This window comes from Cibotium barometz, chromosome 45 (assembly GCF_041138505.1).
Source record: "Cibotium barometz isolate CiBa-2024 chromosome 45, ASM4113850v1, whole genome shotgun sequence".
NCBI classification, from domain to species: domain Eukaryota; kingdom Viridiplantae; phylum Streptophyta; class Polypodiopsida; order Cyatheales; family Cibotiaceae; genus Cibotium; species Cibotium barometz.
In genome coordinates this window covers 37,281,587-37,404,773 of record NC_141090.1, presented here as the reverse complement: position 1 = coordinate 37,404,773, position 123,187 = coordinate 37,281,587, and the positions used below count along the sequence as shown (strand labels likewise).

The window sequence follows — 123,187 nt, the reverse complement described above, 5'->3', positions numbered from 1 at the left end:
ACTTAATCAATAAGTTAACAAAGATGACAAAAATAAACATTGGTGGTGCTTTATAATAATTACTTGTCAAATGATGCAAAAGGTTGGTTCTACTACAAGCCTTTGTATGTTTTCCTCCTCTTCCACATCTTCTAGATAAAAGGCAATTATTTAAAGTTCGAGCTTGCATCTACATATGTAAGTTGTCAAGGTTGTTATAAAAATTAAAAGTCATAGAGCCTCTCCCCATTTAGAGAAGGGCATAAAATCCTTACATGTTTTTTGGAAGCACTCGTAGTGTTTTATAAATTAAATGAGGCCAAATGGCTTTGAAAAGCAAGGACCTTTATTGTTATTAGCTACTTTTTAATTATGAAATCTAAATGTGAGATTAGTTCCCTCGAATAAGGGATCTATGACTAGGATGCTCCAAATTTGAGAAAGAGGGCTTCTAAAATTAATGATTGTAATATATCCATACAAAAGATAAAAATTGATGATTTTAGAAAGAGGGCTTCTAAAATTTGAGAAAGAGAGCTTCTAAAATTGATGATTGTAATATATCCATACAAAAGATAAAAATTTATACTCTACGGAACTACATAAACTTATTGCTCTAGTAGTTACATTTAAAGTTTGTTGAGTTTGCTCAAGAGTGCGAGGAAAGATGTATGTATTTTAAGAAGAGTAAATGCATTGATATTGTATATGTTTAGTTGTTATTGAAACAAATGTGCTTGGTATATACTAATATTGAGAAATAATATAATTTTGCTAGATATAAGCATTTTTATTTACTTTTATCTTTAGATCAATGTATATTATTTACTTTTTAAAATTTGCCTTATCATGATTATGACTAGAATTTCACTCACAATATGAGTGGTCATACCCCTTAACTAGTCATATACCATGATTGATGGAATAGCTCGTGAGTCAACATACTCATGGTTGCGAGTGAAGGCCTTTTATTTACGATTATGAGTGAGTTGTATAGACTTTATGAGTGTGATTAGGGATTTGGTTCACACACATGCAGGCACGCATGCACAAACCTTGGATAAGTGACAAGCCAGTATGGAAGATGGGCATTTTTAATCTAGAACACCAAGAAGGCAAGCTTCCCCCATAACTTTGAATCTTGATATATCAATAGACTTAAGGAGAAGCTCATCCATTTGGGAGCCTCTTGGCATGCTAATATCCATAGTGCATGGATGAAACTAGGATATGGGATCACCATCAAGGGATTACCATCAAGGAGGGATCACCATCAAGGGAGGGATTACCATCAAGGAGGGCATGGATGAAGCTAGGAAAGAGAATTATGATCAAGAAGATGATGATCTAGCAACCAAAAGTGATGCATGAGTAAAGGATTTGAGTCCATTAGAAATTAGTGTGAACTCTTGTCTCATGAGTTTGGAAACTCATAATCATTAGTGAAGAAAGTTAAAAATGACTGTAACTATAGCATTATACAAGTGTGAATGTACACTCACACTCATAAGTGTAAGAATAATCATGTCATGAGTGAAATCTTGATCATGCAAATAAAAATTCACATTGAGGGTGAATGTGGGAATACTTGTGTTGGGAGTCAAGTTTTGTGCTTTTATAATAAAAAAACTTCTTGGTTTATTTTCTTCTCATGATATAGTTAATTCATAATGACTAGAATACTCAAATTCATGAGTGAGGATTCACTCCATTTATGAGTAATGATTTTATTCATGTGGTCAAATGTTAACTGATTGAGATTTTGAATGATCCACATTGTGTTTTCTTCACTCATGTTTGTGAGTCTTTTGGCTAATCGTGACTTATTGCTTAGATGAGAGCAAGGAATTTTCATCTAACCTAGTCCTTTTCCAAAGTTATCTCATTGTGACACCAAGAATCCTTTACCATTTTAAACTTATCAATGAGGCACAAGAGAAACTTCCATTTTAATGGTGATCTAGTCCTCTTGCAAGGTTGTCCCCTTGTTGTGACACCAATAATCTCTTTGCCATTGGGATAGCTAGAGAGAGCTCTTCTTGCTTAGATGGGAGTAAGTAGTTTTCATCTAACCTTATGCTAATCTTGCTACTTAATATGAAAAGAGGGTCCTAAGCACAAATCTAACCACTCTCCTAATACACACTAGCTTCCATCTAAACAAAGGATTCATAGACACCACACGATAAGCACGAGAAAAGAGTAAAGAGCTCGCAAGATAGTGCCAAAAGGAAGTTATATCATGCGTAGTCCATAAATTGTGTCAAAAAACTTTATAAAGTGACTGATATGAGGAATTTCTATTACATAGTCCATAAATTGTTTATAAACTAACTCATATACAAGGAGCTATTGTCATATTTTACCTAGCCAAGATGTGAAAATAGTCATTGAATTCTAGTCTAGCTCTATCTATCATTTGTAAAATGAAGTCCTTTACTTTCTCGTTTGCCATTAAGTACATTGTTTATATAGCACAAAGCCTTCTTACAAAACGTATGCATGAAATTGTAAAAAGATGGTGCATGCACCTTACAAAATGAAGATCTTTAACCAAATGGGTTAATGGTCATAATAGTGATGAAGTGACTAGTACAGAAGTAGAAGGAAAAGGTGGTGTAGAAGAAGGAGATTGCATGAGGAGAATGTGGTGGAAATTTTGTGGGTGGTGGTGGATGTGTGGTGTGTCATGTGACCACATAAATGTGAGGGGATTATTTTTCATGCCAAGCTTTTTGTCTTCTCTATTCTACCTTGATTTCTTGAGCTACTAGTCTTTCAGTCTCATCAAACCTATCCAAATCCTCTAATCTTGTGTCAAGCGGAAGTCCAAGATTTTGGGTTTCAACTAACTTGAAACTTTGTTTTAAGTGGCAATCCGACTTAACACTTTGTACATGATGCTCAAATGGATACTCAAACGGTATTACCACTTCCAATTCAAAGGCTAGCTAAAAGGGGGTTTCTATAGTAGCTTTGTATGCAGTTCTACATGCTCACAATTCAATATGCTAAACGGGATGCATTTAGTAGCTTTGTATGCAGCTCTATATGCTCATAATTCATATTCTAGCTAAAAGAGTGTGTTGTGTAGTGGCTTTATATATGGTTTTATAAGCTCACAATTCAAAGGCTAGCTAAAAGGGTGTGTTGTGTAGTGGCTTTATATGTGGTTTTATATGCTCAAAATGTTCCCAATAGTTCTTTTAATCCATTTATTATGCATTATACACCTTGAGTAAAGTCTTAGCCCCAACACCTTATTACTACTTTCCATTTATCAATTAGCTCTTAGGTACTATGTCATATTTCTAGTGAAAATTGTGATATTTAACTTATGATAGCCTCATTCACAAAGTGCCTTGTTGCTTATTATCAGCTCCATCAGGCAACCAAACCTTGTGATGTTAACCACATTGGTTAACATCTCTTTTAAGCACGGTTATGCTTCTTGTAACTCATTATTATGTAACCACACTAAGCGCTTCATGTAAAAGATTCGAGAATACGAGCGCTTCATGTAAAAGATATATGGGATGACCGAGAATACAGCTCGTGTAATGCCAGTCACACGAATAAGCCTAGGTGTACATAGCATTAGGAACTCAATTTTGGGCCCCCAATTGTTAAATGGGCAGCTGACCATTGTAAAAAGTGAGCTCATGTATATAAGTGACTTATGAAATATGAAAAGGGACAATCCCATTATCACAATTGACTTTTGCCTTCTCTCTCACACACACACGATCTTTTGTGGCTTTGGTGGTAAGCTTGTGTTTGTTGAGGCTTGCTTGCTTGATTGTGGTGGTGTGCATGTAGGTGATGGTTCTTGTCTTACTTCCTCTTCTCCCTCCCTTTGTCTTATTCTTGAGATTACTCTTGCACACACAAAGGCATGGAGTAAAGGTTGAGCTCTCCATAGCTCCCTTCCTCTTTGCTGGATTTTGGAAGCTCTATTTGAGTGACACAAGTGGAGGTGGAGTGAGCCCCTAGTGGCCTCACATAGGGGAACTAACCCTCAATAGGGTTGGCTATTTTCTAGTTCCTAAACCAACCCTTGCATGGTCTTCCTTCTCTTCTTCTCTCCCTCTCTTGTGCAAGGTAGCATGTTGATTTCATTAACATCTTTGGTGCCATTGCTGAGGATAGGCATTTAGTTTAGGGTCCTCCACACTATATCACTTGCTAGAGTCATTCTTAGCCCGATTAGAATGCAAATCCGTCGGTAGTTGTATGTTTTGGTATGTTTGTTTGTTTGTTTGATCTTGTTTTCCTCAACAATGGAGTTCAATGGAGCATGAGAAGCTTGGGAGTCTTCATCGAAAGTGGGAAACACAAGTAAGTGCCTAATTTTGCTCTTGAAGTTCATCAATTTGGTTTCCTTCAACATTTTTTAAAACTTGCACAAGTAGATTTATCCCTTAATTAGTCTTAGGTAAATAGTTTTTGTTAAGCATTTTAGGTACCGTTGGGTAGCTGGAGGTTAACTTAAGCCACTCACAAGAAGAAAACACAAAACAAATCATCAAGAAAAAACCCAAAATCTCAAAAATCTCAAGAGGAGGTTTGGCGCATTTTTTAGCTCTACCTATCTTCTGAGAAGCGTACCTTTGTTCCCTTCTCAGAGACATGCCCATTCCTTCCTTCTGGGCAGATCTTTTCAAATCTACTTCATAAATATAAACAGTGTTATATATAACGGCATAAAGAGCATTGAAGAGGTGTAAGATTCCTCCTGAGCCCCTGAATAATGAATAAGCCTTTACTTCAATCCCCTGTAATCATTCCCTATTTTTGAATACAAGAAAATATTATTTTTCCTTGTTTTTGTCTAGAGAGTGATTTTAGAGAGTGGTAATTCAATATTGAGATATTTTTAGATATATAAATTCTACAAATATCAAAAATATATTTCCTTGAAATATAAAATCAAAATAAATTTTCCAAGGTGCATTAGGAATCAATTAAAAATGATTTAAAAGACCTTAGCCTAAGGGTCAAGATTATCTGAATTTTTTGGATTATGGTCCAATTAAGGTTCCTATGGAACAATAAGATTAATCCAAGTGTTGGGATGAGATAAATCCAATGAATAAAAGAAAATACCCAAAAATGAGTAAATGCCCACATAAGATGAGTTGTTGATTGAGTACAAGGTTTATTAGTTAAAAACTATGAGATATTACTAAAAAAATAAAATATTTTGGAGTAATCATACAATTTTGACACCTTGGTAAGGAAAGGGGGAGACTTCAAGGAGGCACCTATTTCACACATGTGAATGAGTTTTAAATTCAAAAATATTAAGATATTTTTATCTCTCCTCTCTCCTGGATCAAACTGGGATCAAAAAGAGAGCTAAACTAGTCCAAATCTTGTCCAAATTCAACCAAACTGAAGCTGGAAAATTCTAGAACTTAGTTGGACTCAGTTAGTGGCCTCCCTCACCTATAAATAGACCCTCATTCTTTTGTATTCTCATCTGTGAACTAGACCATGCCAATATTACCTTAAAATAAGTATATTTTCTATTATCTCCTAAAAATCCTCTACATTTTTGGAGAGATTGGAGCTTCTCTCTCTTCAACCTTCCTTGGAGATTTCCTCTCAACATACTAACCAATTGATTGGTTGGGGACCTCTTCTGAGAGAATAGAGAAACAAGCAAAACAAGAGGTAAGATGTGACTTTACGGTTTTTTCTTTAATATTCTAAATGTTTTTCACTTCTCAACCCCTCTCAAGCTTGAGAAGTATTCAAAGGAATGGTTTTTGAATGCAAATGAAGCTCTCTAATGAATTCTAATGATTAATCATAAAAGGTTTACATTTATGCTTAATTTAGGATGTTTTTTAAGTATATCTCTCTCTCCCCCAACAATTTAAGTATATCTCTCTCTCTCCCCCAGCAAGAATCGTCATTCCTATGACCAATTCTCTATTCAGATGATGCTTCTCATGGAGCAATTCTTAATTCTAAAATCAAACTCTATGCTAGTCAAGCTAGAGGCTAAAGAAATGGCTTTTTAATGCTTTTATGTTACATAAATTATGATAAAATTATGATTTAGATCCATAAATTGTATTTAGATCTATTGATAGTTAATCTATCATAAGTGTATTACTAGTCTTATGCTTTTCAAAATTATTAAAAATTATCAGTAATAGCAACGAAGCTATGGCAAAATTTTTAGAAATTAACACATAAATAATTTTTATGCATAATGTGAAAAGAGGACTTCCTACCATATTCTAGGATTAGTCATCCTATGTTAAAAGAACAATTCTCATCATATCCATGGAAAATTAATTTTTAATGTTTATGCATAAATAGTTAATTAGAGAAAAAGAAGAACTTTTAGTAATTTCATTTTTATGATAAAAGAGGAATTCCCATGATAATGGAGATCCATGTATTCCAATGGAGAAAGAGAAAATTTGGAATATAAAAATAATAGATATTTTATTTAAATTTAAAGAAGAATTTTAGATAAGTTATTTTATGCATGAATAAATTTAAATGATAAAAGAGGAATTTCCATCATGTTTGGAAATCAATCATTTAAATGAAAAAAGTGGAATTCTTATCATATTTGGATTAATGGACATTTTTATTCAATTTTAAGAGAAATGTTAGTTAAATTTATTTTTATACATAAGAAAAATTTAAATGATAAAAGAGGAATTCCCATCATATTTAGAATTCAATCATTTAAATGGAAAAAGTGAAATTCTTGTTATATTTAAATTAATGGATATTTTTATTTAATTTTTAAGAGAAATTTTAGTTAAAATTATTTTATGCATGAATAAATTTAAATGATGAAAGAGGAATTCCCATCATATTCGGAATTCAATCATTTAAATGGAAAAAGATGAATTCTTGGTATATTTGGAATATTGAATATTTATTTAATTTAAAGAGAAATTTTAGATAGATTTGTTTTATGATGAAAGAGGAATTCCCATGACATTTGGATTGCACTCACTAAATGAGAAAAAGAGGATTTTTAAGCTTATTTAAAAAATAGATAATTGTATTTAATTAAAAGAAGAGTTTTTATGATATTTAAGTAGAGAAAGATTTGAATTAATTTTTAATGACAAAAGAGGAATTTTCACCATAATTCCACCTAGGGAATTAAGGTTGAGAAATTAAATGGTAGAAAGAATATCTCTAGATATTTTATTTGGTTAAATCACTAAATTGGTATTTATCGAAAAATAGATGTTTATCTGAGAAAAATCCTTGTTAGAACTAAACCGAATGATTTTGGTTAGACTACGAGAGGGACGGACAGTAAACCTACTTTTCCATCTCTCGATCTAAATCGCAAAAACTTCGTGTGACCAATTCCAATTCCTAAATACAAAGAATAGACTACCGTGAACTAAACTAGTTTTTCTTTGACCAAAATCACCAAGAATCTAGTTGGACAATCAGTTAAATGATGGGTAGATTACCCTGATGAGAGATCAAGGATTCTCAATATGAAATTGGGAATTAAGGAAAAAGTGGTTTTGTGGAACCAATCTCAAACTAGGAATTTTACTTGCATAGAGCCTCTGTTTTTCATTTAAAGAACTATTTTATGCCAGAATGTTGGAGGAAGCATTTAGCATGTGTTTTACTAAGAGGAGGTTCGTTGCAACAACTGGCGCGGGGAGTCGTCGAGGGACATCGCTCGTGGCAAAGCCTGCCGAGGTCTTGCCTCGGTACGATTAAAATGGTGCGCTTCCGATACGATGGGCAAGGACCGACGAAGGCATTTCTGAGTGAAGTGCTAGGACACCTAAGGAGGATCCTCGAGGGTTCTGACCAGGTGATGCACGGGCTCGCGGTTGCCCTAGGACACCCATTTGTGTGTTGAGGAAGATTCAGATGGACTAAAAAGAAAGATTTTTATGAATCAAATTTTGATATTGGATCTCATTGGTTGGCCAGCTGGTCTTCAATGGAGAGTCCAGATGATCTATTTTGTAACACAATGGACTCAAAATTTTGGAGAATGAAATATTATGATTTTCATTGAAGGATTATTTTAAAGATTAGTAATATTATGATTTTCATTGCCTACTTTAAATTTTGCTTGAAAGCTGACTAGGGGGTCTGGGAACTCTTTTCCTCGGTACCCGGGCGGCAAAACATGACCAAAATCCTTATAAAAGGAATCCCACCAATACAGTGGTCGGCTAACCCATGGCTGGATCGGGGGATTCCTGCGAAACAATTAAGATACGATTAGTTATGTTAGTTAGATTAAGTCTTGAGAAGACCCTTGTTCTGTGGGAGGGAATCAGCCGGCTGTGCCTCATTAAAGGAGGAAAAAAGCCGTGATTCTATGGACCAAGTGCAAGTCTCTTCCTTGATCTGACCATGTGACTTCAGGTTCGGTCGGATATCAGTTAAACTAGTTAAGACTTTGACTCATTAGATTAATTCCCCCCTTTGAAGATTTTCCCATGGCGGAATCACCCGTGCCTTCCAGGCGAGGGAAGTTTTTCAGGGCTCGATTTTGGAGGAACCGCTAGGCTAGTCTCTTGTTTGGACATCCCGCGGGCGAGGCCCCGAGTGTGGATCCCCGCCCTGCGTGAGAGGCTGACGCTGTTTCCATCGTCAATGCCCTCGGAGGGGGCAGGGGTCTCACAAGAGGGGTACAAAAAGGGTACATCTGCACAATTAAGAGAATACTGGGGGTGGTTGTCAGAAGGCACGTCGTCCCTACACACTTCGAAGATCTACCTAACCAAGCATGCATACACCTGTTGCTTCACAAGCGTACACTCATTCCTTCACAAGTGAATGCCCGTACCATTTTCCCAACCACATATGTGCCTCCTCTAAAAGAATGCATCCATGACTTCCATAAGCGTACGTCCGTTCCTTGCTCAACCACATCCATGCCTTTTAGAAAATAATGCTTGTACCTTTTAGAAGAGAACGCCCATTCTTTAACCAGCATACGGCCTTACCTTTACCTTTTTTTTAAGAAAAAGAGAAGAAAATAAAAAAAGCTATTCAGAGGGGGGTTTAACACTTTCACTTCCCACATTCATGCACTTACGCTTGAGGAAATCGGTGTGAAACAACCCTTTGTTCGATGATGTAGACCCTTTTGAAATTCCCTCGCCTTGTAAGATCAAACCCTTTGTCAACACAGTGCGGAGCCAAATGGTGTTAGCCCTTGATAGCACACCAATGAGAGCGAGGAGCATCCTAGCACAGGATGCACTACCCATGACCTAGGGACAGGTGGATTGGTGGCCCAATGCATGGACAGACCACGTACCTTAGAGCAAAACCCACATTCCCCCTTGCATTCACAAAGAAGTCTTGCTTCAAGACTCAAAAACTTTATCCTAGGAAACACAAAATCCGACAATCTATAACCCAAACTAATCCACTAGTCTGGGGGGCCATGCCAGCCACTAGAATGGCCAACTCATACCAAAACTATAGGCCTATGCCAAACCTTAGTCAAGAGCCCTCTAGCCTACCCTGTACAATCCTATCAACCCTCCACACCAATGTACCAATAGTACCCGCCTCACAGGATATACCTCGGATAGAATGGTTGGCAATAGCCTTGATATGCAGCAAATGACCCAACATTGGAGAACAAGCAAAGGACGGGGATCAAGTCAACCAACCCCATCCTTACCCAAAGAGGGAGTTAGTGTGGTGCCTGATATGTCGAGCTAACCATACTAGCATGGAGTGTCCACATTTGAGACCCCGTCCCACTCTCTATTGCACGCTTATTACCAAAGATGGGGAAATCATGAAACTACAAATTATTATACCACCATTAAAGAGCTGCTCAAGTCCGAGCCTTACCCCAAGCCTTGCCAGCAAACCCTAGACAACCACTGGCCTTGCCAGCACCAGAATTGCATAATGCACCTCAACCAAGCCATGAAATGGCTCAAAGAGGAAGAATTCTTAGGGTACCTAAAGTGTTCTTACCACCCCCCCTATACTACCACCATAGGCCCCATTACCTTGAATCACCCCCGTTCATCAATTAGCCTTGATTGAATTTTCAAAGAGGGTGATGAGGGGGAAGCTGCAGAAGGGACCACCTTCGAGCCCTTCGAATCAAAGAATCCACCCTCCCAGATCTTAAGTCACTATGTCATGGGGAGGGAGACTAGATGTACCCCATATACCTAGCAACCCAACTCCCAGGGATGAGACTTGAATAACATGGCCAAACGACCACCCATGCAATGTTATAACTGCACATGACCTCACCGAGTAGCTGAATGTCTGGTCAAAAAAGGGATGGCTAGTACACATGTGAGTACCTCCACCTTAACTCCCTTATGCACGGGGTGCGGAATAGACCATATTTACAAGGCCTATCCACCAAGAACTAGCACAATGGGGAAAACATATGAAGCTAACCCTAGTACAAGCATTAATTTGCTAAAGTGTATGAGATGGCTTCATCCATAAGGTCCCTCTCCTAATGTAGTTACCAAAATGCTAAAGTGTATGAGATGGCTTCATCCATAAGGTCCCTCTCTTAATGTAGTTACCAAAATCCAAAGTAAAAGAAGGGCCATACCTCACATTTTGCTAGCTGATGCATCAACCTCAAAAAATCAGGGACACCCTAGACACGCAAAGGTTCTATCCCAAAAGGTATTCTTGGATTAAGCACGCATGACAAGACACTCGTGAAAGAAGAAGGCCACAAAGATAGGCAAGGGGGATAGTCGTGTGGTCATAATGAGTCAACCTCCTCGTCTGAGGGGGGAAGGTACTACCTTCAGCCCCTCTCGTTAGAGCATAGATAGACCCCAAATAGCTACCTTGAAAGTTAGCTGAATATCCTAACCCCATTGAAGAGAACGAAAGTCTAAAGGTAGCTCAAGAGTTGGTCAAAGATAGTCAAGCTCAATTGGAGGATGAGCCTCAAATAGCATACCTTGAAGCCTGTCCCTCGATCTCCAACATAAGACTAAGGAAGCTCAAGAACATAACAGGGGTTTCCATGACTAAGTACCCTCTGAGAGACCTCCTCAAGTGGTAGCACCAATAGCTTGTTGCGGAATATCTAGTGGAATATCTAAAAAACCTAGGAGATGGCCACCCAAAAAGTACTGACACGGAAGTCCAGGTTCCGATACCCTACACCCACAAGATCCTAACACGGACAAGGGTGATCTAGGTCAAGAAACTACATCTATTCCTAGAGACATTGCAAGTCTCTCCTCCTTCCTATCTTTTTAAATCCAAATCCCCATTGGCACCTTACTCCAAGGTAGCCCGAGCTTATGGAAAGATTTGAAGGATTGGATGGAAGGACACCTAGGAGCAGGAATGCAAGATCCCGTAGAGCTAGAAAGCTCCAATAACAAGATAGATGAGGATGAATTCATAGAGCCCCATGGAATCACTTGCACTGCCACTGTTTGAGTCAACAAAATAGGGCAATACTTTGAAGGAGATGAACTCAACATAGCACTACCCCCATAACCTTTGATGGCCTTCAAGTCACCACCGTCTTAGATGGAGGAGTGGGAGTGAGCATTGTTACTAAACAGTGCTGGGGAGAAATGGGGAGCACTTGCCATGGATGATATAGCAAAACCTGTAAAACTTGCTAATGGTGCAACCACAAGGTCCATAGGCCTCCTGAGGGATTTAAAGATCAAGATCCTTGGGACCAACTTCCAATACACCTTTGTGGTGATGATGAACTTCAGCCAACAACCTATTTCATATGATTGCATCCTAGGATGTCCCTTCATGATGATGAGAGAGGCCAAAATGATCCATGACTAGGACACTAATCATATCTATATCTGGAAGAAAGACCAAATGATTAAAGGTCAGCCTGCGCACTTGCAAAGTCCATCCCATGAGTGGTCAACCCTTCACAGAGGATTCAGTATAGTATAACAACCCAATACACTTATGGTCGAACATGCCATAAGATGACCAATGAAGAGGAGGATAGCATGGATTTTTCACCTCTCCTAGAGATGGAAGACTATGAGAATTGTAGGCATATCCTTAATACCTTGGACATACTTCCAAGACGCACAGGAACCTGGTTCACTACAACTAACAGTTAAGAAATCACATCCCTCTACATGCTAAGCGCCGCATGTATGCGTGAAATAGCAAGTCATGAGCCTGGGAATGACAATAGGGAGGAACAATTACGTGGGAACCATCCACACAGAACTCTTAAACCCAATGGTTATGTGGAAAAGAGACATATGTCTTCCCTACTGACTCAAAAACACATTGGCTAAAATATGTAGATGCGCACGCATACTTCATGGTGGCAAAGGGAGCTCGCTAATTTCTCCATTCTAGTCAATACAGTCATCTCTAAACTAAAGGAGCCCATTGATTCCCAACCTAAACCCCAAAATCTCTACTGCTCCGTGCACAAAGCACGTAAAAAAAAGTTAGTGCTTATAGAAAAAGAAGCCAAAAAACTAATAGAAGAAGAAAGCACTAAAGCTGAGGAGAAGTCCCCAAGCACTTCAGGACTTTCACAAATGGTCGATCATTTTGTGCAATATGACTCGGCCCAAAGAACCCATGATGGAGAGCCAAGGACCTCTTATGATGGTCCAGCCAAGGACCTCTTATGATGGTCCAGCCAAAGTTAAAGAAGTTAACTAAGTAGGCCTAGGGGAGGATCCAAGACCCATCTACTTAGGGGAAGACCTCTTAGAGCTAAAGAAAAAAAAGACCTAGTCACTCCTCTCATACAATTTCAGGAATTCTTCGCATAGAAGTACACAGACATTGCAGTGGTCAAACATACCATTCCCATGGTAGAAGGAGTGAGACTAGTAAAGCAAAGGGCATATCCTATGAATCCCAAATACTCCAAGATGGTCCGAGAGGAGATAGAAAGACTTATAGACGCTGGATTCATCTACAAGATAGAGCACATAAAATGGGTTTCACCCATAGTGATAGTACCCATAGGAGATAGAAAGACTTATAGACGCTGGATTCATCTACAAGATAGAGCACATAGAATGGGTTTCACCCATAGTGATAGTACCCAAAAAGAACGAAAAAGTGCAAGTGTGTAGACCTCAAAAATGTCAATGTCGCTATAGTACATTACCCTTCATGGAGCATGTGCTCGAGAAAGTTGTAGGAAAGGAAGCCTACAGCTTCCTTGATGGATTCTCTGGATACAATCCAGTGTTGACCGACCCAAAGGATTAATAGAAAATAGCCTTTGCAGGCTAACCAACCCCCCATGCACCTTCCAACATCTAATGTGCACGGCCTATAAGGAATATCTTCGAAAATTCCTTCGAGTCTTCATGGATGACCTCTGTGCCAACTCTACTTGGAAAGCACACTTAGAGTGTTTATACGGAAAGTGCTAGACGACTCTACAGCATCTCTCTCAATCCTCTTAAATGCCAATTTTGGGCTTGGCACGGAGTAATCTTGGGACACATTGTCTCAAAACAAGGAATCTCCACGGACGATAGTAAGGTGCTGAAAGATCTTTGCCCCCTCCGCGCAACGAATTCGGGGGTACTAGCAGTGGAAGTAGCACTTCTTGTGCAGGGCAGGGTCCCTCGCTCGAGGCCTCGCCCACAGATATCCGGAAAAGAGACTAATCCCTCGGTTCTTCCAAAATCGACGAGCCTGGAAAAACTTCCCTCGCTCGGAAAGCACGGGCTATTCCTCCAGGATATTTTTACTCTAACGTAGTCAAGGTCATTCACTGACCAAACTGATCCGACCGAACCTGTAAGTCACTTGGTCAAATCAAGGAAGAAACTTGCACTTGGATCATAGAGACCAATTCTTTTTTCCTCATCGAGAGGCACAGCCATTGATTCTTTTCCATAGAACAAGGACTGTCCAGGATTTACTTCATCTATCGTACTATAACAAAAATGAGTCTCATTTTAGGGATCCATCAGTCCAGCCTAACCCCATCTAGTCCCATGGGTTAGCCAACCGCCCAACCACTGTAGTGATGGGATCCAATTAGGAATTCGGTTAGGTTTTGTCCCGGGTACCAGGGAAAAGAGTTCCCAGGTCCCCTAGCTAGATATTCATGCAAACTTAACGCTAGTCACACAACTTACACACCCAATATGAAATTACCTTTTTCACAGATTTAGCTGACTTTAAAACAATCTTTTAATGAAACCATAGTATCACTGATCATAATCCTCCAAAATATCCGGTTGAATTCTCATTTCTAATCATTCATCGGTGAACCTATGGCATTATTGGTAACTAGAACGCTCACCACCTATCCACTCAAGGGCCTTTTCGATAGTTCCTAGCTCATAGTACCCAACAATATATTCACTTTATAAAATTAAAATGGAATCTCCGTCGAAGATCATCAAGATCAACCACCCGACCAACAGATCCATATAAAAGAGCCATGGACTTATCCGTTGAGGACCAGCAAGGTCAATCAACCAGATCCATGCCCGATTTCAGAAAACAACTCTTACTCCTTGTTCCAATATCTTCCTCGATGCACGTGTGGGTATCTTTGGTGACCCAGAGCCCAAGCACTGTATGGTCAGCACCCTCTAGGATCCTTCGTAGGTCACCTAGCGTTTCACTCATAGGCCGCTTCCTTAGTCCCTCCTCCACCGTAACGGGAGCTCACCATTTAAATCGACCTTGCTACGCGAGATGTCCTCCGTTGACTCTTCGTGAGCTATTTAAACTTTATCACTTAGGTCTCCACCGAGGCTGGGCAAGACCTCAGTCTCACGACCTTGCTACGTGAGATGTCCTCCGTTGACTCTCCGTCAACTATTGCAACTTTATCAGTTAGGTCTCCACACGACCTCATTCAAAAGACAATCAAAATGCTTCCCCACCATTCTTGACATAAAACAGTCATTTAAAAATAGGTCATAAATACAGTTTCTATAACGAACTCTCGTCTTTCCACATTGTTCCACAACATCAATCCATATTACTTAATCCACATTCATTTCATATGTATTCCCATTCTCATCACATCATTTTCCATCTCATCACATCTTTCTTCATTTATCCTCACATCAGATCTCATCCACTCACATCTACCCATATCCACATCTCATCACATCATATTCATTCACATCACATATCATCCACTCACATCTAACCCAATTTACATCACATCACATCTCATTCATTCACATCCCGATTCACATCTCATCCACTCACATCCCATATTACTCATTCACATCGCGATTCACATGTCATCACATCTCATTCATTCACATCCTGATTCACATGACATCACATCTCATTCATTCACATCCCGATTCACATCACATTCATTCACATCCCGATTCACATCACATCACATCTATTCACGTCCATCACATTCATTTACATCACATCCATCACATCACATTCATTCATATCCATCACATTCATTCTCATCACCATCCCATCCCATACATTCTATCCACATTACATCACATCACATCTATCCACATCATGTCTCATTCATACACATCTCATCTCATTCATCCACATACATCCAATCGTTCACATGTACGACTACCCACATCTATCCATACACATCCACATCCACATCCATTCTTTCACATACACATCCACATCCCTTTATATCACATCACATCCTTTCACATACACATCCACATCCATTCTTTCACATACACATCCACATCCATTCTTTCACATACATATCCACATCCCTTCTTTTGCATACACATCCACATCCATTCTTTCACATTCACATCCACATCCATTCTTTCACATACACATCCACATCCATTATTTCACATACACATGCACATCCATTCTTTCACATACACATCCACATCCACATCTCACCCTTTCACATATCCTCTCATCTCATTCTCATCTCATCTTTCTCATCCACATCCATTTTCATCTCATTCTCATCTCATCATTCTCATCCACATCCATTTTCTTCACATCTCATCCCCATTCATTTTCATCACACCACATCCCATTCACATCTTATCGCATCTTATTTTCATCTTATCACATCCTATCGCATCCCATTTACATCTTATCACATCCATTCACATCCTATCGCATCCCATTTACATCTTATCACATCCATTCACATCTTATCGCATCCCATTCACATCTTATCGCATCCCATTTACATCCATTCACATCCTATCACATCCCATTTACATCTTATCACATCCCATTTATATCTTATCACATCCGTTCCACATCCTATTTCCCTTTGGTAGTTTTTTCTACTTTGATACCGATAATGGGACTTTTCCTAAATTTCTGCCAATTACTTGGCCTAGATAAAGGTTCTTTTTCTCGACGACTAATTTTCCCTCTCAATTTCTCATTTGAATTATATTCAATATTCCTCTTTTGAATAAAAGAATTCATGGGGTTTATAAAAATCAATTCTACCCATATTTCCACTTTTGATAAATATTCATAAATTGAATTATACTAAAAATTTCTCTTCTTCCCATTTAATTTCTTGGATCTCAAATACCATGGGAATTCCTCTTTTTGCATTGCATTCCAATGTCATGGGAATTCCTCTTTTATCAATCAAATATTTCTCATAAAATAAATTCATAAAATATCAATTAATTCAATATGCTAGGAATTTTCCTTTTCCCATCTAAATGATTAAATTCCAAATGTCATAGGAATTCCTCTTTTATCATTTAAATATTTCTCATAGATAAAATAAATTTATCTTAAATTCATCTTTGAATTTAGATAAAATATCCATTAATTACAATATGCTAGGAATTTCACTTTTCTCATTCAATTGATTGAATTCCAAATATGGAACTATATTACAAAACCGTTATCTTGATACAACTATTATCTTAATTATAAAACCCTATTTTGGCTCTTGATGAGAGTAGTATAAAAATCTATTTTGAAGAAACTGAGTATCACAATTTCTTAATTGATAATATATACTTTTTTAAGAGTTTGTTACGTCGTATAGATGAATTTTAAAATATCATGAATAAGCTATTTAAAAGTTGTCTAATTTTGAAAAATAATTACACACCCATTTTTTAAGAAGATATGTCCTTGATGTGATAAAAAGGAGTTAAAATGGTAATTTTAGTTATTAAATGAGTTTAGAAAGCATGAAAAAGCTCGCTTTAAGAAACAAAAGTTTATACTTTTCAAAATACGTTTTTGTAAAATATCAGGTAGAGACTTGGGTTTGAATCCAATTGGTTACTACACATGGTAAGGATCTTTTAGCTATAACATTTGCAACCATCTTAATGCAGAGTAAGAACTTCTAAGCTAAGAATTGATGTTTTCCATCAACTTGATACAAAACATTAACTTTTATGAAAATTTGATATTTTGCATTAAGTTGATGCAAACATCAACTGTATATGCAAAACATCAACTTTCTATGCAGAAGATCAACTTTTTTACACAACTTGATGTTTTGCATCAACGTTATGCAAAACATCAACTTTTCCACAAAAGATGATGTCATCAACTTTCCCACAAAACTTGATGTTTTGCATCAACTTTGATGCAAAACATCAAGTATTGTGAAAAAGTTGGTGTTTTGCATCATGTAAAACATCAACTTTTTCATAAAACTTGATATTTTGCATCAACTTTCATTTCCAAGCATATGAGACTTCCCACATACATATCTTGCTCTATCTTATCAAGACCCAGCACCTCATGAGCATCATCAAGATCATCTTTATGGCATACAAAAGAAGCATAGACCTGCTTGGAATACATATTAATACATACAAAATTCATCAGAGAATCATCCAAGATTGCATCAAGCTCATCATCATTCACATCCGAAAACATCAAGTTTTGTGGAAAAGTTGATGTTTTGAATCAACTCGATGCAAAACATCAACTGTTATACTAAAAGTTGATGTTTTACATCGAGTTGATGCCAAAATATCAACATTTCCACACAACTTGACGTTCTGTATCAAAGTTGATGCAAAACATCAACTCTACCACAAAACTTGATGTTTTCAAATGCTTTGGAGATGAAAGTTAAAGGATCCGAGGTTCATTTTCACAAACAGTCTGTTTTAGTGAATCCATTCATGCAACATGCTCAGACAACCTATTCCACAAATTTTGAGTAACAACATGACTATGTTTCAATGTAATACGCATACGTCATAGAGCAATGTGACGGCTACATATGGCATGCTCAGATGACCTATTCCATAAATTTTGAGTACTAACATGACTATGTTTCGATGCGATATACAAACACGACTAGTCTTCATATCGCATCGAAGCATAGTCGTTGTTGGTACTCAAAATTTATGGAATAAGTTGTTTGAGCTTGCTTACGCGAATGAAAGCGCTAAGCTATGTATTCATGTAACCTTTGTATCATAAATAATATCGCTACATAGTAGATGCCAAAAATTCATGATAGAAAAAGAGCTAGATGAGATAATCCATGATAACCTGTAATCCATTAGTCATAAATAATATCGCTACATAGTAGATGCCAAAAATTCATGATAGCAAAAGAGCTAGATGAGATAATCCATGATGACCTGTAATCCATTAGTTTTGATCCAAATGTGAAAGGCTCCATTGATTTGGAAAACCATGAGTGGATTGATTCGCCAATCCCGATTTTTGTTCTACAATTCAATTTTAAAGCTGAAGAACTATAAGTAAATGCACATGGTGGGACCATCTATGTTGGGGAGGGGGTGCATGTGAGCCTTGACTCTGCCATGCCTATGTGTAATAGTATGCTCTCTAGCATAGGGGACCTTGAATCTATCGCCATCATGAAAGCTCCAAGCTCCTCTCTACCACCATTAAAGAAGCCCTAAGATCCTCTCTTTTCTCTTTGTACACAAAGACAATGTCACGGCCAAAGATTGCATCTCTCAGCATCGTGCACATGTCCTCCAAGTAATTATAACCAAAGCTCATTCTACACTACCCTTAGACATACCATCTCTCAACATCCTTCACACGTACTCTAAATAATTGAAACTAGAGCTCATTTCTATACTGCTCTTAGACATACCATCACCTATGTTCATGATAATGGCTATCTGGATCAAACATCAACATATGCAAACTATGAATTTTTGCCACCACCACATATGTATATGATATAGGCTACAATTTCTTCCCGCCTCCATTATCCATATTGCATAACAGGAATTTTTTTCATGACAACAAATGCCTACATGGGTCAAAATTTAGGCTATATGATGTCTGCCTCTAAAATTGTTCTGTCCAAAAAAAACATTTTAATTTTCTACTCTTTTAACATGCTTAAGTTTACGTAGAGCCTCCATAGTTACCATCTTCTGAATATATATATGAATAGAAGTCTACCTTTGCACACCTATAAGCTAACCTCTTTAAACTCTTAGCATTGGTTGTATATCATGCCCACTGCCTGCTTATAAATAATAGAGCAAATAATTATGTCATGCAAACTATCAAAGTAAGTATATACTAAAGGCTTTGCTATTTAGGTCTAGAAATAGACTCAAAGATGTTTGTAGGATTTTTCATAAATTATGTAGCTTATAATGTTATGTATTCTAATATTTTTTGAGTGCTTGTCAAATGATATGCCTATTTATGCATAGTGGTAGAATTTGTCCCAAGAAAGTCTATTAAAAAAAGTGCCTTACATTCTTGAAATTTATAAAATAAAATTTTATTTGAAAAAGATTAATATTTCTTTAAGTTGTGTAGACTTCTATGCCTATAAGTTAAGTTTATTTTTATGTCACAAACAACAGCAGTTTATAAATCTACGAAGGTCACACGTGTTCTCAATCTTGAAAGAATGTAGCAAAATTCATGTAATTTTTAAATGTATACATGGAATTCTAGATGTGTTTTCAAAAAACTATGTTTTTAAGTCATTTTTTAGATTTCACACATTTTGGGAGGGAATCTTTTTAGGTAACCCTCATCAATTACCTATTTTTCTCATAACAGTGCTAAAAGCTCTATGCATGCATAGAGAATGCATATTATAGATATGTTTTTTAGGTCCTCCTTGTTCTATACACATAATAGCTATGTTTTTATGATGTAGATATGTGGGAGGAGGATCTAGACTCAAGAAGTTCAGTAGCCTGTTGTTCGGTGTCCATCGTTGATGATCCAGATATAGAGTGACTCTCACAGTTAGCCCCGCAAGTCTATTGCATTGGTATGGTAGAGAGAGTGTGTGGAAAATTTTATCTTATTTGTATTTTAATATTACTTAATCTTATGTTTGTATATAGGAAGATGAAGAAGAGGCAATAAGTGAGGAGGACGAGGATGATGTTGATGATGACGAGACCGGCCTACATTATCATTATGTGTTTTACCTTTGTCTTTGTGTATTCCATATAACTCGATGTAGCTTGCCTATCATGGCATTTTGGCTTTAATACAAGATGTAACTCTCCTTCTATGGCATTTTTCATTTCATACTCAATGTAACTTGCTTTCCATGGTATTTTGAATTTAATACAAACAAGTTTTTAGGTTTTAATATATTTCAAATGTATGTTTCACTTGTTTAATTACTTATGTGTGAGTTAATTTTTACATGTATTTTGATATGTTTGTGTATAAAAATTGGATCTACCATTTGTTCAACATATTGAATTAATATGGAGCAGATTGGGGATAATACCCCAATTTGTCCCCAAAAAAATTTATTCTCAGTGCCATGAGCGGCGATTATAGCGTCAGTTATACCGATGCTTATAGCGTTGAAAAAATAGCTTTTCTTATAGCGACACTTACACCCCGACACTTTTCTAGTTCCCTTTATAAAAGCCACACTATAAATGCCGCTACCCCTCTTTCTGTTGTAGTGAAGGATTTGAAAAAGTTTCATAGGCACCAATATGTCTTATCATGAATCTTTAGTACCCACCTATGTTATTCATTTGCACGCAATGGACATATGTGCTTGTCCATATGGATCTTTTGGCATGTCTTGGTTCATAATAGTGCCTAGATAGGAGGCTTGCAAAGAGATTTCTATTTCTTTAAAATTAAAGCAATAACTGCAAGATGCGATCTATTATAAATCTAATGCAAATATAGGGGAAAATAATCCACCACAGACACACACACATATACACTCCCAAATGAGCTATTTATACCTAGGATGTTTGCAGTAATACATGCTTGTATATGGAGTGATGGATTCATTGCTTGATTCATTGCCTAGGCTAGTGTAGGTAGTAACATTGTGTAGCTGGCCATGTTGGCCACTCAACTCCAGAAGTTTGAGTCAAGGTCATCCCACTGAAGAAAGGGTTCATGATCAAGCTCATCCAATACATATGCAAATACAGTCCCTCTTATACAACTCTTTGCTTTATATGTTTTTGTTTTTGGGGCGAAGGAGGTACTGAAAGTACATGGCACCACTTGGGAGTGGGTAGATTTGAACATTGTACCTCCCTTTTTTAAGAGGCAAGGGTGCTACCACTCGGATGAACCCAAGGAGGATTTGCTTTATTTTGTATTCCAATAAAGGGTTTTTAAGACTTATTTATTGAGCTTCATTTTTAATTTATTTGCTTTAGATTCTAGTGTTTTACCATTTCCTTGTGGCCTTTTCTAGTGTATGTGGTCTATTGGTTACTAGGGTTTCATCTATATCATTGCCTATTCATTGTGTAATGATACCATATGTTGAAACTACGTTTTATAGCTTGGAGAAAACTTTCTTGCATTTCTATAGGTCTGTATTTAATGTCTAGAAGCTATGGGACATTTAAGCTTTGGAATAATTCTTTATGGGTTTTTTGTGTTTACCTATATAAGCAACTAGATGCTACTACCCTTTGCTCATTTTGATTTCTCAAGAGCTCCATCTAAGTTTATGTGTGTCCCCATGTAGTGTTTTTTAATCATACATCTAGTTATTATCTATGTTGCTGACCTTTTACAGTAAATACATATTGCTGAACTATATTGAATTTTCGAATACATCATAGGAGAACTATATTGTTTTACGAGAGAGGGATCAAGCTTGTTAGCTTGCATCTTGAGAGATTTCAATCAGCTTTTGAGTTTTTGAATACATCATAACTCAGAACTTTGAGAGAGAGAGAGAGAGAGAGAGAGAGAGAGAGAGAGAGAGAGAGAGAGAGAGAGATTTAAATTAGTTACCCATTTTTTGTAAGAATGGTAACACATTTAATTGTTTGTGTGTGTAATGGTACATCCCGTTGCTCATGTGCACATCTTTGTGGGGTTTGCACACATGAGCATTTTCATTTTTAGATATATAATTGCTAATCTTTCTCTCCCATGAGCTCACTTTGGAGGGGGTTACATCAGTGTGCAAGGGATATAGCCACATTGGTAAAGTGTTATGCATCTCTTGGTTCTCATGCAAGAACATGCTTGTCACTATTGAGTTTAAGTGGCCATATAGTTAGTCTTCTCACTATTGGGTTTAAGTGGCCATACAATTACTCTTCTCATCATTGGGTTTAAGTGGCTTAGTACAAGTCGACTCGAAGAAGAAAAAGAAGCAAAAGATTTTAATTGTCATGGTTTTCATGGGAAAACATAAATCAAAGTGGATGTAGATGTGTGTTGGATATTCAGTTATAAGATGGTTTGACCATCTCTTTTTTTCTTGTTGTTCTTCTTGAATTAATATGATGGTCTGGCTGGCACTCAAGCTCTAGCAGCCTAAGTGGTAACACCATGGGTCTTTGTGCATGTTTATGGGGGCCTAAGCTTTCCAGAAATTGTTATAATGTCTAGACTTGTTGATAAAATCTCTATTAAAAAAATCCTAATTATAATAGCCAAAAGAGCATAACAATTTTCACACAAGTTGAGGCTTAAAAAATACAAGTACTTGCATTAGAAACTTGGCAATTACAAGTACTTGTCTTTGAAGATAAGGCATAGGTACTATTATCTTAACAATGTTGTATAAGTTGGGGCTAGGTAAATACATGTACTCACCTTTCAAATTGAGATGTAAGTGCTAGGTGAAATATTGACGGTGTTTTGCAAAAGCGCGACTATTTTTGGGCCGTGTTGGAATTTATACAAATGAGCAAAAAGCTATGCTTCTCCAATCCAAATACATTGTGAGTTGAAATCAACTAGTAACTCATGTATCAAAGTTTTCACTTATATCATATGAAACACTTAGGGTATAAAATAGTAGAAAAACCAAACGTGATCACAAAGATGCATTTATTTTGTCATTTGCTAACAATGTAAACTGTTGAGTAAAATTGAGCTCATATAAATAAGATATGAGCATGGACGCTACCTAAGAAACACATTTTCTAAATGTTTCTTGATATTTTCCACACAAGTTTATTGAAGAGGGTACAATCTTTGTCTTTAATTTCCAATGAAAGGTGCATAGTGGCTATTTCTCTTCCAATGACTAGCCACAACAATTATTCTTCCCTCCTCAAACCTAGTGTCAAAATCTACTCTTGTTGCACATGCAGTTACAAAAACCTACTATCTGGTTTAACCAACTCAACAAGTTGGCTAGTGTGGACAGACTTATCATAAACTTTACAAGATAGGTGAACTTGCTATTTTAATTCGCCAAGTATCTTGTGGCATTATTTTAAAAAATTTCACGTTGTTTAAAACTCCTTTAATCAAATTGCTGATACAAAAAATACTAAAGATATGAAAAACCAAATTAAAAATAGGATTTATAACACTAAAAATAAATGTTTTTACAAAAATTACAATAATATGATTTCCTTTTTTGAAATAAGTTGTCAAAAAGTGAGGCGAGTTTTTTTTTTACAATTAACGACAAACCTTTTCTGAAAATCGGTGGCCGGCCTAGCTCAGTTGGTAGAGCGCAAGGCTCTTAACCTTGTGGTCATGGGTTCGAGCCCCATGGCCGGCGTGTTCGTTTTTTATTTTGATTTTGCCCAAAAACGTATCTAAAACCTGTATGCGACCCATGATGAGGCTATTGATTAATTACCCTTGAAACAAAGAAGTCTCTATCTCTGAAGCTCGGTTTAGGGTTTAAGTATAGTCATACATAGACTTGGTCTATAATAAATAGATTTGAATGGGCTTTGGTGATCCTTGTACTAATGTAATGATATATTAACAACAGTAGGGACTCCTATTATATGTATATTAATTAATGTATGTCATGTTGGTCTTATATCATGAATTGGACTCCATCAAGTTTGGTACATTGCACGCATACATATGTATATTAATTAATGTATGTCATGTTGGTCTTATATCATGAATTGGACTCCATCAAGTTTGGTACATTGCACGCATAAATGTAGTTCCAATCATTATTTATACCATGATTTATGCAGTTACATCACTTGCATTTAAGGTCTAGTTTGTTAGCTTGTATACAAAGCATAACCATGCATGGGTGGATTGGGAGTCACTTTACATCACTTGCATTTAAGGTCTAGTTTGTTAGCTTGTATACAAAGCATAACCATGCATGGGTGGATTGGGAGTCACTTCAAGGATTCCATGTGTCCCTAGAAAGTGTCAAAATTCCACGTTGGATGGAGCCTTAAATAATGGCCGTCATGAGCCATGACAAGCGATCATTCTATCTATGACAACCATTTTACCAACAGAATATCCATCACTACTTCTAAAGGTCAAGCCCATTCTTCATAGCATCCAACATAGTTGCTTTTTGACGAGCATCATGTGCATTTTTTAGCATTTTGGTCGTTAAATATTTGCAAAATTTTTAAAATTTCCCATAAAAAATTATACTAAAATACGAAAAAACTTGCTATATTTCACCAAACTCGTCAATTTTGAATTTGCTCATCAACACAACAACAAGGATGTTATTTGAAGTATACCTATTAAAATTTTGAGAGTAATCATCAAGAACAAAATGGATGCTCTAATCGTTGAATCCCTTTCACATTAAAATGTTAACCACCAGTATTAGTCATTGATGAAGTTCGTTGTTTTGTCTATGACAGTGCTTAATTTGTGTGTAATTGGGTCTTTTTTTTGTGGGGGGGAAGACCATACACAAGGTATGGGGAGGAGTGACACTATGTCTCCCCTTAAAACTATAATCATAGCACTAAGTCTCCCCTTAAAACTATAGTCATAGCACTAAGTCTCCCCTTAAAACTATAATCATAGGAATATGTCCTTCTCGTGTTTAGAAGAGCACTTTCAACCATGAAAAGTAGAGGATAGTGAATCGTTATAGAGTTGTGTATAGTTTGTGATAATGCACTTACATGGTGACCACTTGTTTCAAAATCATTTTGAAGCATTTCCCTTCCTTATTTAATATCTATCGCCAAAATATCGTGTGGTAATCATGATATTTTAACACCTACATAACAATAAAAACGAGAATTAATTTTTTAAACTCAGACAAATAAGACTAAAAACCCTCTTCTAATTTTTACTTTCATTTCACATGTGAAATGCTTCATCTTTATATAAAAATAAACCACAAGTCCTTTTGCTTAAGCCAAATTCAACTCCATAATTCACACGTGCATGCACACGTATATATGTGTGACATGTGCGTTTTCATATATCATCTATAAAAATAACAAGCACATAAAAATTCCCATCTATAAGATATTTATTTATTTGCATTTATAATGTTATAAATGTAATTCATTTACGTATATATCAGAAGAAAATAAGTCTACCCATGGCAACCGAATTTCAAATATTTCACACGTGCGTGCACACGTATATGTGACATGTGTGTTTTTTTATGTCATCTATAATAAGTACATGAAAATAACACAAATCTATAAGTTATTTATTTATTTGCATTTATAATGTGATAAATCTACTTGTGTAATTCAATATTCATTTATTGATATATATCAAAAGAAAAAACAGCAAGCAAGATCAAAGCTGCATCTTACCAATTTTTTTGGGGAGCAATTGCTAGCTGATTAAGCACCTTCATCATGCATGGCAGCCAGCTATTCTAAAAACTTAGTGTTAAAATGTATGAGCCGGGATCAGAAGCGAGCAAGCTCGTTCTAAGACTCGAACAGAGAAATGCTTTTGTCATTAGCTTCGTCGTCTCAATTCTCAAAATGCAGGGAAATGTTAGCTGTAATTAAGTCTGCGCTTCAAAATGCACTAAAGTTTAGAAGTTCTGAGTTGTACAAACTCCCAATCCACTATAACAGCACATGGTATAGCACCATTAACTACCTGCACCAATTCTAGAACAAAGTGACACCATTAAAATAAACACTCCATTGTTTCTCTCACTTAATTACAAAGCACATTGCTAAAGTTTTAGGAACTTCAATTGCTAGCTCATTAAACACAGCTTAGATTGCACCTAACCAAGGTTGACTTGTGTTGCATGATTGACCCTTGAAGTGGAAAATGCAATCATGAAAACACGCATCTACTCTCTTACAAAGCCTTGTCTTTTATTGCCCATGCATGCCAATAATTGGTGTACAAAGTGCTTGATGCAAGTGCATGAATTCTCTTGCCTAGATGACAAGAAGCAAAGAGCCAGACAGCTGAGTAGCAAAGTGTACACCTCAAGAAGCATGTTACAAAGGTGGAACAAACCAAATTGTGGACCAATCTAATGCAAGGAGGAAGCAAACAACTAATCCCTTATGCCAGATAGTTTACAACAACCATCCATGAGGAGGTGGACCAACAAAGACAAGCCCAAAACTTGTCATCAAAGGATTTCTTGGTGGTGACGGTGGGAAGAGGGGAGGAATGATCATGAGATTCACACAGCTACCAGTGGACCTCAACTTGGGCAATGTATAGTCTTGTTTCTTTTTTTTGCAGATGTGCTTTTTATTTAAGAGGATGCACTTTGTGTTGTGGGATTGTTTTTGCCACCATGGAGGGAAAGTAAATGAAAAATTGCATACTTTGGACAAGAGATTAAGGTAGTTGAGTATTTTAAGCACTTAGACCCGTAAGTGGCATAAATAATAATATAGCACGATTAAGATGGTTTGATCAACTACTATGTAGGCAAGAACAATTGCAATCATGTAAACATCCAAGATGGCATCTTCAACCTTAGTAATTTAACAACATGGTCTCACATGTCATGTTACGGGAGTAGATCTAGGATAAAGAAGCCCCATAAACACTTGGAAAGGCATTGAGAAGGTCTAGAATACTCACACTTGAACACTCCAATTCCTCCACGAGTTACATATACATTTGAAAGGAATAATTTTTCACCCTCTACTGAGACATGCAAGAAAGTGCCAGAACACACTTCTTATTTGCTCAGTCTATCCCAAGTCCCAAGAAGTTTGCCCAGTCTATGCCCACAACTGCGATTGATTCACTTTAACATACATGGTAGCCAACGACTAGCAGCAGCCATAGGCTCTTTTGTTTGCTCAAGTGCTTGGTCATGAAAAGCTCAGATCAGGAACAATACACATACGACTATTTCAACTAAACAGGACCACTCTCTCTCTCTCTCTCTCTCTCTCTCTCTCTCTCTCTCTCTCTCTCTCTCTCTCTCTCTCTCTCACACACACACACACACACACACACACACAGGTCTGGCCATTAGGCTCTAAAAGAAAGATCCCAAGATTAGGTCCTACTCCATGGACTACAATGCCATCAAATGTGGTCCACAAGCTTGGCTATGACACTACAACATCCGAGTCACAGGGATACCAGAGAGCACTGCCTCCACGCCCGAGATTGACGGGCGGAACCTATGTACCAAGCTGGGACTAAAGGAGGATGAGCCGCTCCCATTCACTAGAGTATGGAGGACAACCCCAAAGGACTCCACCAAAGGCAAGGCCTTACAGAGTAGGATGAGCTTTATGGGAAGACGGGCTATCTTGAGGAGCGTGCCAGGGGACCCCATCTACTTTAATGATGACCTCACATGGATGCAGCTGAAGCACAGAAGATTATGCATGCCGAAGATCAAGGCGGCACGCAAAGAAGGGAAGAAGGCACATTATAGGGATGGTCACATCTACATTGATGGGAAGAGGGTCGAATAGCGCCATCTGGCCTATGAGACACGGAGGAAACAACATGAAGACAAAGAGATACACATAGAAGTCTGGAACTGTAATGGAGTCCTGTGGACACATCCAGGGAGACTTGAGGAGGTGATGGAGGGCCGGGATATCATCTTGATGACAGAGACACATGAGAGCCCGGAGAGGGGCTTACCACGGGTTGAGGGTTATCAGTGGGAGTCAACTCACCGACAGGGGATGAGACAGGCCACCTCCCAAGGTTCAGGAGGTATTGCAGTGCTTTTCAGACATGGGTTACATGAGCATGTTCGTAGCATGAGACTTGGAGGCGAGATACATGTGGATTAGCTTACGCCTCTCGGAGACCACATGGATTTATATCGCCCTTTGCTACTTTCCTCCGAAGGGGTCACGGTTTGCCACCACCAAGGAGCCAGGTGGAGGAGAGGCTAGTGAGTCTCCATACTCTGTCTTATCTGAGGAGATCTCACACTATTCGACACTGGGAGAAGTCTTCTTGATGGGGGACTTCAATGCACGGACTCAGAGCAAACAATGCGAGATCTATGACTTTGAGGATCCCTTGAGACTAGAGCCGCTAGCTACAGAGGATACAGGGACCACTCGGATCTCCGCTGATGGAGGAGCTGCCAGCACTGGATATGGGCAACATTTGCTGGAGCTTGGGCCCCGACACCATCTCGTTATTTATAACGGGATGACTCAGTGGCCAGATTCAGGTGGGTTGACTTGCTTTCCAGTGGGAGGCGGCAGTAGTACAGTGGACTATGTGATGGGATCCCGGGAGGCAGCAGATATGGTGTCTCACTTCACCGTACCACCATGCCCCATTGGGGCAGATCATACATACCTATCCCTCACTTTCAGGAGCTTACTGGAGACCCACCCACCCATCATACAGCCACCACGCACTATTTTCCACTTCACTCAGGACCTAGCCGATGTGTACGACTATCATGTTCATGATCAGCTATTTGCCTTAGATCCATCGGCACCCATGGCTATGCTCACCTCCCAGCTCTCACATGTACTGCACTCCGCAGCCGCGAGGAGTTTCCCATACCACATACAAACAGGACAGCCACCTACATCTGGGAGCATGCCCCAGAACCGATGGTATGATGATGAGTGCAAAAACCTTTACCGCAGTCTCCGAGTGCAGAGGGCTCGCGGGGAGATCACCCAAAGGCAGGCAGGCAGGCAGGAGGATGCATACTCTCACCCGCCGTAAGCGGTGAGCTTATGAGGAGGCTTAGTACTGGGACACATATCACATGCTCATGAGCAGAGATGCTGCTGCTGCTTGGAGGAGACTCAGAGAGCCCCGTCCTCCCACACCTATTACCGATCCTCAGACCTGGCAGACATATGCAGAGAGACTTTGTTATGTGCCTGCACAGCCCCCTATACCACAGCCCACAGAGCCATGCTCCAGAGTCTCCACCTTCTTCACCTCACCTATGGTTAGGAGGCCCATATGCCGACTCCAACATGGACGGGCGACAAATCATACAGGATTACAGGGAGAGCATCTCATCTATGCTATTGATACATTCGCACCATTTCTTGCTCATCTCTTCAACAGAGCTCTGTCAAAGGGGTTTCCGGCTGAGTGAACAATGCACACTATTGTGCCGATCCATAAAGCGGGAGATGTACTAGACCCCGAGAACTACAGGACCATCATGATTGGCCATATATTGGCCAAACTATACGGGGCAGTTTTGGAGGCAGAGCTAAGGACTCATGCAGAGGTTGGGGGATTGAGAGCAGCAAGCCAAGCAGGCTTCCGTCGAGCCTTCTCGACCATCGACCACATTTTTACATTGAGGTGCCTGATTGATCAGGCCAAGGCACGGAGGGAACGGCTCTATTGTTGCTTTGTGGATTTCCGCAAGGCATTTGATACTGTGCCCAAAGAGCGCCTCTTTCGATGACTACAGACACTAGGCATACCTTCAGACATGATGTGGGGCATATACAAGCTATATGAGCAGGTCTTTGGGAGAGTCCGATGCCCAGAAGGCTTGTCCGACACAGTTGCTAGCACCATTGGTGTGAAGCAGGGGTGCCCGCTCTCCCCCACGCTCTTTGGGCTCTATATTGATGAGGTGGTCAATTACATTACACAGGGAGGAGGCTCTGGGGTTGAGCTATCAAGTATTACTGTCCATGTTATGCTTTATGCTGATGACATCGTCTTGGTATCCGACACGCAGGTTGGGCTTCAAAGACACCTTGTGGCTCTTGATGACTTCTGCGCACAACAGGGTCTCACAGTGAACCTTGGGAAAACCAAGGTTATGATCTTCCACACCTCACCCACAGTCAGGAGCCACACTACTCTCACATTAGCAAGAGGGCGGGTCGAGGTGGTGAGCTCTTATGTTTACCTTGGCATCACATTTACTAGCTCAGCTGGACGCTTCTCCATGGCTCAGGCAGTCCGAGACAGAGTGACCCGGGGGTATGCAGCTCTTGCTGGCCTTGAGCGTCATTGTCATCAGGCACATTTTCAGGAACCCCGCACGAAGGGGCGGCTCTTTGATACATTAGTGACACCAGCCTTGATGTATGCAGCAGCGGTTTGGGCACCAGGGCTTGCAGCCTCCACATGGGTACAGCTGGAGAGACCACAGATCTTGATGCTCTCGAGGATGATACGCAACAAACCATCCGTCCCGCACGACATTGTTCGAGCTAAGTTTGCTGCACCACCTATGGCAATGGAGTCATTGTTCCAGACGGCCCACGGAGAGATTATCCCGCCGAGCTTTTGAGGCATCCAGACAGCTGGCCGAGACTGGACACACTGGATCTTGGTATGCACAGATGCTACAGTGGTTCTCACTATCATGGGATAGACATTGAGCGGTTGCCACCTTCTCAGTATGATCAGTCTGCTCCACGGGGTTACCTCTCTCTCAATGAGAGGAACAGAGTGATGAGACAGTACATATGGCAGCACTACATACAAGAGACATGGACAGCACCAGAGAGCCCACTACCACCGAAGATCCTGTATTACAGAGACCACTTTATGAGCATCTCAAGGGATGGGTTTATACATCGACCGCGGTACATGGATGTATACATGCCACACAGCTCTCGCGTTGCTATTGGACAGCTACGAGTCTCATCACATCAGCTAGAGATAGAGGCTGGGAGAGCGGCACGGGTTCCCAGAGCTGAGCGGATATGCAGATTGTGCCGCGAGGAGGTGGAGACTGAGGATCACTTTGTATGTAGATGTAGAGCCCACCAGGGGGTCAGAGATAGATATGCAGGATTGTTTGAGGAGTACTCTTCACTACATTAGTTGATGGAGGCCTCGGACCAGCGACAGCTTGGCAGACTACTACTAGAGCTTCATAGTTCTCGAGAGAGACTCCTCCAAACACCCGCTCCCACTAAGGGTGGGAGACAGTCCCAGATTTCTTCCAGAGAGCTACGCCAGTGCCAGCTGAAGTACCACGTGGGGTGACCGCATAGAGAGCAGAGGAATTGAGAGCCAAGAGGAGACCTAGACAGACTGGACATAGAGCACCCCGACTCCGTCACCGAGAGATAGCAACTATCCGAATGAGACACCAGATGGAGACACAGGAGAGGCTAGCTCTCTTTCATTCAGACTCAGGGTACATGTTCACGCCATTCACGGCCTCAACATCGGCGATGTATGATATCTTATATCCCTCTTATGGCACTGGATGGAGTTAGACATAGATCTGCATAGCATGCTTGTACTACCCCTTCAGCATATAGAGATGCATCTTGCCTTAGCACTCCATCCACATCCCCACCCCCCCTTATATTGTTTGTATATGGGCTCCACCGATCCATGATGATTCACAGTTGTATTCAAACACATGCACACTTTTTCTTTTCTTTCTTTTCTTCCAATGACCGGAAGAACACAGTTGTATTATTTTTTGTCTCATAGGCTGACTTTGGCCTCTCGTAGACGTTAATATATCTTTCTTTCTCTCTCTCTCTCTCTCTCTCTCCCTCCCTCCCTCACACACACACACACACACACACACACACACACACATGCTGGCTAGCTGGTGCAATTGAAAAATATATGCAGAAGTTCACTGAAGTCAATGGTTCTATTATGAAACTCCTTTTTAGTGTTATGCAAATCTGGTAATCTTGCATAAAAGGCAGTGTCATCCAACAGTGCAATACATCATGCACATACAAGTAGAAATAAAGCCAGTGCATAATACATTGGCCTTCAGAACATTTGCCAAGAGTGTCGTGCACCCAAAATTACAATCATAATTATATGTAATGGAATCCCACACAAGTGCCCTCACCATTACTTTCAAAAAAAGGTTGTCACGGCTTGTACACAGGTGAGTAGCCTGGTGGTTAAGGGTTTTGCCTCTGGAGGCAAGAACCTCGATTCCACACCCGCCAGCCTACACCCACTTGGACGCACTATAACGAAATAATATATATCATACCAAAACAAAAATATTGCTAGGCCACTTCAATAGTGTGTGGCAGTTGGCTTCGAAATAATATATATCATACCAAAACAAAGATATTGCTAGGCCACTTCAATAGTGTGTGGCAGTTGGCTTACTAACAGATATCTGCAAGGGGAGATTACATCCTATTTGTCATAAACACTCAGAAAAAAATTTACGCATTCAGCTTTATGACACAACGAAAGAGAGGACTAACTATTGTGAGATGTTAAAGGCCCCAGGCTAGAGATTGTGTGTGTCATCCTTTCCATGGAAGTGATCAATCCCTTGCCAATCTCAATGGTAGCTTCTAGCTTTTTTTCTTCAAGAAGAAATCTCTTCTCTGCCAACCTCACTTTCCTTTCCTCTAAAGACAGCTTGCGTTCAGCCAAATCAGCTGATTTGCTTTTTGAATTTGAGTCTTTTGTAGCCCTTGCTGCAGCACCATTCTCCTCATTTGTATCCATACAGAAAGCAATCCGTTTGCTACTATCAATGGCAGTTTGCTTTGTGGGATTAGCGCGAGTAGTGGCACTTTTACGTTTCCGACCAGATGAAATAGGTGCCTGGTCATCCACAACAGATGGGCTGTCTTCAAAGACCACAATCCCATTTTGGACTGGCTCATTGCCGAGGTTTGTAGCTGCATCCACTGCAAAGTCAGTAATATGTGATCAGAGAGTCTACAAATTGTTAAGGCACAGCTCAAGCATATCAAACCATAGCAAAGACATGTTTGCAAACCTGAATCTTCATTCGACGAATCAACTACGATTGATGAGAGGTCAATAGGCTTAACAAACCCAAAGCGAGCTGCCATTGCATCATACAGCTCTTTGTCAAAACCACGAGCAAACCCTTCCTGCTCTCTCTCATCACCCAGCATTGTCCAGTAGCTTCCTTTGCCTGCAGGGGGCTGTTTGTCCCAGTCTAAAATCTTCCGAAAGGTCGACCAGATCTTTTCCCACTTGTCCTTACATTGTGAAGCTAGTTTAGTACAGCCCTTCGTCTTGCAGAATTCTGCTACCTCATCCCATCTTTCTGAGGAGGACTTCATCTTCTTTCCAGGATTCTCAATATCAAACCTATCTGCTTCAGCTTTCTTTGCATCAAAAAGGGCCATCACTTCACCATGGGACCAGTGGCAACGCGATCGTTGAATGGTTTTGGAAGGGGCACCATCAGGAGCCATCTTATCCTGCGTGCCATTTGATGTACCAGTTTCCGGTATAATTTTGGGTACAATCTCTAGTTGAGAGCTTGGACTGGCTTCACTTTGTTGATGCTGAAAGCTTGAAACTAGTTCAAACTCATTCTGTACTTTCTGGCTGCTTTGTGAAAGCCTTTGCGCAAAGTTCAAGTCTAGAGGTGGCTCACTAGGACAGCAGTCGGGGAAGAGATTGGGAAAATGACTAGGATGCAGTGGCTGCACCGTGGGAGACCCTGAGAGAGGAAGCAAATTCACAACAGGATGAGGATGACTCATCATGCAAGAGTTTCTGTACTGATGAGGATTACCAATCTGCAAAAGGTGCTCCACAATCAAAACTCTCTCTCTCTCTCTCTCTCTCTCTCTCTCTCTCTCTCACACACACACACACACACACATATCAAGAGCTGTCATTGAGAAGGCCAGAACACAGAAACACTGGGTTTACTGCTGCTTCCGCAAAGCTTTTGACATAGTGCCTCAGGCACTCCTCGAACGCTTACAGGATCTAGGTATACCATCAGAGATGATATGGGGCATCATAGCATTCTAAGAGTCAGTTACTGGCCTGATCCGAGCTCCATGAGGCATGTCACAGTAGATCTCTAGCACGATTGGCATGAAACAGGGATGCCCTCTCTCCCCAACTTGATGAGGTCTCCGATTTCATTGGCAGCCCGGCAGGCCAGGCCAGGTTGACTAAGGGCTATGCAGCTCTAGCCCTCCTCAAGACAGAGTGCTTCCAAACATACTTCCAAAAACCCAGTACTAAAGGATAGCTTTTTGAAACCTTAGTCACCCGGCAGTGATGTATGGGGCCCCTTTTTGGGGGCAGAACTTGGGGAGGAGGATTTGAAAACAACACACACAATGGACTTAAAAAGCCCAATCATCAATACAATAGTTGGCCTCCTGTGTGGAAGGCTCTTCAACAATGTTAGCAGTGTTTTTCTTGGAATAGCAATCAAAAGGGGGCCTATAGCATCATTTGTAGCGTCATTTTCAGTGGGTCAAAAAATGGCACTGCAAATGATGCTTCTAGCACATCGCATTGTGTTAATGGTAGCATCATTATTTATCGATGCAAAGCATCGACGTAGTAGTGCAAAAAAAAAAAACCAGTAATTGCTGCCTCAGCTCAATCTCTCTCTCTCTCTCTCTCTTTCTCTCTCTCTCTCTCTCTCTCTCTTTCTCTCTCTCTCTCTCTCTCTCTCAAGTCTCTCTCCATTCCATCACACGGCATACATATACGTCCACACTGGCACACCATCACCACGTACATATTCTTCCATTCTATCAGCATGTCTCTATTCATTTTCAAGATGACTGCTTTTTTTCCCTTTTTTTTCAAGAAAAAGATCTTTCTATTAGTTACCAAAAAAACAGCCATAATGGCTATGTGCAAACTAATCCCCAAAATGGGAAGCGAGTTCTTACCCAAAAGCACTTGAGAAAAGCACTTTAAAACTCACTTATAGTCCAAAAAGCATCTTTTTAATAATAAAAGCTCTTCTCTTTTTAGTATTTAAAAAGCTTTTAATCTTTTGCTTTCCAAAAGCTAGTCACATCATTCCAAGCTTGTAAGGTGACCTTGCACTACTATCCTACCATGTGTCAGTGCCACGTCACCGTTGCCAAAAAAAAAATCTCGCGCGTTTCATTTTTGCATATTAGCAACCTATATTTTGATGCTTTAGTGACATCCCCCAACGTATTCAACAGTTGTCCTCAATAAAAAGGTCTTGCTTTTCTCTGCTTTTTTTGGAGGGCTTAGCTCTTCTCTCTCTGGCTCTTGAGACATGGTTCTTCATGTGGAATGCCCTCCTCTTCTCTTGTGCTTGGCTTTGGGGAGCATCTTGCTCTCACGGTTTTCAACCTTCACATAGAGTGACCTTGGATTTGACCTCTCTAGTAGATACTCCCACCCCTTGCATCTCTAGAGTCGCCCTCAAGCAAGAGTTTCCCAACATAATTCTCTTCTTGTCAAGATCAACGCGCACCCGTTATATATCAGAAGACACAACACGTGCACACATGCTCATCCTTGGGTTTAATCGGACATCCCCGATTCTTGGCACACACAAATATGCTCACAACCATAAATCAAATAAACAAATGAATGCACAAACAGTTCCTTGGTTTTTACACCAGTTCCTACTGTAGTCCAACCACCCATGTCAATGTGTGACTATGGTAGACTAACAGTATTCATATCCATGTGCTAGGTTTTGATTTCCTTCACTGATAAATAGTGCCTCCATGAGATCGCTAGTCCCATGACTCTTGTACAAAAGATTTAATGTTGTTCAATCTCAAAGTTGCTCTTTTTGGATACAGCTTGGACAACTACCCTCAAGTTCTAGAATACTCAATTCCCTGTGGTGGAATATAACCTTGAGCATTCTCCTTTGTTCCTAGTTCCTTGGATGTCAAAATACAAAGGCCGATGGCATCCCCTCGACTTCTTCTTGATATGCCTATAAAACCTATGGATACTCTGCAAAGAAGTTCTCATCCATCCACTTGGCATCCATAGCCGAATACTTCTAAAACTTGACAAGGTACTTTCTAGTAACCTTGCCATGTGATTCCCTTCTTTTCTTATGAAAAAGAATCTGCTTTGGTTGAAGAACTTTCTCTAGCTCTTCAACTTCTGGTGGATAAAGCCACATTGTTGATCTTTTCCAATATTTAGAAAGGTCCATAGTACTTGGACAACTTAGGATAAACCTTCTCTTTGTCCTTCTTCTTGCAAAGCCTTGCTTTCTCAAACTTCAGTAATACCCAATCACCTTCCTTGTACTCCACCGCCCTTCTATGCTTATCCACAACCTTTTATTGCTTAGCCCTTGACCTCTCTATGGCTGTCCACACCTGTGCAAAAGTCGTATCCAAATTTATGACATACTCATCTGTTGCAAAGATCTCATCCTTAGTCCTTAGAAGTGATGGTAGTACAACTTTGCCATAAACAACCTCAAACGGTGCCTTTCCTATGGAACTATGCATTGTATTGTTGTAGGCAAACACTACTAGTGAAAGATACATCTCCCACTCCGTTTCCTATTCTGCCACATAGCACTTTAACAAATCCAATATGGCTGAATTTTCTATCTCACTCTGACCATCCGTCTGTGCATGATACGAGGAAGAAAAATCCAATTTCGTCTCCATATTATCAAACAATGCCCTCCAAAACAAACTGGTGGTCCATGGATCTCGATCACCAACAATAGATTTGGGCATTTCATGATGTTTGAACACTTGTGCTAGAAAAATCCTTGCCATGTGGTCTGCCTTGATGGTCTTCCTTACTAGAATGAAATGAGCCTGTCCTAATGATCCAAATACCATCATTCCTAAACTTTGACTTCGGCAAGTTAAAAATGAAGTCCATCGCTTTACTTTCCCATGGCCTCTCGAGCACAGGTAGAGGCATAAGCAATCATGGAGTCTTTTGACAATTATACTTACCTTTTAACAAGTCAAACACTCAAGTCTCGGATACATACTTGTCAATATCCTTTCTCATACTACACCAATAGAAGTACCGTTCCAATGCCTATGCACTCCATAAGTGGTGCATGTGACTCTTCAATCACTTTTTGCCTCAAATCCTTGGTTACACATAACCGTGTGAATTCTCTCTTTCAAGGAATAGTGATTAAGTGTCTGACCATCCTCTAGCTTCCGCATAATCCCACTAAAGTCTTAGTGATCTCTCATGGAATCCAACTCTCTATGATAGGCAATGGTCACTGAATGTACCTGTGGTCTCCTAGATAGAGCATCTATAACCACATTCTTCTTTCCAAGTGTATGGATAATCTCGAAATAAAACATGGACAAAAAGTTTGCCCACCTCATATACTGTCACATGCACTCTCAAAAAAAAAGGAAAAACGATATATGTGCATGGTCCAGGAAGATAAGCAACAGCAAATGATAGAAAAATAATGAGGAATTAAGAGGTGACAAACTGGCTCATCATTATCAGTGCAACATTGTAACAATCTTAGTACCATTCAGGATGATATTTGCCGTACGCCGTGACCCCATTGTAATCCTCGGTCCAAGATAAGTCAGGCACGAGCTACGTAGGTCATTCTTAGGCATAGCAAGTCAATCAGCCAGTCTAAGTCCCTTAACCCACTTAAAGAGACGCATTCATGCATATACAGTCAGTAGAAACCTTAGGGTTTGCATCAGAAAGCACTCTGCATATTGCACATCATTCATCCATTGCTAGACCATGGCAAACACCCCAGATATCATCTAGTATTTATCAAGATATTTACTAGGAATTTTCTAGTATTTTTCCCATCATTTCAGCATTTTATACATCATTTATGCATTTATTGTGGACATGAGCAGTCAGCCAGCTTTGTAGCCAGCCGACGGGCTCATTGTGCCCATATAAATAGATCCCTAGCATATTCAGCCATTCATTCAATCATGAATCAGCATTGAGCATTCAAACACTTGGCATCTTCAGCACAAGGAGCAAAGCGATTGCAGTTTCAGCAACCAGCCCTCAGCCTTTGTCTCCTACACCCATAGGCGCCTCAAACGCATGAGCATTCAGCACTACTTCATCAACAGAACGCATCAGTTCAGCATTCAGCCAACAGTTTGATGGGGAGAAAACCAGAATTAGGGTTTAGAGTTCATTCATGGGAGACATACACAGAGAAGCAAGGGAGAGAGAGAGAGAGAGAGAGTTGTGGGGATAAGTCAACTCATGAGGCATGAGTGTGTGACTCCCCTATCACACATGTATATTGCACTAGTACACATAGTGCACTTAGTACATTAAAAGTACTAAGTGTACTATGTACTATAACTTATGGGCTTGTACACACTATAAGGGTGGGCATTATGCCTTTACCCCAACAACCTCCCACTTAAAGGCAAAGTGCCCTTAAGTAAAGGAAAAGAAAAAATCAGCATGTACATGATAATATACAAGGCCATATCAAGGCTGAAAATGGCCTCATCCAATGCCCATCAAGTGTCTGCAATGAGCAAACCGCTCCGGAGGCAAACTCTTCGTCAACAGATCAGCCGGGTTGTCATCCGTATGAATCTTAACAAGCTGAATTTGCTTGTTCTCTATCACCTCTCTGATGAAGTGATACTTCACATCCACATGCTTCGTCTTTGCATGAAAGACAGGGTTCTTTGCCAACTGGATGGCACTCTGACTGTCACAATGCAACAATGGAATATCCCCTGTATAACCCAAATCAACCACTAACCGAGATAGCCATAATGCCTCCTTGCAAGCCTCTGTGGCTGCAATATACTCGGCCTCTGTAGTAGATAAGGCAGTGCACTTCTGCATCCTGGATATCCATGACACAGCACCTCCTGTGAATGTAAATACATAACCGGTAGTAGACTTCCGGTTATCTGGATGACCGGCATAATCCGAATCCGTGTAACCATGCACTAATGCATCCTGTTTGCCAAAGCAAATGCACAAATCCTGTGTGCCCTTCAGGTATCTCATGACACCTTTCACTGCTTCCCAATGCTTCTTGCCAGGGTTGGCCATGTATCTAGAAACCACTCCCACTGCAAATGCAATGTCCGGCCTAGTAGCAACCATGGCATACATGAGACTGCCACAAGCTGAAGCATACGGAATCTTGGCCATATCAGCCCTGTCTCTATCCGACTGTGGGCTGTCCATAGCACTGAGTTTCACATATGGAGGCAAAGGAGTACTAGCTTTCTTCCCCCCGTCCATATTGAACCTCTGCAAGACTTTGCCAATGTATTCCTTCTGAGACAAATACAACACATGCTGATTTCTGTCCCGAAGTATCCGCATACCCAAGATGTGATTTGCATCACCCAAATCCTTCATATCAAAGGTTTCATGCAGCCTCTTTTTCAATGCATCCATCTCTTTACGAGATTTCCCGGCAATCAACATATCATCAACATACAAGATGAGGATCAATAGACTGCCATCCAAAGCTTTCTTGGTGTACAAGCAGTGATCTATGTCACTTCTCCTGAATTTCTGGGATTTCATGAATGTATCAAATTTATGATACCATTCTCTTGGTGCCTGTTTGAGCCCATAAAGACTCTTTTTCAGCTTGCATACAAGCTTCTCCTTTCCACTTACTGCATAACCCTCTGGCTGCTGCATATATATCTCCTCATGGAGATCACCGTGAAGAAAAGCAGTCTTCACATCCATCTGAATCAAGTCCAGATCATCATGCGCAACCAAAGCCAACACAGCTCTAAGTGTGGTCATTTTGACCACTGGAGAGAAGATCTCATCAAAGTCCACACCATATTCCTGCTTGAAGCCCTTAGCCACTAACCTGGCTTTGTATCTTGGCTTTGCATCTGATGCAACTTTGAGCCTGTATACCCACTTGCATGGCAAAACCTTCTTGCCTGCAGGCAAATGCACCAACTTCCAAGTTCCATTTTTATGCAGAGAATCCATCTCTGACTTCATGGCACGCTCCCAAAGAGCCTTGTCTGCCCTCTGTAAAGCCTCTTTATAACATGAGGGCTCCCCACAGTCAGTAAGCATCAAATAGTCAACCCCTGGAACAAACCTGTCAGGGGCTCTGGAGGGTCTTGTGGACCTCCGTACCCAATGACCATCATTTGCAGGTTGCTGTCCAGCCTGCATATCACCCATTGGTGGCTCCTGTTCCATGCCATAAGGCTGAAAAATCATGCCCGGTATCTCCTCTAACTGTGGTATATCCATAGGGATATCTTCTGCCATCTCTGGCTGTCCATTTGGACCATTTTCAGCACCATTTAAGGGCTGGTTTTCCTGCTGTAATGGCTGATTTACAGCCCTTTGTTGTTGTCCATGATGTCCATCATCATCAAAGATGACTCTGCCAGGCTCCTGTTGCCTTGCAGGCTCCTTATACATGCATGTTTCATCAAAAATGACATCATTGCTGCGTATGATCTTTCTATTCATGGGATCCCAAAGTCTATACCCCATTTCACCTCTGTCACCATATCCTAGGAATATGCATTTGTGAGACTTAGGATCAAGTTTGGTGCGCATTTCCCTGCGTATGTGCACGTACGCAACGCAACCAAACACTCTCAAGTGCTTGTATGACGGAGGCTTCCCTGTCCATACTTCTTCGGGCACTTTCCCACCAAGCCTCGTGTTAGGTGACCTATTTATAAGGTGAACGGCTGTCATAACAGCTTCAGCCCAAAAACCATCAGGTAATGCAGCATGTGACAACATAGAACGGACCTTCTCCTGTATGGTCCTGTTCATCCTCTCTGCTGTCCCGTTTTGTGGAGGATCATAAGGAGTAGAGAGCTCCCTCTTGATGCCTTTAGCATCACAAAAGTCCTGAAACTGTTTGGACATATACTCTCCACCATTGTCGGAACGCAAAGCCTTCAGTGTTTTGCCAGTTTGATTCTCAACAAGAGCAACAAACTTCTGAAACACTGAGAATGTATCACTCTTCAAACGAAGAGGATAAACCCACACCTTGCGTGTGGCATCATCTATAAAAGACACAAAATATTTTGCCCCTCCCAAAGAAAGCTGAGGCATCTCACATACATCTGTATGCACAAGCTCTAACTGAGCATCTTTCTGTCCAAGAGCTTTCTTGTGGGGGCACTGTAGTTGCCTACCATATATACAATGCTCACAAAACTGAAAACTTGAAAACTTTAGAGAAGGCAAGTAACCCAAACGAGACAATTGCTCCATTCCCTTGACACTCATGTGTCCCAACCGGCTATGCCACATAGAAATTTCCGGCAGCTCGGTTGCATTTACATTAGCATGGTGACAAACACCTGCATGCATGAAATAAAGAGTGTCCACCTTAGAGCCTCTGGCAACAACCAGTGAGCCCTTACAAATCTTCCACTTTCCACTACCAAATGTGGTAACATAACCAGCATCATCAAGCTGTCCAGTAGAAAGCAGATTCTTTTTGATCTCAGGCACATGCCTGACATCATGGAGCATAAGCTGTGAGCCATCTGAAAACACAAGCCTCACATCACCTCTACCAAGAATCTTGCATGCATGGTTATCACCCAAATAAACCACTCCTTCATTGCCAGCAGTGTACCTGACAAACAAGTCTCTGCAACCTGTGACATGAAAGGAGGCACCTGAATCAATGATCCATGAGTGCATACCATGACCACCTGTAAGAAGTGAATGGGCATCAAGTGAAGACGTAAAGAGGACCTCATCCTCACTGCCACCTGCATGTGACACATTGATTTCTTCGATCTTGACTCCACTTTTGCCCTTTGGCTTTACATCTTTGGCTTCATCCTTGTCTTTGTCTTTGCCTTTTCCCTTTTCTTTTTGATCATTTTTCCATTTGTAGCATTGCTTTTTAATGTGTCTCTTCTTGCCACAATAATGGCATTCCAAATCCTTTTTGGAGCGAGACTTGCTCCTTCCCCTTTCTTGGCTTTTCCCCCTTTGCTGGGATCTCCCACGTGCATTCATTGCATTGGACTTTCCAACAGAGTTGTTTTTCCTGTTCATCTCTTCTTGAAGAAGAGCACCCTCAACATCTGCATATGACAGCATAGCATGCGAATTGCTAGTGGCTGTCCTGAATGTGTCCCAACTCTCTGGCAAAGTGCATAACAAAAAAGTGGCTTTGAACTCATCGTCCATTGCCAACTTTTGATTAATGACCTGGCTGACAATACCATTAAACTCATTTAGATGGGCTGTCATAGACGCCCCTTCCTTCATCTGAAGACCTATGAGTTTCTTCAACCAATACACTTTGCTTGAGGCACTTTGTTGGGCATACAAGTCCTGCAATCTCTGCCACATTCCCCAAGCTGTCTTCTCTTCACGAATGCTGAAAAGTAATGAGTCTGACACAGACAACATGATAGTAGATCTTGCCAGCTCATCCATATTTTCCCACTCTTCAGCAGTAAGAGAAGCGGGTATCACACCCCTTTCTTTGATAGGCTTGTGCTGCTTTTTCTGGAGCAACACATTGTAGCACTGGGTTTGCCAAATATCATAATTATGCGAGCCTTCAAGCTTCTTGATGTGAAGCAATGAAGAGCTCTCACCTGTGGTTGCCATAGCAAAATGCAACCTGTAAATGCCTGACTCCCTGCAAAATGTGCAAACACTGCACCCAAGATGTGCAAACACTGCACCCAGAGCACACAAAGTGCTCACAAATGTTCTCCCAAGCTTTATCTCCCACTCTGGAAGCAAGAATGCAACTTTTCTCCCACTTTATGTGATGAAAAACACCAAAATCTGGTTGCTGCAGATTTTGGACAGCACCTTGAATGTGCTCTTTTGCCCTTCCAAAGTACTGTACAGCAGTACTAAGTGCTCACCTGTAATGTACCAAACCTGTCCCGGCAAGTACAGCAGCTGAAATTGAACCTTTTGGTCACTCAAAACAGTGTACAGCCATGCCAAAACATGCACAAAGCTGTGCCAAATCTGTACCAGCAGGTACAATAGCAATAAATGCTCTCCTGGCTGTCCAAATGAGTGAAAATCAGACTTTGACAGTCTCGAACACTGCATGCAACAGTCCCGAACAGAAATTGGGCAAAAGCCCCTTGACTGCAAGCTGATTTTTGAGGATTCAAGGCATAATTGTCTTGCCTGCTGCTTTGCCAAGCTCAACAAGCATACAAACTTGAAAAGCCCCTTGATTTGAGATCAATTTCTGATCATACATGGTACATTGACGCACATAAAGGCATCCAAAGTGTTTACGATGCTTCCCCCTGGCCACATATACATCCAATACATGAAAGCCCCTTGATTTACAGGCGCATTGAGTGCTTGTAAGGCATCAGCACATTATCCACAGCATCAAATGCGATCGCCTGCATGCAAATCAACCAAATCGGCACAAAAGCCCCTTGATTTGCACTGCAATTTGCTGCAATTTTGCCCAAATGTGCGATTTTTCACATCATACAGCATGTATGAGTGCTTAATTGCACAATTACATCAAAAGCCCCAAATTTCGACATCCAACTTCCTGCAAATTGATCCTGATTTGACCAATTTCCTGCAAATTTATCCTGATTGTGACCAATGTCACCCAATTTTGCCAATTTTGCTCAAAAAATTGAGCAATTGACACCTGTATCTGCTCAATTGTTGATTGTACTTGCTCAATTGCAAATCCCCAAAAAAAATTGAGGAAAATACCTTGTAATTTCTGATTTTTCTTCAATTTGCAGGCTGTTGCAGGAAAAGAGTGCAGAAAGGGGGACTCCTCAGGCGCTGCTGTATAGATGATGCTGCTGCTGATGCTCCATGCACCTCTGAAATTTCTGATTTTTCTGAGTTTCTTGACTTGCAGGCTGAGATGGAGGCGGTGGTGGCGGCGACTTCGGTGCTGGGCAGCTTCTGGAGCAGCTGGGCAGCCCCGTGTGCTGGTTGTGGGCAGCCTGGGCAGCCACGTGGGCTGGCTGCGTGGATTGTCCTAGGCAGCCTGGTTGGTTGGGGCAGCCCTTGTTGGGCTGCGTGGGCTGTTCGAAGGCGTCGACTGCTTCAGCCAGATACGCAGCCTTCTCCGCCTGCGTATACACACCCGCGTATACTAATGATGTTTTTACACACCCGCTTACAAGCTCGCCTCCAGCTTCGCCTTCGCTTAACGCCCACCTGACGTGTTCGCCAGCTTCACGCTGTTCGCCTGGGTTCGCTACGATGCGCCTTCGCTCGTGTTTGCCTGCGCCGTGTATTCGCCTAGCGCCTTCTATGCCCAGCGCTATGCCTGAGTTCGCCCAGTCTATATGACGGGCTCCGCTCAGCGCTAATACGCTTTGTGTGTCCAGGCCCCTTGCTGCAAGCCTACGTAAGCTGCATCATCGACTGGTGCTGCGCCTCTTCACACACAGGCTGCGCCAGGAGGTCAAGGCTCTTCCACGCTCATGTTGGTGCGCTGGCTGCCCTGCACTCGCCTTCTTTTACCGTGTGTTTCCCAATGTGGAAGGTGCTCTTCTCAACACCTACAGGCTCTGATACCAGTTGATGGGGAGAAAACCAGAATTAGGGTTTAGAGTTCATTCATGGGAGACATACACAGAGAAGCAAGGGAGAGAGAGAGAGAGAGAGAGAGTTGTGGGGATAAGTCAACTCATGAGGCATGAGTGTGTGACTCCCCTATCACACATGTATATTGCACTCGTACACATAGTGCACTTAGTACATTAAAAGTACTAAGTGTACTATGTACTATAACTTATGGGCTTGTACACACTATAAGGGTGGGCATTATGCCTTTACCCCAACACAGTTCACCTTGCGTTTTCTGCATCCATACAGTTTTCAGCATTCATCATCTCATCGTTTTGCTCCAAGCACTTGGTGAAGATAAAACGCAGCAATTATAGTATTCATACTCAGTCTAGAACAATCCCAAACAGACCCTCTCTCAACCTCAGCTTTGCATCCCTCCCTCATTCCATTGGGAAGAGTGCATAGGCTCGAGATTGGACATCTTTGGTGTTTCTACAGCAATGTACAGTTCAGCCCAACACTTGGTCTTCAGAGGTCTTGCGTTTGGCTTATCATCAGTCACACCGTCAGTCTCTTTAAAGATAATAAAGCAAATACTATCTCAGTAACAGGATAGGGGACCCTTCAGTGGGTAATTCGGGACCCCATACCGTGTACAGTTCTCATCTCTCTCTCTCTCATATCTCTTTAAAGTTTGAAGTCTTAAAGTGGATTGCTAAACTCACGAAACTCAGGATACAGAAGACAGTGTGAGCATTTGTGTGACAGGATCCTCCAATACGAATACTTCCGCTGCATGTTACATATGCTTCTTGGAAAGCTTAGTTTGGGTCAGAAATCATCTCAAACTTTGATGATCCATCTTCACCATGAAATCAGCCCCAAGCAAATAATGCTTCCATGAAGTAAGAACATGAATCACAGCTTGAAGTGCAAGTGTTTCTTGGCATGTTTCAACCTTCGGCTCTCAAAGGCAACCTGTTGCATGCACGGAAGCCTTGCTATACTGATCCATAGCACTCAGCCTGATCAAGAACAAGATGTTGATTAAACAATATTAAGACAAAGGAGAGAGAAGAAGAGAGAGATAGTTGGTGTCAATGTTTTCTTGTATTTAATATGGTACAAAAAGGTGACATGATTAGGCCTTTTGTCAACTCCAAAGGGGATAACCTCTGGCCCCTACATAACTTTTGCTAGCTTCTAGGATGATGAAATGATGAATGACTTGATGCCTTCGTTGAATGATGACTAAATGCTTATATATGTGTATGGAAATGCTGGTCGGCCAGCATATGTTGCTGTCGGCCAATTCATGGACAAATATTCAACGATTATTGATGTGCTTTGCCTTCAATTGCTGACCACATTGCTGACCTTCACCTGATGCTAGGCCGCCTACTACTTAGTCTCCTGCTAGCTGCCAACTGCCTGAAGGCTTCTTATGGCAGCCGACAAGATCCCATTGTGAGGGCAAAAGTGGTGAAGATGAGTGGATGTACATGGGTTGATCGTCTCCCAAAGCAGGATCTTGAACAGGACTCTCCATTGAGTAAGAAGTCCCATTCCTTGTGTGGTCCAGATCGAAGTTTGGAGAAGCATCTTCTGGTGAGAAGAATCGGTCCTCCGGGAGTGCGGGTAGACGATCCATGTTGTGTGCTCTCGAGGTCTTCAATCCCTTTGCTCACGATAGCTCTGATATCATGTGAGGGTAAAAGTGGTGAAGATGAGTGGATGTACATGGGTTGATCATCTCCCAAAGCAAGATCTTGAACAAGACTCTCCGCTAAGTAAGAAGTCCCATTCCTTGTGTGGTCCAGATCAAAGTTTGGAGAAGCATCTTCTGGTGAGAAGAATCGTTCCTCCGTGTTGGAAACATGGATCCTCCCACTTCCCGGGAGGTCACCCATCCCAGTTGTGTTCCTGCGCAAGTGCGCTTAACTGAGGTGTTCAACAAATTGGTCTAGCCATCCAGACCCCAAAACCTTAAGGTGTTAGGTGACCTCCAGTAATCCAATTTGTAGAAACCTCAACTTGCCAAGATTCAAACCCAATCTCACCACGTGAGCTGGTTCTCTCTAGAAGTATGAATCGCATCTCCAACACCCCCCTCAAGGCACACTTTGGTTGAGGTCTTAGCTTCCAATATCACAACCTCGGCTCTGATACCATGCTCGAAACATGGATCCTCCCACTTCCCGCGATGTCACCCATCCCAATTGTGTTCCTACGCAAGCGCGCTTAACTGAGGTGTTCCACAAATTGGTCTAGCCATCCAGACCCCAAAACCTTAAGGTGTTAGGTGACCTCCGGTAATCCAATTTGTAGAAACCTCAACTTGCCAAGATTCAAACCCAATCTCACCACGTGAGCTAGTTCTCTCTAGAAGTGTGGTGTTTGCTCTTGAGGTCTTCGATCCCTTTGCTCACGATAGCTCTGATACCATGTGAGGGCAAAAGGACGAAAGGACCAGATGAACGAGAGATCAGAGAAAAACCACACAGCATGAAATATGTGAGTGAATATATATATAAGGGTGAGTCAGAGAAAAACCACACAACATGAAATATGTGAGTGAATATATATATAAGGGTGAGTGCAAATATGTACAAGAGCCCTCTGATGTGAGGTGACTCTAAGAAGAAAGACCAGTGCAGAAGTAGAGATGATGTCAGAGCTGAAGCACGATCAATGAGCTCGCGTTGATGTGAGGCAAGGCAATCCAAGAAGGGGTCGGTGTTGAAGGCTCACCGTCGGTGGATGTAGCGACACTCCGAGGTGGTGGTGGCAGCGGAAGATGAGGTGATGCATGCTCTGGTGACAAGGGTGTTGCTATACCTAAGGCGGTAGATGAAGACCAGAGAGGGCTGCCGTCTTGAGTGGTGGTGGTGCAAGCTCTGATGACAAGGGTACTGCGTACCTGAAGGGTGCAAGCTCTGGTGACAAGGGTGCTGCGTAGGTGAGGAGCAGAGAGGGCTGCCATCCCAAGTGGTGCAAGCTCTGTTGACACGGGTGTTGCGTACCTGATATGATGTCGATGATGAAGATAAGCAGAGAGTGGGCTGCCGTCCTGATGGTGTGATGTAGCAAAGAGTGGGCTGCTGTCCCGACGGTGAGATCTGAGGCAAAAACACTGATATGCTCTATGTATAGCAGAGGGGGCTGCTGTCCCATGGGCTGTGGTAGAACACAGATGATATGCTGATGTAAGCACTGATGTGAGCCTTGAAGCAAGCGCTGATGACAGGCTGATGTAAACGCTGATGTAAGCGTTGATGCCTGCTCATGTAAAACGCAGATGAAGTACTGATGTAGGCGCTGATGTATGCTGATGTAAAACGCAGATGACAGTGCTGATGTAAGCCTGATGTAAGCACCGATGTAAGCCTGATGTACCAGCAGATGTAAACGCTGATGATAGCAGAAGTAAAACGCTGATGATAGCAGAGAAGGCTGCTGCCCCACGGTGGCCTATAGCAGAGAGTGGGCTGCTGTCCTAGGTAGTGGCCAGATGACAAACACTGAGGTGCTGTCCTGTCAGGCGGAGATGGTGGTGTAGAGCCCGACAGAAGCAATAGCAGCAGCAGAGAGTGGTACCGGATATGGGCAATGATGGTGAAGTAAAAAGAGGACCAGGAGAGAAGATGATGGATGCCAGGGTCCCACACAGACACAATGGCAGAAGGAATGTATACCCCTCTATATATATAGCCTTGCCTATCCTTCATTACATTTAAGATATAAGTCAAGATTGGTGACCAAAGGCTATGCGGAGACTTATGGCATTGACTATGAAGTGACATTCAGCCCAGTTGCAAGAATGGCAACCGTGAGAGCTGTCACTGCTATGGCTGCAGCAAAGGGTTGGTCTTTGCATCAGATGGATGTAAAGAATGCTTTCTTGCATGGTGATTTGCAAGAAGAAGTTTACATGATGTAGCCACCAAGTTATGAGAGTAATGCACACCCAAATTTTGTGTGCAAGTTACGCAAAGCCTTGTATGGCTTGAAGCAGGTACCTAGAGCATGGTCAAACAAGATTAGGGAGTATCTTGTTACCATTGGATTTCAGATATCCAATGCAGATTTTTCACTTTATGTGAAAAAGACAGATAGAGGGATCATGCTATTAGTCATCTATGTGGATGACTCGATTATCACTGGTGATAGTGATGTTGAAATACATGATGTTAGGAGGCTTTTGAAGCAAAAGTTTGAGATGAAGAATTTGGGTGAGTTGCGATATTTTTTGGGCATAGAGGTGGTGAGATCACCTCATAGCATTTTGTTATTGCAGAGACAATATGGCTTAGACATGTTCTCCAAGCATGGTATAATAGGCTGTAGGCCTATTCAGTGCCATTGGAGCAGAACACAAAGCTTTCCGCAGATACAAGCTGTCACGACCCTGTGAATTTGTGCAACGAACATATGGGCATGGTGGTTAGTATGCACGACACAAGTGTGTAGACATTTATTGAATGTTCACACTTGTGTTCATATTTTGAAGGGTCCCAAGGGGACAGAGGTTTTATTAAAACCATAAGTGGGAACAAAAGGTTGAAAAAACCTTTTAAAATTAAAAGAACTGCTTTTTGGTGGTCGTGGCCCTTTTTGCGGAGGGCCCACGTTATTTTTGGAGCTCTCTTTTTCTTTGGGAAAAAGTCAGGTTGCTGACTGCACGTGGAGAGTCGGGTTGCTGGATACATGTATGCTTTTTCTCTGAGGGGCTGGCGGAAGAGACACGCGCAGGTGTTTTTATTCTCTTCTCTCTCTCTCTCTCTCTCTCTCTCTCTCTCTCTCTCTCTCTCTCTGGCGAGAGGCCGGCTACAAGGAAAGTAGGTTGGACTACTCACGGGCTGGACAGAGGGGCAAGGTCGACAGCAAGTTGGCAGGTGGGAGCTGAGCAGGAGACTTTTCCGCCTCTCTCTCTCTCTTGACGACTAGCTAGCTGCATAAAAGCACAGGGCGGGCAGTCTGCAGGCAAACAGCTCTCTCTTTGTGAGAGAGCCGGCGGCCAAGACCACAAGACAGCAAGTTTCTCTCTCTCATCTTCTCTCTCTCTCTCTCTCTCTCTCTCTCTCTCTCTCTCTCTCTCTCTCGTGAGTTAGGGCAGCGCTCAAAGCTACACTCAGGTTGCAAGCAAAGGTGTGGGCTGAAGCCTTTCCTCTCTCTCTCTCTCTCTCTCTCTCTCTCTCTCTCTCTCTCTCTCTCTCGGTCTTGGTGAAGATGGAGATGGAGGCAAGGATGATGATTGCTCTGATCACACAATGCGAGCCTAAGGAGTACATAGCTTCTCTTTCTTCCAGTCCGAGGGCTGTTCGAGCGTTCTTCTCTCGGTTCCTTTTGTGAGAGGAGGGATTTGCAGCCCAAGAGAGCAGAAACAGGAGCAACAATTGAATGTTTCAGAAAGGGTTCATGGGCTGTTTCATGGCTGTGTTTTTGGCTACGTGCATGGGCCAACTGACTGTGTTTACAAGGCCTTGTGGATGTATCTTCTTGGCAAACTAGAGGTGAATAACAGTGTGGTGTTTTGGGCACAGGGCTGTGTGAAACCTCTATGCTAAGAGGACAAGAGGATTGACAGTTTGGACATGCATATGTATAAGCCATGTATGGACATGATGTATTCAATTGAACTCTTCCATTGAATGTGAATAAAGAAATACCAAAAGGGGCGCCAAGCTTTGGGGCCAAAAGGTGTCGTTGTCTTTGTGTAGGAGCACTCTAGCTCCCCTTTTTGTCTGTCTTATTTGTTGTACTAGAGCTGTGTTTGGGTGACTACTAGTCTACCGCACTTCAGTTTCTACTAAAGGCCGGTTTCAAGGTTCCGTTGCTGGGACATCACAAACTTTCCCCGTTGCTGAAAATTTCAGCAAGATGTCAGACTGAGGATGACTATGACTGTGATGATGAGGAAGAGCAGGAGACCACTCCTGAGAGGACTGAATCTGAGGATGTACTTGTAGGAGAACAGGCTGCAGCAAATGCATGTTATGAGGATGTAATGCAACCAAAAGATATGCCAAGTAAAGAGGAAGAGGATGCCCAATTTAAAGCCCATTTGGCAAGGGCAGTGGATGTGCTCATCCAGCTCACGCCAAGTGAGAAGTTTGCTGAATTTATGAGGGCCCCTTCTGAGCCTAAGAAGAAGAAGAAGAAGGTGCATTCTAGGAACCCACCTCAGGGCAATAGTGGTGCCTTCCCACAGGATCCTGCTTTTGGACAGTTTTCCAACATGTAGAACACTTATGGTGCAAGCCCACAGAGTTCCTTTTTTGGGCAGCCACCTATTCCGTAGCAATCGATGCATCAAGGCTATTTTGGCGATGGTTCTATGTTCCAATCTATGATTGGGGGTTACCTGGGAATGCAAGAGAATTTTGGAGCTAGTTTACAGCCTGGTATGCAAGGCAACATGTATGGTGGTATGCAGCCCGGAATGCAAGGGAATATGCACGGGGGCATGCAGCCCGGAATGTAAGGAAACATGTATGGGGGCATGCAGCCCGGTATGCATAGTGGCATGTTTGGAAACATGGGAGGATCAGCAGGATTGCATGGTATGCAAGGTGTGGAGACTGGCAATGTTGACCCTAGTATGGGCATGAATGCAGGTGGTAGCAATCTTGTGAAGCCACTTCCTTACGATAATCTAACGCCTATGGGTAAGGCGAAGGATTATAAGGAAGGGGGAGCTGCAGTGAAATTTGACACATTCAATGGGGTCAAAGACAGGCTCAAGGCTCTTACCTTTTTACAGCAGTTTGATGCTGCTTTTTCTCGTGGAAATTACACGGAGTCCTCGAAAGTGAGAAAAGCTGCGACTTTTCTCAAGGGCAATGCATTGCAATGGTGGTCTACTCTTCTTTTGCAGGGCATAGCACCATCTACTTGGGTACAATTTAAACAGGTGTTCTCTTCCGTGTGGCTCACATCTACGTTTGAGGTGGATGTAATGACAGCATGGCATAAGTTGGATGCATCGAAATGTGCAAATCTTGAGAATTATAACAAGAAGTTTTGGGAAGCTTTACTTCCAGTTACTTCTTATCGTGCAATGCCACTGTTTGAGCAAGTTGAGAAGTGTTGTTGTGGGTTGCCCAAGGAAGTGCGTGACTATTTCATTAAGACCCGAGTAACAAATATGTCACAATGATAGAGAATGCTATGACGGCAAATGCATTACTCATTGGGGTTTCAACTGGATTTAAGGGCAACAAACGCATTGGAAAAAACTGAAAAGTCAGGGCATGGATCTCGAGATGCAACAGTGGCTGCAAAAGGCAGCATAAGATGTTACCGATGCCTAAGAGAACTCCTGAGGAGAAACAGGCTTTGTTGGATGCCAAGAAATGCTTTTTCTGTACCGAAGAGGGACATATGTCTTTCACTTGTCCTAAGCGTAAGTCCAACAAGGATTGACACGAAAGGGAAGCCCAAGACTAAGAAAGCAAAGCCTTCTGCAAGGTTAGTTCTTGATATTGTTGGGGAACAGCCAGGTGGTGAGGAGACAGAGTTGTGCAGGGCATGGGGCAGGGTCAGAGATCATAATGCTTTGATCTTCTTTGACACAGGTGCTAGAGCCAACTTTATCTCACCAGATTTGGTTGGCAGATTGGGGATCCGTGCAGAGGAGATGGGGCCTATGTATGAGGCTAATATGGCTTGTCTTGGGTATGTAGAACCCATTACCCCTATCATTGGGAAGCTGAGGCTTCATGTACAGGGTTATCTGGACAGTGAGGAATTCTATATCATGCCACTTGGTGGGTGTGATGTTTTGTTGGGTATGCCATGGTGCCATAGAATACATGCGGTTGTGGATACGTACAAGAAGAAGATAACTTTGACTCAGAGAGGGAAAGAGCACATTTTGGATGTAAAGCTTAAAGGGGACTCTGTTCCTATTGTATCGGCTTCGGCCATTTCATCAATAATGAAAAAGCATCTTTCTGCATACTTGGTTTTTGTTAAGGATACAAAAGATAATGAACCTCAATCTAATTTCTCTATGTTAGATAAAGACATGACCGATTTCCTACGTGAGTACCAAGATTGCTTTTCCGAGTCATTGCCAGAAGAACTTCCTCCAGAAAGGCCAGAAGATCATACTATTGATCTTATTCCAGGGAGTACCCCACCAAATAGACCACCGTACCGTGTTAGTGCAGCCCAACAAGAGGAAATTATAAGCCAGGTATATGAGTTGTTGAAAAAGGGGCTGATTCAGCCAAGCTCATCACCCTTTTGCTCACATGTGCTCTTAGTGCAAAAGAGATGGTTCTTGGCACATGTGTATAGATTTCAGGGCGCTAAACAAGAACACCATCAAGAATCGATTCCCTATTCCGAGCATCGATGACGTTTTGAACCGCTTACAAGGCTCCACAGTCTTTAGTCGAATAGACTTGAAAAGTGGGTATCATCAGATACGCATTAGACCCGAGGATGTGCATAAGACAGCATTTCGGACCACCTTTGGGCTATATGAATTCTTGGTCATGCCCTTTGGCTTGACAAATGCTCCCACCACCTTTAACAGAATGATGAACAGGATTTTTTGGCCACATCGAGCGTTTGTAGGCACATTCTTTGATGACATGATTGTGCATTCACGCTCAGAGGAGGAGCATAGGGAGCATTTGGCCACAGTGTTTCAAGAACTCCGGAAGCATAGGTTGATCATAAATGGTAAGAAGAGTGAATTCGTCTTGGAGGAGATACACTTCTTGGGACACATCGTGTCTAAAGATGGAGTCTGTATGGATCCTTCGAAAGTAGAAGCAATTCTCAATTCGCCAGATTTGAGGACCATCCATGATGTACGCAGCTTTTTGGGATTGTGTTCCTATTATAGGCGGTACGTACGGTATTTTGCTGAGATTGCTTCGCCCCTTCATGCTTTGACAAAGAAGGGAACTACGTTTCGATGGACTGATCGAAAAATTGCAGCCTTTAAGAAGCTTAAAGAAAGGCTTACTTCGGATCTCGTATTGGTACTACCGGATCTCCGAAAGGCTTTTGTTATCCAGTGTGATGCATGTGGGAACAACATTGAGGCAGTTCTCATGCAGGAAGGACATGTGATAGCCTATGAGAGTCGTATATTGTAGAATGCCGAGAAGCATTTACAAGTCTATGAGAAAGAGATGTTGGCTGTAATTCATGCTCTTTTTACATGGAAACACTAGTTGCTTGGGACTGATTTCACTGTGCAAACAGATCGTCAGACTTTGTGCTATTTCCTCACAGACTAAGCTTTCTGAGAAGCATATGAGATGGGCCAACTTTTTGTCTATGTTCCACTTTCAGATTGTGCATGTGCAATGCAAAAAGAATGTTGTGGTAGATGCTTTGTCATGCAAGCCATAGGTCTCAGAAGTTTCACTTGCTTATCATCATGAGCTTCATGACATGAAAAAGCAGTATGCACAGAATGAGGATTTTGGCAAGGTCTATGATCAGATGTTTAAAGGTCAGCGGCATGATCATTATACTCTCAGGGATGGCTTTTTGTTGATGCATGGTAGATTGTGTGTTACCAGGCAGTTACAGCTCAAGGTTATGCTTGAAAGTCATGCTCCACTATATGCAGGTCATAGAGGCATCGAGGCCCCGATAATTGCAGTTGAGGCTTTCTTTTATTGGAGGACCTTGAGAAGAGATGTTGATGCTTCTATTAGGGCATGCATTGTATGTCCGAAGGTGAAGTTTGACCGTCAGAAGACACCAGGGTTACTTCAGCCTTTACCTATTCTAGATAGACCATGGGAGAGCATTGCCATGGATTTTATATTTGATCTTCCGAGGACACAAACGGGGAATGATGGCATTTGGACTATCATACGCAGGTTCAATAAGTAGGCTCGTTTCATTCCCGTGCATAAGAAGATCACAGAGTAGGTCACATGGTGAAGTTGTTCATAGCGAACATCTTTAAGTATCATGGCATGCCTTCGTCTATCATTAGTGACTGTGATCCACAGATGACGAGTTTATTTTGGAGAGGGTTGTTTGACAACATGGATACAACTCTCAAGTTTTCATCCTCGTTTCATCCACATACATATGGGCAGTCGGAAGAGGCTAATTCCACAATGTTAGATCTTCTCAAGTACTATGTGTCAGAGCACAAGCAACAATGGAAAAAGTATCTTCCTTTGGTGGTGTTCGCTTATAACAACACCGTCCATACCTCGACGGGCAAGGTGCCTTTTGAGATTGTGGAAGGAGGGAAGAAGGTACCACCCATTGAAACGGAGGCTTCCTTCTATGAATAAGGAAGAGAAAAGATCTCAAGTGGGGAAACACTTACCATCATTGCTATTAAGCATGGCCAGCCGCTTCATAGCTTATGAAGCAAGAGCATGAGCAGTAGACAGCTTGTTGATCTAAGGATTTATGAATTCACAAAATTTATCTTGGAAGTATGGAGTTGACTTTATGTGCACACGTTTAGCACTCTTTCCATATGGATATTGTGGATTATATTATCAAGCTTACAGGCAAGCTATATGGAGATATATCTCAGGATATCTTAAGGATATGGTGACGAGATATTTCTTTTGGCTTCATGACCAACCTGGCAAAGAAAAGCTAAGTATACTTTGAGTTTGCAAAGTTGGTGCTTTTGCTATTTACTATGAAGTGTTTTTTATGTTCACTAACCCTTGTATAGCCATGCAAGGAGAAAGGTGGTGTTGTTTGCCTTGACATGGTTTCAGGGAAACATTGTTTATGGCTCCCTTTATTGGGATGGATTATATCTATGGAGATTTCTTTCTTGGACGAGATTTATATAGATATTGGGCTTCACAAGTAATTTCTATGGACGAATCTGTCCGAGTTTATAGAGAAGAAATCTTTGGATATCTCATGGATATGATGCTTTTATGGATAAAAGTCCACCTCTACTCCAAGGTGTGTGGTTAGCACGGAGTATGTGGTAAGAGTTATGGTAACAAGGATTATGCTATACAAGTCTATGGATTCTTGGACTTCTTTTCTAGGGATTTGGATCCATCCTCAGGTTTATGGATTATGTTTATGACTCCCTTTAATTGGGATGGATTATTCTTTATGGCTCTCTTTATTTGGGATGCATTGGACTTATGAAACTCATTGTTCATATACCCTGTGTAGTGTTCTCTTGTCCTACGTGCTCTCTTGAAGATTGTTTCTACCATGTGTGGGTTCTACAATAGAGAGCAGATGGAAGGGAACATGGGCACTTCAAAGGGTAGTGACAAGCACAATATACCCTGTGTAGTGTTCTCTTGTCCTACGTGCTCTCTTGAAGATTGTTTCTACCATGTGTGGGTGGAACAATAGAGAGTAAATGGAAGGGAACATGGGCACTTGAGAGGGTAGTGTGAGTTGGTGGCCGAAATGCCTATAAACTATGTGTAGCAGAAATGCTTATGGAACACCATGATATCTATGCCTGCGAGTGATTGTTTTATCTTGTTACTTGAGCCCACCTCTCATCCAAGGTGTGTGGTTAGAGTACCAACACGGAGTGCAAGTGGTAAAGTGGACATGGCGCCTGGTTGGCACGGGACTTATGTCTATGCCAAGGGTCATGTGGACCGATGTCTTGTTGGCAGGAGACTTATTTTGTCTCGCCCATTTACTTGGGACATGATTATGATATCTGGACTTATGGGATTGTTTTGTCTCGCCCATTTATTTGGGACATGGATTTATTTATCTTTATGCCATATTAGAATCACTCTCTCGCCATACAGAGGCCAAGAGGTTCATTGTTCATCTCACCATGCATGTGGATTCATGTTGGGATTGTGAGAGGGCAATTCAATGAACACTCCACCATACACGTGGATTCGTGTTGCGATTGTGGAGTGAGTGTTTCATTGTTTCCATACCATGCTTGTTGATCAAAGTTGGGATTGTATGGGAGAACATGGGAACTGTTGGGATTGGGAGAAAGGATTGCCAGAACTATGGAGAACCAGCTTTTCTGTCACCATGGTTTGTGCTTGTTGATCAAAGTTGGGATTGTATGGGAGAACATGGGAACTGTTGGGATTGGGAGAAAGGATTGCCAGAACTATGGAGAACCAGCTTTTCTGTCACCATGGTTTGTGCTCTTGAATGGCACCATTTTGTGTGCATAGCACATGTTTCTGTGTGAGGCACTAGTTTCTTGTGCATGGCACTTATTTAAGTGTCTTAGCACCTGGTTGGTGATTTTCATTGGCATATGATTATCTCATTGATATTGGTGATTGAGACACAATTGGCTCTTGTGCCTGTGTCTAGCATATTTTCCATGGAATTCTCGCCCATTTATTTTGGGACATGATTTTGATATTGGTATTATGGAGACTTATTTAGTCTCGCCAATTTCTTTGGGACATGGATTCTTCAGTTATATTGGATTTTTGAGACTATCTCGTCTCGCCCACTTGATGGGACATGATTATATCTTGAATATATGGCTTGAAGCTTAAAGTTGCGCACAACTTTTAAGAAGTTAGGGAGGATGTCACCAGCCTGGACATTTCCCAGTATAAAAGGGGTCTGGTGGACTCCAGGATGTCTAAATATTTGGAAAGTACAAGCTTTGGGAATGGGGAATTATCCTAAAATACAAAGGACCACACTCCTAAAATTTAGGAGAGTTGCTATTTTTGGCCCGACTCCGATGGAAATTCTGTTCTTGTCATTACATCTGGAATTGAGCAGATACCAACATGTATTCCTTTTGATGATGATATTGAGAGCAAGTTCTCACCTGTGTTTCCTCTCCATCTTTCTCTCTCTCTCTCTCTCTCCCTCCTGTGTTTCCACTTTCCCTTCTTCCGCTGCACATTCTATCATGGTATCAGAGCGCCGGTGATTTCAGCGTTGGATGCTCCCTCCTATACCTCTTCATATCTGCATTTTTTCTGCCCCTGGACAGACCTGCGTTTTTGCGTTTTCAGCAAGGCCAGCAGTACATAGGTTGCTGCGTTTTTCTTCGGGTATTCTGAATTTCAGATTTCAGTCAGCATTTTGCTGATTTTGGAGCATCTATACCTATGTTTTGTTCCTGGCCTACACAGTTTCCTAGTTTCTACATGTTCCTTGCCTTCTGTTGACAGTGGAGTGCTATTTTTGCTGGATAGCAGTGTTTTGACTGCGTTTTGCTTCCCACAAGAGTTTTCTACACTCAGAGGGGGCCCTTCTCTAGCTACTTCACTTGAGGATCAGTTTCGGGAGCTGTGTTGTATCTGTGGAGACATTCTTCTTTGACAGGAGTTTACAGTTATTTGGAGGAGAGCAGTGATCTTTTCAGAGATCCTGAGCAGAGTTTATTTTGTCCGAGCTTGTGTTCTTTGCAGTATTTGCAGAACAAGGAGGGTGTTTTGCCCTTTTGCGGTGTGATCCTTTTACATGGATCTTTTATCTGTTGCTGATTCTTGGGATCTCGTTCTACTTCTGGAACAGTCGTCTGCTATCTGTGATGCTTTTGAGGACTTTGTTGCCACTGCAGTTTATATTCCTGCTTCCCTTCCTCATTGTGAGGAGTCTACCTCTGCCTCTCTTTGTGATGCTTCTGAGGATGCCCCTCCCCCTGCCAATTCTGATGGCTTGTTGTTTTGGAGAATGGTTTTTTGGACCCGATGGGATGCTTTGGATCTGTGGTTGGTAACCGTGCCTGGGGCACAGTGGTACTTCCAGAGTTGTTTGGATTTGGATCAGAATCAGGTTGGGCTTGTACCAGTCCGACGATATCATTTTTCAGAGGGGAATGTGGAGTCCTTTCATCTAGCGATGCCCACCTCAGTGGCGTGTACTTATGTACAGCATTGGCCAACTCATGTTATGGAGTTTGTGAAGATGGACCCCATATTTTCTACAGAGTCTTTACATCTTGCGATGCCGACCTTTTCAGAGGATGCTTTTATACATCATTTGACTACTCTTGGTACAGAGTTGGAGCAGATTGACTCTATTTCCTTTGAGGGTTCCAGTGAGGAGCAATTTGCTTCTCCCAGGGTTGATTATATATAGGATCTAATCTTGGTTAGTTATGAGGTTTTTCATACCTTCTCCAAGCTGGATACACGACATTCGACTTCGGGGAGTGTTCTTACACTTGGGTTTGGAACCATTATTTGGAGCAGCACGTCGCAGCCTATATGGTTGTTTTCTTCCAGAGGAACAGTGTACCTGGCAGCTTGTTCTGTTGCTTTTGTAGCTGAGTTGCTTAGGAGATTGCTTGTGGAGCTTTTTTGGTACCTGTTTCTACAGTCTTTCATCTTTGATCGAGGACGACGTCTCTGGCTTCTTGGAGTTTGCTCAGCATCCGGTGCTGAGAGGGGGTGTTAGACATCATCCCCTACTTGCTGGCTTCCTATTTGGTGTCCTATTTTAGCCTCTAGGGCTGACCATGTTAGTCAGAGGGGTTGTCACCCCTCACTCATATTTTACCCATATTTATTCCCCATTTTATGGTCTTGGGTTTTTCCCCAGTCGTGGAGGTATTTATCACTGGTCGGCTGCCTTCATGTAGAGGTATATATAGCCGGCATGCCTCCCTCATAGTTTACTGTTTGCATTGCTTGCCGAGCTTGTCTAGCTGCAGTCCCTCACTTACGAGGTTCTCCCCTCTTGCTCGAGACATGTATTCCTTTTGATGATGATATTGAGAGCAAGTTCTCACCTCTGTTTCCTCTCCATCTTTCTCTCTCTCTCTCTCTCTCTCCCTCCTGTGTTTCCACTTTCCCTTCTTCCGCTGCACATTCTATCATGAAGGGCCCCCTATCCAGTTACAGGAATAGTATTTGCTTTATTACTTTGAAGAGAGCGACTGTGGACTGACGATAAGCCAAACGCAAGATCTCGGAAAACCAAGAGCCGGGCTAAACTGTACACGGCTGTAGAAGCACCAATGATGTCCAATCTCGAGCCTATGCACTCTTCCCAATGGATGTAGGAAGGCTACAAATCTGAGGCTGAGAGAAGGGGCTTTATTACTTTGAAGAGAGTGACTGTGGACTGACGATAAGCCAAACGCAAGATCTCGGAGAACCAAGAGTCGGGCTGAACTGTACACGGCTGTAGAAGCACCAATGATGTCCAATCTCGAGCCTATGCACTCTTCCCAATGGATGTAGGAAGGCTGCAAATCTGAGGCTGAGAGAAGGGGCTTTATTACTTTGAAGAGAGTGACTGTGGACTGACGATAAGCCAAACGCAAGATCTCGGAGAACCAAGAGTCGGGCTGAACTGTACACGGCTGTAGAAGCACCAATGATGTCCAATCTCGAGCCTATGCACTCTTCCCAATGGATGTAGGAAGGCTGCAAATCTGAGGCTTAGAGAAGGGGCTTATTGGGACTGTTCTAGGCTATGTATGAATGCTGAAAATGAGTATGAATGCTGAGTTTTACCTTTACCAAGTGGCTGTAGCAAAACGATGCAAACAAGGATGCTAAAAACTATATGAATGCTGAAAATGCAAGGTGCTTATCTTTTAGTTATATGGTTGTTGAGAAGAGAAGAAGATAGAAGAAAACTCAGCCAGAGTCCTTAATGAGATTTATCTCCCCATTATAGAGTACTTTGTACTTTTTTTTTCTCTTGTATCCATTTAATGTCCATTGAGACATGATGATGATGTACTTAGGTTTTGTCTCATAGACCGTTTTTTGGCCTTTAGAAGATGTTAATAAAATCTTTTTCTTTCTTTCTCTTGTGTCTTGCACTCTCTTGTATGTGTGTGTTTGCTTGCAAGGAACTCAAGCTCTCTCTCTTCCCCACATTCTCTTTACTTGAGGTACGCATCCCAAAATTTCTTGTTGTAGTGATAATTATCTCACCTGTTTCCATCCACAATCTTTCCCATGCAGGTGCACATCATCTTCAAACTTCTTAGGTAAAAACTGATCTTAAAACTGCTTCTTGAAGTCTTTTCCATTTCTTAAGAGATGTTCTCTCAACCATAAGTGCACCCCACCATGCATTGGCTATCTCCGTAAGATGTAAAGTAGCCATGCGAATCTTAGATGACTCCGAAGAGTTTTCGGAACCAAAAGTAATATCAAATTGGCGGATAAAAGTGAGGGCTTTGTCCATGTAATCATAAGCTCCATCACATGGTGTAAACCGCACCATCCTTCCTCCTCCTTTGAACTCCTTAGCTTTGCGCTTACCTTTCTTCCTTTTCTTTCCATGCCATGGAGAGGGTGACCTAGAAGGGGAAGAAGAAGAAGAAGAAGATGATGATGATGATGATAATAAGGAAGATGAAAGGCTTGATGAAGAAGATAAACTCTTGGACCTTTTCTGACTGTCGGCTTTTTCCACGATGTGAGTGGGCTCATTTGGAATGGCTCCTCTTCCTTCCACAAGAAGATGGAGAATTGGGTGATCTCTTTTAGGGAAATCACTTTGATGAAGACTTTTAATTTTCAGTTGCATCCTCCTCCTTTGTTGGTTGCTCATCCCCTTTCTTCATTTGCTCGATCTTCTTAGATAGTTGCTCAAAGATTCTCATCAAGTCGGGATCTTGGAGAATAGTATCCAAATCAATCATAGTTTCTTTGACCATGTGGGTTCTTGAGTCTTCTTGGGTTTGCTTTCCACTTTTGGTGGCTTGGTCCTCTTCTTAGTGGTGACTGTTTCCCATTGCTTGAAGAAAAAGCAAAAAGCACCGCGTGTAAAGATCGTTATCCCTCGTAGGAGAGAGATATAACCTTTGCACAAAAACCACTATAACAAGCCTTCGTAAGGGATGTGGCACAGGCACATAGCTTATCTTCAAGAAAACAACAAATTCACGCGTAAAACATTGCAAAAATCTGAAAATAAACAAGAGAGAGAGTAGAGAGAGAAGACACCACACTCGTGATCGCAATAGCCTTTGGCCGAGCTCCCCCCCTTGCAATTATATTAGATAAAACCCCTTGGAGGAGTCTTAAGTACAAGTTCTTAGAGCTAGAGAGCTCTCTTGTCTTTTTACATGTCTCAACAATGAGGGAATAGCTGAATTTATCGTTTCTTTTTTTTTCCCCGACTGGCCTTAGGCCCAAGATCCTCCCATAGTTACTGATTTTTCACCGCCCGTAGGCTGTTAGAAGTCATCTCCTGTCTTTCTATAGACACCAGGGCCTTTGTTGTGGGTGTGCCCGCCCTTGTAGGTGTTGTTCTCATTTTTCCCCACTCTCCATATTTTTTCCCCATTTTTCCCTATTTTTCCATGGTTTGGGTGGCTGCCCTATGATGGCAGGATGACCCAGTGGCTGGCCGACTGCACTAGTGTGCACGTGTTCACCTTCTGGAGCAAGCCGACTGGATTATACAGGTCGTGGACCTCTCTGATGATGGCCGACTAGATGACACCAGTCGTAGGCAGTCGGCTGCCTTTAGCATAGGACGACTGGGTATTTGGGGGCCAACGGTCGAAAGTGTTAGCACATTCATCCCCAGATTCTGCTCTTTTATGGTGCCCATTTGGTCCCCTTTTGCATGGCCCTTGCTTGTGGGCTGGCCACCCCTTTTTTACTATTTTCCTGGGATTTTTCTCAGCCTTTCTGGCATTTACCAGCCGGCCATGTCTGTTAGCTCCAGTCGGCCTGTTATCAGCTCCAGTCGGCCAGCATTCCCTCACTATAAATAGTGGGTGCTGGCCTCTCTTTTCTCATTCAGTCTTGTACATATTTTGCTCATTCAGTCTTTTCTCATTCAGTCTTGTACATATTTTGCTCCGTCACTTATGAGACTATCTGTGTCTCTTGCTTGGGACTGTTTTGCTTCAGTATATTCAGCATAGTTTGCTCCATATTTCTCTCTCTCTTGCACTCTCTGTTCAGCACATTTTAGTGCCACTCTACTTCCGCTCTGTGCACTTTCATGGTATCATCGCTCCCGGTTTAGCAACCTCTTTGTTGCCCCAGATTCAGCCCTGTTTTCAGCACCTTCTCCTTTGCGTTTTTCTTCCAGATCCATAGCCTTTGCTGCTGCGTTTTCTGGACAGCACCCTGCTGGTCGCTTTTCCTTCAGATTGGCTTCATCAACTCAGCCATCAGGTACTTGTTGACCAGCGTTTTCTTTCCCACTTGGAGATTGGACAATAGGCGGCCTGTTTTCTACAGGACAGCAGCCTTTCTTTGCTGCGTTTTCCTCTCCAGTGGCCCTTTCCCTTTGCAGAGGGGGCTTGTGGTGTTGCAGGCTACCTGTGGTGGAGGACACTTCTTCTTCAGAGTTTGTACATTTTTTGAGATTGAGCCCAAGCTTTTGTGATGGCTGCACCGACTTCTCTTCATATGTTTGCTGAGTCTGCCAAGTTGGATGGTTCCAACTACACCCTATGGAAGGTGAAGGTGAAATCGGCCTTGCGTGGCGTGGATCTCTGGGATTGGCTTGTTACACCGGCCAATGCCACCCCTCCCACCCTTGCTTCCGGTGGTGCGACTCGGGCACAGATTGATATTTGGCAGTCGAATGATCGACGTGTTTTCTCCTTCTTGATGTTGAAGTGTCAGGATGTTGTTCTCTCTCATGTGCGTACAGCAGATGCTACACATGAAGTTTGGAAGGCTTTTGCTCTCGCTTTGAGTCACCTCCGGTGGCCCTGATGGAGCTTTGGCAACACAGGATAAAGGGAAGACTCAACAAAAGAAAGGAAAAGGGGGTTCTGACAAGAACTCCAAGGATTCCGACAAGGATAAAGACAACAAATCTTCAAAGAATAAGGACATTGAACGTCATTATTGTGGCAAGAAGGGTCACAAGTCACCTGTAACTCGCAGCGGGTGCTCGGGGGACTAGGGCCTTTGACACACTTGTTGATACCATCAATGCATATTAAAACATTTAAACATGGCCACAACCTCAACATATATCCATCATCACTTTGCATAAAACATAAAGGTGGACAAAACATCCACAAATGCTGAAAATGGAGCTTGCACGTGTGACACCCCATAGAGGCCGGAATGGGCCGAACCCCCCTTGGAGTATTTTATTACCCAAGGAGTATTTTATTACCCAAGGAGAATAATATCATGTACAAGCTTTGAGGGCCTTACTCTCCCCACGGGAGATGCCGGATTATCCATATACAAATGCCATAACACAACCCAACACGAGGCAACCAAGCCGGAACATAGGCTACAGAAATCTGAGCCAACAATATAATCCATATACCTCTGTGTGGGTACTGATTCTTCCCCAAAAACCACGGGTCTTCATGCAATAGAGCTGGTACAACAAGTACAACTCTCCATTCAGTTGGTACAGCAAGTACAATGACTGGTACAGCTGGTACAATGGCTGGTATAGCAAGTACAATGGTTGGTACAGCCGGTACGGTGGCTGGTACAACAAGTACAAGTACAAATGCTGGTACAATATGTACAAAGGCTGGTACAAGTACAAGGACTGGTACAGCTAGTACAATTGCTAGTACAACACGTACAAAGACTGGTACAACAAGTACCATGGCTAGAAATCATAATAAATGATTAAATACCCTTGCCTTCAGTATTTCTTCACGATGGAAGCCTCCAAAACAGTCCCCAACAGCCGGTATTTCTTCATGGGCAGCCGGTATTCTTCATGGGCAGCCCTCAGTAGCCATCATTAGGGCAGCCTGTAACAGTGGTAGAGGCTAGTGTGCAGCAAGAGAGCCTCCATTAATGAAGAGAGAGGGCTCCAATTTATAGATTTGGGCCTCCCATAAGCTAAAATGGCAAGAGAAGGCTACAATGACAAGTGGAGAGCCACACAATAGCTGAAGTGACAGTGTGAGGTCACTTGTCTCACTTTGATCCACTTTCTAAGAAGTGTCAGGCCACTTGTCCCACTTTGGTCCACTTTCTTGTCACATGTCCCAATCTAAGAGATGGGTCCTTCCATAAACTTTATCTCTAAAAATATCCCAACTGGTAGACATTCTGTCATAGGCACTTTGCCAACTCCTGGTATCTGCTCAATTCCAGATGTAATGACGCGAACAGAATTTCCATCAGAGTTGGGCCAAAAATAGCAACTCTCCTAAATTTTAGGAGTGTGGTCCTTTGTATTCTAGGATAGTCTCCCATTCCCAAAGCTTGTACTTTCCAAATATTTAGACATCCTGGAGTCCACCAGACCCCTTTCATACTGGGAAATGTCCAGGCTGGTGACATCCCCAATGTCACAAGAAAAAGCGTGATGATGCAACAAAGAACTCTTCCTCAACGGCGGTGTCACAACCCAAGAAGGATGATGGCATTCTTCTCTTAGCAGGTACTCGGCGTATACTTGCTCTTGTGACTTCTCAGTTACGGTCTTGGATTGTTGATAGCGGTGCTACTGCTCATATGACACCCCATCGAGATTGTTCGAGGACTTCACTGCCAGATCAGGCGAGATCACTCTGGGTGATTCTTCTTCTATGCCAGTGCATGGTCATGGCACTATCCCCATCTTCCGTTCTGACCAGGACAAGAGGTACTTCTCTGACGTTCTGTATATTCCAGATTTGGCTTTTAACTTTTTGATAGTGAGTGCCCTTACAGCTCAGGGTGCGGAGGTGATCTTTTCTCGTTATGAGATTACCATTCGTGATAAGGTGACTGGAAGCATCTTGGCTCAGGGAGTCCAAGATAGTGGCCTCTACAAGTTGACCACTCTGCTTTCTTCTGGTGCTTCTTCTGCTCTTTAGCATGCTCGGTTTGGCCATTTGAGCTATCAGCTTCTGCAGCAAGCTTCGAAGGATGGGTTGGTTGAGGGATTACCGACCATCAAGGCTCCGTCTTCTGCTTGTTCCTCTTGTTTACAGGGAAAGCAACACCGAGCCGCCTTTCCGAAGGAGGCGACACAAAGATCTTCGACATCACTTGTTCTCATTCATGCAAACTTATGTGGTCCTATGAGTACCGTTTGAGTAAGGCGTTGTACATGCTCGTGATGGTGGATGATTTTACCAGATATACTTGGGTTTTCTTTCTGAAGACCAAGGATGAGACTTTTCATCACTTCTGTGATTGGAAAGCTGAGGTGGAAAAAGAGACCGGTCACTCGGTCAAGGCTCTCGGGACCGATGGAGGGGGTGAGTTCACATCCCAAGAGTTTCAGCAATATTGCGAGACACATGGCATTCGGAGACAGCTTACTACATCATATACTCCATCACAGAATGGAGTTGCCGAGAGGAAGAATAGGACCATTATGGAGATGGCCCGTGCTATGCTTGAGCATTCTTCATTACCTCGATGTTTCTCGGCTGAGGCGGCTTCCACTGCTGTCTACATTCAGAATACGTCTCCTACTGCTCCTCTTCCCGACAAAACACCATATGAGGCTTTCCATGGTGAGAAGCCCTCCGTTGTTCAGTTCCGGATATTTGGGTGTATGGTGTATGTTCATGTGCCTAAGGAGCACCGCTCCAAGTTGGACTCGAAGTCTCAGCGCATGACTTTTCTCGGATACAGCACTGTGTCCAAGGCATATCGTCTTTATGATCCTCAGGCCGATAAAGTTGTTGTGAGCCGTGATGTGGTGTTTGACGAGACTCCTACATCTTCAGAGGGGGGGGGTGAGCTTCTTCTTCCTGCACCTCCTTCTTCTCCTCCTCCTCCTCCTGCTCCCGCTGTTTCTGTAAGACCTCCAGCTGAGGATACTCAGTCAGATGATGATGACCCTGCTCCTCCTCCGACGAGTTCGAGTAGATCTATACCTAGTTGGTATTATCAGATAGTTCATGACTTTGGGTTACGTGAGCTTCCTTCTGCTCCTCCGCCTGGTTCTCTTCGGCGTTCTTCCAGAGTTACAGGGAAACAAATTCATGAGGGCAACATGTTTGTTAATTATGCTCTTATGTCTACAATTATTAATGGTCCTTCTGATCCCACTTCTGTAGACGAGGCTCTTTCACATGAGCCTTGGCGTCATGCTATGCAGGCCGAGCTGGATGCTATCGAACGGAATGGCACTTGGATTTTGGTGCCTCGACCTCTGCAACGTAAGGTGATTGGTGTGCGTTGGATTTTCAAATCAAAGTTCCGAGCTAATGGCAGCTTGGACAAGCACAAGGCGAGGTTGGTTGCCAAGGGTTATGCTCAGCGCCCTGGTGTCGACTTCAATGAGACCTTCGCTCCGACGGCCCGGATGACCACCATTCGCACCGTCCTTGCACTTGTAGGACATCATAGATGGCCCGTTTTCCAGATGGACGTCAAGTCGGCTTTCCTGAATGGAGAGCTTACACAGGAGATTTATATTGATCAGCCGCCAGGACTTGTTGTTCCGGGCAAACAGGATCATGTGTACCGGCTGAATAAGGTTGTATATGGTCTAAAGCAGGTTCCGCGGGCTTGGTACCAGCGGATTGATGAGTTCTTTCAGAAGCTCAGCCTGTGCCGTTCTCACGCAGATTCAAACCTTTATATCCTCCTTGAGAGGGGGGGTTGATTGTTATCATTGTGGTCTATGTTGATAACCTCATCTTTACATGCTCTTATTCTGTGCGGATCCGTTCTGTCATGGATGCTTTGGAGACAGAGTTTGAGATGACGGATCTTGGCCTCTTGCATTATTTTCTTGGCTTTGAGATTTGGTAGACCTCGAAGGGCATTTTCTTCTCTCAGCAGAAGTACACTCGAGAGATTCTCGACAGATTTCAGATGACTGGGTGCAAACCAGTATCTTCTCCTATGGATATTGGTGAGAAGCTTTCTTCACTTGATGCGTCTCCAAGGACTGATCAGGGACAGTATCGGGTTCTCGTCGGTTGTTTGGTATGACCTACTCCCGATTGGACATATGCTTCGGAGTCAGTTTATTGAGTTCCTTCTCATCCAAACCCCGTCAGCAGCATTGGCGGTGTGCTCTCACAGTTCTTCGGTACTTGTGTGGCACTCTGGATTTTGGCATCTTTTATGGCCAAGGATGCACTCTTCTTAGATGGTCTGACTCAGACTGGGCTGGAGATCCAGATACACAGCGTTCGACCACTGGTTGTGTTTTTTCACTTGGGTTTGGAGCCATTTCTTGGAGTAGTAAAAAGCAGCCTACTGTGGCGCTTTCCTCTACCGAGGCGGAGTACCGTGCAGTTTGTTATGTTGCATGTGAGGCGATGGAGACTATTGGAGGAGCTCGGCTGTCCTCCTACCGGATCTACTCTTCTTTGGTGTGACAATCAGAGTTGCATCGCCATCGCCAAGAACCCTGTGTTTCATGCTCGTACGAAACACATTGAGATTCATTATCACTATGTTCGTGAACGGGTTCTTGCTAGAGATTTGCGTTTGGAGTATTGTCCTTCCACGGAGAATGCTGCAAATTTGTTCACCAAGCCGGGTTCTTAGGCTTCCTTGGCTCCTCATCTTCGGATTCTCGGAGTTTGTTCAGCATATGGTGCTGAGAGGGGGTGTTAGCACATTCATCCCCAGATTCTGCTCTTTTATGGTGCCCATTTGGTCCCCTTTTGCGTGGCCCTTGCTTGTGGGCTGGCCACCCCTTTTTTACTATTTTTCTGGGATTTTTCTCAGCCTTTCTGGCATTTACCAGTTGGCCATGTCCATCAGCTCCAGTCGGCCAGCATTCCCTCACTATAAATAGTGGGTGCTGGCCTCTCTTTTCTCATTCAGTCTTGTACATGTTTTGCTCCCTCACTTATGAGACTATCTGTGTCTCTTGCTTGGGACTGTTTTGCTTCAGTATATTCAGCATAGTTTGCTCCATATCTCTCTCTCTCTCTCTTGCACTCTCTGTTCAGCACATTCTAGTGCCACTCTGCTTCCGCTCTGTGCACTCTTTCAGAAAGGCCGTAACACGGGCAAAGGGAAGGCTTCATCGGAGAAGTCTTCTAAGAAGAAGTCCGTTATTACTGACCGTGAGAAACTAAAGGCAGAGAGGACCTGTAATGATTGTGGCGAGAAAGGCCACTATTGGAGGCAGTGTCCCAAGCGGAGGACCGAGAAGGGTGAAGATTCCTCAGTAGCAATCATGAAGACTCCGGCTTTTGTGCACCTGGAGGTGATGGACACCGATGTTTCATTTTCTTCAGGCAGGAGGAGGTTGGAGGGTTCTCCGCAAACGGATACTCGGGAGTGGATTCTAGACAGTGGTGCTTCCAGGCACATGACTCCTTCCCGTTCACATTTATAGGATTTCTGCAAGTATTCTGGTCACATTCTTACTAGGGATACATCCACTATCCCAGTTCACAGTGAGGGTAGGTTGGAGATAGTTCCCGATGGCAGAGCGGGGGAAGCATTCCTCCCAGGTGTTGTATGTTCCGTCACTTGGTTTTCATCTGTTGTCAGTGCATTAGGTTTGCAAGACTGGCATACGGGTGGAGTTTGATGAGCATTTTGTTGCTCTCCGGGACAAAGCAACAGGCCAGGTGGTTTGGGAAGGCGGAGTGGAGAATGGAGTTTACAAGCTTTCAGCACTCTCTCTCCCAGGTCCTCAGGTTTGTAATGAGTGGCAGTCTGGTAATGGCCACTTAAGTGTGGATACGTTGCAGGTACAGGCTTTCCGGGACCAGATGGTGGATAGCTTGCCAGTAGATGGCAGCAGTTGGTAGGAACTTTCCAGTACTGATGTTGGTAGTTCTTGTGTTCGTCAGTCAGAGGAAACTGAACAGGTAACTTATGCTCTGATGTCTCGTAGTATTCGCGAGGGACAAAGAAACTCCTCTAGATGAGATGTTCTTTCCACGGGGACCTCTCGGAAAGCCAGGCAGGTGGCAATTTATTACTTGCAGAAGGAGGTGCATACTCCAAGCTTTGTGGTTCCGGATTCAGAGGGGGTGGTTGACAGGTTTCAGAAGGCCTTGCGTGGTCTTCAGCAGGTTTCCAGGACTAGGCTTTGCACCGTAACAGGTGTTGATCCTTGTGTGAGCAGTGTAATGACTCTTTGACTCAAAAGCAAAATGGTTCATTGATCTGGTTGATGGACACCAGATTGGACGGGAGCTTCCTGATGAGGCAATTGAGCTCATGGTTGCAGATGACTCTTTGGGAGGCAGGATTGCGTATCTTGTGGTTTCTGCGCCATGCGAAGGATCATGGACTCTTTTACACAGGAGGGGGATTGATGGATGGAGTCCAACTCCACGGTTGGAGTGACTCAGTTTGGGGAGGAGATCCGGAGACGAGGAGATCTACTTCAGGCCCAGGAGCAGTTTTATGGAGTAGTAAGAGGCAGTCATATTTTGCCTTGTCTACGACAGGGGCAGAGTACCGGGCTGCTTGTGATACTGCTTGTGAGGTGGTGCGGCTGCAGAGATTGCATTGCAGGATTGGGCTTCCACTGGAGGAACCCATGGTCATCCAGAGGCACTTTGTTCGTGAACAGATCGTTGCTGATGACATCTTGCTAGAGTTCTGTTTCACGGAGGACAGTACGGTGGACCTCTTCACGAAGTCGCTATCTCAGGATTTGCTCAGGCGGCACCCCACCTCCCTGTGGTTGGTTTCACAGCCAGGAGCTGAGAGGAGGTGTTAGAAGTCATCTCCTGTCTTTCTGTAGACACCAGGGCCTTTGTTGTGGGTGTGCCCGCCCTTGTAGGTGTTGTTCTCATTTTTCTCCACTCTCCATATTTTTTTCCCATTTTTCCCTATTTTTCCATGGTTTGGGTGGCTGCCCTATGATGGCAAGATGTAGTTGGCCGACTGCACTAGTGTGCACGTGTTCACCTTTTGGAGCTGGCCGACTGCACTAGTGTGCACGTGTTCACCTTTTGGAGCAAGCCGACTGGATTATACAGGTCGTGGACCTCTCTGATGATGGCCGACTGGATGACACCAGTCGTGAGGCAGTCGACTGCCTTTAGCACAGGCTGGGTATTTGGGGCCATATAAAATGGCCCCATGGCCCCCATTCCATTTTGTATCATTCCGGGATTCTTCTTGTGTATATAGAGCAGAGTTACACGCCTCTATCCTTCTCTCTCTTGTGCTGTTATTTTCTGCATTGCGTTTTTCTCGTGTTCCCAGATCTGGTCATCATCTCCGCTACGTATTCTGACATAGGCGCCCACCCGTAGGTACTTAATTATCCGCTCGTAGGCGATGCCGCCAAGGAAGCACCAAGGGGGGTTTTGAACCCACCACCTCTTGGTCCTAGGCAAACACAAACACCTTCACCACTTGAGCTATCACCTCATTGGCCTAAAAGCACTTGGGAAAACTGCTTTAAAACTCACTTATAGCCCAAAAAGCATCTTTCCAATAATCTCTCTTTAGTATTTAAAAATCTTTTAATCTTTTGCTTTCCAAAAGCTGGTCGCATCATTTTAAGCCTGTAAGGTTTCCTTGCGTTGCTATCCTGCCACATGGTAGTGCCACATCATCAACGCAATGTTATATATATATATATATATATATATATATATATATGCTGTGTTGTGTTTTAGCAAACCTGTATTTTGATGCTTTGGTGATAGTATCTGTAGGAGGGGGGAAGGGGTACTCCATTGAAACATGAAGAAACACAAAAAAGCAGCACCTCTAGGCTGGAGGACACCATCTCCCCTTCCTTATCTCCATGGCCCAAGGCACCCAAATCCATCCGAGCCAAGGGCCAGAGATGGGTAGTCACATCATTGATACGCATGTCATGCAAATGGTGCGAGAGTTCTATTGCCTGCCCCTGAACAGCAGCAGACACCGACTCCACGCTCCAATCCGTCTCCTGTGCTGCACTCAGTGGGAATCATCACTCCACTCTGGGGTGGACGGTCTCAAGTGATATAACACCCATATACGAATGGCCCCCACTGTCTCCTCGAACATACCAACTCCTTCGACCAATGCCTTCGACTACACATACATGAATGTGAAAATGGGACTGGAAACTTGGAACCTAACCTCTCTCTTCTCTCAATTTAATGCACCATAATTGCTAGTGAACTCAATAATTAAGGTAGAAGGGCTTCTGCATGTAACATCGGTATCGCACCAAGGTGCATTTTGTACTCGTGACAATGAGTACAAGTGAGACCAAGACAGTGTAGCCAATACAATTTCTGAGCAATCTGCATTTGACATTGATATCAGAGCAGCACATTCATCTTCAAGCAGATCAGAGCAAAGCAAGACTAATGTCCATGCATTTCATGCGTAACATTGTTATAAAAGGAGCAGGTTTACACCCGCAAGACCAATGCCCGTGCAGTCCACACTTGGCATTGGTATCAGAGCCACAGGTGGTACAGCCAGTCCAAACGTGTGTTCCACATGTCACTAGCATCACGTACACCTGAGGCAGATCAGAGCACAGCAAGACCACTGTCCGTGCATTCCACCTTGCAGTCCATCAAAGCATCACCGTAGGCACATTCAATAGGCCCCCATACACACTAGCTGATCTCACAAAATTAACATATGCATAATCTTTTTTATGATTTGAGCCACTCAAAAAATTTGTTCGCATGAATCCATTTCCCAGCTCTTTCAAGACACTCTATCAATAAGTTGAACACCTCAAAGCGACAACACCAAGTATCTTCACACTCGTACTGTTAGACATCAACTCCGCTGCATAATCCCCGGCGCGAGGACAGCTTAAAACCATCCAGCAAGCTTACATCATTCCCAGTGGCCCCAAGCACATTCCAACAAATCAATTGAGCCCTGAAATCATCCAATGCTCCAAGCTTCCCCCACCTGCAGTGGTTGTAACTTTGTGACACGGGGAGTTGTCCTTTTGCCCAACCCTCTACCTACTTGTGCAATTAATTAAGGGGATTCATCAACTAGATATCACAGGAAATACCTCAGTTGCATATCAAGACTAGTTGGCAACCTTAAGACACTCTTCACTGTACACGGGAGAACCAGAGCTCATCACACTATGTGCCAGGCCTACTTTATCATTCTCTATTTCACTCTATGTTGTGCTTTGTGATATTTTGGTTTCATTTTTTTGTGAGATGTACGCCATAGCGAACCCCAAATCCCTCTCTCTCTCTCTCTCTCTCTCTCATACACACACACACACACACACACACACATCCATCTGTTCAACCCTTTTTGAAAACACACAATTGCAAAGCGCTTTTCACCGCTTCTTTACTATAAGCATATAACTTTGTGGAGGAGAAAGAAAGCTTACCAGGCAGCGTCCCGCTCACGGTAAGGTAAGCAGGAGCTGAGATCGAACGCCATGCTTTTATGGAGCTCGAGTAGGACCAAACCTAGAGAATTATCCAAATAGTGAAAGCCTTCTATTTCATTTAGTTTTCACACCCCCAATTATAATGCCCTTTTGTTATGTTTATTTTCTCGGTTAAATTATTCAAGGGGAAAAGGAGAGTTTTGGGAAAAAATTTAAGTGATTTATATATTTTTCCACACTCCACTTTATTTCCATTCATAGGAAATAAACACAATGCAATTCCAAATTTCAAAAGTTCTTTCTGTATTTTCATGTTAAAATGATGCTAAAGTTTCAAAAATTGTTGGATAGATATTTATGGAGACTTTTGTGTAAACACAAAGTGAAACTAGTGTTTTTTCCATTTTTTGCCTTTGCTTATAATAAGAAAAGGCATCATTTCACATTGTTATTGCCACCACTACATAGGAGTGCTAATATACAACTTGTAAATTTAGAGAGATATTAACATATTTAGAAAATTATATTTTTTGAACACATAGAAGTATATGCCCTTGCTTGCTCCCATCCCATCATGATATACTTCTGTTAATTGACCTTGCATGGTATCTATTTCTTTACACACTTTCAAAAGGATGACAAGGGCATTTAAAAAATAAGAAAATTTATCTCCCGCCATTAGGGAGTATGTGAGGTTAGCCCATTTACTTGTTGTAGTCACATGCAATAAGATGAATAAAGGGTCGTTAGCTTCACGTATCCAAAAATCATTCAACACAGAAAAAGGCTTTCAACCAATCAAGAGCATATTTCCTTGCTTTCCCCCGTTGGTTTTCCTAATGCACAACACAGTGCCTAGGTGTGGTGAATTGTCTCCTCTTATTGACCATTGTATTATATAATGATGTACATAACTACATAGTTTCAAAAATGTTAAATCAAGGAACTTAATTTTCATCTTGGAAAAGGTGTATTCATCCTAGCATTTACACATTGAATAAAACAAAAGTAACCAAAAAAACTTGAACTACAAAAGCTCTGATCCTTCAATACGATAATAGAGTAATATCAAAGCTAAGCAAGTTCTATACATAATACTCATGGACTAATGGGGAATGAGAATCCAATGGGGTAGCTTAGCCCATTGCCATTACGAATTGTAAAAGTTAGTATGTTATTGGGAATCACAAAGTTTGTATGTTCCTAAGAATCACAGAGTACAAATACAGATGGATCTCGTCTTCTTAACTCTATTATGCATCCACATGCTTTTGTACAAACGTGAAGTGCATGCATATGTGTATGTAAGCAAAATAAAGATAAATTCAAAAACAAATGTCCTTTACTATAATCATTAAAGAAATCATCCTTGTCATTTATGCTCTCCTTTTTTTAAAATCTATCTCATGAAACATGTGACTAAAGAGCACAATAATTGCATTATCCATTAGAATAACCAATATGGACTTTTAAGGAGAATTGAGCCCTTAAGCGTGGTCCCTATCTAAAAAACACACCTTTAACATGTTTCTTAATCCTTCTCATGAGAATACCTTGCTACACAATCTTGGTGGAGAGTTAGCATGTTTTTTGTCTTAAAGTTCAATGCAAATGCCCTATCATTAGAATGATCCCTCACACCATAACTAGGATTAGAATGATACATCTAACACCCAAGCCCTCTCATATTGTACATCAATATCTAGCCCCTACCTAGATATACAACCCTTGTTATTAGGCTAGCTTAGCATTTATTAATAGAAAAAAGTAGTGTATTCTAGTGTCTAGTATTGTTGAAAAATCTCTAATAGAGATAGATGATTATAATCATTAAGTTAGTTCTATTTATATTCGTATTTATATATAGCCAAATTATCTATAAATACTATACAAGTTGAGGCTTGTTAAATAAAAGTACTCTCTTTATTTATAAGTGAAGGCTTGTTAAATAAAAGTACTCTCTTTATTTATAAGTGAAGGCTTGCCTATTTATATATAGCCGAAGTGCATGTAAATACTATATAGTTGAGGCTTAGCAAATAAAAGTACTCTCCTTGGAAGCTTGACAAGTATAAGTAATGGCCTTTCACGCCAAGAAATAGGTATTGTCAAGTCAAAAAGATTATATAAGCTAGGGCTTAGAAAATACAAGAACTCACTCATAAAAGGTGTAGGTATTGTTGACATAAGTGAAATCTTGATGGTATTTGTCCAAACTTGTAACTATTGTTAGGTCACCTTGCTTAGCTTGCTTCTGCTTCCACCCAAAATCACTATGGGTGGAAACCTATTTATTTATTAAAGTTTTCACTCATGTCATATGAAACGATTAGAGTGCTTCTATACTCGTGACAGTAGCCATTTATATGGTAGTGATGTGTGGACGTAGGTTAATAATGAGCTGGGCACCTTTTCCCTCTTTAAGAGGTTCTTTCCCCCCCAAGTGTATATACACACTCTTATGAGTGTGTCAGTGACCTTATCTCGTCACTTCACTTTTACTTAACTCATTCTCATCAATCTACTTTGAGTGCTACTTTGAGCGTTGTGCTTCTATCTATCTACATAAAATGTCAAGGATGGACACACCAAACTCATTTACAAATAAGCCATGAAGCAATGGTGTCTAAATCTCAAACTTGGATGGGCACCCGTAAAGGTTTGATAGATAATTAATGGTGTTTCCTGCTCCAAGGGCGTGCGGTAGTGAGCTAGGATGTGCTCCCTAGTGTTGTAACTCATCAATGTATTATGAGACAAAGCAATGTACAAGCAATAAGCCAATAGAAGCTTTGGGTGCCTGCTCAGTTGCAGTTTAAGTGTGTATAAACACTCATGGCCATGCATATAAGGCAATTTCTCTTATCATGCAAGGACACTCTCCCATTGTACAATTAAGCTTTCCCTCTTGCTAAACCTATCTCTAATCTTCTCTCTAATGTATGCTAGTGAGTGTGTGAGTAATTTGAGGTGAGAGGAGGGAGTAGTGCAACGCACGATGTGACAACACTCATGGAAGAAGGCAAATGGTAAGCTATCCATGGCATTGTTGAGCTTGGAGACCTCAAGGGTTATGAGCTCGGGTATCAGAAAGATCCCCATGGCACGTTGAGGTGAGTTGAGGTGAGTGGTTCCCTCTCGGGCCTTAATATTTTTGGTGCCACTGTCGGAGGAGCAATCCCTTGGCTTTATTATTATTTTTCTCTCTGGTCTACGATTTACCCCATTGCTCACACTCTTAAATAGTGGAGTGCCACGAACGAGAGTGGGATTTGATGGAGATTTTTATGGAAATGGTGTGATTTTTTGCTTTCTTTTTTATCTCTTTTATGTGTTAATATAGAGCTTAGGTGCTTAATTTCTACATGTGATCTAGGTTTTTTATGGTATTTGATTACATTAACATGTTAGCATTCATACTAGGTAGCTTAATCAAACCAAAAAAAAAATCATACAAAACAAAACTCTTGATTTTTGCTAATTTTCACTAATACACTGCTTTTTTTAATTAGTGAAGTCAAGAGACAAAAAATGGAGTTTAGAGGGTAGATTTCCATTGAACACATATACATGATCTTCATGCTTAGGAGACCCATTTTAGACAATTTGGTCAAGCAAAATCATAAAAAACATCCGAAAAATTGAATTTTAATTTTTCTATAAAATCACATTTTGGGATAAAACCTGCATAATCACAGCCCGTGATTATTATCTTCTTGAGATTCCCACCCCCGTTGTGTGGGATTATGAGACAAAAAATAGTAGACCTTATCTTATCTTGATCGGCATGATTCTGCAGTCTACAGAATCATGGCACATGATTGCCAAATCACCAATCACGAGTTTAAAAAAAATTCATGATGCCATATCACCAATCACACGGCTGTCCCATTGCTGATTATGGCTCACAAATCCACGATGCCATGTCACTAATCACGACCACCACATCATCAGTCATGGCTCACAGTGCCATGTCGCTAATCACCGTGCAACATCACCGATCATGAATTTCACTGATCATGATGCCATGTCGTGGCTCACAGCGCCATGTCGCTAATCACAGTGCCACATCACCGATCATGAATCTCACTGATCATGATGCCATGTCATCGATCACAGCATCATGTCACCGTGTCCTTAGTGGTGATTCTTTGGCCAACACCTAACACTCCATGGAAGAAAGCAAGCAAACCATCCTCTTAGAGACCCTTGAAACATCCTTCATGCCAGTAAAGGAAATCTAGATTCCAAGAGTATTATTGCAAGCCCAATGATATCTTAAAGGTGCAACCCATGTTTGAATCCCAAAAAGGAGAGGTATGCACCAGGAAGAAGTCTGTATAAAAATGAAGACCACCTCGACCAAGGTACCATGCTTGATGCCCCAAAGATGGGTACCTAAAGCTGTTAAGATTAATCGTTTTATCATCAGCTTCATCAACAGAGGAGGGTACTCAAAAGAAAACCATGGTGTAGAGACCAGATAAAAAACAGCCTAACCACGTGGACAACACTACTTTCGCACACCAAGAGAAATTGCCCATCACTTCATCCAACGAAGGGATGTAATTAGAGATGTCCCCACAGATCATATACATGAATCCGCTCTTTGAACTAATAGCTAAAGTTGCAGAAGCTTAGTGGCAGACACAAGAACCTACTCTCCTAAAAATTGGAGGTAGACACAAGAACCTATTGCTCACATGGTGGTAAAACAAATACCAAGGGGTGACAAGAACCACTACTTGCCAAGGTAGAATGCCACAAGAACCTCCCACATCACAATTTGGTGAATCATCATCAGAAGGAGTGCAAAGGTCAAAAACTTCATCAATAGCCACATGGATATTCCTAGGAAGAAAGATCAGCACAAGGGCTAGATTAGACTCATGGGTGTCCAACTCCTAGCAAAACGAACTACTTCAAGGGCTAAATAACAAAGGACAGGTAAGGATTTAAAAAGTTTTCACCACCGTGATTCTTCCACAATCACGAGACCATTAGTTCTAACACTTGCTAAATCACAAAGGCTAACACTTATACAATGTGCAACAACATGGCCACAAGACTTTCTCATCATATTTTCAATCCAAGAAACTAGTATTCTGTTATTTCATACAAATTCACCACTGTGATTCTCAGAATCATGCATGTGGTTCATTCCTAAACAAGAATATTCTTCAACGGGCATATCATCCTTGTCTACTACAATCAAAGAAAGTTGTTGCTTATCAATGAGTGTCACTCACTGGTGGAAACCTCATCATCGACAACTTCCAGGTACATTTTGGATGGGGGGCATGGTGGGAGTATGCTTGACCCATGGTATGACCCATTGTCTAGAATTCCTTAAAGTTTAGCCTAGCCACTAGTAGCCAATGATCTTGTTCAAATAGACTCTGACCCTTTACAACAAATAGCTCTGCAACCTTCCAAGTTGACTGAGTCCTTTCAATCCTCTACAATTTTTTCGGTTGTGCTACAAAGGTCAAGAACACCTAATTCTTCTTAATGGATAAAAAGCACATGTGAAGTAAAGTAGGTTTAGTCACACTACATAATCCTCTAATATTCTGCAAAGGGACACGTGTATTCAAACAAAGAGGTGTGCTTGCTTATCAATGCTCCTCCGAATCTCCACCTCTTTTCTTCCATTGTTAACCACCATAGAACCTGTGCTAACCTCAGTAAAAAGTGTAACCTTGCTGTTGCGCCCATAGCTTAGTGACGGTAAAAGGCATAGTTAACCCACTCCACACGTTGTGAGCACCACCTCCGGATCGCATGTGTGGAGGTGGCAAACTGTAACCACTAGAGAACCGTTGCCAAGAATAAGAAGTCTCAGCTTAAAAGGGCAACTGATCACTACAGATAGAGACACAAGGAGACATAGAGATGGACAGAAAGAGAGATAGTCACTAAGATAGAATGAATGTATGAAGGGTGCACTTATTGTATCCTCTCTCAAAACTGATAGTTGACAGTCTGTGTAATGAAGTTTGTTATAGAGATGGTACTTAGGAAGTGATAGTCTATGTTGGGCAATTGCTCTATATTATTCTACAATACTTCTGGAATGTAATCACAAGAGCAATCTTGCCATTTCATCATGTTTTTGTGTTACACCTTGCACTATGGGGATCAAGTGTGCAATGTCTTTGTTTTAATGAACATGCTATGAATGTGAGAGAGTGAGTGAGATATGTAGTGGAGAGATGCAGAGTGAGAATTGAGAGAGTGAGAGTGAAGGTTTACTCAGTAGAGTGGTGTTCTGTGTGTCCCCATGACCATTTGAGAATGGGTGTTCATATCGAAAACTCTGGTGGATGACTGCACGTCTTTCACGGCATTGCCTGACTAGTTTGTCACCCCAAACTGTTGTCTTGCCATTTTGCTGAGAGGGAAATCAACGGGAAACACCTGGCGATCCTGCTAGGAAATACAAACATTATGCTAGGGAAAATGAATTTCCTGCGGGGTCAAACTTCCTACTGAGAACTATGCAAAGGAAAATCCTTATCGTCACAACTCTACTGAACCACTGCAGTTCCGTGAGGAAACTTCTTGTGGGAGAAATTCTACAGCATCCTAGTTGGAAATCTCTCAAGTTGAGGAAATCATAGCAAAGCAGGAAAACCTGTGCTGAGTAGTATCCCGCACCTTCAAGCAAAAGAAAGTTTTGGGTCCACTTAAAACAAGTCTGCAAGAGAAACCATAACATGGAAGAAACTTTCCGGAAAAGTCAATATGGAGAACTTTTCACCACACAACCCAACCAGATTCGGGCATGCTTTCCACATGTTCATGAATCTAATAATGGTGAAAAGTAATGCCTTCTAAGAGACCCTCTAGGAAGCTCGAAGTTGGGAGTGCCTCACACTGTTACTACGAAAACTTCTACAATCTTGCACGAGCAAGAGGAAGTGGTAGAATTCAGGCACAATTTGGACCAAAAAATGAGTGCCAAGAGCAAGAAGTTGGGCACAGACTAGGTCCGAAAAGCCCAGAAAGGGTGGAGCAACAAAACCAAGAAGAACAATCACAACAAAACCCCTGGAAAAGGTTCAAAGGAGCCATGGCGTCATTAGCCAAAAAATTCCCGATGTTCTCAGAGAGAGAAAGGGGAAGATGTAGATTTGCATGTGAGGAGGTTTGAGCAATACTAGAAAGTGGCCAGACCTCGGGATATGGAGGAGCTAGAGCTAAGTGAAATCCACATAGATGCTTTCATGAATACCTTCAAAGATAGAACCACGGAGTGGGTGTCAAGATATCAAGACAACCATTTCCAAACCTATGAAGAGGTCATGACTGCTTTTCTGGGAAGATTCCACAAGATAAAGTCTACAACTAAACTCTGTGATCAAATGAGAGAGCTCTGACAAGAGGACATGGATGTAGAAGCCTATGCAACAAAGCTGCTAAGCTTGAGGCAGAGAGTGGTGGAACAAACCCGACCCTCAATGCAAAGTGTTGTTGATTGGTTTTTCTAAGGGCTTAAGCTAGACATTTATGCAGCAGTCAGCACAAATCAAATAGAAACTAAAGAAGAATTTGAGGAACTGGTTGAGCTAGCCAAAATGGTAAAAAAAAGAAGAAGTCGAGAAAGGAGACAAAAGAGGAAGCCTAGGAAGAGTGTCACCATTAAAGACGATGATTCAAGTAACTCCTCACAAGACACTCTAGTGGCCCGTCGGCAGTAAAGAAAAAGAAAGACATAAAGAAGAAAACTAGGAAGGCACAAGCAAGCCCTGGAGAATTGATGCTACAGGTAAAGTAGCTCCAAGAAATGAAAAAGAGCATGGGTTAAGATTTCCACAAAAATGTGTTCTATTCCTAATGTAAATAGGAAGGTCACCTCAAGGAGGAATGCACTGTGCCACCAACTTACACCATTTGTAACATGTACAATCCTAGTACATGGAACTGCAGGTACAACATGAAAAATAGAGCTCACATGGTGAATAGCATGGAAGGAGCAAAAAGAAGACCCCCAGGAATAGGAAGGTACAAAAATAGAGGTCGCGTAAATTATTCAGGAAGAAGAGGCCAAGGACAAGCCGGTGGTTCCACAACCTTCACATGCTATTGTCAATAGCATGGACACGCCAAAGTGGAATGTCCCATGAAGAAAAAGCATGATGAAGAAAGACAAGCAGAATCGATGTAGCTCAAAGAAAATCCACCAAGCGCCAACATGATGCAGGTAGATGACATTCAGATGGAGGTGGAGGTTCATGACATTCAGATGGAGGTTCATGACATCTTGGTAGTCACAAGGACTAAAGCTAATGAATCTGGTGTAAAAATAACTAGAAGAAGGAACCCCAGAATGTAGCAATATGGAAGCCAAAGAACCTCCAGCATCCAGAGATGATGAAGTGGCCAAAGTCACAATTTAACTAAACAATGTACTCATCAATGATACAGTGCTGGATGGAAGATCTGGAGTGAATGTCATCACTGAGGAAATTGCGTTGGGATTGGGTCTCAAGTGGGAGCCCATTCTGTTTAACATAACAATGATAGATAACATGGTAGTAATACCTAAAGGAATCATAAAAAATGTCTCAATGAAAATCAAACAAGTTGACTTCAAGGTAAACTTAGTGGTTATTACCATAAAAAACCACACCGGGTCCTACCAGGTGTTATTGGGAATGTAAGAAAGGGAACGCAGCATGTACTAGTTGATCATTTGTCATGGATTCCTAAGGGAGAATTTACCACAAGAATTGATAATCTCCCAACTATATGCTATTTAATATTGACACGATACCTGAGTGGAGTAATGAGATCTCACAATACCTTACTTGTGGTTTTCTGTAAGATCAAACATTGAATAAATACAAGCTACAGTAGCTTATGAAGCTAGTTGCATGATATCAACTAATACAAATTACGTAAAGATAATGTTCTATGGAGGTGTGTGCCTGAAGATCAATTTGTGCAAGTTATAGAGGAAACATTCTCTAAAATTATGGTGGCCAACATTATTTGTGGGTGATGTAGTTGAATTTGTTAAAGGTTGAAAGTGTCAACGATTTGCTATACCACAACAAAGGGATCATATGCCCATCACCCCAGTAATAGTCTAATATCCCTTTGAAAAATGGGAATTGATTTTGTAGGACTCATTAGTCCTGCATAAAAAATCCAAGCCTGCTACATCATAGTAGCCACATATTAGCTAGTTGATGGCAGCAGTTGGCAGGAACTTTCCAGTACATATGTTGGTAGGTCTTGTGTTCGTCGTCAGTTAGAGGAAACTTTACAGGTAACCTATGCTATGATGTCTCATAGCATTCAAGACAAAGAAACTCCTGTAGATGAGGAAGTTCTTTCCACAAGGACCTATCAAAAGGCCAGGCAGGTGACAATTTATTACTTGCAGAAGGAGGTGGATGTTGCACATTCTCCAGGCTTTGTGGTTCTGGATTCAGAGGAGGTGGTTTACAAATTTTTGAAGGCCTTGAGTAGTCTTCAGCAGGTTTCCAGGACTTGGCATCCCACTGTAATAGTTGTTGATCCTTGTGACAATAACCATCACCTACATGCACACCATCACAATCAAGTAAGCAAGCCTCAACAAACACAAGCTTACACCATATCGACAGGAGAGTGAGTGAGGAGACAAGACAAAACTCAATTGTGATAATGGGATTGTCCCTTCTCATATTTCATAAGCCACTTATATACATGAGCTCACTTTTTACAATGGTCGGTTGTCCATTTAATAAATAGGGGCCCAAAACTCATTTCCTAGCTCTATGTACACCTAGGCTTATTCTCGTGAGATTCGCATTACACAAGTCATAAGCTCAGTCATCCCATATATCTTTATGAAGTGCTTAGTGTGGTTACATAATAATGAGTTACAAGAAGCATAACCAAGCTTAAAAATGATGTTAACTAGTGTGGTTAACATACCCCCTCCCTAATTCAAATCCGTCCTTGGAGCTGGTAAGGAGACTTAGCAGTAGTAGACGGAGTAGGTGCGGATGAAGTCGTACCGTGACTTGGGCTGTGCTGATTGTCGAGGGTATATTTTTAAGGTTTATGGGGAGGCCTAGATGAAGATGGAGGGTAGGTGGTGAAGGAGGTGTTGGTGATGGAGGAGGAGTGGATATGTGAGGGAGTGTAGAGGATTGTAAGGGGATAATGAAAGGGCTGTGGTTCCTGGTGGTGGTGGGGGTGGTGGAGGTTGAGAGCTGGGGCCTGGTTGATTGAGGAGGGGATGATGGTGCGGGTAGGTGGGGGGTTCAGAGAAGGAGATCTGGGCTTTGAAGAAGAGGGTGAAAAGGGATGGGTTATGATGTAGGAAATGGTGGCGAGGGAGATTGGGTCGTTGATCAAAATGTCATGCTGAAGGAGGTTTAGGGCGGCGGAGGGTGTGGTGGTGGAGGTCGAGGATTTGGGTGGGGTTTTGTGGAGGGGTGGTGAGGAAGGGGAGCTCCATTTTGCTGAATCCATCAGTGCGCGTCGACGTTGCGTTTGACTACGCTCGAGACTAGCCCGGAAGGGGTGGAAGGAATGGCCGTGGCTTCATGAGGCTACGGTCGTGTGGTGTCTGAACCTTTGACAAGTGAACGACTGTGTCTTAGTAGGTGAGGAGGGTATGGCAGTGGCTTCATGAGGGTACGACCATGTCTTCATGAGTGAACGACCATGGCTTCATTTCAAAAAAAATTTGGGGTACCCTGTAAACAGGCTTTGTACCCTAAGGTTATGTAGCTAGCACCCCTAGACTCCTTGCCTAGTTTTCTAGAGTGAGAAGGCAGCTCCAGTTAGGTTTTGGCAAGGTAGGTAACTTTGTCAGGAGCTTGGAGGCTTCATGGGAGGGAGTAGTTGGGGTTGGAGAAGCAAGGGGTTGAGTGGGGGTGCACCAGGAGAGTTGGATGATAAGGGATGGTGGAGTAGCCGAAGTCAAAGGTACATCACTGTCGGGGACAATGGTGGGTGGGGATTGTATGGGCATGGTGTCTTCTTAAAGTTTTTCTTTCCCCTTGTCCTACGTGGTAGTGGTGGTGGTAGAAATGGAGGCTATATTGGGCTTCCATTGAAATTTTCGTGATTGTGGAATCAAGAGAGGAGGAAAGGAATACCTCGGTTGTTGTCTCGCGGGACCCAAATTTTCTGATTGCCTTCATAAAAGTGTTGAGCTTGTAGGAGAGGCTTAGGGATCCACTTGTAAGTAGTTGTGGGGCAAGGCCGAGGTTGTTGGCAATGGTGGTTCTTCAGCCTCATGGAAGGTTTGCACCTGAGGTTCTCCTGAGGTTTGTGGCTATCGAATTGGAGGTCGACGAGTGATACAACGAGTTGTCTTTGTCGGGGCATGAGTTTGGGAAGTGCATATTTAGGGAATCCACATAGTTGTAGCACCTGAATAATAGCCTTGGGCTACTAGGAGCTTCTTGGGCACTTAGGTGTGGGGGTTCTTACATTGTGTGCCTTGGGACCAAAGTTGGGGTGGGTTAGTCGTGCTAGTGGGGTTAGCAGTGATAGTGGCTTCTTTGATGTGGGCTTGGGTAGCTGCAGAGCTTGATGTCAATGAGGTTTGGTGAGGCAATTAGGTATTCACTATGGGGAGGGGTCTCTTTTTGGGTGGCAGAGTGATGTGGTTAGTGGAGGGTTTGATTTTTTTGCGAGCTTTATTTGGCGAGCTTTTTGGAGATAAGATAGTTTTATGTGAGCTTGCAAGAAAAATGATACATTTTGGTGAGCTTTTATATAGTAAGTATTTATGAAAGAGAAATAAATACATTCACATACATACATACATACATACATATATACATATATACATGTATATTCTCAAACACACCTACCTACCTACCTACCTACCTACCTACCTTCCTACATATATACATACATATATACACACATTTGTATAATACATACATACATACATGCATGCATGCATACATACATACCTACATACCTACCTTCCTACATATAAACACACATTTTATGTCCAAGAAACTTAAATATAGGCACAAAAATACCTATCTATGTACCTTTCTTCCAATGTTTATTTCAACACAAGTAAAAACAAGTATACCCAGCTCATATTTTCTTACAAAAAGATTGAGTTCACATTTCCTTACAAGAAGATATATGGTTGGTACAACTCCTTTACTATAGCGTCGCAAGCTACCTACAATAAGACTTTAGAGTACGTGACAGTATACTCCATCCCAAAGCAAGACAAAAATAATATTGGGTCAAATTTTTTTACAAAGATTGACTTCACATTTCCTTACAAGCTTAAGTAAGCACAAACATGGAAGGCTTGATTAAAGCTTAAGTAGGCACAAACATGAGAGGCTTGATTAAAGCTTAAGTATAGGCACAAACAGGCTTGATTAAAGCTTAAGTATAGGCACAAACATCCTTGCTCGAGGACGTGATAGTATATTGTCCACTTCCTCTGGTGATAGTGTCGGTTGATGCATTACCATATCCTCATTCTTATGTAATCCCAAAACTCGCAAGAAGACAAAATAGATATGCTTACATGCAACGTAAGACTTTCCTCTAGATTCTCTTTGCATGAAATGCACTCTCATTAAGGACTGTCGCTGTCATGGCCTCGGCACTACCAATCCTCTTTTTTGCTTCTTTGGAAATCCAATGCCTCCACTTGGTTGATCTCTTTGTATTCTGTGTAGCATCATGTGGCCTCTTGTCACTTTCTTTGTTGCCCGCTACTTGTGTGGACATTTCACCCACCCCCGATACAAAAGGTTCTTCATAAGTAACATCTAACTTGAACCCTGCCTTTACTAATTTCTCTACCTCTTGGCTGGTTATGTTGGTCCCAACATCCACTTTCCACATATCTGGGTATGATGGCTTGTATATTATGTTTGGATCTACATGCCATGTGTGTGAAACATCTGAAGGACAAAACCACATCATTTGAGCCTTTGGCCCTCTCGGACCAGGATGTCGTCGCTCTGAGTAGAAGCTAGGGGCAACAACTCCAATAGAGCTTCCCTGTATGTATGAGTTGCACTTAAGTCACTTAAATCTTCCATCGATACCTCCCAAACATTTTACTTTTGAGTTCAATGGGGTTCGTCTAATGGCCCACATTGTGCGTCCACAACAGCCTCTTCCTTTACATGCATTTGTCCTCCACTCATTGTGCCATAATGTTGTTTAGGCTCTTCATGTCCGACATCTTTGTTTCCTCCAGTCATTGGACTTTTTGGTCCTCCCCTTGAAGCGGGACTTGCTGCACTGTTTATTCTAGATCTATCTCCAAAACTTACTCTTCTTGCTGTTCCCCAGTTTCGACGATGTCTGCTCTGCATGACATAACCTGGACGATGTGAGCATTGATCTACTTCCATTGTCCTCACCCTCTTCCGTTGAATAGTCTCCTTATCTCCATGTAGAGGCCTTGATTCCTCATACATAGGAGTATTAGCTACTGTTTCATGGACCATGAGAGCCACTTGTGGTGGTGTCAGTCTTGACCTTGCTGCCACCCTATCCAACAACTTGCTCAAGCTTGGTCCCTCACCTTTGTGCTTGCCCATTTGATATGCATATTGCTTTGCACTTTGTGGTAAAGCGTTTGCCATATCTGAAATGCACGCATCATACAAGCTAACCTTTTCCTTGGATCCTTCACCAGCAAGCCAACTCCCATGTACACTTTCAGATAAGTTTGTTCGAGGGGTTTGTGCTAAATCCACCGAGCTCAAGACCACCTGCACACAAGAGGTTTCATACAAGAATTCACAAAATTGACTCCAATGCAAATATATCCATACAACATATCATTTCTCCATAAAATTTCTCACCCTTGACATGAGGTTGCCCCAATGTGCTATTCGTACTTCCCAACTCATCCACGTATCCATCACTGATAGTTTTCCCTCATGAACATGTCCATTTCTGCACCACTCATCATGAATCTCTTTACTTTTTAAGAAAGCTGACTCCTTATTGGTTGCCAATCTCCATTCTTCACACAAGTCAATATGGTGTTGTCGACTATCTGCCTTCACGCATTGTTTAGCATGCTTCATCAAACTTTGTTTCCAATGGAATAAGCATGTTCACTCCCTGTCCTCCATAATGTTGTGCGGACCCCCATTGAAAACGGTCCTAACTGCACACCAATTGGACCCTGCTTCATCAGCCACCATAAACCCATAGAAGTGTGCGGGTGCATAACCGCATTGCTCCATTATGCTATTCAGCATTTCCCAAAATAGTACTTGGCTTTTTGTATCCTCCTCCTTCATTTCGCATGTGGCAATTGTCAACAGCTCTTGATGAACACTATAAGATTTTGGAGAGAATTTTTTTCAATCAGCTATCATTCAAGGTAAATGAAAGAAAGGAAAAAATTGAAGTACGTAGTCTCACCTTGGGTCATAAACATGACAAGCCATTGTTGACCAACCAAAAACTCGACAAGTGTGATCAAACAAAACCCAAGACTTTGACAAGTCACCTCCACTATCACACCGCATGCGATTCACCAAGTCCACGCCTGCTGATGTGCTGGTCCTCGCAAGACATAACATTTGTCATCAGGGCCATTGTCCTAGGAAACGGCTACCTTGTATAAATGAATAGCGAGATCTTCTGTGTATAAGAAGGATGCTATCAAAGCCTCTCCTGCTAGCATCAATTTTCTTTTCTCCTGGGATACAATGCGTCTAAACCTAACAAACATAATTTAACAATAAAGAGAGGACCGAATGTAGAAAAATACTTCCAAATATAATTAAGTTACAGAATGAATACTCACCTCTGGTTTTCCACAAGAGGACTCAACTCCTCCAAAAAATTGCAGAGCTCATGATCCCTTATACTTGTAGGTAGCTCATCATTTTGATTCATCATGGAGGAAAATAGCATATCCTTCACAATATCCATCTATATTTTTCGAGGATCTGCACTTCTCTGGGCTTTCAACACTCGAGAAACAAACATTTTCACGTGCTCCAACATTGACCTTGAAGTTCTTGGCTGAACTGGATGGGCTGAACTGGATGTTCATGCAGCCCAGTGTGGAGCATCATTCTTGTAATAGTTATGTCACACGAGGCATTACATAATACACAATACATCTACACACTTGCACACAGTGTGCAATTTTGCGACAAAAGTGACAAACTATTTTAGATTTCTCATCCTTTGTCAGAAGTCCAATTGCAATCTTTTTTGTCAGATGTCCATGAAAGAAGGTGTTGTTATACCTTTTATTGTTCAAGTAAAAAGGACAGCTGAGCCTATGGCACTCCAAAGTACCAACACAATAGCTAATACGCATGGTACAACTTACAGACATGTTTGATGTTACTGGACGTGTCCATAGGTGACCATCATATTTTTGCTCCATTCCATCCATATTTCCTATTTTGCCATATGTTGGTGGAAACTCTAGGATGGAATCACCATCATAATGTCTTGGCACCTCCTGGACTTGGATGACTCGAGTAACTTTTTCCAACAATGAACGTAGAAGAGAAGGTTGCTCCTTCTTACGAAGAACTGAAAGTATACTCTCTGAAGCAATACATTCATCTTCAGAGATCTTGTGCTTTAAACCTTTTGGATTGCTTGTGCCTTCACCTGGTTGCAAAACAGTTGCTGAGTCATTCAAGTCACTCTCAGAGGAGGAGCTCGAGATATGAACATGGGTGTTTTGTGTCCCTAATTCTTTATCCATTGAACTCTCCAAATGTCAGACATCTTGGGCAATGTCATTAGCACTAGAATCAAGACTATCAGCAGCACAAAGAGGACTACATTGTAGCATATATGTTTTACTTCAAGTAATATCTACGAGGTAGTTTTTATTGCCCTCCATATCATAATGAGCGATGATTTCCTGTAGGCTTCCATCGGTCCTAGTAGCTTTCACTCCAGAAAGGGCGTGTGAAGAAGGCAAAAACCCTTGTAGATATCCGTGAACAAGCATGGTCTGGTGGAGAAGTATTAAAGTTTGAGATTTTTTGCTACAGCCATCAAGCTTCCACTCAAAGGTGACAGTGTGCTCCATAGGAAGGTAATACGAAGATGCAGAAAGGACAGGAGAGACAAAAATGTGAAATGAAAATATAAAAATGAAGAAACAGGTGGAGCAATCACGATTGAGAATGAAGGAGGTTGAAATGATAAAACAAGGTGGAGCAATCACGATTAAGAATGTAGGCGGTTGAAATGATAAAACAAGGTGGAGCAATCACAATTGAGAATGATTACGATAATTTTTTTATAAAAAATATACAAATATATATGTATCTACAAATATATAAAAAATACATAAACATATACATTTATTGGTTCTAAGTATTATTTTTATAAAAGGCTTGTCTCTTTGTAAATACACACACACACACGTCTATATTTATATTATTATATTGTATATATTTTAGGCTAAGAATCCCCCGACAGGGATATATGTATTTTAGTGTGTGCGTGTGTGTATTTACAAAGAGACTAGTCTTTTACTTATTTTAGGATATATAGATATATTAGACTATATATCTATTAGGCTACACACACACACACACACACACACCACACACATTTATTAACATCAATATATATATGTACATATTTACATAGCCTAAACTATAAAATGTATGTGTGTGCAATAAAATACATATAGCTTAATACATTTTTAGACATATATACATGTGAGACAAATCATCCATATTGGACTACCTTGGTGAAGACATAAGGAGGTGGGCTTTAATGGAGCTTAGTTTGGAGCGACAAAGTGGAGAGCAATGGTACAATGCTCCAGCTATAATCTTGGCACAGCGTGTGTGGAAGGTAGTGTTTGCATTTCCCATCTTTTATTAATAAACGGATTATCAATGTTTTTTAATCGTGTGAGTGATAATGAGTCCTTTTCGTTATACGTAGACACCGTTTGAAAATGCGGTGAAGCAAGCTATATCATGCATTGATAGACATGCCATGGGGTTGCAAGAATATGAGACAAAATGTGAGAAAGCCAGACATGGTGTAGAGCAAACATTTCGAGATAGAGCATACAAGATGCTCATAATTGCAAACCCATCCAATGGTGATGCATTCTTTCAACTCGTATATAAGTATGATTGGTCCAAGAAGGGATTGGTTGCTCTGACCAAAGAAAAGCTCTACACAGTCGCCATATCTCGAATTTCAACTCAAAGGTATGTCACATGTCAATAAACCTCCCTTAACATAAACTAACCTTAACATCTAATCTCTTATGGCTTTGGTATGATGCTAAAATAGGAAGACAGAATTGCTTCAAATGCTTATGACCGGGAAGGCAAAGGACAAGGTAATTTCAGAGATGTTTGGGGATAACAAAAAGACGTTGCTGCATATGAAGAAAGAGTTGTATTGGGAAGAGCTAATAGGGGAGGCGGACTCTATTTTGGAGGGTTTATTGTAGTATATGATGATGTTATCTACATCCCACCATTTATACAATGGGTGCAAGAGGAGCGATCGAAACACATACCATGGGCCTTCCATGAGGTGTGGGCAAAGATTGGAAAAGTGAAGGAAGGCCAAAAGCAACCTGAGGTGGAGAATGCCGCAAAGAGGGTTGTCTATAGGTATATATCTTCTAATGCCATTCTATTTTTGCAGAAAATACATATACGCATTAAAAAAAATATTTTAGTGCTGTTTGTTTTATTTTGGATATATAGGTGGGTGCAGCTACTCATTGCTAATGGACGAAGAGATAGAAGCAATCAAAGAATGGGTAGATCCAAATTCCTCGGAAACAATGTACCCCAAGGAATGGGTTGAGAGAGGGGTTTTTGATTGGGAATATAAGAGATGTCCTTGGTGGTTGGACTATCCTCTAAATCATGTGCCTCCAAGTGAGGAGCTCCTAGAAAAAGGTACTTTTTTTTCTTTCTACTGAATTATATGCAATAAACATTGTCTCTATTTTGGCATGTTTTTTGAAAACCTATTGTTAGATTTTCAATTATAATCTCAAAAAGTAAGTAAAACGAAGTCTTTTTTTTCATGTCAATTTTTGTAAGAAATGTGTAAAGTGTCCAAAATATTATCATTTTTTGGCAGTGTTGTACGCATGCATAGACCACTTTTGAAAAAGAGGTAAAAACGGAACCTTTTTTATGGAATCTTTGAAAGATGCCAAATGTTTCTCATTTTCAAAAAATATACCTATTTTATCCGAACAGTGTTTTTTTATGCATAAGCTTATGCATTGAGATTTAATGCATAAGCTTAAAACTTGCATTAAGCTCTATGCATAAAGCTTAAATGCATTGATCTTTAACGCATAAGCTTACGTATGCATAAAGCTTTATGCATGCATTAGCTCTATGCTTTATGCAGCATAAGCTTAGGCATGCATAAAGCTTTATGCCACATAAGCTTAGGCATAAGATTAATTTACATATAAAAATTAAAACCCCAAAACCCAAAGGTGAAATAAATATAAATAAAAAGAATAAGAGCATTGGATTTTACCTCACGAGATGGAATGATGCTCGGGGTACTCGAGTCACTGTATGTAGATAGGATGTAGACCTTTTTCATCTAAATAACATAAGAGCGTTAAATATAAATAACATAAAGCTTAAATAGCATAAGGCATGCTTAAAGCTTTATGCATAATCTCTATGCATGCTTATGCATAAAGCTTAAAGCATACATTAAGATCTATGCATAAGGCTTTATGCAGCATAAGCTCTATGCATGCTTCAAGCTTAATGCATTAAGCCATTCATATCGATCTATGCATAAGGCTTTATGCATAAGCTTTAAGAATACATTAAGCTCTATGCATAATTCTTTATGCATGAAACTTAGGCATTATCTTTATGCACTAAGCTAAACCTAAACTCGACACCCAAGGGTGTAATAATCATAGAGCTTGCATTAATGATTACAAGAAAAAGATAGCTTACCTCTTTATTGTTAAGCCAAAGGAGAGGATAAGTGCAAGAATTACAAAACATAAAATTAAAAAAGTGATTGGTAACATATTTAATGAACTCTACACACCTAAGCTCTATGCATGCTTTAAGCTAAATTAATTAAGCATGTATTAAGCTCTATACATAATGAACTCTACATACCTAAGCTCTATGCATGCTTTAAGCTAAATGCATTAAGCATGTATTAAGCTCTATGCATAAGGCATGCATTATGCTTTATGCATAAGCTTAGGCATGTATAAAGCTTTATACATAAGCTCTATGCATGATTTAAGCTTAATGCATTAAGCATGCAATAAGCTATATGCATAAAGCTTTATGTATAGAGCTTAAAGCATGCATAGAGTTCTATGCGTAAGGCTTTATACATAAGCTTAAAGCATGTATAAGCTTTATGCATAAGCTCTATGCAAAAAGCTGTTTATGGCTCACCCTAACCCTCCTTGAAACACATCCAAAAAGAGATTATTGGTGAACCGTAACTGTCGTGATGAGGATCTTTCCAATGGCCGAGCTCGTAACCTTTGAGGTCTCTAAGCTCTACAACTCCTTGAGAAGCAATTCCACCGCATCTCCCGCGCGAGCGTTGTCACACCGCATCTCCCGCGTGAGCGTTGTCCACCGCACCTCCCGCGCGCATTGTCACACCGCTATGTTGCACTAGGTCCTCATCCCTCCTCTCACCTGACTTCACTCACACACATCCACTAGCATGCATTAAGGAGAGAGACTAGCAAGATCAAGACTCAGTTACACAATGGGAGAGTATCTTGTATTATGAGAGAAATTCACTTATATACATGGCCATTAGTGTTCACACTCACTTAAAAATTAGAACCGGTCGGGCACTTTAGGCTCATAAGAGGCCTAATGCTATTACAATGACTACTATCATAATATATCCATGAAGTACATCACTTAGGACTTCATCCTAACTTGCTACTTGAAGTGGGAATCACCATAAATACTCCATCACACCATTACGAGCGCCCGTTCAAGTTGTAGCTTTGGACACTATTGCTTCATATCTTGAATAATCTATGACCCTTTGGTGTGTTTACTGTGACTCCTTGATGTAAGATAATGGCGGTAGCTCTTGTTAATCCCATAATTGGATTAACAAAAGCTTTAATCATGCATTAAGCTTTACACACATAAGGCTTTATGCATAAGCTCTATGTATGCTTTATACATAAGGATTTATGCACTAAACTAAACGTAAACGTGGCACACCCAAGGGTGCAATAAACACAGAGCTTGCATTAACAATTACAAGAAAAAGAGGGCTTACCTCTTTATCATCAAGCCAAAGGGGAGGATTAGTGCAATACCTACAAAATATTAAATTAAAAAAAAGTGATTAGTAACACATTTAATGAACTCTATCTACCAAAAATAAGAGACATAGAAAAGACCAGCATACATTAAGCATGCTCACAAAAAGGAGAAGGAGAAGAAGTTGAAAGAAGGTTAGTACTCTAAACTTTAACCCTAATCTCATTATGTACTCAAGGGTTAAGCATAAGAGAAGAATACCTTCTCACACCATAGCCATGTAGTGATGAATAAGGAGATTCAAGAGAAAGAGGAAGAGGAAGGAAGTACAAATGCATGGGATAAAGGTAGATTGATGGAGTAGATGGAGTTGGTGTAGTCCTTCAAAGAAAGAAGTGGAGGGAATATAAAATTTTTTGGGGGGAAATAACTGTGTCAGTAGTGCCATGAGTTCAAAAAGTTATTTTCCCAGTGCTGCCTATAAATGACACCAAGCGGCGCTTATAGTGACGCTAGGAAAATTTTACAGAGAAAACCATTCCATATACCATTGACACCACTAAATTTAGTGCATGTATTCATATTCAATTTTTAATTCGCACACTTTTTTTTCCCTATATAGATGTCTTCTACTAGTTTGGATAGTGATGGGTCTCCATCCATTGGGAGCCCAGAGTGGTTGTGAAGAAGGAGGGCATGGACATTCGTGTGGTTTCTATATTGATCTTTTATTGTTTTCAAAAATTAATTACACTAGTTCATACTTCCAATATCAATTAGTGGGTGCGGAGAAGAGAAAGCTCAGAATGCCATCTATAAATTAGGTGTTGGCAAGGTGAGATCTAGTCAAAACTATAGATTCTTGCTTTTGGTATAACATATATCTTTGAAATTATCTATTATTCCTCAATTTATCATTTCTTCCTTTATTGAATAGGTAGATTAGTGGGTGCGGAGAAGAGAAAGCTCATAATGCCATCTATAAATTAGGTGTTGGCAAGGTGAGATCTAGTCAAAACTATAGATTCTTGCTTTTGGTATAACATATATCTTTGAAATTATCTATTATTCCTCAATTTATCATTTCTTCCTTTATTGAATAGGTAGATAGTGTCAAAGGAGATTCATCGAGATTTCATGAAGAAGGCTCGAGTTTAGTCAATTAAGGTGGTGTGTATGATTGAAGAAAGCTTTCCAAGAAGTATACTCATAACTCAATTGCACTTTCTAGTACATTTGGCAGATGAGGTGGCTATATGTGGCCTTGTTCATAGCTAGGATGTTCATACATTTGGCAGATGAGGTGGCTATATGTGGCCTCATCTGCCAAATGTGGTGGCTATATGTGGCTATATGTGGCCTCATCTGCCAAATGCACTTTCTAGTAAATTTGGCAGATGAGGTGGCTATATGTGGCCTTGTTCATAGCTAGTGGATGTTCTTTCTTGAATGCTTCATGAAAACCTTAAAAGGATTTGTGAAGCATGGCAGAGGGTTTATTGGTGTGCAAGAATCCCTTGTATACATCTTAGAATATTTGAAACAAATAGATCCATATATACCAAGATTCATGCACAACGATGAGGATGAATGAATGGTGTCACATGAGCCACATGGAAAAGGATGCATTCGAAAGATGGATGAGTCCATACGCAAAAGATCGTTACATTTTGTCTTCTTAACACTTTTGTGATGGAAAAGTGGATTGAGAAATATGAATATGCAAGAAAGAGAGGAGAGCATTTAAGAGATCAACATAAAGGCACATGGCATACCCACCCAAGGTCAAGGTCTTTCAAATGATTACAATATTGAATAGCTTGGAGATGACCTAGAGCAACAAGCCAAAAGGACAGGAGAGGAGATTATAAGAGAAGAATGTAAGTAAAGATGTTTTTATATTTAACTAACATATATTTAACTAATATATATTGTATTTTGTTAAGATATATAATGTTGTAAGAGAAGATTGTAAGTAAAGATGTTTTTATATTTAACTAACATATATTGTATTTTGTTGAGATATATAATGTTGAATACTAAATTACTTACATATAAGTTATATTGAAGATTTTTAATTGGGTTGCAATATAAAGTGCATAATGCAATGTGGTCAGAAGGTCGATATTTTTGCACTTAACATGTGGACTCCAAGAGAATAACATATGATTGTGGTGTAATGGTAAGTTTTGACCAAGATAGTCAAGCTAGTAGAAGAGATAATAACATTGTAGCGGAGAAACTTGAATATTGTGGAACAATTCAAGACAGCTTGGAGATTGGATTTAGAGCTTTCAAAGTGTTCATCTAAATGATGTTAAGTGGTTCAAAGTGGTATATAGAGGTACTCAAGTAACTGTCAAGATGCATCTAAGCGGATTTTTTGCATTCGACTCAACTAAATTATGGCAAGATTCAAGAGACATACGCTCTACCACAACATTGTGAACAGGTTTGTACTTGATTTTCAATTTTGATCAATTAATAGATAAAACAAAGGTATTGTATATATTTTCTTATAAATATTTTGTGGTTCTTGTTTTTAGATTGTGTTTCATCTGGACCTAAAAGATCCTAATGGTGGTATGTAATACAAGTCACTCCTCGATCTAAACGTATATTTCAAGATCAAGATATCGAAGAAGAAATGCATGATGGACCATCAATGGAAGATTTAACTAACAATCAATATGAGTACCATGAGGACTAAGAAATCGAACAAACCCATTCATAATTTGAGGAATGCAATACAAACGAAGATCTACTATCTTTGGTTGCATCAAATGAAATCAATGAGCTTATGTGTCATAACCACGATGATAATACCTCTGCATCCTCCTCAAGTAGTGGAGTAGAACTTTATATTGATACAAGAGCCATAGAAATGATGGACTTAGACATAAACCAATTGTTATGCATGGATTTATTGCAAGATGGAATTGATGATGGTACTAATGAAATATATATATCATCATAATCTATGTACATATTATAACGATTTGATAATTTTATTGCTGTATTTCAAAAATATTTGGATGTTTGGCAAGTTTTTTGGACTTTAATTTGTTTTATTTTTTAATTTTCACACAAGTTTTACATTCTATTTTTTATTTAATCAATGCCACTAAATGATGGTTATAACATCGTTTAGCAACGCTTATAGAGGTGTAACATAAAACGTTTGCAAATAAGCGCCGCTATTACTTGCTTTTGTTATATCACCATAATATGTGAAGGATTTCATGATAGACATATTGGTGTCTATGAGACTTTTTGAAATCCTTCACCATAATATGTGAAGGATTTCATGATAAGACATATTTGTGTATATAAGACTTTTTGGATTGCCCATAGTTATGTGGTGGGGCTATTAGGAAAAACAAAAAAGAGGTAGACCTAGAGAAAGAAAGAAGCCCCACTCTTAGTAAAAAGAGATAGACATATTAGGAAAAGCAAAAAAGATGTAGACCTAGAGAAAGGAAAACCCCACTCAAAGGAAAATAAAGGTAAGATGCATGGGGTTATTAAGCATATGAGAGCATGCAGAGGCTGTAGAAAAATTCAATTGAAGCTTTGCAAAGCAATGCCATGCTAGATGCTAGTTTTTCCTTGTAGATTGCTCATTTTTTACGCCAAGGCCATGTTACAATGGACTTTCGAGATGTTAACACTTAGTTCCAGCCATTTCTAAATTCATATATCCTACACATGGAATATTCAAGAATCACCCAAGTGCCATGCTACAAACATAGTGGTAATTAGGTGTCTACAATTAACCACAGAGGGATGTATGGACAAACTATAAAACAGTTATAGGCGGTGCTTATAATGATGCTCTTAGAGAGGCATAACGTAAAACGTCACAAATAAGCGTCACTATTGCTTGCTTTTGTTGTATCACCATAATATGTGAAGGATTTCATCATGATAAGACATATTGGTGTCTATGAGACTTTTTGAAATTCTTCACCATAATATGTGAAGGATTTCATGTGATAAGTGTAAGGTTCCTCCCTTCCAACATAGGGGAAACACTTAAGATAGTCCACTAAGTCTTAACTTGGAGAAAATTTCCTATTCATCAACACCTTTGACCATGCAAAGATTCAAGGATACGATTCATAGGTAAGACCTAGTCCTATCCCACAAGGGGAGCGTGATCTTCTAAAAATCAAATCACCCATAGGGTAATTGATCATAAATTGGGCAACTACTAGTCTTGATTTCTAGAGACAACGCTTTTTTCCTCATCCATGCAAGGCACATCCGCGAGCCTAGTCTTCTAGAATAGAATTGCCCGAGAACCTATTTATCTAGCGTAGGGCTTTCACTTAATCTGTTGGAAAGCTACCTGACTAATCGGGTCCACCCGTCCATAGGATGGTGCCATCGGCGGGGGATTCCATCCTCCCACTTTCCACCCTACTCACGTGTCAATTTTGTTTTCTAATTAATTCTACCACATTGTTTGACATAAATAAACATGTTCCTTAATTAAGGCCCTTTTCACAAGGTTTGTTAAAACAGCCTTTTTCCATAGTACAATAATGCCAAAGACAAGAATTATAAAAAAATTTATAATTGAATCAATTCCATACAAGCCAAACCGGCTCTCTTATTCTTTTCCTTTATACTCTCGATGATCTAGAATTCGGCCTTCTAGCCTCTACATGCTGGGGCAAAACCCTACACGACCATACACCTCATCGTCGGCCGCTTGGCGAGGACTCAAGCCGGCCTGCTGCCCTCTCAGGCTCCGTCGCTCGATCCTTTTGTCTCTCAGAGGGATGTCTGTGCACTAGGGTGGGCTTATTCACCACACTAGCCTGGGCCCTCAGAACTAGACATCATCATAATCTCTTGCCTCAATCGGTGAACCTTATTCTCCCAATGGTATGAGAAATACCTTGGGCCGTTCTCGGGCTTTGCTAACGATGCTGCCCGGCTACACAAGCACGGAACAAAGTTAGCGTCAAAGCCAGGAAAAACTTGCACTCTTTCTCTTAAAGATAACAATCTCAATACAATTCATTGAATACATCATCACTTCAAATCGTAGCTTCATACAATTTTATTTCATTATTTTAAAAGAAAAAGATACACATTTATTAACACTAATATTTAGAAAAAAACTCTTCTTTAAAAGATAACCAAGCTAACCTGGTCACCATTTCCTTTGAGGAGCTTGTAAACGGGAGGGTTGGGGCTGCATTAGGAGCATCTTCTCTAATCTCATCGTTGCGCGCTCCTCTCGAGGTAATTTTTTGGCGTTTCCGAGATGGGTAGATCTTGGACTTCACCTTGTAGGGCTCGCTGTTGCGGTTGAAATGCTGTTGTCAGATCTCAATTCCGAGATCATTTGCTCCACCATTTGAGCAAAAGACCACAACGCATGAACCCTCTCGAAGGCCAAAACCTCTTGCTAAAGTCCACGCAAATGGGGGGGGGAGGGGAATTTGTGAGATGTCCTTAACACAAAACGTTTTGCTGAAGGGGAAAAGGGTGATGTCGTAAGTCTCTTCACACCGGGGGAGGAGAAGAGTTAAGGATACTGCCTTCTAACAAGGGGGGAGTAGAGGAAAGTTGCCTTATGTGAAAAGTGGCAAATGAGGGGGTGTTGAGAGGGGCGGCTGCACTACAGCAAGTACACTGTGCAGGGACAGATGGCGGTACATACGGCGACACGACAAAGTATGGGCTATGCAAAAATGTGTGCTGCCCATATAGCTGTGGGGTGCGGGTGTGGGCACTGCACAAAGCAAGGTTGAAAGGATGGTGTGCCGACAAAGACTGTGGATCAGTGGCCTGCATGGCTGTGGGGGGAAAGGTACGGTGGCGGTTAACAAGGAAAGGAGTGGTACGCATGTACCTTATCTAGTAACAGGCAGCATGGGTGTCCACGTAGCGGTGCATGTGGACCACATAGTGGGTGGCCAAACTTTGGTTCTTGTGGGGCCATCGTACGGGCACCCTGGTAAGTGTGTACGGTCCCTTTTTTGGGACGGGGTCTCCAAGTTTAGGATGTCCGCCTCCATTTGCGTGTCAGATTGCCCAGGGGGCAATTTTTTTTTTGTTCAAGATGTTCTCCTAGTCGTTGGGGTGCAGACCGTTCATCAATCGAATGCTTGGTCGTGCATTTATTAAGGTTTAAAGGTCGTCGCTTATTAACTAAAAATAACTAAAATTTGCGTATAAGCTTGATCCGGTGTCCGTTTTGGATGCTGTAAAATCTTATAATAAGGTAAAATCGCGCGCAATTTCTAAATTTGGGCTCAAAATTTGAAGATTCTAATTAGAAATGGCTCATTTAATAAAATCATTGATTTTTATACCATAAAAACTCATAAATTCATCTATTACATGGACATTTCTTTATTAGTGAAGATGGGTATGTTACATCCTTCCCCCCTTAAAGAAATCGAGATATCCTCATCTCGTCATGAATTGGGGATAATCCTTTAAGAGTGTAGCTTCATCTTCCCAAGTTGTATCCTCTTTAGGGTAATCTTTCCACTATACTAGATGTTCTACAAGAGTTCTATTTCGGAGTTGCCTTTCCCTAGAATCTATGATCCTACTAGGGCTGTAATTCAAGGACTCCCTAAGTAGGGATTACAACTTGTTCATCATCAAGAATATGATCGAGATTGGGTACATAAAGTTTTAACAAACTTACATGAAATACATTGTGGACTTTGATATGGGCTGGGAGAAGCTGGAGTTTATATGCACTTTTACCTAGACACTTGATAACTATATAGAGACCACAATACCTAGGGCTGAGCTTCTTATATTTCCCAAGTGATAGAAAACTTTGTTTGGGTTGCACTCGTAGAAGAACTTTGTCTCCTTCCTTGAAGATCCTTTCAGATCTCTTTGTGTCAACATAATGCTTTTGCCGATCTTGAGCAGCTCTAATATCCTTTTAGATTGCCTTGGTTTGTTCCTCCATCTCTTCGAGCATTTTCCTAGATGCTTCAACTTTTATGGTCAAATTAGAGAAATTTAGAGGAAATAAGCATTCTTGCCCACCATAGAGTGCTTTGAATGGTGACATTCCTATGCTCTGATGATAAGATGTATTGTAGGCAAATTCTACCAGAGGAAGGTATTGAACCCATCTTCTTGGTTCCCGTCCACAATATGCTCTGAGAATGTCTTCAATCACTTGATTGACTCTTTCAGTCTGGCCATCGGTCTCTGGATGATAAGCTGTGCTAAAGCAAAGTTGAGTGCCCAAGGCTTGAAATAAGGACTGCCAAAACTTTGAAGTGAAGTCAGAATCCCGGTCACTTACTATCCTTTTTGGGAGACCATGAAGTTTGAATACTTCCTTGATGAATATTCGAGCAACATCAGAAGCTTTGAAGGTCTTCTTTGCTGGTCTAAGGTGAGCTACTTTGGTGGTAAGTAAGTCCACTACTACCAAAATGGAGGCATATCCTCCTTGTACAGTGGGGAGACTTGTGACAAAATCCATACTAATGCACTCCCACATCATTTGGGCAATATCCAAGGGTTGAAGTTTCCCAGGCATCTTGACCCTTTTAGCTTTGATCCTTTGGCATGAGAGACATTGCTTCAAGTACCGAAGGTGCGGGAAGTATAAGCGACTGATCTTTCTTCTTGGCCTAAGACACCACCAAGTGCTAAACTACTGGCATCAATAACCACTTCAAATTCCTTGGTGAAATCAGGAAGTTTCAGGACTGGGACAGAAGTAATAATGACCTTGAGCTAATCAAAACTGTTTTGATGGATTGGTAGCCACACTATTTTGCAATCCTTCTTAAGAAGATCCATCAAAGGTGCAGCTACCAAGGTATAATCTTTGATAAAAATCCTATACCATCTCGTGATTCCCAAAAACCCACGAACTTCATGAACTCATTTAGGGGGTGGCCACTCCAGAATATCTTTGACCTTGGTGAGGTCTACTGAGATGTCATCTTTGGAGACGATGAACCCAAGATACTCAATTTGATGAGTAAAGAAAGTACATTTTCTCTTTTGGGCATAGAGTTTGTGTCTGCGCAGCAATTGCAGAACTCTACGCACATGCTCCTCATGCTCTTTCATTGATTTTGGAGTAGATTAAGATGTCATTAAAAAAAACAAGCACAAATTCATCCAAGTAAGGACGGAATATATCTTGCATTAGGCGGTTGAAGGTTGCTTGATTTAGATATGATAGTAACCAGACCTCAAATCTATTTTTGAGAAAACTTTGGCCCCTTGAAGCATGTCCAAGAAGTTCGTCGATGCAAGGGATAGGATACTTATTCTTGACAGTGACGATTTAGCCCTCAATAATCTATGCAGCGCAGAGGTGGAGAGTTATGTCCTTCTTTTTTTGGGAAAGAATAGGTGCCCCCCCAAGGAGAGCTACTGGGGTGTACGAATCCTGCTCAATGAGTTGGGAAAGTTTCTCTCTTTAAGTTCAATGGCTTTAGGAAGGGACATCTTATAGGGCGTTTTTGAGACGGGTTGAGTCCCACCCCAGGGATCACCTCGATTTCATGATCGACTTCTCGAGGAGGCGATAGCCTTGTAAGCTCGTCAAGGAAGATGTCAGAGAATTCTCGGAGCCAAGAGGGTTCTATCTCCTTACTAGGTTCAATGGCTTTGTTGAGCTTGACTAAGAAAACTTGCTGACCCTTACATGCTCCCTTGAGAAGATGTTTTGCCTTGACGACCCTAGATTGAGTTTTTCCTGTTATCCCCTACTTGGCCATGCTTATTTTTAAAAGTGATAGTCCCCTGGTTACAGTGAATGCTAGCTTTGTTTGCAATTAACCAATCCATCCCAAGGATTCCATCATAAATTCCTAATGGCAAGACTCTAAAGTGGCCCATGAGTTTGCTCATTACCCAGTTCAAAATTAAGGTTTCCTATAGAGTGGCGAGATATTACTTCTTTCCCACTAGCTAACTCTACAGTCATCTAGCTGTTTTTAAACCCAAGTTTAATTTTTGCAAACACCTAGGAGAAAGAAATGAATGGGTACTGCCACAATCAATCATAAGCTGGAATGGCTTACCGTGATGAGTGGCTGGGGTTTGGATTACACCAAATTGTTTATTCGGACCTTGGTGTTCTACTACGCATGGACGGTGGCGTGCTCTTCTTCAGCTATTTCCAAGGTCGGTTCTTCACTTATAATATAGGCGATCCTAGCAACTGCTCCTCAGCGGCCTCTGCCATGTCCAACGCCTCTTGCACCTTGGTGGATAGGGGTTCCACGGTCTTGATTTCCTCTGTCACCTTGGGGAAATGATGTTGCCATCTTGGGACAGCTGGCCCTAAAGTGTCTCGGCTCATTGCATTCAAAACATAGAGGGCCTTTCTAGAAGAAGCAGCATACGAGCGAGGGACAAAAGAGTTGCTTTGCCGCCCTCTGTTGTATTAGGAAAAATTCTGTTGGGGTTTCTTGTAGGGTTGATCTTTAGGATTTGCCTCAGGGTAAGATCTCTTTTGAGGCTTACGTTTGTCAGTCCTCATTTCTTTCACAAGGGGCTTTGTTCGTATGAGAGCATCCTGTAATGTGCTTGGCCTCATTACTTTAAGGTGGGAATCTAAGGGTTCATTCAACCCTTTGGCAGAAACGAGCCACTTGCTGGGAAGTAGTCATAGCTGGGGCATACTTCGAAAGAGTGATAAATTTGGAATAGTAGTCCTCAAGAGTTAAGCTGCACTACCTCTAAGACTAAAAAACTCATTCATCTTTATGGATTCATGGGATGGGGGAAGATATCTTTTCTTCATGGCCTGCTTGATGTCTTCCCACATTTGAGAATGCTCGGTGACTCCCTTATCACGGCACCACTGTTTCCACCAGAGTTTAGCATCTCCGATGAGGCGAAACCATGCAAGCATAGACTAATTGCTGCTCCAGTACTGGCAGCAGAGAAATAATCGTCCATCTCTTCAATCCAGACTTCAGCATCCTTCTCAATCTTTGAACCTTCTTCTTTAAAGGAGGGAGATTGCATTTGCTTGAATAGGAGCTTCTTCTCTTGGATATCAGTGTAAAGCGCATTGGGAAGTGGAGGCTGATCGTCTTGGCCACCATTATAAAAACAATTTTAAGATTACAAGATTCATACTTGCACAACGCTTATTTTGGAGAGTAAAACATTGAAATCATTTTATTTCCAAATATTTACAAGGATGAGTTTTATTACAAAGATCTAAGACTAATATAATTAGTTTTATTTGCCATCAAGGGAAATTCCTAAGCTTGACTATGACATAAGGATAGAGGGGTCCACATAGGTGAAGTATGGGGATTCCATTGTAGTTTCTAAGACTCGAAAAACTGATGGGTAAGGGTGCTAGACGCTGGATTGGGGTAGGTCCCAACATAGCTACTCTGTCAGCAGGTAAGATCTGCATCACTCAGTCATACACCCACCAGTGATCCCGAGGTATGCAAATCCCATCTATAGTCATAGAGGTGTCGGCCCTGGGAGTACCGCGACGAACCAAAATAAACGGATCATCTTTAACTTTTCAATCCAACAAATCCGCTTTAGGTCAGTGGTAAGGTTCCCAATTCGATCCGCTCAGATGAAGAAATATCCTCAGGGGGTGCACTATATGGAAGCCCCTCCTACGACGTGCGTTCAAGGGGTATTTAAAAAACCCCTTATCTGTGAATTTTGAGCTAATAAAACTACTCCTTTTTCTTTATAGACTTACGGGTTTTTTTCCAAAGTACAATTAAAATACCCCTCTTGTAATTGTATTTCTGTAAATTTACCCAATATTTTGGATTAAAAAAACCCCACTTAATGATCGCACGTGGTAGACTTACATTTTTTGAGGTGCACCCCCCGAGGAAATATCTCGACCTACAACTCCAGAAATCTCTACCCCATCCTCTTTTGATACGAGAGAAATGGAGGAGGGACATCTTCTCTAGTATCTGCACCATGGTGTCACGGAACTCGACATTTGAGGAGTGACTAGCAGTCTCGAAGATGCATTGGAAAACTAGAAACTTCGAGTAGGCATCTTCTTCTTTTTACAATCATTCAAACATCAATTCAACTTGTTTTTAGTAGGATGTTTTTATTAATTAGCATTATGTTAGGTAAAACATACATTGCAAAACAATTCTTAAATGGCAAGTCCTAGGAGCTAAGATCGGCTCTAATACCAATTGTAAGGTTTCCCCCTTTCAAAATAGGGGAAACACTTAAGATAGTCCACTAAGTCTTAACTTGGAGAAAATTTCCTATTCATCGACACCTTGACCATGCAGAGATTCAAGGATACGTTTTTTAGGTAAGACCTAGTCCTATCCCACAGCGGGAGCGTGATCTTCTAAAAATCAAATCACCCATAGGGTAATTGTTCATAAATTGGGCAACTACTAGTCTTGATTTCTAGAGACAACGCTTTTTTCATCATCCATGCAAGACACCTAGTCTTTTAGAATAGAATTGCCAGAGAACCTATTTATCTAGCGTAGGGCTTTCACTTAATCTGTTGGAAAGCTACTCGACTAATTGGGTCCACCCATCCGTAGGATGGTGCCATCGGGGCATTCCATCCTCCCAGTTTCCACCCTACTCACGTGTCAATTTTGTTTTCTAATTAATTCTACCACACTCTTTAACATAAATAAACATGTTCCTTAATTAGGGCCCTTTTCACAAGGTTTGTTAAAATAGCCTTTTTCCACAGTACAATAATGCCAAAGACAAGAATTATAAAAAAAGTTTATACATGAATCAATTCCATACAAGACAAACCGGCTCTTTTATTCTTTTCCTTTATACTGTCGATGATCTAGAATTCGGCCTTCTAGCCTCTACATACTGGGCAAAACCCTACGAGACCATACACCTCATCATCGGCCGGCTGGCGAGGACTCAAGCCGGCCTGTCGCCCTCTTAGGCTCCATCGCTCAATCCTCCCGCCCCTCAGAGGGATGTCTGCGCACTAGGGCAGACTTACTAGCCTGGGCCCTTAGAACTAGACAGCATCATAATCTCTCGCCTCAATCGGCGAACCTTATTCTCCCAATGGTATGAGGGATACCTTGGGCCATTCTCGGGCTTTGCTAACGATGTCGCCTGGCTACACGAGCACGGAACAGAGTTAGCGCCGAAGCCAGGAAAAACTTGTACTCCTTGTCTTAAAGATAACAATTTCAATACAATTCATTGAATTCATCATCACTTCAAATTGTAGCTTCATACAATTTTATTTCATTATTTTAAAAGGAAAAGATACACATTTATTCACACTAATATTTAGAAAAAACCTCTTCTTTAAAAGATAACCAAGCTAACCTGGCCACCATTTCCTTGAGGAGCTTGTAACGGGAGGGTTGGGGCCGCATTAGAAGCATCTTCTCTAATCTCATTGTTGCGCGCTCCTCCCGAGGTAATATTTTGGCATTTTCGGGATGGGGCCATCTTGGACTTCGCCTTGTAGGGCTCGCTGTCGCGGTCGAAATGCTTCAGTCATATCTCAATTCCGAGATCATTTGCTCACCGTATGAGCAAAAGACCACAGCGCATGAATCCTATCTAAGGCCAAAACCTCTTGCTAAAGTCCATGCAAATGAGGGGGAGGGGAATTTGTGAGATGTCCTTAACACAAAATGTTTTGCTGAAGGGGAGAAGGGTGCTGCCGTAAGTCTCTTCACACCAAGGGAGGAGAAGAGTTAAGGATACTGCCTTCTAACAACGGGGGAGTAGAGGAAAGTTGCCTTATCTGAAAAGTGACAAATGAGGGGGTGTTGAGAGGGGCGGCTGCACTACAGCAAGTACACTGCGTAGGAACAGATGGCGGTACATACGACGACACGGCAGAGTATGTATGGGCTACGTAGAAATGCGTGTTGCCCATGGAGCACCCCAGGGGTTTATATAGCGGTGGGATACGGGTGTGGGCACTGCGCAAAGCAAGGTCGAAAGGACGGTGTGCCGACAAAGGCTGTGGATCAGTGGCCTGCATGGCTGTGGGGAGAAAGGTATGGTGGCGATTAACAGGGAAAGAAGTGGTACGCATGTACCTTATCTGGTCAGAGGCAGCATGGGTGTCCACGTATAGCGGTGCATGTGGACCACACAGTGGATGGTCGACCTTTGGTTCTTGTGCGACCATCATACGGGCACCCTGGTAAGTGTGTACGATCCCTTTTTTGGGGCGGGGTCTTCAAGTTTAGGGCGTCGACGTCTCGATTTGCATGTCAGACCGCCCGGGGGGCGATTTTTTTTTTGGGTCCGAGATGTTTCCCTGGTCGTTGGGGTGCAGATCGTTCATCAATCGGACGCCCGATCGTGCATTTATTAAGGTTTAAAGGTCGTCGCTATTAACTAAAAATAACCAAAATTTACGTATAAGCTTGATCCGATGTCCGTTTTGGATGCTGTAAAATCCTATATTAGGGTAAAATCATGTGTAGATTCTAAATTTGGGCTCGAAATTTGAAGATTCTAAGTATAAATGGCTCATTTAAAAAAAATCATTGATTTTTATACTATAAAAACTCATAAATTCATCTATTACATGGACATTTCTTTATTAGTGAAGATGGGTATATTACAATAAGACATATTGGTGTATATAAGACTTTGTGGATTGCCCATAGTTATGTGGTGGGGCTATTAGGAAAAACAAAAAAGAGTTAGACCTAGAGAAAGAAAGAAGCCCCACTCTTAGTAGTAAAAAGAGATAGACATATTAGGAAAAGCAAAAAAGATGTAGACCTAGAGAAAGGAAAAACCCCACTCAAAGGAAAATAAAAGTAAGATGCATGGGGTTATTAAGCATATGAGGGCATGCAGTGGCACTAGAAAAATTCAGTTGAAGCTTTGTGAAGCAATGCCATGCTAGATGCTAGGTTTTCCTTGTAGATTGCTCATTTTTTACGCCAAGGCCATGTTACACAATCGACTTTTGAGATGTTTATATTCCAACTTTATGTGAAGCTTTGAAAGTTTAAGAAAGCCCTAGCATGATAAATTTGCCTAACAACTTTTAAAGTTCTAGCAATCTTTAGCATTTTAGGATTGTCTAACACCTTTTCTTGGACATTAAGTGAGGTAGTGTGAGTTGGAAAGAGGGCATGATGACACTCGAGGGAGGGGGTGGATGGATGTGTGTGTTAAAAGATGCTCTCCAACTGATCAAACCTAAGTGTTACTACTCTCTTTGTATTCATTTATAACCGCCCACACATCATCACCCTCTCAGGTCGCCATAGCTAGAATAGTTAAGCTTTCCTCCCATAGCCGCAGAGCAAATCTGTGTCGAAATTACCAATCTATCTCAATCATTCTCTAAGCGAAGGTCTTGCAATATCAAAGCGAGCTCAAAATGCCGCTGGGGTTTCTGGATCGAGCGTTGATAGCCCCACTGTTTCTTCTGAACTTCTCACTGTACGTGATTGTGCTGGCGATTGCAGGGTGGGCGCTAGACAGCATGATGGAGCTTTATGGTGGGCAGTTTATGTTGATGCTGTGGGCGAAATGATCAAAATCAATGGTGCAACACTGTGCGCTTGCTGACAGAAGTATTGATTATCGTGTGTGTGTGTGTGTGTGTGTTTTCTGCAGAGATCTATGGTAACGCCGCCACCCCCAGCTTTACAGTGTTCTGCCTGCTTGCTGGGGTGGTGGGCATAGCCTCCATTCTGTCCGGCCTCCATCTTGTCAAGGACTGGAGAGACGCCACTAACGTCGCTGCGAGCAGCTCTTCGGCTTTGATCGCCTGGTTCCTCCTGCTAGTCGCTTTTGGGTAACTTATGACCTTAGTCAATATCCTTCATACACGCTACCTTTAATATATTGATTAATGTGAGTTTATTTTTATTTATTTTTTGGATCAAAAGTTATATATATATATATACATTGACTGACATTCTCTACATTGGCTTTAATTTGAGTTTACAACAATCGTTTGGAAGGGTAGTTTGGAGGAGTTTGTTTTTGTTTTTCGAGCCGGTGTCCCAGATGAGCGGACTCGTTCTCAGACTCGAACAGAGAAAAATGTATCTCATTTCAGAATAAAATTGTACCTCTATTTTTTTTCTCGGTGCTCTATGTTCTAAAATGAGATACATTAAAAACATATGAGATACCCTATGTTCTGAAATGAGATACATTAAAAATATATTAAAAACATATGAAATACCCTATGTTCTAAATGAGATACATTAAAAATATATCTCGTTTTAGAATAAAAATGTGCCTCTATTTTTTGTTACTCTATGCTCTAAAATGAGATACACTAAAAATGTATCCCATTTTAGACTAAAAATGTGCCTCTATTTTTGGTACTCTATGTCTCATTTCAATCAGTTTGAATCTAATGCATGCCAATCTTATAATAGACTCGCTTGTAAGGAGATTCACATTGGACACAAGAGCACAACCTTGGTGAGTCCCCATCAAACCCTTAGATCACATTATCAACCCTATGTCGTTGTTGGTGCTTTGTATCAGGGCTCTTTTCTTGATGCATACCTCTTTTTTTCAACATTATGTTTCTGTACTTTGATAATTTTCATTTGTTTTGCAGAAATTTATGGAGGCATTTGTGATCATTCTTACTGCTACACATGGATTTTACTTGATGCTACTACATAATCGCTATTTTGGATCTCTCATATGAAACTTCTATTGATCATTCTTTTGAAAACCTAATATTATATCCAATACCTTGATTCTTTTGAAAATTGATTCTTAAAACTTGATGTTTAGATTTAGATACTTATTATGACGATCTTTTTAATATTTTCCATTGGACTAGTGAAAAAATGTTTTAAATTTATATTAATGCTTTTGAAAGAAGTTTGGATGGAGTTGTATATATGTATCAACATTTGCACTCAGTTGTCATCTCAAATAACAACAATTTTCTCTATTAATATGCAACTCATCCATAACTTAATCACTACCCAACCTAGAGTGCAAATTCTTCTAAACATGATTATTGTGATGTTTTTGAGGAGAAATAAAACTAATATCAATGATCTTAAAGAAATTTCACATTCAAATCATTGAGTGAAAAAGCACATACAATTGAGACGTGTTAAGTAGCCTATTCATGGTCCAAAAAACTATTGATTTTGCAGTATTGGTGATTTTTGTAGACACTTGATGCAAATCTATTTGATGTAGAAAGCATGTGAATAGCACGATAATAAGTGAAAATATAGAGGAGGCTCAAGAGATCTTTAAAACAAGACTTCTATAATGCAAAGAAGTGTGAAAAATTAAATTTTCAAGTAGATGTTGAAACTTTACATAGTGCCCAAGGGCTATGTAAATGCATGAGCTTTCTAAAAGCTTTTATTTTTTATAGCATTAATCCACATAAATATATCTATACGTTACAATTTTGTGAGTATATTGGGCCACTTATTATTCAACTCTCTCTCTCTCTCTCTCTCTCTCTCTCTCTCTTTGGTCTTGAAGCTCTTGGTGGTAACTTAAACTTAGTTCTTAAATGCATGCTTTAAACAAAGGAACAAGGTAGGGATGGGAAAACCTTTGTTATTCTTTGAGATAGAAGCTCAATGTTTTTTGGTAGGAAAAGTGCATTGAATACCATATGGGACTTTTAAAACCCTCCATCATCAAGGATTCTTTCCATTTACTACACGGGCTACCCTTCTTATGTAGATGGTTTTCTTCATGGGTGAATTCACTTCCTTTCATTTCAAGCTTGCATATCTGCGATAAATGTGTATCCATGTGTTTTACAATTTTTCACAAGCTTTATGAGAGGAACAAAATTTTTCCCATCTCATTTGGTTTACTTCAGTTGTCCCTTAGTGCACTCATCTTTGATGGACATGATAAGGTCACTTATACATACTCATAATAGCGTGTACACATGATTGGGGGAAAAGACCTCCTAATAATAAGGAGGAAAAAAGTGCCCCGTCCCATTATTAGCCTATGTCCACACATCACTACCATATAAATGGCTACATTAGTCGACATTAATCCTTGATTAAATTAATCACTTTGGCTACAAAAATGCTTCTTTTAATGCACATGTATTTGAGTGCGTTTTTTTGTTTTAATAAGAAAAAGAGCATACGTGACACATTTCTATCTTTAAATTTATAAACATAGGGGTTCCCCCATTTAGAAAATCACTTTCAATGTTGAAAGTGTAGATCCGATTCTATTGGGACACATGATGCTCGCAAGGGGGCATGTTTTAAATGTCATAGACAAGGCCACTATGTTTATAAAAAAGTCTTTGGGTGGAGGTGGAGGTGGTGGCAAAGTAATGCAACCACCAGTACATGCTCATTTGGCACAGACAAGTATTATTCTAGGTAATCCACTCATTCATTCTATTCCAGGTACAATCCATATAATTTACTCATTCATTCTATTGATATCTATTCTTTCAATATAGTTATGATAGTTATCGTTTTAACATAGGGGTGTTTGGTCCACATGACCTTATCTATGTAACGATTGAAGTTATGGGATCACCTCTATATGTTTTATTTGTTGATGGTAGTACTCACAACTTTATTGATGCTTCTCTATCCATTGATTATGTGTCCCAGTGGCATCATAGTCTTGCTCAAGGCATGTCCCAATGTTGGTAGTAAAGGAAGGTCCCTCGGGTCACCTTGAAGATCTAAGATTATGAAAAAGACCTTTCTTTCCTTATTATGTGCCTTGACACAACATAGATATATCACTGGGAAAATGTTGGAATATGCAGTGCCCCGTGTACCAATGTAGAAGCATCATATGAATGGGTGTTATGATGGAGGATATTAGGATAATGGTTATGTAAAAGGAGGATGATGATGTGGCATATGGATGATCCACTCACAACGTAACCCAAGGCCTATATTATGAGCATGATGATAAAGAAGAATGTGCTTCTTTCATGAGGGCCTTCCCATAACACCCAGTAGGCTTCCTACATAAGCATTTAGCGAGATATTTTGTCTTCTCTAAGACGAGCTATAACAATCAACTAGGGTGCATTTCTAAGTAGCCATACTTGTGCTACTAGTCTACAATGTGGACAACAACTAGTCCTCTAATGTGCTAAGAAGGGAGGTTTTAAGGTCTATTTTAAGCCCTTAAAAGGCCACTTCAACTTGCTACTCACACACTCAATGCTGCCCACTAGCTCAAGGTAACTTCAAGCTTTGTGAAAGGTTTAAAGTCACAATTTTTCAACCATTTTATGATTAAGGGGGGACGATGTATGCCAAAAATGATGTAAATGTCGTGTATAATTAAAATGCCAAGTCTCTCAATGCATTGATACCACAATGTTTGTGCTATGGTTCCCTTCCATGGATACAAGAATACTAGGACACAATGCCTTATCCTATATTCTCATGCCATGTTTGATGAAATGCCATGATGAAGATAATGACCATGTTCCACTGTCCAAAGATGTCAAGAAGGATTTATGTCATGATGCTATGCCTCAAGATACCAAGATAAGATATATGCCATGCTCCAGTGATGTCTATGCCAATGAAATGTCAATGCCATGAAAGCATTTATCCCATGGTGTACACCATGCATGTAAGCCATAAATATTAATGGTCCATGATGATGTATGGCCCATGACGGAGGATACATGTGAAGACTAAGATGAAGCAACATATATGAAGACCATGGAGCTTAAGAGATGAAAACAAAGATGGAGCTCAACATGAATATAAAGAGAAAGATGAAGACACTAAATCCAATGATGGCTATGTTATGTGATGACATGTATGTTTATGTTCCCACGTATGTCATGTTATGTGATAAAATATATGTTTATGTTCCCATGTATGTCATGTTATGTATATGGCCACCCCATTATGAGGCATAGTGGCTAATATCCCCATGTATGATGTCTATGTTTATGTTGATGTCTATGCCTCCTATGTCAACCTTGGGATTGGGCAACTCTTGGTCAACATGTGCCCATATGTGTGGATGTCTATGTTCATGTCCATTATGTTATGTCATGTTGATATAATCACTTATAGCCATCGATGATGTAGGCTAAGTTAATGTAGATGTGTCTCCATCAAAAGGGGGGGAAAAGAATTCCATGTCATATATGTCATTACTCTCTTGGGATGAGACCCATTTGGGCCAAGGGGGGTGTTGGAATATGTGGTGCCCTGTGTACCAATGTAGAAGCACCATGTGAATGGATGCGATGATGGAAGAGATTAGGATAATAGTTATGTGGAAGATGAGGATGATGATGTGGCATATGGATGAGCCACTTACAATGTAACCCAAGGCCTATATTATCAGCATGATGATAATGAAGAATGTGCTTGTTGTTGATGAATACAATCGCCTAGTACTCTCTTGTTATCATCTTCTTAATCATCTATCATTAGTATTAATCACTCTTACTAATCATGAGCTCATTCTTGTTTGATCCACCTTAAGGTTCACACACACATGATTCCCATGTTTCTTAATAGCAACAAGTGGTTTTTCCACAAAAGTCTTATTGTAAATATTGACTATGTACAAATCACTTTTGAACATAATATGAAGAAGTTTTCCTTGGTTAGTGATTTATCTACTCTAATGAGTAAAATTTCTTATATTGTTGGTGTATTAAATGTAATTAATAATGATAGTCATGTATGTTCTACTTTGGAAATAAGAGAAATGCTTAACAATAATGAATGTGATGTTCTTTATTGTGTTCTAAAGAATGAAGCGAAATGTAGTGAAGGTATTTGCATATCTTCTTTAAAGAAAAAATTTGAAGCGTTTCTAAATCTAAAGAGTTCTTTCTATTCTAGTTGTTTTCCTCAACATGAAGTTGGTGCTTTATAGGCAGAGCTATGAGTTTAGCTCTAAAGAAGGGAGAAAAGAGTGATTCTATTCTTCCTAAGATATTAGTTATGGGAGAGCAATAGATTAGTTTGGTGCCATTGATATGGCATGCTTGAAGGGAGCGGCCCTTTGGAGTGTGGATTATCCTCAGGGAAGACTCTTTTAAGAGATTATGTCTGAGTTTTCAAATGTGTTTCCAAAAGAACTACCTCTTTGTTTACCTCCGAGAAGGGGTGTAGACCATAAGATTGAGCTTTTACTTGGGGCTCAGATGGCATTTAAGTAGCCTTATAGGTTAAGCCAAACTCAGGAGGATGAAGTTGCTAGACAGCTTCAAGAGTACCTTTATGGGGCATGTAAGACCTAGTAAGTTGCTATGGGGTGCTCATGTTCTTTTAGTGGACAAAAAAGATAAGGCCAAGGTCTGTTGATTGCAAGGGTCTTAACAAATTTACAGTTGATTACAAGAGTCTTAAATTTACAGTTAAGATATCCTTTAGCAAGGATGGATAATCTTGTTGATCGGCTTTGTGGAGTGCAATACATCACAAAGATTGATCTAAGAACATGTTACCATCATTAGATTAGGATATTTGAGGGTGATGTCTTTAAGATGGGATTTAGGACTGCATTGGCAAGTTTCTAGTAGATGACGAATGATTAATTTTGTCCATATTTGTGAAATTTTGTAATAAGATGATATCCTCGTGTATAGTAAGACCCCTGAGGAACATGCTCAGCATCTGAGAATTGTGTTAGATATTCTCAGAAAAGAAGCCTTGTTTGCTAAAGAAAGCAAATGTGATTTCTTCAAACAAGAGTTGGTGTGCCTTTGACGCATTTGTTAGTCATCACCTCTATGGGGATGCCCATTATTTTATTTCAGGATATTTTATTTTGGATGCACCTTTTATTTATATCATCTACAAGGATTAATTTAATCAATTATGTGTGTTGGTATGATATAGTCAAGATTAATGTGTTTAATCACTTGTGTGTATTTCACTGGTGAAATATATATTTCACTCAAGCCTTAATGTGGCCAAGTAGAGCTCACTTCTCACGTTCATTTTAAAATGCTTGTTAAGGTCATATTGTGTTAGGTTTTCTTTTGTGGATATAAATAAAACTCCCTCCCAATGTGTTTTGCCAACAAATTTTTTTAAAAGGGAGTGATGGTCATATTTGACTTCTATTGTTATTTTCACTTATTAATATTTTTATTTTGATTCTTATTGTTCATTTTGCGGATATATCACATGCAATGATGCATCCAAAGGTTAGGTCTCCATAAAATCATAATTCACAAATATTTTAGTTTAGGATTTTGTATATTTATTTGGGTCCACCTTGTGTCTTTAATCTCTTCAGAGAGGGAAGAGAGCTTCTACTAGCACATCCAGAGGAGGTGGTAAGAAGAAGAAGCAAGAAGAGAAGGAGGCTAGCCAAGAGCATAAGGATGCTTGGCAAGGGAGTGATATTCAAGACATAGAAGCCCAATCTCTTGATGATGCCCTGACTGCAGGCCAATGAGAGAAGAAAGATGATCAAGGGAACAATAATGGAGCAAGTAAACAAGAGAAGCAGAAAGATGATGTGGAGGATCTTATTCCAGCTAGTATAGAAAAGCCTGAAGGTGGGGATATCCTAGAGGACGTTACTATTCATAAAGGGATTACACCCCCTTGCATTCCCTTGTGTAGATGTCTTGTTAATCCAATTGGGGATATCCTAGAGGACGTTACTATTCATAAAGGGATTACACCCCCTCGCATTCCCTTGTGTAGATGTCTTGTTAATCCAATTGTGAGGCAATTAAGAAGTGATCTTACCACTCTAAATAAGGCTTTTGAAGTAGAGGGGTATATTAGCATGAAGGGATCTTTCATCCTTTCAATCACAATGCCAGATGAAATCTCAAAGAATGTGCATGGTAACATAAGGAATACATGGGATAAATATTGAGTTATGAGATGAGTTTGAGGCTGAAATTGCAAATAATGTAGCATGGGCCTTCCTTTCCAACAAGATGTTTTTTGTATGGGAAGGGAATCATCAAACAGCTTCTTAGATGTAAAGTATAGAAGAACTTTATAGTAACATAAAGTATCAAGATATTAGGGTGCAACCTTAAATTATCTCTCCACAAGCCAAGGACGAGATGTGCCTCATTGCTGCATATTGCAGAGATTTAACTTGTAAGTAATGGTTTTTTCCCTTGAACATCAATGTTTGATTTGTTTAAAAAAATCTCTCTATTGATTTGGTATCATAAATATATTTGTTGTGGGATACTCAATCTAAAAGAGTAAGATTCTTTAATACATCTTCCATGGCAATTAAACTCTTCTCAATTGATAGGCTTAATGAGAGGATGCCATTGTGGTCACCAATCTTAAAGGCTATCTTTACCATACTATCACACTTATCACTTGTGATGCTAGTCACTTCATAGAGGGTTTTAGTGAAGAAGAGAAGAAAGCAATTGAGTAGGCAAGACAAAAGGAAGTGGTGGTGTGGCAAATGGCAAGCGAGTATGGTACCCACTCTCACAAGCCACTCTTGGTCAAATGGTATTCTCAGTTAGTGTTTTTTATTTAATCTTAACATATCAAGATTATGTAATATTGCTTAATTTTCATTTATAATATGTTTTTCTTTCATTGTGTGATTAAAATATAGGGGTGGAAGGCAGACTTTGATGTTGCGTGCAAAAAGATTCCCTCCAAAACACCAAAGGATGAACATGATTCTAAAGTGGAGGCAATAAAAAAGACAATCAATGCTACGTATCATAGGAATATACATCGGGTGAGTTATAATACCCTTTTATAATTTGCATTGAATGATAATATCATTAAAGTGTATATGTGATAATTGTGATATGTGTAGATGTTATCCATTGTTGTGAATCCCTCTCATGGAAAAGAGTGGTTCAACATCTTGTGAAGTCTACCATATGAAGATGCTGCTATGAAGATAACCTTAGATAAGTTGTATCAAATCTCTATAGCAACATGCTCCAAGGCAAAGCAAGCGTCTATCCTTCACTTTTTGGGGCATATGAGAATCTGAAACAGAGCTATGGCATGATGATCTCTAACCATCCTTTTATTGTATGGCTTACAAAAGAAGTGTGGATGGATAATGTGTTGACAAATGCAGGGAGACTTTTGGACCAGGTTATCAAAGCCTCTACCAATGAAGGGCCAACACAAGTGCCAAACCATCCTGCACTAGGGGATTACTTCAATGACATTGCGATGACACATAGAGAGTACTTGTTTGAGACACTAGTTCCAAGTATGACTGTTTGCTGATTTTCCATCTAAACAAGTTGATCTCACCAATGCTAGCAACAGAAACTTGTATATAGGTGAGATTCTATTTCTTTCTTTTTATTTATGTGCTCTTATGTAATATAGTTTATTTTGATGTATTGGAAATGTAAGAAGTTGTGATCCACAAAGAGGTATCTTCACCACTTGGTTTCACAAAAGCTACTACAAAGAGTGCCTACTATATGTAAGGCATGGAGTGTGGTTCAGCCACCTACATTTTGTATGTACACCTCATTTATATTTCGAGAGGACAAAAAACTAGATGGTCCGATTATCCTCTCTAAATGGGAGAGAAAGCACTGTCCTTGGTGGATAGAAATGAAACCGATTACATGCCTTGAAGAAAAGAGGGAGACCTATGAGAGGCACTTGAGGGGGGAATGCAAATATGATTCCAAATCCTCAGGTGATGTCGATGAGCAACAAAGGAAGAAGCTAGTGGAGGAGCAAAAAGCTCTTGCACAGAGAGAAGCAAAAGGATGAAAGAGGGAATCTAGAACTTGCTAAGAGATCTAGGAGGCTAAAGACTATCCATGAGGATCATGGTATCTCAAATACAACATTCTATCTTATGTTTCTTTTAGTTTTTCTTTTTGGTATGTTTGACTAGATGTGCTCTATGGAAGTGTTAGATTGTCATTGTTAATGCATTGCATTGAAGCATATTTTTAACTTTCATGTAGATGATATGCCCAATAAGGATGAGGCCCTACTTACCAAGAAGGTAACAAATGTTGACAAGGAGGCCAAACACTGTCCACCATGAGGATCATGGTATCTTAAATACAACATTCTATCTTATGTTTCTTTTAGTTTTTCTTTTTGGTATGTTTGACCAAATGTGCATATGGAAGAGTCAGGTTGTCATTGTTAATGCATTGCATTGAAGCATATTTTTAACTTTTATGTAGATGATGTGCCCAATAAGGACAAGGCCTTACTTACCAAGATGGGCGGTGACAAATGTTGACATGGTGTCGATGCCTTTGTCCTCCTTTACTTCATCATATCAAGAGATGCATGGACTATCTTTTAAGCTTTGGGAGTGTGATTATATCAAGTTGGGTGAGGAAATTCTTCAAGGTGATTATGAAGGGGGTTTTTAGGTGATACATCAGTTTTATATGGATATTTATGGGGCTAACAAGACCCGTAACTCAAAACAAGCAGCATGGAGTGTCGACATGTTGATCTTTTGACTCGCTCTTTTGTTCATGGTGTGAAGGGTGTAGTCCCCTTTTTGGAATATCTTGGTTGAGGATCATGTTGATTTCTCCTTGGCAATAGCTACGACAATCATAGATGATCATGGGTGGACCTTGGTGACTTGCTCACCTCTTACTACAACATACATTAAGCGTGTGGTTTTGAAAATGAAGATGGAGGTTTCTTGTAGGTATGTAATGTTTAATTATTGTTTTAATCATGCGCACATGATGTTTCATACATGTGGTTCTTTGCTTACGTTGACTCTCATAGACAATTTATGTTTCATACATGTTTTGGTTCTTTTGATTTTATTAGATGGATAATGGAAACTGTTGAATCAGTGTGCTTGTCAGATAATATTGGTTTTAATGTGAAGGTGGGTTTTATTGAATGATTTATTCCTTTCATTTCAATTAGTATTTAGCCTAGAAGGAGCTAATTGTATTAGCGGTTTGTATGTAGACTTGTGCATTTTAGATTTTGGTCTTGTCTAGATGTGGAAAAAAAGCAAAGCTCTATCAAGGCCATGCTAAAGAGATTGTAGGGTCATTGAAGCTGTCATTGGATAACTACTTCATCAATCATTGGCTACCATCCTGTATGCATTGCACAAGAGAAGGAAAGGGGGGCCAGATATGATGCGAATTAGATAAAACTCCCTCAAACATGTTGATGTTTATGGAGCTTCTTTTTCCCCCTTCAGGCTCCATTCTAGAACTTGGAGGCGGCACAGGTCCAGGCTTGAAGGCACCTATTCATTCAAGGTGGCATTGTATGGTTGTGGATAATGATAGCGATGTTTGTGGCTACTTGAATGTCTTGGTGCAACCTTACATTCCACAAGGGGAGACATCTTGGGGCCATTCACTTCATCTAGGGGATGATGACATTGATGACTTCAATATTAAAGCTCCCATGGATTTGTGAGTATTATCTTTTGTTGTTTGTTCTCAGCCTTCTTGTGCAATCAAGAGCACTACTCAATGAGGGTATATTAGCACATGATTGCTAATCTAATGTAATTAGTGTTTTGCCTTGTTATGTAGAACAAGTGGCCTCTCACATGGTAGGTTTCGAGCTCTATGATTATGTGTCAAAGGAAACACAAAGAACATTGCCACATTACATTGATGGTTGTGTAGTTGAGAGAGACTTTGACTAGTTTTCCATTGTTTTATTCTCTTGCTAGTTAAACTTAGGTTTTTTTGAATTGTAAATGATGAAATTTTTTTTGGATTTTAGTCGATGAATTTTTTTTTTTGGATTGTAGTTTTGAATTTATGTTACACTTTTAAAAATTTAAGAATGATTAAATGAATAGTTTTGATGATGGCTATATGTATAATTGTCCTTCCATTCTTGTTCTCTCTTATGTGATAAAAATGATAGTATAAACAATTGTGATAGAGCATACATAGTTTTTGCCTTGAACTCATGCTTCCTACTCAATGGAGTGAGCTTATTGTCGCCAACCTTGAAACCATTAAGTACTAAGTTATGGTATTTGGCGGGAGACTATAAAGGAATTTCATGTGTCAAAAGAGGTGTCAATGAAGTTTTACATCTAGTTTTGTGAATTTGTAGTGGAAATCATAGTTGCTAGAATAGTAGTACGACATTATTAACAATGGATTTGCCAGCTTTGTATGTTGTGCCACATTTGACCATAATGTGCCCTCTCCAGCTAAGGGAAATAACTCTTCTAGCTTCCATTCCTTGAGTCTCTGCAATCTTTTGTTGAAGCCTTTCAGCGGCGGCCAAGGCTTGGCTAGCTTGGAGCTGCTAGGTAATTTGCAACATTTCCTCTTTGTGTGTGTCCATCAACTTTTGCATCTCCAAGTTTTTGGTGTTGATGGTCTCATTTAGTGCTTGTACTTTTTCAACATTTGCTTGATTGATTTGTTCTCTTTCTTGTTGAAGTTGGAGCACTCTTTGATCAACATCCTTAAGGGCTACGGATATTATTTTCAAGCTACCTTGTAGTTCTTCTTCCTTAGCCTGGAAGGTATTTTGGAACTTCTGTAGGCTGTTAAGCCTGGATGCTGCTTGTTCCTTGTTGTATGCCACTTCTCTTTGAATTTGTTCCTTTTCCTATTCCAATTGCGCTTTCAAGTCTGTATTTTCCTAAACGTTGCCTCTTGCTGGGGCTTGGTGTCTCCTCAATCCTTTGTCGCTTTCCTGTATCCAATTGTTCTTCAGGGAGTCCTTCTTGTAATGTTGTGGCTTCTTCTTGGCTTTGGTGTTCTTCTTCTGGAAAATTTTCCTATTGAGTGGCTCTCTCTATATGCAACTCAGCGAAACCAGGTGTATCTGACATTGTTGAATTTCGAAGAGGGGAAATGTTTTTGAAAATTAATTGTGCCGAGCTGGGAGGTGGGGTTTGATGAAGTGTCTCTGCTGCCGTTCCCTCTGGAGGTGCTGATATCCTGAAACTTGTTGCTTCCCACTGCCCAAGTACTTCCTGGTAAGATGCTATCTCCTGGGCTAGCTCGGCCTTTATTCTCTGTGTTTCCTCTGCAGAGCAGCAACATCAGACATTATTCTCCTCATCTTCCTTTAGTTTTCTTCCTTCTGCCTTTCTTGAGCTCCTTCATGATTTCCTTTGTGTCCATTAATAAGGCTTGTCCTTCGTACATTTCTTCAGAGATAAGTGGTGGTGGCACTATTTGTATTGCCAGTTGCATCTTTTCTTCCTGTTCTCGATCTGAAAGAGGCCACTGTGCCATATGATTCAGCACCTTTGTCATCAAGTACGGATTGCATACCTTTGACTGGTGTGCCTTTAGATAATTCTCCATTTTTCTATGGATATAATATGCCCAATCATCTTCTCTTTCTTCATGTACTTTGGCTATCCTATTAAGGGGAACCCTATTGTACTTATCCAGTGGCTTTACTTGCATTATGAGTGACATTGCTCTGCAGGCCTTTTCTGTCACCTCATCTCTGATGTTGTCATACTCAGCCCTGTTGGAGTTGTAAAAACTTTTCTTCAGCATGGCGTCCAAGGGCATCTTTTCATAATTGTGAAAGTGTATTTTACAAGATGGTAGTAACTGTAGGGCCTCCCGTATCAAATCTTTTGAGATTAATACCTGTTATGTGGTTCCATCTACTTCAGACACCTTTCCCCTATTAGTGGCCTTGTCGTAGGACTTGAGGTACTTCGACACAATTCTGTATCGATGGTTTGGGGGAGACATTCTGCCATCTTCCCTAGGCCAACTTTCTCTATTTAGTCCTTGACTTCTACATCCTCCAAGATCTGCAAGCACTCAGGGCTGTGGTACTGCAGAGCTATCTTTCCATAAGCAGTTTGGACTTCCTTGCTTATGATGGAGCCATGTAACGCCTGTGCATACTGACCCAAATAGCTTAATTTCGGGCCCCTTGTGGGTCTTTTCTTTCTGCTTAACTGGTGATCCAGTCGCACTGGCTTGCATCATTGCTGGAGTTTCCTCGGCTTCTGGGTCAGAGGTAGCTGAGGTCAACATCTATATAAGGATGAGAAGAAGGTCAGTCTGATGACTAGTGAGAGTATGTGACATTTTCTTTCTTTCTTCTTCTTCTTCTTCTTTTTAAATTTTTTTAATATTTAAGTCTGTTTAAGGTTATATTTGATGAGAAGTGTGTTAGTGGTGTGAGGAAATAAGGAGGTATGAATTTCTATGTGAGAAGGTGCACATCGTGAAAGTGCAGGTTTATGTACGATGAGATGACAGGATACGAAACCCGTGAGGTGGGTAAAAAACCGTGAAAGTGCAGGGTGTAAAGTCGTGAGATGTTTTTTCTTGAGTTAGTCTAAAACCGTGAAATGGTATTTCCATGAAAGTGCAGGGTGTAAACCCGTGAGATGTTTTTCCGTGAGATAGTCTGAAATCGTGAAACGGTATTTCCGTGAAAGTGCAGGGTGTAAACCCGTGAGATGTTTTTCCATGAGATAGTCTAAAATTGTGAAACGGTATTTTCGTGAAAGTGTAGGGTGTAAACCCGTGAAACTGTTTTTCTGTGAGACAGTCTAAATTAGTGAAATGGTATACCCGTGAAAGTGCAGGGTGTAAACCCATGAGATGTTTTTCTGTGAAAAGTTATTTCCGTGAAAGTGCAGGGTGTAAACCCGTGAGATGTTTTTCCGTGAGACAGTCTAAAACTGTGAAACGGTATTTCCATGAAAGTGTAAGGTGTAAACCCGTGAAATTGTTTTTCCGTGAAAGTGCAGGGTGTAAACCCGTGAAAGTGCAAGGTGTAAATCCGTGAAACAATTTGTGCATATACCTTGTTTGGGGTGAGTGTAGTTTTATGTCATGTTTAGGTCAAAGTTTAGGTCAAAGGAACAAAACACTTGTATGTAGCAATTAAATTTCGTGAGTGAAGATGTAGTACCGTGAGAGTGCAGGGTGTGAGTTACAAAACGTGATTGCGAGGTTTTGGAGATGCAAGCTTGGGGGTTGCACACGATGCAAAATGATAAATGTAAAATGCACGAAAAGGGAAAGAAATTTGATTTTATGGCGCGACTGTCGGACTGGGCGGCTGCCTTAATGAAGTATGCCATGTGGCCTCCCATGATTGGTTGAAGAAAAAGTGACCGTTTCAGGACGTGAACTGTTTGGGTATCTCTTAGGTTAGTGGTCCAAAATAGTTTTTAAGCTTGCTCCTATTGATGTAACCCTCCATTTGTATGCCCTCAATTGTTTCAATTCTAACCGGCCCTTGAGGTGTGATTTCGGACACTTGGAAAGGTCCTAATCCCCTGTACTTGTATCAGGTGAAATATGGACTCTGATTTTTTCCCCTTAAGGATTTTCACACCTCCTCTCTCTAGAGAAATGGGCTCATGGTCAAATTTTTGCAAATCAAATCAAAAGTTGACGGAGATTGCACATTTGGAATCTACTCATCAAGACCTTTCCAATGATATATAGTATGATGGAAAATTTTGATTATTCAAGAAGCCCCCAAATTAGTGATGGTTACATGCCATGTCATCACCAATTTGGGGACTTCTCGAATATTCAAAATTGCTTATCATGCTATATATCATTGGAAAGGTCTCGAAGAGTAGATTCCAAATGTCCAAACTCCGCTCACTTTTGAGTTGATTTCACTATGAGCCCATTTTCTAGAGAGAGGAGGTGTGGAAATCGTTAAGGGCTAAAAATGAGAGTCCATAACTTACTAATGAGTTTCTTTTTTTGGTGCTTCCTACACCATACATGAGGACAAGGTCCCCCGTTTCTAGTTCCTTTTGTTTCAAATTATTGTCAAACCAATGTTTTCTTTGTAATTTTTTGACCATAAGACCATGTGACGCAATTAGTTGGGTTTCATCAAGTTTCTCCATGTCAATTAGCCTTTCTGCTAATGCATTCTCAGTCAATCGTTCTTGCACTGCAATTCTCAGGCTTGGAAATAGGTACTCCATAGGCATTACTGCTTCAACACCATAAGCTAGACGGAAGGGAGTATATCTCGTCGCTAACTTATGTGATGTTCGATATGCCCATAAAGCTGCCATTAGCTTATGTTCCCAATCCGTTAGCTTATGTTCCCAATCCGTTCGACTTGCTTCAAATGTTTTTGTCAAGATAGTACATAAAATCTTGTTTGTACTCTTCGCTTGACCTTTAGCCTGTGGATAATAAGGGGATGACTTTCGGTGGACTACAAGGAATCCAACAACAAGTAAGTGATCAATCACCTCATTAATGAAGTGTGAACCACGCGATCACTGACTAATTCTAATGGGCAGCCAAATCTCGAAATGATTTGTTCATATAAGAACTTAGCTATTTTTTGTGCATCATCTCACTTAGAGGCTCTCGTCTCTGACATTTCGTGAAATAGTCTGTGGGGGTG

General features: G+C 41.1%; 2 protein-coding genes and 1 non-coding gene across 3 annotated transcripts; 2 read left to right on the top strand and 1 right to left on the bottom strand.

Moving 5' to 3' along the window:
* The first annotated feature begins 23,778 nt into the window (after positions 1–23,778).
* On the top strand, positions 23,779–23,851 carry TRNAK-CUU (transfer RNA lysine (anticodon CUU)). Its single transcript has one exon. It is a non-coding gene; the product is annotated as a tRNA-Lys (tRNA).
* An 8,337-nt stretch (positions 23,852–32,188) lies between these two features.
* LOC147612715 (uncharacterized) lies at positions 32,189–72,869 on the bottom strand. Its single transcript, XM_086783285.1, has 3 exons — positions 72,730–72,869; positions 33,185–33,962; positions 32,189–33,092 (listed from the first exon to the last, which is right to left on the bottom strand). The coding sequence occupies exons 2-3, from the start codon at positions 33,927–33,929 to the stop codon at positions 32,653–32,655; spliced, it is 1,185 nt and encodes a 394-aa protein (XP_086639411.1). The 5' UTR covers positions 33,930–33,962; positions 72,730–72,869; the 3' UTR covers positions 32,189–32,652.
* Positions 72,870–107,047: 34,178 nt separating this feature from the next.
* On the top strand, positions 107,048–108,686 carry LOC147612714 (membrane protein PM19L-like). Its single transcript, XM_086782844.1, has 4 exons — positions 107,048–107,422; positions 107,541–107,721; positions 108,317–108,362; positions 108,505–108,686. Exons 1-4 carry the CDS (start codon positions 107,302–107,304, stop codon positions 108,595–108,597), a joined length of 441 nt encoding a protein of 146 aa, XP_086638970.1. The 5' UTR covers positions 107,048–107,301; the 3' UTR covers positions 108,598–108,686.
* Positions 108,687–123,187: the final 14,501 nt, after the last annotated feature.

Excerpts from the sequence above, each read along its gene's own strand:
- LOC147612714 (XM_086782844.1), top strand. The coding sequence starts at position 107,302 with ATGCCGCTGGGGTTTCTGGATCGAGCGTTGATAGCCCCACTGTTTCTT. Across the intron at positions 107,423-107,540 it reads CAGCATGATGGAGCTTTATG|AGATCTATGGTAACGCCGCC; the intron begins GTGGGCAGTTTA and ends TGTTTTCTGCAG. Across the intron at positions 108,363-108,504 it reads GACACAAGAGCACAACCTTG|AAATTTATGGAGGCATTTGT; the intron begins GTGAGTCCCCAT and ends TTTGTTTTGCAG.
- LOC147612715 (XM_086783285.1), bottom strand. The coding sequence starts at position 33,929 with ATGATGAGTCATCCTCATCCTGTTGTGAATTTGCTTCCTCTCTCAGGG. Across the intron at positions 33,093-33,184 it reads TTCGTCGAATGAAGATTCAG|TGGATGCAGCTACAAACCTC; the intron begins GTTTGCAAACAT and ends CTGACTTTGCAG.